At 39.1% G+C, this 130,331-nt stretch overlaps 2 protein-coding genes across 3 annotated transcripts; both read right to left on the reverse strand.

Moving 5' to 3' along the window:
* Positions 1-7,456: 7,456 nt before the first annotated feature.
* Positions 7,457-75,784, reverse strand: TRIP11 (thyroid hormone receptor interactor 11). The gene is made up of 21 exons (XM_068991011.1): positions 75,646-75,784; positions 71,435-71,496; positions 65,135-65,245; positions 61,461-61,736; positions 59,097-59,165; positions 57,183-57,348; positions 55,099-55,458; positions 51,388-51,428; positions 50,772-50,858; positions 46,584-46,796; positions 42,970-45,990; positions 40,010-40,150; positions 39,240-39,433; positions 35,767-35,930; positions 33,059-33,162; positions 28,271-28,370; positions 16,595-16,676; positions 15,654-15,768; positions 15,051-15,167; positions 13,910-14,054; positions 7,457-10,730 (listed from the first exon to the last, which is right to left on the reverse strand). Exons 1-21 carry the CDS (start codon positions 75,782-75,784, stop codon positions 10,510-10,512), a joined length of 5,928 nt encoding a protein of 1,975 aa, XP_068847112.1. The 3' UTR covers positions 7,457-10,509.
* A 14,023-nt stretch (positions 75,785-89,807) lies between these two features.
* On the reverse strand, positions 89,808-124,219 carry ATXN3 (ataxin 3). Of its 2 annotated transcripts, XM_068991053.1 has the most exons (12): positions 124,185-124,219; positions 118,278-118,442; positions 118,005-118,049; positions 116,408-116,493; positions 115,920-115,986; positions 113,375-113,462; positions 105,540-105,672; positions 105,031-105,197; positions 103,329-103,425; positions 102,654-102,656; positions 95,322-95,419; positions 89,808-90,091 (listed from the first exon to the last, which is right to left on the reverse strand). In XM_068991053.1, the coding sequence occupies exons 1-12, from the start codon at positions 124,206-124,208 to the stop codon at positions 89,997-89,999; spliced, it is 1,068 nt and encodes a 355-aa protein (XP_068847154.1). In that variant the 5' UTR covers positions 124,209-124,219; the 3' UTR covers positions 89,808-89,996. The 2 variants fall into 2 exon arrangements, with proteins under 2 accessions (XP_068847154.1, XP_068847153.1); XM_068991052.1 differs by lacking the exon at positions 102,654-102,656.
* Between the last annotated feature and the right edge of the window lie 6,112 nt (positions 124,220-130,331).

Genomic DNA, 130,331 nt, shown 5'->3' on the forward strand with positions numbered 1-130,331 from the left:
TAACATATAACCAAGTATAAAATATGAGATCTTTACAAGAAGATTTTAGGTAAGCACACTCTTTGCCATGGGGCCCCACCAGAGCAACACACAAAAAATATAGCTAATAGCATTCTTTTAAGTTGTTATCTCTGTTTCCTTTTGGCCTGTTTGCTTCCCGACACATAATGGATTGAGGTTTGGGGCAAACTTAATATTTTAAATGTAACTTTATAATAGAATGATGTCCAAATTATCTCATTTCCTATTTACGGTCTACACAAAACAAGTGCCTCTCAGATTCTTGAATTTACCAGACCAGTAAAATCAACCCCTTCCCAAATTAGAATATTATTATGCTGTCAGCTTTTAATTGCTAAATAAAATTAAAAATGTATACAACTATCATGTGTCATGTCACCATGTTACACAAAAGAATGGACTTTTAACACCAAAAGTAGGAGAGACTGTGGAAACTTCTCTATGGATGCAGATGGGACGTCAAATTTTAACAAGACTCCCAGAGAATTCTGGAACAGGAGAGGCATACATTATTGGACCATCTCTATTGTTCTACTAAAAGAAGCAAGACTGGCTCTGTAGTTATTACAGTTTTAAGACATGGTATGTGAAAATGCTTTCAAACTGGAAAAGGGAAGTAAGTGAAATGAGAGTTGAAAGTCAATCTTGTGTTGATAATCATTGAAGCTGGTAAAGGGTACACAGGTTCATTCTGCTTCTCTCTCTACTTTTGTGTCTACATCCAAAATGTTAATAAAAAGTTTTAAAAATTCTTTAGAAAATATGGCATAATGTTAAGATTTGATAGAGCTGGGTAATAAGTATATAAGTATTTACTCTGTATCCTTTAAACACTTTCCTTTAATTTTTGCATTTACAATCACTGCTTTGAAGTTTTTGTGGGCTAAATTCAAGACCTAGACCCATGCAGTTTCTCCTAACTGCCTTTTTCCTATGTATGGGTCACACTTTCTTCTTTGCTTCACTCCTAATTTTGGGCTGAAATCTGGACAATTTAGATTATACTTGTAGCCCTAATGATTCTGCTATTTTTCTGATTTTTAAAAACTTGATTGGATTTAAGCTGAGAAATCTGTGTCCCTCAGGAGAGATTGCAACTGCCGATGGCTCTGCTGTTTTTATATTATTTTTATCTTTTGGGGGAGCTTCCCTGGTGGTCCAGTGGTTAAGACTCTGTGCTCCCAATGTTCGGGGCAAGGGTTCAATCCCTGATTGAGGAATTAAGATCCCACGTGCCACAGAGTACGGCGCCCAAAAAAAGCACTGCTGTTTTCATCTTTTTTTCACTCTGGCTTCCCAGAGGGTGCCCTGCATGGCTTAGTGGTCAGTAGAGGCTGTGCTCGTTAAACTCCTCGAGCCCAAATTTTTTCCGTCCATGGCAGTGGATCTGCGTGTGGATTGAGACACTCGCAAAGGCCAGTCTCACGATGCCTTCAGGCTTTCTTCCCACCAGGCTTTCTTGGTTCCCATCAGCCAGGGCCCTCCCATGGCCTCCTCAGTTCCGGGGACTCCCCATTAAATTCCTATTGGTGGGCCACTTTGCCCTGTGTAAAGGGAAGCCTCAGGCTAGCAACACCGGCTTTTCGCCATGTTTCCTTCCCCGTTCACCACCGGTGAGTGACAGTCATGTGCTTTTGCAGCCTCCACCCCGACTCCCGGCCCCCATCATTGAGTTCCTCCCCTTGGGTCACTGGTTTCCATAGCTGACTGGTACTAGAGACACTGGGAGGTCTGGTGAGTGGGGAAGCTGCAGGCAGGAAAGCTACAGATGTCAGTGTTCTTAACCTGTAGCTCTAGAGGGTTTTCAAATATCAATATTTTTCAATCTCTTGTCTGCCGTTGGTCGATTACCAGGGCCCCCAGATGGTTGTTTTTGACCAGTTCAGTTTTATACTTGTTTTTTGTAGGGAGGATTAGCTGACATCTTCACACTGCCCTGCCCAGACGTCCCTCCTAATATCCTTGTTGTCTCTTCTTAAATGTCTAGAATATTTCACACGTACACAGATACAAATTAAAGGATGACAACAGGGGTAAAATTACTTTTCACCATGTAAAACTAGTGTCTGAAGGGAAAAAAACAAAAGTGAGAAGACTTCTAAAAATGGAAGTGTTAATTTCTTCAAGTAGCAATTCTGTGGAGAATTGATGTTTACCATCATCAATATTTTTCAACACAGGAGCTTCAGTTGGCAAGTGCGGTCCTAAAGGGAACTACAGTTTGAATGCCTGTACCCAGACTATTCTAGTAGTAAATTTGCATGAGGCCCTGCAAATGCCTTAGAGAGATGACTTTGAAATGCTTCCAACATTTTTCAAAGACTATACATTCCATATGAGTTTTCAAAAATAAAAAATTACCTCATTAGTCTGCAACTTGTAACTTTATCACCACTATCCCCATTTTATTCACAGAGTGCCTGAAAATCCTTTTATAAAGGGATTAATGTGTTAACTCCTAGATGACATGGTGGTTCTTTAAATACAGCTAAACGGAAGGAGCTGCATAGGAAACCCAAGCAAATCTTTTACTGTCTTTCTAACTTTTTTCTTTCTTTTTTAATATTTACTTTATGTACTTGGCTGCACCAGTGAGATCCTTTAGTTTGGCATATGGGATCTTTTTTAGTTGGGGCATACAAACTCCTGGTTGTGGCATGTGGGATCTAGTTCCCTGACCAGGGATCAAACCCGGGTCCCCTGCATTGGGAGTGTGGAGTCTTAGCCAGTGGACCCCCTAGGAAGTCCCTCAACTCTTTTCTTTAAATGAAATCATATTTCCCTGCAACACCTGGGCTGCTCCTTGCTCTGGGACATGAATGCCCTTTAAATATATCCATTTACCCATGGGTCTAGAGGGCTTGAGACTGATTCACCATTGTTAGAGGGAACTTTCTCACAATATAATGTCCTTCAACATCAAAAATGCCTCATAATTTACAAAATAATATAATGTGTCTCACATTTTTAACAGTCCAAGTATATCTAGAAAACAACTTTACCAAACTCTTAAGTTACATTAAGTTCACAAGTATTTTCAATCACTGAGATTTAATTCTTGAGGGTCAAAAACAGTTCACTGAAGTCTAAGAATATCAGAGGTGAAAAGGAGAGTACATTTGTTAAAAAAAGTCACAGCTGAAAATGATCACAGTCAAAATATCATTATAGTGCAAAGTATTAATTTCTCAACCCAAGAAGGGCTAAAAGGCAGATACACAGCAATAGCCAAGGCAGAAAACCATCTAAGGGTTCAAATATTTGCCTTAAGGGGGATGCATTTATGAACATTCTTGAGTTTTTATCTCCAAAACAAATATCGTTGTAATTATAATGGACTAATAATTTACTGGATGTATTAAATTATAATAACAACACGCCATAAAACTCTCAGATATATGATATATGTTCACATGACCTAAATCCCAAGGATAGGAAAACAAGGTTCAAGTTAGTAATAACTGGTATTCCAATAGAATGGGTTTGGGCAAGAACCGTTTTTTATCTATGTATCCTTCCCAAAAGCACTGACAGATGTTCAAATCTCCCAGCTAGTAACTGCCTCCACCCTACTTTCCTCTCCCATTTATCCCCTTTCCTAACCTGATTTCTCTGAAGAGTTGCCTATAAACACCATCATCACTTGCTCAGCACATACTCAACCTGCTTAACATGACTTTTGTTCCCTCCATTCCATCACTTCTCCAAGTCAAAACCATCAGCTTCCTGAGCCGGTTCCTAAATCTGAGAGCTTCTTCTTACAACGTATCCCATCAGAGCAACAAGCACTTCACGCTTTTTACCTCTCCTTACCTTCTAGAAACAACACTTGGATTCAGTAACACCCCCATCCCTGACATTCTTATCCACTTTTGGGCAGTGATTATCACAACTTCTAACATCTATGTAGAACTACAGACTTTAGTAGGCATTGCCACTAGTGGTACATTTATTCATTTAATAAATATTATGAATGAACATGCTGGATTGTGAAGTCAAGTGGGCCTTAGGAAGCATTACTATGAACAAAGCTAGTGGAGGTCACGGAATTCCTGTTGAGCTATTTAAAATCTTTAAAGATGAAGCTGTTAAAGTACTGTAATTTTGTGAAATAAAGCATCTCAGTTTGTTTCCAAGGCAAACCACTCAATATCACAGTAATCCAAGTCTGTGCCCCAACCACTGATGCTGAAGAAGCTTTAGCTGACCAGTTCTATGAAGACCTATAAGACCTTCCAGAACTAACACCAAAAAAAGATGTCCTTTTCATCACAGGGGATTGGAATACAAAAGTGGGAAATCAAGATACCTGGAGTAACAGGCAAGATTGGCCTTGGGAATATAAAACGAACCAGGGCAAAGGCTAACAGAGTTTTGACAAGAGAACACACTGGTCACAGCACACACCCTCTTCCAACAACACAGTTCTATACATACACATCCCCAGATGGTCGATACCGAAATTAGACTGATTGTATTCTTTGTAGCCAAAGGTGAAGAAGTTCTATAGAGTCAGCAAAAACAAGACCTGGCATTGATTGTGGCTCAGATCATGAGCTCCTTATTGCAAAATTCAGACTTAAATTGAAGAAAGTAGGGAAAACCACGAGGCCATTCAGGTATGACCTTAATCAAATCCCTTATAATTATACAGTAGAAGTGACGAATAGATTCAAGGGATTAGATCTGGTAGACAGAGTGCCTGAAGAACTAGACAGAGATTCATAGCACTTTACAGGAGGCAGTGACCTCACCATCCCAAAGAAAAAGAAATGCCAGAAGGCAAAGTGGTTGTCTAAGGAGGCCTTACAAATAGCTAAGTAAAGAAGAGAGGTGAAGGGCAAGGAAGAAAGGGAAAGATACCAAACTGAATGCCAACTTCCAAAGAATAGCAAGGGGAAACAAGAAACCCTTTTTAAATGAACAATGCAAAGAAATAGAGGAAAACAACAGAATGGGAAAGACTAGAGATCGCTTCAATGGGCGATATCAAGGGAACATTTCATGCAAGGATGGGCAGGATAAAAGACAGAAACGGTAAGGATGTAACAGAAGCAGAAGAGATTAAAAAGAGGTGGCAGGAATACATAGAACTACACAAAAAAAGTCTTAATGACCCAAGCAACCATGATGGTGTGGTCATTCACCTAGAGCCAGACATCCTGGAGTATGAAGTCAAGTGGGCCTTAGGAAGCATCATTACGAAAACTAGTGGAGGTGATGGAATTCCAGCTGAGCTATTTCACATCCTAAAAAGATGATGCTGTGAAAGTGCTGCACTCAGTATGCCAGCAAATTTGGAAAACTCAGCAATGGCCATAGGACTGGAAAAGGTCAGTTTTCATTCCAATCCCAGAGAAGGGCAATACCAAAGAATATTCAAACTACCATAGAATTGGGCTTATTTCACATGCTAGCAAGGTTATGCTCAAAATCCTTCAAACTAGGCTTCAGCAGTAAATGAAGGGAGAACTTCCAGATGTACAAGCTGGGTTTCAAAGAGGCAGAGGAACCAGAAATCAAATTGTGAACACCCGCTGGATCAGAGAAAAAGCAAGGGAATTCCAGAAAAACATCTATGTCTGCTTTATTGACTACACTAAGCCTTTTAATGTATGGGTCACAATAAACTGGATAATTTTTAAAGATATGGGAGTACCAGACCACCTTACCTGTCTCCTGAGAAATCTGTACGCAGGTCAAAAAGCAACAGATAGAACGACTCGTTCCCAGCTGGGAAAGGAGTACGACAAGGCTGTATATTCCACCCTCCTTAACTTACATGCACAGTACATCATGTGAAATGCCAGGCTGGATGAATCACAAGCTAGAATCAAGATTACTGGGAGAAATATCAACAACTTCAGATATGCAGATGATACCACTCTAATGGCAGAAAGTGAAGAGGAACTAAAGAACCTCTTGATGAAGGTAAAAGAGGGGACTGAAAAAGTTGGCTTGAAACTCAACATAAAAAAAAGAAAACAACAACTAAGATCATAGCATCTGGTCCGGTCACTTCATGGTAAATAGAAGGGGGAAAAGTGGAGGCAGTGACGTATTTTCTCTTCTTGGGCTCCAAAATCACAGTGGATGGTAACTGAAGCCATGAAATTAAGATGCCTGCTCCTTGGAAGAAAAGCTATGACAAAACCTAGGCATCATATTGAAAAGCACAGACATCACTTTGCCAACAAAGATCTGTAGAGTCAAAGCTATGGTTTTTTTCAGTAGTTATGTACAGATGCAAGAGTTGGACCATAAAGATGGCTGAGCTCCAAAGAATTGATGCTTTCAAACTGTGGTGCTGGAGAAGACTCTTGAGAGTTCCTTGGACTGCAAAGAGATCAAACCAGTCAATCCTAAAGGAAATCAACCCAGAATATTCACTGGAAGGACTACTGCTGAACCTCCACTACTTCGGCCACCTGATGCCAAGAGTCGACTCATTGGAAAAGACTCTGATGCTGGGAAAGACTGAAGGCAAAAGAAGGAGGGGGAGGCAGGGGATGAGTTTTGTTAGATAACTCAATTATTGTCTGACTGACTCAATGGGCGTGAATTTGAGCAAACTCTGAGAGACAGTGAAGGACACAGGAACCTGGTGTGCTGTAGTCTATAGGGTCGCAGAGTCAGACATGACTTGGGGACTGAACAACAGAAATGAATGAACAGGTCATTTGATCCTTATAACCCCTTAAGCTTAATAGGTGGGCATTATTTTAGAGATAAGAAAAATCAGTTACACAGTGAATGGATTTTGTTCAAGGTCACACAGACAGGTTCAAAATCTGTACTCCAATCCATCTCTCAACTTTAAAACTCATGTTCCTTCCAATCCTACCACAATGAATAGTTAAAAATATACAAGTTCTGGGACTTCCCTGGGAGAAATATCCCTGGTGGTCTAACGGTTAAGACTCCAAAGGGGCAGAAGGGGCAGGGATTCAATCCCTGGTCAAGGAACTAGGATCCCACATGTTACAAAGTGCAGCCATAAAACCAAATGAACAAAAAAAACCCAAGTTCCACATCTAAGAAAAACTGAGTACATAGCCGATCATTCTGCAGAAAAACCAAGAGCCCACTGATGCATACTATCACCTCTGGGAAAAAAAGGCCTGGCTAAAACCTCTCAGATCCTCTTTGCACACATAACCTTGAACATCTATTAAACTGTTCATAGTTAACATTTCCAAAGCTCAAACACTATCCTAACACCAGACATCCGGTGAACACGTGAAGATATTAGCGTCAGTAGTTCATCAACTGCTGCTATAAACAACATGTGTAAGTCATTTCTCCCCCTTCTAAAGAAAAAGTCAGCAGCTGTTTGCTAAAAAAGTTTTTCTTTTTTATTGTGGATGAAGACATTGCCAGTTTACATATATCATTTTTATTTGGACCAGTTTTTCTGCTTTGCAGTGCTCCTGAGAAATTCAGAAATGCACTGCTTTAGTTCCATAAAATACAACCCAGTGTTAAGGTTGGACTGTAAATATTCCATAAGATATTTCCCTAAAAGTCAAAAGACAACTTATCAGTTTTAACTCGAGAAACCATAAGTTAGACAGTAAAGACTGGCAAATAATCACAAATGTCAGATCATTAAAAGTACCATTATTTTTTCCACAAAAGTGAAAGTTTTTTTCCATAGGAATATATAAATGTGACTTGATGTTTACAAAATTAAAGGTTAATTTTTATTAACAGAAGATGTTTTAGATACTTTGATATATGAAAAACTTCATTAGCCTTAAAAATAAAATTAATATGCCCTAAGTATGGTACATAATAGTGCTTTATTAACAATTCTTATTTCTCTCTTGTTCCTGAAGCATTGTTGTTTTGTTTCCCATCTACTGATTGGAAAAGTATTTTGACTTTTTCCTCCTTTCAACTGTCCATTAAAAGGTTAAAATAAATTAGAGGCTTTATTTGAGGGGGATAGTTAATATTTAATTGGATGGTTTTAAGAAAGTCAATCCTTTTCCCCCAGGTTTTTGTTGTTTAGTTTTTGACTCAATAATGGCAGGAACTAAAAAATAACCATGAAATACAGTATTATACTAAAATCAAATCCAATGGCTGGATGAATTTTCTACTACAATAAAGCAGTTGAAAACCATTAGGAATGTTGTGGAAAACTGTGGCAGCGATGGTAGAATTCAACCACAAATTTTAGTAAGTTCCTAGAGGAATAAACAGTAAAATTACTGTAGTTAAAGTTCTGCAATAAAATTAGCATTAGCAATATCCAACTGCCAACATCAGAATTATATGCTTCATCACTATATGATTACTAAGAAGATTCCTTGAGCAGATGGTTCATCTCTGACACAACTTAATTCAGAAAAGTAGATGAGTTGTGTCTGGTTTGGATCAACAACACTTAGTATGCATACCAGTGAGCTATAGTTTCGATGATGATACAATTGAAACATTAGGTACTGCAGCATTAGGACAAGGTCACATACTTTTAAAACAGCAGCCATGTAAGGTCATGTTGGGATGTTTAGATATGCAATCCACCCACAACAGCTTTCCAACTTCTGTTAAGCTACGGGGTGAGCAGGGATAGGCTGTTTGGAAGCAAGAAAGGAAATACTGAAAATATCATAAAAGGCATTTAAAATATGATGACATGCTACTTAAACCCACCATGCATCTCCTTTCCAAATTAAAAGAGGAAAATTTTTTCTGTTATTATATGCCTTCAAAATAAAGGATCACGTTGTCTTTTCATTTTTTTAAACTGAGAAACTTTTATTTCAGATGCTCCACACTGAAATGAAAATTCAATGGCAAGCAGCAAATAATTTAGGATGGTCAGTGAAAGTATCTTTGAAAGGACCTTATAAAACCTAAGAGTAATCATTTCATAGAGAAACAATAGTGGACAAAACGGACAGGAGGCAGTTTGATAGTTCTAATATAGAACTGGTATGACAACTTCCTTTAAAGTATACTAAATAAAGAATGGCAATATAAATAAGTTAGCCAAGGAGACAGGGGACGTTCTGAAGCAGCAATGTCTAAGTTACTAGATTTTCCAGAAAAACAAGCTTTATCTAGCAGCACGTGGCGACTTCCAATCCTCTAAATACAGTACAAAGTATACAGTAATCACAGCAAAGTTTACAAACAGCCAAATCTGGCCCTGGCCAGAGCCAGGCCTATTTACATATTTGGATTAGTATCATTTTCATCTTTCCTTATTATACAGATGTTTCTATTTTAAAGGCATACTGAAATTTACAAAATTTGCAAAGAAATGTCTTTAAATGTACAACTTCAACAACTAATACAAACATGAACATCCTGATATAATTAAATTCCAAGTCAGGATTTTTATGAGGGGTTTATAAAAGAATTAAAGGGATACTCCCTCACCGTTACTTTCCAAACACCCAGTGCTGGTGCTGCCCAAGTGATCTCACTGCCCTTGTGACTGTGAAGATGACAGGCGACCCCTGGGTGGCCGTCCCTCTCACGTCAACACCTCAGACAGAGGCAGGAGATGGTGTATCTAGGGATATTGCTGATTATAGTTCTGTAAATGCAGCTGTACAATGTAACACTTAGATCAAAGTTGTGAGTAGGGGTGTGGAGACATTTTAAGATGGTATCTTTAAAGAGACACTTTAGCTCTTAAAGTGAAACCATACAGTGACAATATGTACTTAACAGTGAAAAGGAAGAAGCATCTGATAGGTTCAGCAATGTAGAAGGATCTCAGGGAATTATGATGAGTGAAAAAAGGCCATCTCAAAAGGTTACATTGTACGATTCCAGTGAATGGCACTCTTGAAATGACAAAATTATACAGGAGCATTGCGAGGGGCTGCCAGAAGGTAAGGAGCCGGGAAGGAAGAGGTGGCTATGACTGTGAATGAGGGGCGCATGGGGGTCCTGGATGAAACCGTGCTGTCTCTCTGCTCAGTCTACAGAGAGCCAAACAGCACGCCTTCTACCTCAGGACACCTGTCGCCTCCCAGGGACAACCTTGCTCTTGGCCTAAAGATAAATAATATGCTTTAGATCAATTTTTACACTATGTGGATAAGCCACTACTATTTTCTGCTCCCCCCCTCCTTTTTTTTGGTAAATGTACTGATTATCTTTAAAAGATAACTATACATCTCTAGTTTAAATGAGCTTGAAAAGGAAAGAACTGATATATAGCTACTAGTATTTTTGTCTTTTTATTTTTCTTACTTTTGTAAATTAAAATTAAAAAGAATGTTTCTAGCTTAAGTTAGGTCAAATGAGACGGGGAAAAAAGGAGATAAGATAGCAAACACTTCCTCCTTTAACTCTTGCAATTTCTAAAAGCATTAAGAATATTAGTATTAAATTTAGAGAAAGTATAACTGCAGACAAATACATGACTTTTTCCAAAGGCCACTTTGTGATAAAGTATGTACATAGTGTTCATGGTTTTTTTCTTTAAAGTGCTATGTGTGTCATCTCTGGCTTGAGAATAATCTATTGCTTTAAAAGGTCTTTCAGCACAACTCCAGCACTGTTGTCCGGCGATACTGGCAAAGGCGTAAATGTGGGCAGAACGTCTGAGATGGGTTTCAAAAGGAGATGCCCAGGTCCACCGGGTCCAAGTCCAGCTGGGTTAATGAGAGGCACAGCTGCAGAGCGGGGAGCCAAGAATGGATTCACATCTGTTCTTCTACCAGCCCTGGATTCCGCTGTATCTAGATGACAAAACAAGGATGATTTAGTCTCCCACGTATTATCTGGTCACTGGTATACATGTGTTTTAGGTTCTGAGATTTGGCCCCCAAATAAATGTAACTTATACGCTGCTAGGTTCTGGATCTGATAAGCTGGGTGTCTATCAAACATAGAAGGTGAAAGAAGCAATAAATAAGAGAAAGGAATGAGAGAGAGAAATATTTGTATGTAGAGCTAATATTATTAAACACATTAGCATCGCTGTCTTATACTTAATACCAGTTATGTGTGTTGTACTGTGTGCTGAAAGGGGTAATTGCTCAGTTGTGTCTGATTCTTTGTGATCCCACAGACTTAGCCCACCAGGCTCCTCTGTCTATAGAATCTTCAGGCAAGAACACTGGAGTGGGTTGCCATTCCTTTCTCCAGGGGATCTTCTCAGTCTAAGGATCGAACCCAAGTGTCCTGCACTGCAGGAAGATTCTTTATCATCTGAGCCACCAGGGAATTCCAATCTACATGGAATGAGGTAGGGAAGGAGAGATGCAATCAGGTAGAGACCTGTGCACCTGGAGGGGACAAAGAAGAGGAAGGGGATTACACAGGCAAAGATACTCTCTGGGGAGTGAGCCATTTGAACCATGTAGGGAGCTTCCCAGTTCTGGGGATTAATGTCATTTATTATAACAACAGTTTTCTAAAAAGTGTTTCCTATGTTGCCAGGCAAATTCTATCTAACCATTTGAAAGATGGGAGGACTTGAGAACTTGTTTTGCCCAAATAATTAAAATGGCCCTGAAAAAAATTGGCACCCATATTATAATAACATCAGATTTAATATTAATTTACCAAAACAAAAAGCAATGTATGTATTACATTAAACGGTCATCTTTTAGACAATCAAAGGTTTAAAAACAATTCTCATTAGATTATTTTTCTGTGAAGTCAGGCTGAATAATTAAGTTTTTACTGGAACAGCACTTAGTTTATGCCCTAAAGTCTTAGTGGACAGAATTCTGCTTTATTACCCAAGGCCATTAACAACTTCTTTGTTCAGAGACAAGCAACCCCTCAAAGACACCAGCTTCAGTGATGGGAAACTAAAATAAAAGAGGCCTCTCAAACAAAGGAAGCATTGAGACAAATGTACCAAATCTACTTATCACTGAGCACCCTTGGGTCCGCAAGCTGTACTTTTCCCTGTGAATGACGATTTTCCAAACTCTGAAATAGCTACATGGTAAGCTCTGGCTTTTGTCTCTGAGCAACACAAATCAAGCTGGGCATGTGACCTGATAACTGAAGTGGGGAGGTGTACGAAAGAAGAGGAGAGGAAAGAAGGGGAAGGGCAGGGGCAGGAGCGGGGGAAGGGAGACCCCGCCAAAACAAATTTTAGAATCTTGAAAGATGCTAAAACTGGGGTTTTCCTGGTGGCTTAGTGGTAAAGAATCCACCTACCAATGCAGGAGACAGGTTAGATCTCTGGCCCAGGAAGATTCCACATGCCTTGGAGCAACTAAGTCCGCACGCGGCAACTACTGAGCCTGCGCTCTAGAGCCCAGGAGGCGCAGTTACTGAAGCCCGTGTGCCCCGGAGCCTGTGCTCCACAATAACAGGAGCCCCCGCGATGAGAAGCCCGCGAACGGCAACAAAGAGCAGCCCCTGCGCGCTGCACCTAGAGACAAGCCTGCAGCAGTGAAGACGCAGCACAGCCAGAAACTAACTAAAGGAAGACTAAAATCCAGTATGCAAGAAAACCTGTTTTTAGCATAGTCTACACATTAAAGTTAAGACTTTTCTAAAGCCTAAATTTAGCAGACAAACATTTAAAATAATTTTACTACTTTCACTTTCTAGAAAAGTTCAGGAAAATAGAAATATTCATCTAAGTAAGGACTAAAGAAGGCTTCCCTGGTGGCTCAGAGAGTAAAGCATCTGTCTGCAATGCAGGAGACCCAGGTTCGATGCCCAGGTTGAGAAGATCCCCTGGAAAAGGAAATGGCAGCCCACTTCAGTACTCTTGCTTGGAAAATCCCATGGATGGAGGAGCCTGGTAGGCTACAATCCCTGGGTCACAAAGAGTTGGACACGACTAAACAACTCCTGAGAGCTGAGAGAAGGACTAAAAAAGTTCTTAAAATTTCAGAATATAAATTCAGTATTTTATTCACATTTAAGTACTGAGCAAGTGACATAAACTTGAGAGTATATAATATGTACCTTTACAGTCTAGCTAGCAAACATGTTAGTCTATTAAAATATGAAGATTTCAGATAAAACATATAGCCCTTCCAATAAATAATCTGTACAGAGTCTAACGGGCTTTCCTAGTGGCTCCAACTGTAAAGAATCCACCTGCAATGCAGGAGACCCGGGTTTGATTCCTGGGTTGGGAATATTCCCTGGAGATGGGAATGGCAACCCACTCCAGGGGGAAATCCCATGGACAGAGGAGCCTGAAGGGCTACAGTCCACTGGCTCGCAAAGAGTCAGACACAACCGAGCAACTCAACACGCACGTGCATGGGAACAGAGAGTCTAACGGATGATACTTCAATTTGAACTCAAGAGACTTGACTGCATGCCAACACAGGGGATGTGAATAGCATAAATAAGATCCTTACAACCTAGCAGGATAGAAAACTACATCCACATATCGTAGAACCACCAAACCCTTTGCTTTCAGGCAGGCCTTTCAACATATAAGAACTCTTCACAATGTTCTTGGATGTCTGAGCTAGTTTACTAAACTGCTCTTGTAAATATTATTAACATACCAACTTTGGTTACTGAGTGTACTACTCAGATTATCACATGGAAAAAAATCTTTCTCTAACTATATAAACTATAATTCTAACTCTGATTAGCAATAAGCACTATTAGTGAGAAAGGAAAACGGGTGAACAAAGGTTTACCAAGCACTCCCAAGAATAATTCAAGGTGGCTTATGCAGAGAGATAATTATTCCTATAAAGGGAAAATATTTCATATTGCTTAAATTAACCTAAGCTAATTAAATATCAGATTGCTATAAGAATATATATATACGAAGCCAAAATCTAATGCCTTCCTGGAATTTTGGAAGAAGTCATTGCACATTTTCAAAAACATTAAAACTTCAGTTGGTATCACTGTAAAACATAATCATGAATCATCAACTTTTTAAATTGTAGAAAAGAAAATAAGTATCTGATTTTACCTTTAAAACTTTCTGGTGTACCTGTATCTGGTTTTCTCCTTCCTGGTGAATCTAGAGGTTTCATATCATGAACAGAAAGCTTGGGTGGTGGAACAGATGGATGAGATTCTGTTTCTAGAAATTTAACAAACAGTTCTGAAAAAGACTAAGAAAAAATATTTTGGATATTAGGCAGATAATAAAATTATATTCACTACAACTAAGAAACTGTACCAGCTATTCTAATTCATATTAAAAACTAGTCATGCTATCTGATCATTTCTTTATAAGCCAGCCTTATGAACAATTAAGTGTTGCTACTCTAACTGATACACAGGTATCGACAGAAAACAAGCATCAAATAATCACATTTTTCTACAGTAGCACCCAATCAACGAGTACAGTAAAAGGTCACCAGTAATATCATTATCAGATTAAAATAATGTAGTGTAGAACTTTCCATTTTATGCCACTCAATTTAAGAGTTCTTTCACCAGCTTCAGGTAGGTCACCTAGCCTCAGTTTCCTCTTTAGTTAAAAATAAATACATACATACATACATAAAGAAGTAAACTCCACATTCCAACTCACAGTGGTACTCAACTCAATTAATACTCATTTTAAGCCTACTGTATACCAGGGGTCATGTTTCCATGTTAATTAACTGCTACCTCCTACCGGAATGTCAGTTTTTTTGAAGAAAAGCACTTCATTCATCTGGTGTGTAGCTTGCACTCTCCATGCTCAGAACAGTCTGACACACAGCAGGTGCTCGATAAGCATTCAACTGGCTCAGTGACTACATAGATTACATACAGGCATAAAACAGAGCCTCTGTCTTTGAGAATCTAATAATTTAGTAGTAAGAGACAAATGATTATGTGCTGACAGCAGTATAATCAAAAGTGAAGGGACAGTTAATATTTTGAAAAATAAAAGTATCATGCAAACAAAGTGTTAAAATAAAACCTGTATGCAATAAAACTATTAAAACTGGCTTTCTATCCGTAAGCTAATCACCTCTTTGGATCTCAGTTTCCACAGCTCCAAAATAACAGGGCTGTATAAAATAACCTGAAAAAGAAGTCCAATTCCTTGCAAATGCATGTGATGCACAGCGATGTCACTACTCCTATTCAGCAAGAACGAAGCTGACTCTTACACTATTAAGCAGAGACTGCTGACTTGGTCTCAGAGGTGTGCTGGGAACACTCTTTGATCCTCCTCCAAGCCACCCAGTCATCCACCTGGTAACACCGCCCTGGTCTTCAGTCAACAACTGAAAGATTGTTTTAAAAGAGGAAAATATGATCAATACAAGAAAAGAAAACAGAAGCATTTTTACATGATTTCAGATGGCAGTAACTCATGCTTTGCAAGTCCATTTCCCAGTTTCCTACTGATGGAAGCTATATATACACTTAAATGTCATCCCAAGCACTATCTCAAATAAAACCTGAGGGCTAAAAAAAAAAAAAAAAAAAAAACCTGAGGGCTGTCATCTCTCAAACTTTCACCATTCTGATATGAATGGTGACTTTTATGAAACATTTAAGCTAATATTATACAAACTGCACAAATCTCTGTAATATAAAATGATTCCATTTCTACATTATTGTATTCAGCAAAAGTTATATAAAACACAGGGAAAAAAATGTTTATATGATGCCAAGTATTTTAGTTATAAATATACTGAGATTCTTTTATATGATGCCAAGTATTCTAGTTATAAATATATTCAGAATGGCATTCAATGTTCAGTTACCTGATCCATTTCCTCCTTTTTGATGCCTAGAATGCTTCCCATTAATCGTAACACTTCATGACGCTGATGTTTTGGTGTGTGGAAGTGTCCAGTGAAGAGATTTCTCATCAGGACTCTGAAAATGAAGGCAGAAACAGTGCAAGCTAACTTGTCAATTGTTTCAATATCCAGTGTACCCAAACAATAAATAATGAACATATAAATATTTAATTATACTTAAACAGCAGTGAATTACAAAGAACACTAAACAGTAAAATATTTTAAAGCAGCTTTAACAAAATCTTGACAAGTCTAATTAAGGAACACCACAAACAACTCAAAATGTGCCCCTTTAAAAACATCACTTAACAAGCCACCCACTTTCTTCAATCAAATAATCAACTGAGATTGGAGCTTCATTAGTAATTTTCAGTGTCTGCTTAGGTTGATATTATAAGGAGACATTTCAGATTTCTCTCTCCTCCTTATCCTAAATGGTGATGGACAGTTCTTGTGCTTAATGGTTATGCTTACATTTCCCCATTCATTCACATTTATTAAAAATTTGCTAATAATATCTAAATCTTTAAAATGTTAAAGATACATACTACCTGTATACTTAGGTTTCACACCTAATGCACTTGAGCAAGATACGTCCACTTAAGGGCAGTAAAGAGAACAGAAAAGAATGGTAAGAATAAACTTCATATTTTCGAAGTACTTCATACTGCGGTGATCTCTTCCATACAGTGTTAAGAAAAAGAATCCTAAGCTGGGAAAATATATTTAAAAACCAAGAGAAGGCAAGTTACTGACCCCTCATTAAAACTACCTGCAACTCATCACTATATAAGAAAAACAAAAGGTTTTTAAAACTTAATCACACACATTTACATGTAGAAATTGTTTTTACCATAAAAGTGATCCCCATAAAATACATAAAAATAAAAGGCAGAGCATACTTGTCCACTTTTCCTTCTGTGCTATTTACTAAATTCATCAATTTCTTTTGTACATCATCCAGCATTTCTTGTTGGAGCTCATCTGTTTTAAAATACATGAATAAGATAGTCATTAACTGATTAAAATAATCTGTATGAATATATAATGAGATTTACGACATCTTTACTGAATTTTGAATATATGTACTTATTCTAATTAGGAATATTAAATTACACCCATCTCTTCCTTGGTTCAGGGAATTAGGCTTTCTGGTATAGAAATTACCTAGAAGCCAGACTATGCATTAATTCACATTGTTTACCCCCAATAAAATAATCAATTCTTCAACAGAAAATTTAGAAACCAAAGGTTTTCATTCTCTTCAGAAGCTTAAGCGCAAACAAGAGATTTTTCACCACTGTTCCTTGCATGAAACATTTCCAGAGCCACTTTTTAACGGGAAAAAACGGAAAGGACAATTTTAGATTTTCCTTTTTCCATTTTCCTGGCTGGACTCTTTTGGTGAGCAGACGAAGAAAAGTAGCTAACACAATCAAGACCGTGGCTCAGGAGGCAGCTGCCAGGGCAAAGTATCCTGAGGTAAACTGCAAAAAATTCAGATCACTGGTTCTAACAGACTAGGCAAGATACGATATAGCTTCTGACTGATTTAGAAAGATGTTTGGACTATTTTATTATTAAATTCTTAGTTATTTGAAAAGGAAGCAAAATGTGTAAAGTCTTGGCGGAACACTTGGAATCTAAACAGCATTAAAAGCAAAGTCTAAAGTTGCAACAAGGAGAGACCCTGTTCATAATGAACCATACCATGGAATAATGGATTCCTAGACTAAGGAACTCTCAGCAGACCAATGGAGTCTACACCTGTTTCCTCAGAAATGGATAGTTTGAGCCAAAGATGCTTATTAACATCAAGCTAGATTACAAATTTCATTCTGAAAGAAATGAAAAGGAGAATGCTTTGTGGTAGAGCTCAACTTTTCAAATCAAGAAATATTCACATCCGAACACTAGACTTTGACCTCTTTCCACAAACCTACTCTTTGAGTTATGCAGCATTTTCCTAGTAGTAGCAGTAGACAAGCTTCTTTATCCACTATATGACTTGCAAATATTTCCTTCTACTCTGTGGGCAGTCATTTCACTTTCTTGACAGTATCCTTTGAAGCACAAAAGTTTTAATTTTGATGAGTCTAATTTATTTTTCCTTATGTTTCTTGCCTTGTCTAAGAAGCCACTGCTTAAACTCAGTATCACAAAGATTCACTCCTACATTTTCTTCTAAGGGTTTCACAGCTTTAACTCTAAAACGTAGGTCCATGATCCACTTTGAGTTACTTTTTCTGAATGGTGTGAGGTAAGGGTCCAAGGTTCCTGTATGTGGGGATACCTAGTTGTTCCAGTAGCAAAGTGTTGAAAAATCTGTTCTCTTGGAATCTTTGTTGAAAATCAATTGACCAGAAATGTATGGTTTATTTCTGAACTCTCAATTCCCACTGCAGACCTCTGCAAATGTTTTTCCTTCTGCCTGGAAAGCTCTTTTCCATTGGCACTGCCTATTAATATTAACTCTTTATCCTTCACATCTCAGTGCCCAAGTCCCTTCCTCAAAGCAGTTTTCTCTGAACCTTACATGTTAAGCCAGATTCATCTGCTTTATGTTTTCATTCTGTCTGTACAATGCCTACAATTCTGATTTACAGTACTAAACATATATACAAAATGTCCAGTTTAACTGTTTGCAATGACCGTGGCTTTTCCAAATTGCCAAAATCTAAACTGCAAATGTAATAGGCTAACTTTTACCAAAACAGAGATGGTTGTCATAACCATACTATAAAAGCAAGGTTTGTGTTTGGAAAATCAACTACAAACGTTTCCTTTCCTGTGTTTCCAGGGAAGAATTTAAGCTTGGACATTAAGAGACACACAGAGACAGAGAGAACAAGACTATTATTTAAGTCTGGGTCAGAAAAAGACATTGTAGATTCTTAATGGACACATATATACTACCAACCAGGGTGCCAAGTGGGCCTTTTCTAGTGAAGGGGCCTTTTCTAGTACTCTGTTTAGAGGAAGAACCGCAAGTAAGTTAATCTCTCATTCATGTTCTGAATTAACCACCCCATTCCTCAACGGAAGTAAGAGCCAGAGGAGCAGAGTCTTCTCTTTCGTCCTCCTCCCCTTCTCCCCCAGGCTATGGAGAGGTGGCAGGAGAGAAGGTCAAATTTAGCCAACCTCCATCTTCCCTTTCTCTGAGACTTCCCTTCTCCTAACTACTTTCTTCTAAAAACTAATGATTTTTATACTGATTACATTTCAAAATGATAAATACTAGATACAATATAAATTCTAGATAAAATGTATTATTAAAATTAATCTCAGTATCTTTTTACTTTTTAAATGTGGCTACTAAAACGTTTTTAATTCTAACTGCGGCTTACACTGTATTTTTTTAATGGATAACACTACTTTGGAGTATAACCAGAATATAACCATTATACTATACTATCTCATTAAAAAAGAAAAGATAAAACTGAATGGTTGGATGGCATCACCAACTCAATGGACATGAGTCTATGTAAACTCTGGGAGTTGGTGATGGACAGGAAGGCCTGGCCTACTGCAGTCCATTGGGTCGTAAAGAGTCATACATGACTGAGCGACCGAACTGAACTGAAAACTGAATAACTACACATCTTCAGAGTAAAATTCACAACGTTGCTTCTGATAAAAATGACTTTAGTAAAACAAATTAGAAAAATTAAACTTTGCTCTATGAAAAATTGATCAAGAAATCCATCTTAATAAAGTTCAAGTAGTAAATATTTTCTTGATGAAAATTAGTTAATATTGGTAAAATTCTTATTGAAAGCTCTGTGTTCTGAAAGATATAAGCAAAACATCCTCGCGTGCACGTGTGCTAAGTCACTTCAGTCACGTCTGATTCTTTGTGACCTCATGCCCTGCTAGGCTCCTCTGTCCATGGGATTCTCCAGGCGACAATACAGGAGGGAGCTGCCATGCCCTCCTCCAGGGGATCTTCCTGACCAAGCGACTGGATCACATCTCTTCTGTCTCCTGCAATGGCAGGTGGGTTCTTTACCACTAGCACCACCTGGGGAGTCCTCAAAACATCCTTAAAGCCAAAATAAGAGGGCACAAATTTCTTAAAAATGTCATTAGCAGAATATAAGCTAGTCCTGAGCTAGTGAGAAAGAGAACTGACAGTGTGACTATCCTCAAAAACATACAGAGGGCTATTTTAGCTTCAAGTAGCAGTTTAAGTGGACACTGATACTTGAGTCTAGAAAACAACCTTGGACTTTGGGGGGAAGGGTTGGAATGGTGGTATTAACTAGCAAAGACTTAGAAAAGAAAGTCAAATACTGACTTCAAAGGTCCCTACAGATTTGCTCTTTTCTCCAGGCATACCTATTCTCCTCCCATCAGATTCTCAATACTTCTCCACAAAAACTGCATACTAATTCAAACCACAATTTGAAATCAGAATTGTATTTATATGGGCAGGCAAAATACAGTTATTCAGAAGTGAGTATCTAGCCAAATACAACATCCCTGTGAAATAACCTAAAAACATGCCAAAATAATCCTTTGGAAATTAGAAGGGGAAAAAAGGGCAGGGACAGGGTACACGTTAAAGTCGAGCAACAAAGTAACTGGGATTCGTCTGGTTTAGGTTAAAAGTTACTCTGAATATCTGACATCCTAAAACTATATCAGAGCCTCTTCTCTGTAATACTGAGAGATGGTGCCAGGGTCTTCATCACCTGATTTAAAATCAAAAGTAAACATAAAACGCAAGTGACTACAACAAATCAGTACATCACAATTTTCCATTTTATTTGCAGTTAGCAACACTGTACTATAATACTGTCTTTAGAAAGCATTGTAAAATTAGGTCACACTCCTTACAAAGTCACTGGCTATTTTATGACTAAACTCCCTTGGACAAGACTCAAGTTTATTTAACAGCCACCTGACCAAGAAAGGGTTTCCCCAATGGTTAATACAGTAAAGAATCTGCCTGCAATGTGCAAGACCTGGGTTCGATTCCTGGGTTGGGAAGATCCCCTGGAGAAGGGAATGGCAACCAACTCTTAGTATTCTTGCCTGGAGAATTCCATGGATGGAGGAGCCTGGCACGCTACAGTCCATGAGGTCACAAAGAGACAGACACAACTGCACGACTAATATACACTCACTGAGAAAAGAAAGGTGGCTGGAGCAGGACTTGAGAGTCAGAAGACCTGTATGAAACCGCGCTCCTGTCACAAGACCTGAAATATGAATCACGGTCCTGTCACCAGTGCCAGACTTCACTATCTATTTTGTAAAATGAGCTTGCTTATCTCAAGAAATTTTGAGAGAACCTACTGAGTGATTAAACATGACTTTTCTAAATAGTAAAGTGCTGTATAAAGTACTAGAACTCATTCATACGATTTCTTAAAATACCATCTTGCAACTCTGCCTAACTATTATCAATAACATGTATCACTTTGGTTAACACTGATAACTTTTCCTCCATTTCGCCTGGTCATCTTTACAAACTAAGGCAAAGAAGTCGACACAAGGAAGAAAAGAACATTAGAAATATGATGTTATTACAGGTATGTCTATCGATATAGATTTGCCGGGATAGAAGGGAGGAGAACATACGAGAGAGCTTTGCTCCAGAAAAAAAGGAACAAGACTGCTCCTTGCTGGTTACGGTTCTCTCAGGAAACAAATGTACGGGCGTGGTGGAGGCCTCGTCCTCATATGGTGCAGTGGTCCCATGAGAAACCCACTCATTAATTAAAATACTTGCTTCTCTGAGGGTTGCACATAAGAGCTGGCCATTTAGCGACCTGGGCAGCCACAGTAGTCTTTGATTGCCAAAGGCAGAATCCAAGACTCTTAAGACGGGGTGAAACAACTCTGGGGTGACTCCTGGAGGAGTTAAGCTCACAAGTAGCACACGGGCCCACTACACAATTTCACTAGTGTTTTTCATCCCTGACAAATTCAACTTAAAATGGGAAACAGAATCTTAAAAACTGAAACAAAGGGGCGTCAGAAAGCTAGCCTCTGACTAACACTCCAGCAAGATTCATGTATAATATGTATGGAGTTCATACTTACAAGTATTTAGTTATTTGGGGCTTCTCTGGAAGCTCAGCTGGTATAGAACCCACCTGCAATGCAGGAGACCCTGGTTTGATTCCTGGGTCAGGAAGATCCCCTGGTGAAGGAATAGACCACCCAGTCCAGTATTCTGGGGCTTCCCTGGTGGCTCAGATGGTAAAGAATCCGCCTGCAATGTGGGAGACCTGGGTTTGATCCCTGGGTTGGGAAGATCCCCTGGAGGAGGGCATGGAAACCCACTTCGGTACTCTTGCCTGGAGAATCCCCATGGACAGAGGAGCTTGGCGGGCTACAGTCCATGGGGTTGCAAAGAGTCAGACATGACTGAGCAACTAAGCACAGCACACAGATATGTCAGTAAATAAGCTGGGTCTGGTGTCTTACTTGCACTGGCTGCCTAAAAAATAAATTTAAATCTGATATATTAAATCTTATATAAGGAGATTTAGCCTCTTTGGTCAATTAAATATAATCAAAGCAAAAGCTAAAAATTTGATGGTCTTATTAACAGAATTTCAACTTATACAAGATCACTTTCACTATAACAGCAAATTATATTTTTTAAATATAAAGGCACCTTGTATTTCTTTACATTTGAAGACATATTACCAATTGTTTTGCCTTATAACTCAATTCTTTTCAACCATTTCAACAGAATTTTAAGGTCTAGAGTATATGGTGAATGCTTTCTTGTTCCATAATTATAATTATTAGTTGCAGAATGAAAAGTAATTTTTGAAACTCCATTTCCTAGCAAAGAACTCACAAAAAAATTTTATGAATACAGTATATCCTCATTAACTTGAGTTTTAATAGACTGGAATCTGATTAAGATCAATTATCAATATTGAAATCTACTGGATTATTTGTAGAGTTAAGTTAGAATTACTATGTGTATAAGAAAGAGACTTTATGTAAATATTTTTAATATAACCAGATCAAATTTATTTTCCCTCTCCACCTTCCTCTCTCAAACATTTAAATTAAAATTCAGATAATTTGTACTGCATTCTTCCATAGCAAAACAAACTAACAGTTTTTTAAAAAGACTGAATATTGTGAATCAAGTTATAGATTTAATTTTTAAATTTAAAAATTAAAAATTTTAAATATGACACAGACCTGTCATATTGCAAAAGAAAGGGCCTCAATTGGGTCAATAACCAGTAAAGTCATAATTATAATTTTGCCACTTACTGAATATCATCATCACTGTATACTAATATGTACTGATTTATATTAATGACAAATGGCTTCCTAAGCTATAGACTAAACTGTGACCCATTTCTGAAAGCTGTTGGAAATCAGCATGGACTAAATCTGATACAAAGAAATGTTTGTTCAGCCCACAGGGTTTTTCTTTTTTAACTTAAATTACATGTCACATCAAAGTCTACATTTCTGGTGTCTTCCGAAAGATCTGAAGATTTAGCAACCCTGGACCCACTCTCCTGCATGGCAGCGGTTGGATGAAGAGAATTTGTTGCCCCCTGTAAGAAGCTCTCCAATTCCCCTGTCTCTACTTAGTCCTATTTGCTATATTATACTAAATTATAGTATAATTTAGCCCCAGTTTAAAACTTGTGCTCATGATCCAACAGCTTACTCCCACCTCCGCCTTCTCCACACTCCACACCAGTGCAGCACACACACACAGTGGGTCCACTAGATCCTCAGCCAGCTTCCAGATCTGATGCTGTTTCATATGAATTCCTCCCTCTGTCTAGAATGTTCCTTCCCAGCTCTCTGCCTGCTTCACTGGACGTATTTGCCGTTCAAGAGAGGGCAAGTATACCTTTCACCAGCCTTTTCTACCCTTCCACAGCACCATCATGAGGCAGAATAGATTGTCTTCCTTTTTCAATAGCCTGTTGCAAGTATGTGACTATCCTCCTGAAGGTGGAACTCTTGTCCCCTGTCTTTGTATCTTGAGCACTTATTTCAGTGCTCGGTACACAGCAGAAAACAATGACTCTGACAAATAAAAGAATGACTGCTTTTTCTCTGGGAAGGGAGACTATCTGAGAATGTAACATAGGACAAAAAGAATAAATGATTTATCTTATGAATTACTCATCTATGTGAAGAAAAAGACACAAAACACATTAAGTCAAAAATTCTCAAAGTTACATAATTTGCTTTTCCCTTTATACTTAGAAGAACTAATAAAACACACATTTAAAAAATATAACCATTAAAAATTAAAAAGAAATAAAACCATTATGTTGAAAAGGGCCTAATTATTTACCTAATTGACATAAGCTTTTTTCTTAATTAAAAATTTTGACATTTTCTAGTACACCCAGCTGTTTATATCATCACAATTTTTTAACTATTTATGGCAACTCAGAAAACTGCATCTGGTATTTCTTATATGTTTCCTTTAAAATCACAACTTCTGCCAAAAACATCTATAAAGAAATCCCTCAACAGGTTTGGGTAACAAAGCGTCTGGGAATGTATCTGGCCTATGTTCAACAGGACATTATATGTTTTCTTGTATAAATCATGTCCTGGAAAACGGAATGTCTTTATTTAAAATAAAAAATCCACCTTCCAGCACCATAAAGGTGGCTCCATGAAAAACAGTTTAAACGTTTTATATTTGTAGTTTTAAAATGTTTTTATGCTTCATATTACAGTTGGTTTACTGGGGCTCATTTTATACATTCTTCTAGATTTTCTTTAAAAAAACACTCTAAGGAAATTTTCCATTCTCAACTCATAGAAGATTTTTTAAAAAGCAGTAACAAAACCTTAAAAAAAAAAAATCAGTGATGGGGCCCTTTAAGATATGGCTATAAAACTGGCACACAGACTGAAAGACTTCCCTGGCGCTGGAATCTAAACTTGCATTGCTTATGAAAACTTATTTTTCTTGGTGTACCATAAAATTTACCACCCTTCTGAATAATAGTTATCAAAACAGTAATTCTTTTGTGCTTCCTATTTCAATTTTATCCAACCATTTTCACTTTAAGCAGGAATTCATCTCCAGGATGATGACAGAGAAAAAGCAAAAGAAAGAAAACGTTAAATTTGTCCATGAACATAGCAGTATAACACATCTTTCAGTGGTTCAGCTGTAGTCTAGGTTTCCATAGGTGTACATTCTCCCATGAATGACAATCCCACAGAAATTCTGAACTCTGATCAACTCAGAATAGTTCATGAAAGACACTGTCCTACCTGCTTCATGGAGGACTAATGCCTTAAGTTTGAAAAAAATCAAAAAAATCTAGGATGACGTGTGAAATAAGTCTTTGGACCTACACTGAAAAAGAACACTTACAGAAAAAATGCTGAAAGAATAATTTCTAAAAGGAAAGAAAGGAGCAATTCTTCTACCAGCCAACATTACCTATTAAATTATAGCACCTATAGGATCTGAGGGTTTTTCATTGTTACTTTCTCATAGTGTGTGGGGCTGGGGGGTGAGGGGGAGAAGACAAAGAACTTATATTTTGGGAGTAAAATCTTACTACTAGTTTAGAGTTCTGCCTACTCAGGTTTCTTTTCTCCATGGAATGTCCCTAACCCTTAATGGGATTCCTGGAGAACTAAATGTGCACTCTCTGACCAGAGCTGAGCACCACTGTCTTAAACTATGAACCTATGGTGTGTATCTAGGCCAGGTGTTACCTCCTTAACTAAGTTCCTATAAAAAAGAGAAAGGGGGGGGCGCTCCTAGCTAGTATCTCACACAGCATCTAACATGAAGCCAAGCAGTTGGTTCGCATTAAGTATTTAACACCTGATTAAGGCGTCTTCATACTTTTCATACAAAGCCTGTAAATACTCGGGACTCACAACCACAATTGCACATACACAGCACTAACAATTATCTACTCTAAGTGACCGAAATCATCAACAGTCTACTGTTTTAATACTGGTGTTATAAGCAATAGCTCCTTTTTCATACGTTTGACCAGACTGAATCATCTCATCTCTGGTAGCAATGACATAAGCATTTCAAATAAAATACTGCTTTTTAAAATGAGTTTCCTAATATTGTTTAAATGTTGAAACCGCATATCAACTAATCATCGACAGTCCACAGATGCTTAGAAATAAAAGAATACTTTGCCTCTACGATTCAAGTCTCTATGTACTTTCTTGCAACAAAAGCCAATCTGTCTTTTTCAAAACTGTTTCTCCTGGCAAATATTTTTGCTGTCTGGCCAAGTTTTGCGTTAAAAATAACGTACAGTATTACAACATCAATCAACATTTAAAGTACTTAATGATCTATGAAAGAAAATATACAATGATTCTTTTGCAACAACCAAGCCAATCAAAGTTTTATTTATATTATCAAATCAAAAATGCAGCTTTGAGGAAATAAAATCACATTTGTGTTTAGACATCTAGAAGTAATATTAAGCACTTAGGTAATAAAAGAAAACAGACTGTTAAGAAGAGCTTAAATGACAAGAATGACTTAAAGACATAACAGAACTAACCGTCCCTTTAACCCCCCTCCCCTTCCTGTCTGTGCAACACTGGCCTCTTGCCTGTCCTTTCAAATACCAGTTGTATAAGCATAATTAGAGCTTTTTCTGTGGTTAATATTAACTTCACAAAGTGAGTCCAGAGTTCTATGTATTTACAATGAATATTACTTAACTTTTTACATGAATAGGGACCTAGGCCACCTAAGCCTTGTCACTTACAATCAAAATCTAAAAATATTCTACTACTGAGGATTTAAATGGGTGCCTGAACAAATTACTAAGTAGTGTAGGGACTGTGAAAATATTTAGTAACTACAATAAGTCACAGTGTTTTTTTTTTATCTTATCATCTACTGGGAAAAACACGCATAGTTGTCTAAAAGGGGAGGTGAACTTAAATACTCCAGTAGCATGACATCAATTGAGTTGTCACCGACCAAGAAGTTGGTTCAGAATCCTGCCTTTTTACCTATATTAGTCTAGCCCTACCTGAAGATACCAATTCTTTGGCTAATCCCTTGACTGCTCAGTGTGTCTCCTCCAGGTTGCCATATGTCTTCCAGGTAAAGCTGTAGTTACACTGGCCTTCAACCTAACTAGACTGTTTTCCAAATAAACACTGCCTCTGGGTAAGGGCAACCATTTCAATATTGAGGGTACAACTCAGAAGATACTATCCTATCTTCAAAGGAGATATATACAGAACAAAATACAAGTTAGCCTATACACAACTGTTTTCCTGACAAGAAATAGAGCAACATGGAAAGATCATGAACTTTGGTCAAGGATAAAAGATCAGAGTTTAAATCTCAGTGTCTTTAACTTATAAACTGTAACTAATACCGCCTACTTTAGTTTCTTGTGAAGGGTAAATAAAATATGAGAAGACTGAAGAATACAGTACATTTATATAAAATGCCCATGTAGACCCAATATATAACTGTTTCCTTATCCGTCTCCAGCCCCTCAATTACATTGAGAGTTCCATGGGTGGCCAAATCTTACAAAGTAAACAGAGGACTTTTAGCTGGGTACTCATCTGCCTCAGATTAGTGACCTTAAGGATACGACTTCACATTCTCCATCTTAGTATTTTTTTTATTTCTAACCATCTCTCATCTCCTGTCTCCTGCCTGTTTTTGGCCAACCTATCTGGCCTGTCCTTTGGTATCCACAGTTCAGTGATTTGTCTGCTTGCCTCCTTAATGTCCAAGTCACCATTTTCTGTTGTCTGACAGTGTTTCTGCTGTGGCATCTCCTATTTTGCCTATTTCTATCTCATGTTAAGAGGTGCTTCTTAATCTTAATTACATGCCTTGGTACTACTGCTCCTAACCCATCCCGTGAAGCTGATACATTTCTAGGTTCTCATCACCCTTCTGATAATCTTTAATCATTACCTACTAAATGCAGCCATAGAGTAGCTTCAACTTCCTGGGGACCATTAAATCAGAGATTAAATGAGGACATGCCATCTCTGTCAGCAGTTAGAGTTAACAAAGCACTATGAATCACCTGGTTATCTGAGGCCCAACTGATAATCCTAAACACAGGACTCACCCTAGGAAATCGACAGGGCCTATGAGATAATTTACAAGCATCAAAAAATATGTGAGTGCCTACATGTAAAGCATCATCTATAATCATAACACGCTAGTTATAGGCAGACATTCATTCCACAAAAAGTTACTCTTTTACTTAAGAACACTGCCTCCTTTAACATATCAGACAGCTTTAGGCAGGATGAACATGGATTGAACAGGGAAACGTCACACTGGGACAAGCTGACTCAGTCAGATCTATCCCTTGGATGGTCAACAAGGTGGCAGAAAGCACAACTGAACAGCCTCAATATTCAGAAGAACTAACTAGTAGATAGCCAGGGCCAAGTTACGACTCTGGTTTCACTAGGAGCCGTATTCAAATCAAAGTAAACTGATCATGGGGGACAGGAATGGAAGTCACATTCTAACAGAAGTTGTTCTCACTCGACTGTACCAATGCATGGCAGGAAACCACACTTGACTCAACACTGGTATTGCAGGAAAAAAGAACAAGGAAAAAACCTACTTTGTTTCTTAAGTTCTTCAATTTGTTCTTCCTTTAAATCTAACTGTTCTGTAAGTCTTGATGCTGAATCTAATGCAGCATTTGCTTCATCCAAACGTTCCTGAGGAAGAAAAGTTCATTAAAAAGCAGCATGCAAAAACTACTTCACAAATTATAGAGCTGGAAGACAGCTTAAAGTCAATCAATCCCTTTCAGCTGATGAAGCTGTATTTCTCTGACCTTGGGCAAGTTCATTTGATACTGGGAAGTATGAAAGATAAAACCTACATTTCACAATATCATAATGTCTCTTTCAGAGGAATTATATATATACAGGAGAGAGAATGCTATTAAAAGACTACTGGGTGACAAAAATTTTTAAGGTGACAATAATAAGAGAAAAAAACTATGAAAAAGATTAAAAAGTCAAGAAATATAGCAACAAATGTTTTTAATTTTGCAAGTCTGATGGGTATAAAAGTGATGTTTCTTTATTACTTTTTTATTTCTCTAACTACAAACCAGTGGATTTGAGCATTTTTTCATGTTTATAGGACAGCTGGAACTACCCTCATGTAAAAATCTTCACACACTTTGCCCACTTTTCCATTGAGAAGTCCTTCTCTTATAAGCTAGTTTGTAAGAGCACCTTGTAGAGCAGATATGAACACTCTGTCATCAGCGTTACAAACATAGTCAAACATGTCCTACTTTGCTTCTTGAGTTTTAGTTGAGTTTAGGCTCCTCCCTGCCTCTGGACTACACATGCGGTCTTCTAGTTTTTCTTGCAAAATATTCTTCTTTTTTAACATTTATATTTTTAAAATATAAAATTTAAAGATATAAATGACAGAGGATGAGATGGTTGGATGGCATTGCTACCTCAATGGACATGAATGTGAGCAAACTGGGAGATAGTGAAGGACAGGGAAGTCTGGTGTGCTGCCTGTCCATGGGGTGGCAAACAGTCAGACACAAATTTGCGACTGAACAACAACCTTTTTAAAATAGTATTTCTCAGTGGAGGTGCTTTTGATATTCCTGGCCCCTACCCACTTGCCGGAGGATCCACCCAGTCACTGTAACAGCCAAGAACAGCTCCAGACTTCCAGCACCCCTCACAGTTAAGAAATCTTCCTTGAATGCAATTGGAATTTACTTTTGAATATAGTGTAAGATAGGGTCCAATTTTATTTTCTTCAGTATAAATAGCCAGTTGTGCCAACACTGTTTATCAGTTAATCTACTCTTTTCCCCATTAAATTAAAAGTAGTTTAGGATTTAGTTTTAAATTCTCAAATGTAACTTGGGCTCCATTTCTGGATTCTCCTTCTGTTCTACTAATCTAGTCAATATGGTATTGATTTATGGCTCTATTTTGACATTTAGTAGGGAAGTCCCTCCTCCCTATTGTTCTTTTACACAATTTTCTTGGTTATTCTAAAGGATTCAACCACAAAAATGTGAGATCACAGTTTCATCATCTTGAATCAGGGTGTGATAGCTTTTTCGTTTGTGGTATCATCCTGGATAGGCTAGTCCCCAGTTATCCAAATGTAATGTAGATGTTGCTATGAAGATATTCTGTAAAAGTAATAAACACTCCTAATCAGCTGAATTTAAGGAAGGCATATTATCATGAATAATCAGGGTGGGCCTGACTGAACCAGTTGAAATGTCTTGAAACTAGAACTGGGTTTTCTCTATAAAAGAGAAGCAAATTCTATCTGCGGACAGCAGCGTTAGCCCATGCCCACTTCAGTTCATCCTGTTTGTGATTTACATTCTTGACCACCTGGGGACAACAGCTTTGGCCCATACCTGTGAGTTCCAGCCTGCCTATGATGTGATCTTTCCATACTATCAAACCTGCGAATTTCCAACTTGTTTAGCCAGACCCCACAATCATATCACCAATTTCATGTAATAAATCTCATACGTGTTAATCCGTATATAGTATTTACATCTATGTATATGTGTATGTATATGCATGTGTGTGTGTGTGCATATGTGTACACACATACATATCCTACTGGTTCTGCTTCTCAGGCTGAACCTTGACTGATACACAGAGAGGCTGAAACAAAAAATTTTAAATTAAAAAACCTAACATTTGAAACCTACAAGATTAAATTTAGCATAAATTTGTTAACCTCACAGCATTTATAGTTAAGAAAATATAATTTTTTAAGAAATTATTACAGCCTAAAACTATACTAAAAGTTTTTTGAAAATTAATGTTTAGATTCCACTACTCATTTTACCATTTTGGGGGGTTTTATTTCATTAATTTCAAATTTTATCTTTACCAATTCCCTCTTGGTTTCTTCTGATTTGTTGTTTTTCTAAATATATATTACATTTTAAATTTTTAAAAGTAAAGTCAGTTTAAAAAGAAGATCTGGACTTATAACAGTAGCAGACTAGATGTTTTGGACCCACTGAAAACAATTAAAAGCATCAGATGAAATAAATTTTTAATGTGTTAATGAGCTGATCAGAAAGCAAACACCAATGGTAAATAAACATTTTAAAAGATGCTAGACCTCACTACTAGAAATGCAAATTAAAACCCTAAGATAGAGAGCCCTTCTCAACAACCACACTGCTTTTTCATACTGCTCATGGGGTTCTCCAGGCAAGAATACTGGAGTAGTTTGCCATTCCCTTCTGTAAGGAAGAATCTGGGAAAGATTGAGGGCAGGAGGATGAGATGGTTAGATGATATCACCAACTCAATGGACATGAGTTTGAGCAAGTCCAGGAGACACTGAAGGACAGGGAAGCCTGGCAAGCTGCAGTCCATGGGGTCACCAAGAGTCAGATACAACTTAGCAAACAACAACCAACCATGCTGGCGAAAACTTTAAAAATTCTGGTAATGGTAGTGTTGCCAGAGATGTATTAATAGAACAAGAACACGTAGTACTACTGGCAGGAGAAAATCATCACAAATGCTTTAGAAAACAATTTGCCACCAAACCTAGTAAAGTTGAAATTGCCCATATATATCCCATGACCCAGCAGTTCCAATCAAGATACACAGCTGAAACTCTTATATATGTGCACCAGACAATATTGCTGTTCAGTCACTAAGTTGTGTTCGACTCTTCATTTTTTTTGCATGTGTGTCCAACTCTTTGTGACCCCATGAACTGCAGCATGCCACGCTTTCCTGTCCTTCACTATCTCCTGGATTTGCTCAAGCTCATGTCCACTGAGTCAGTGATATCATCCAACCATCTCATCCTCTGTCGTCCCTTCTCTTCCTGCCCTCAATCTTTCCCAGCATCAGGGTCTTTTCCAGTGAGTTGAGATATACACAAGGAAATTCATAACCACATTGTTTGTATAGCAGATAATGTAAATGTCCTTTATCAATAAAATAGGTAAATAAATTATATATTCATGCAATGAATACAGCAGTGAAAATAATGAACCTTCTAACATAGCAATATGACTGAAATTTATGAAAATAACACTAAGCAAAAAAAAAGTCTCAGAAGAATTCAATTTATATACAGTTTAGAATTCCATTTATACAGTTAAAAAATATTTTATAATATACCCAAACAATGTATTATAAAAAGACACAGATATATTCAATAAAACCATAAAGGAAAACAAGGGGATAAAAAGCATAAAAGGTGCTAAGGAGAGGAGATGTGGAGGGATGCTTACAGAACTTCAGTGGGTGACATTCTATTTCTTGTTCAAGATGGTGAGTATGTGAGTATTCGCTGTATTGCTATTCCTATATTATCTAAATATTGTTTTGCACAGTCCTCTAAATTAATGTTATCCCCAATCTCAAAGACATGATCATAAAACATGACTCAAATAGAAGTTATTTAATACTAGAACAACATTTTAATGAAAATAAGATACTAGAGTAAGTTTATAAAAAAAAAAAACCTAGTGTGTGTTCATGTCCGACTCTTTGCAACCCTATGGATTGTAGCCCACCAGGGTCCTCTGTCCATGGGATTTTCCAAGCAAGAACACTGGAGTGGGTAGGCATTTTCCTCCTTCATCAGGGGATCTTCCCAACCCAGGGAAGGAACCCAGGCCTCCTGCACTGCAGGCAGATTCTCTACCATCTGAGCCACCAGAAAAGCCCTAACACTAGAACATTTTAATGAAAATAAGATGCTAGATATTATCTGAGTACGTTTATAGTAAGAAAGTCTAGACTACAGTACTATCTATGTGAAAATTTCAGATGAATTTGCAACCCTCTATGCTGATCACCTTCTGGGAGATAACATGACATTTGGGTAATAAAACTCAAGTTGAGAAAAGTGATGAGTAAATACTGTTTTGCAGTCACTCAACATTTAGTGAAAATTTCAAACCATTAAAGGAAATATCTTTTCAATATAAGGGTTCATTTTACTTCTTATATACAATTTTTTATGTATAGCAATAATAATAAAGAGAAAAATATTTTAAAGAATTAGTCTGCAAAAGAAAAAAATCTAATGGGATAATATACATTATTTTAATCCATGTGAAATAAAGTACCCAATATATTTTGTTGAAAAGGGAAAATTATAAAGTCAAAATTATACATTATTTTTTTTAAATGATCTCTAAGATGCCCACCTGTGCTAAAAATGGAAGTCTCATATTTGCTATGTCTATTCTAAACTATAAGTCACACGAGGGAAATTCTTAGTATCCTGTTCACTGCTATGTCCCAGCAACACTTACTAAATTAATTGTTCAGGAGATTATTTCCAAGAGAAAAACTGTACGTAATTGTTTTGTGAATAATAAAATTCACAAGAGTAAATTATTCCAACCGACCTGTAATGACACAAGTTTTCCTTCCAGATTTTCTGCCTTTCTCTTCCATTCAGCAACAAGCTGTTTGTGCTTTTCTAGTTCAGCAGAATACATAGCTTTTTCCTCTAAGGAGGGGAAAAAAGTTACGTTAGCATTTTATAATTGTGTGATAAGATTATAATTTTAAACCACTTGAAACTTTAATAAGACAACAAAAACATTAATAGCTCAAATGTCTCAACAAGAAAATTATATATGCCTTAGTAGTGATGTTCAGTTCAGTTCAGTTGCTTAGTTGTGTCCGACTCTTTGTGACCCCATGAATCGCAGCATGCCAGGCCTCCCTGTCCATCACCAACTCCAGGAGTTCACTCAGACTCACATGCATCAAGTCAGTGATGCCATCCAGCATCACTGGATGATTTCATCCTCTGTCTAACGAGATCAGTTTCCTCTGCTTAAATCTTTCTCCAGATCTTGCAAACTTTCCTTCCCTTCAGAACTCTATTCAAGTATCAGTATTTCCTCTTTAGCAAAGCTTTCTCTATGGCCTCAGCCACTATCACACTATCTTGTACATTTAAAATTCAAAACTCTTACATTTAATTCTTACATTTAAAATTCAAAATTTCAACCACAGGAGTAACCCTGATATGTACATATGTACAAATGTAAAGGTTTGCTCAGTCACAAAACTATGACTTTCGTTACTTCAGTAGCATCATGTCCTCTAACCACCTCCTCCCTACTAGCAGTTCATTCATTCTCAGTAATTACTGCATGTATGAACTAACAAATGGATGGGTGAATGATCTCAAGGGGGTAAATCTAAGGATGGGAAGTAGATGTGAAAAAGTGTATTTGGTTATCAGGGTACCATTCACAGTACCAGGTCCTATTACTACTATGTGTGTCTAGAAAGGTACTTTCCACCCAAATGAGAAAATGCAGTTAAAGTATAGATGAACAGCTAAGAACAAATTAACCAATATTTCAAAGGACAGTAATTATTGATGATTAAATCTTTAAAGTGGATTTAACCTCCAACTGACAAAGGACCGTATAGTCAAAGCTATGGTTTTTCCAATAGTCACGTACGGATGTGAGAGCAGGACCATAAAGAAGGTTGAACACCGAAGAATTGATGCTTTAGAACTGTGGTGCTGGAGAAGACTCCTGAGAGTCCCTTGGACAGCAAGGAAATCAAAGCAGTCAATCCTAAAGGAAATGAACCCTGAATATTCATTGGAAGGACTGATGCTGAAGCTGAAGCTCCAATATTTTGGCCACTGATGCAAATAGCTGACTCACTGGAAAAGACCCTGAGGCTGAGAAAGACTGAAGGTAGGAGAAGGGGGTGACAGAGGATCAGATGGTTGGATGGCATCACCAACTCAATGGACATGAATTTGAATCAACTCCAGGACATAGTAAAGGACAGGGAAGCCTCGTGTGCTGCAGTCTATGGGGTCACAAAGAGTCAGACATGACTTAGCAACTGAACAACAAGTCTATCATAACATAGGCAGAAGGTGAGTGATAATCAATATAAATTTAATGTGTTAGTGTTCTTAGTGTTCTATAACTTTGCTTCCAAAGAATCGCAACACCATAAGGTATGCCTCTTTTGTAACTGGAAAAACTGCATATCAGGCTATCATCACAAGTGTTTTTTTTTAATGTAACACTGTTTCCAGAACTATATTATGAATATGACCATATTCTTGTATACCATAAACACTTTATAACCATTCATTAGTGTAAAAGCTAGGCTATCATAAAGCAATAACACTGCTTCTTCATTATCAATCATGAATCATTATACCTATAAATATGAACTTTTTCACACATTTCATTTTTGATGTCTAGTGTTAGTAGTATATATAACATCTACAGTGTTTTTCTTATCATACAAGAGAATACTGATGTAGGCACTAACAGGCAAACAATTTATCTTGTAAACAGGTAACATAAACTTATTGTATCAATAAATACAGTACAGTAAACGTATTCTCTCTTCCTTATGATTTTTTTGATAACATTTTCTTTTCTCTAGCTTCCTTTATTGTTAAGAATACAGTATATAGTATGCTGCTGCTGCTGCTAAGTCGCTTCAGTTGTGTCCGACTCTGTGCGACCCCATAGATGGCAGCCCACCAGGCTCCGCCGTCCCTGGGATCCTCCAGGCAAGAACACTGGAGTGGGTTGCCATTTCCTTCTCCAGTGCATAAAAGTGAAAAGTGAAAGTGAAGTCGCTCAGTCGTGTCTGACTCCTAGCAACCCCACAGACTGCAGCCTACCAGGCTCCTCCGTCCATGGGATTTGCCAGGCAAGAGTACTGGAGTGGGGTGCCATTGACTTCTCATGGCATACATATAGCATACACAACATATAAGAATGTGTTAATTGACTATTTACGATATCAGTAACGCTTTTGGCCAACAGCAGGCTATTAGGAGTTAAGTGTGGGGGCTAGGGAATTCCCTGGCAGTCCAGTGTTAGGACTCCACTCTTCCACTGCAGGGGGCACAGGTTCAATCCCTGGTCGGGGAACTAAGATCCCTGAATGCCACCCAGCAGCCAAAAAAAAAAAAGTGGAGTTAAGTTTGGGGGGGCTCAAGTTATACGTGGATTTTCAATTGCGGGGGAGGGGGTCAGCATCCATGCATTGTTCAAGAGTCAACCGTACAATGACTTTTCTTCACTGCAAGACTGGCCATACAACTGACCTTGCTGGAAGTGCTCCAGGACCATCTGGAGGTTGGAGAGTGACAGCGCATACTGCTTCACTTGTTCCTGAGACATGGAAAGCTGTAGCGCAGTTTCATCCCTTTGCTTGGATACCACATTCAACTGTTCCTGCAATGACTCTACCTGTAGATTGGCTTGATGGCTTTGAACAGAAAGAATTAAAGTAAAACTGTTTCTATCTGTTTGGACACTTTAACAAGATGAAATATCCTCCCTACATATTATTGCACTAAGTGCAAGTTATATTCAAAGTATTCAGATACTTTAACGCGATGAAACCTCTTCCCTCTGTTTTTTTGGTGTGGTAAAATATATATAACATTTACTATTTTGATCACTTATTAGTGTACAGTTCAGTAGTCCTAAGTACATTCACATGGCTGTGTAACAATCACCACCAACCATCTTTAGAATGCTTTCCCTCTTCCTAAGCAGAAACCCCATGCCCATTAAAAAATAACTTCCCCTCCCCGCTGGGCACTACCAATCTACTTTCTGTCTCTATGAATCTGACCTTCCCTTCATTTCATTGCATTAAATTCAAGTTAGATTTCAAACAAACTTGAAGAGTTCCTCTGATCTTTGTTCTCTCTGCTTTTGTTAAATCAGTCATTCTTCCTGTGAAGGTGACTTTGAACAAACAGCAGTCATTTTAAACAGAACTGTGCTGATCAAGAAATGTCAGCATAAGAAAAATTCACAAATAGCCTGCAACTTTTGTTTCCAGGCTAAAACTCTTAAGGTGTAACTTATCATAAACTTATACCAGTAAGTTATAAGGGATTTTGGAAGTCATCTTGTCCAGCTCCCAACCTAACAAGCAATGGATTCTGTGATACCCCCTTGTTTTTAGCACTCGCAATCCTAGTGAACTAACAGATTTCCAAAGGCTATCACATTGATTTACTGCCCTAATTATGAGTTAATTAACTTTTACTATCATCTTTCTGTTTATATTAAATAATCCCTACACTTGTTCCAAATAATCAAGAGAGATTTACAGAACACCTATAGGCTTATGTCACTGAGATACTTCTTTAATGTATAATTATTACATACAAAATACTGTAATAGCCTTTCCTAGGTTTTCAATACCCAGCCAGTTAAATTCTTATTCAGAGCAGCCCAATAAAGCCAATTAAGAGCAGCTCACTTTGAAGAAACTTTACCCAACAGCACCCTCTTGTGGAAAGAGCAGTAAACTGATAGCCAGAAGACTTAAATCCCCTCTTCGGTCCCTGGACTTTATTCAACTTTGTCTGTTAGCAAATCACTCAATTGTAAGGATGAAATGAACTGTGATATCATTCAAAGTGTTAACAAATACAAGATATTACTATTGTTAACGGCTCAAAACACCACAACCTTATTTTATAGATCTGAGTTACTTATACACCAAATGTTTACTGGACAGCTATGAAACTATGTGTAAGAATGTACACTGTGGGAAGGGTGAAAATAGATGGCATCATTTCTACCCCCCCCGTAACTTTACACTTCACTGGGTGGGAGAAAGCGTAAAGCAGGTCAACAATTACCAATACTCCTAAGTAAAATACAAGTGCTCTATCAAAGACTCAAACATCACACTAGGGTTTGATTTTAGATTTGAGGAGTGGGGTCCTAATCAAAGAATTCTTTATGAAGGAAGTGCCATTGGAAGAACAAGTGAGATTAACAAAAAAACGGTTAGGGATCAGGCCCACTCTTTTTATAAAGAAAGAGTAGGAGACAAAAAGTAGGAAAATCGCTCTATCTGAAGAAGTGAGTAATACAGTTTGGTTGGATGAAGATCACAGTGAGAAATAAGGCTAGGGAGGTAGACAGCCTGTGCCCAAATCATGAAGAAACTACCATGGTTTTGAAAAATGAGCAACAAGATCACAGGCCTACCTAAGGAAGACTATTTTGACAGTTATTACGAATGGTAAATGAAAACAGGCAGAAACTAGCAACTTTTAATTAGAGAAAATAATGGCCTGAAATTGAAAGATGATCAATTTTACAGATTGAGGATGTTTTTTTCTGCCAATGTGAAAAACATACACAAATGTTCACTCACTGCTTTAATTCTTATCTTAAACAAGTTCTTCTGAGTCTGACGGTACAAAAATATATCCAACAAAAGGGGTAAGGAGTTTGCCCTCAGAAGTATTATCCTATATTGTCTTTGCAGACAGAGATAATATCTACTATATCCTTGTATTTCCCTCCACATCATATACAGTAAAAAGATTAAAAGATGCACATACAACTAACAGAAATACAGATATGGTTTTTCTGGAAGATTATTTGGCAGTATATTTCAAATGTTTTAAAAATGCCCTTCAAACCAGAATTTCCATTTTTCAAAATTTACACTAAGGAAATAATCTATCATCAACACAGGAATGCCTATTTTGGGTTATCAAAACACCACTCTCAGTGATTCTGAGAAGTTGGAACATTCTAAATGATCAATAATAAATGAATGCCTTAAAGAAATTATGACAAATACAATAATGGTACACTATGCAGCCATAAATGATACTGCAGAAACACATAGCTTAATGTGTACTGATATTCATATTATTAACTGACAGAAGCAGGTTACAAAACAGTATAAACAGTATGATCTCAACCATCTTGCTTTAAGAAAATAACATACAATATATATACACATATACAGACGCATTCAAAGGCACAAAAAAACACTGTTTCTGGATAAGTGAGACTGTGGCTGTATGTACTTTTGGGTTATGTGATTTTCTTGAAGTGGAAAACATGTTTTTGTAAAAAGGGGAAAAAAACCCACTTTTATTGAGAGAAATAAAACTGAAAAATATGTAAGCAGGGACCTGGTCACTCAAAAGTTCTAGTAAGCCTGGAGTTAATTCACACTGACCTAGGCCTTCACAGGTTACATCTTTTATTCTAACATCCAAACTTTGTCCAACTTTAGATCACTTGATTAAAAATTAAATCATGGAGTTCCCTGGTCACCTAGTGGTAAGGATTCCACTTTCTCTTCCCGCGCCAGGTTCAATCCCAGGAACTGAGATCCTGCAAGCTGTAGTGCATGGCCTGGGGCGAAGGATGGCATTAAATCACATAAATTAGTTATTGGAAAACTTGGGAAAGCTAATTAATTGGTCAGAATTTAGGCCTAATCTCCTAAAATGATGAGAAGGACTTATCTAGGATAACAAGATTCAGAGAAGCTTTAATTGAAAGCCAAATCTGGATAAGGGTTACAAACCCAAGTGAGAGAACTACACATGTACTTTGTGTCCCTGATATTGGGAAGGTTACTAAATCTCTTTACCCTTACTTTTTTAGTCTGTAAAATGGAACTAATGAATTCTGTGAGAATAAAATGAGGTAACATATGAAAAACTCTTACTGAGTCTGACACTCAGGATGTGTTCAGTTAATGTTAACACGAAAAAAAAAAAGAAAAAGAAAAAGTTACCTTGCATTTTCCATTGCATTGGAGGATGAAACTAGCTTTTCCTCTAACACTGTGACTTTCTTTCTTAGTTTCGCCTCTCTGTCTTCTGCAGCCAAAGCTTCACGGGTATAAGAATCTTCTGATTCTAAAAGATGGTTACGCAATCTCTCTAGCTCCTGGTTTAAGCGTAATTCTTTGTCACGTAAATGTTGAACCTAGGTAGAGGACATTTCATTTATCTTTCCTCCATTAAAATCTCTCCCCTTTCCCTCCTACATGCCACTTTATTAAATCTTTTCTCCATTACTGAAATGCATTAATTGTATACTAATTTCTCATATTGCAAGATACATTTGTGCTAGGAAAAATGTTCTCCTGAAATCATCTTGAATATGGAAGGTTTATTTTGTAAGATCTCATTCCCTATGTTGGCTATACTAAAAAATAAAACTACAAAGTACTAAGCTTTTTGTGACAGGCCACTTTTTTCAGTAAATCTTTTTTTTTTTTAATACTTTACAGGTAGGAAATTTTTTTTATATCCAAGATATGCCATCTTGTTCTTTTCTTGAGGTATAATTAATTTTAGGTATACGCCATAATGATTAGATCATGGTTTTTGCTTGCAAACTGAAACAATGCACTTTGGGAGATCAAAATCCCACTAAAGCACATCAAAGTAAGCCTGAGATAAAAATCAGCAAATGGAGAAACTCAGTTTACTTGATAATCTTCACAGTTTTCTTACTTAGCAGTTTTTAAGATTTTGCTTCTTTAAAGTGAAAGCATACCTCATTCTGTACAGCAGTGTTTTCCATTTGTTTCTGTTTCAGGGCCAACATGACTTGGTCTCTCTCCTGTTGAAACATAACTGTCTTTTCCTGCATTGACTTAACTGCATTTAAAAGCTGATTTAACTCCCCAGTCTTGCCCTTTTGGAAAGAAATAATTTTAGCTTTAAAGAAAAACACATTTAAAAAAGACATTTCTTCATTAAATAATTTAAAAATTCAGTTAACTATGTGAAAGTCATCAAAAACAAGGAAAGTTTGAGAAACCATTACAGTCCAAAGGAGCCTATGGAAACATGATAACTCAGTACAATGTATTCTGGATGGGACCCTGGAATACGAAAAGGGTATCTGCTAAAAAACTGAGAAACTTCAAATAAAGTATTAATTTATCTAAATAAGTTCATTATTTGTAGTAAAGGTACCACAGTAACATAAGATGTTAAAAACAAGGGAACCTGAGTGTGAGGTATAGGGGAAGGCTCTATCTCCCCAACTTTTTAATAATCTAAAACTACTCTTAAAGAAAAACTTTGATTTTAAATGCTTTAAAAAAGGACTCAAAGGATACAATCTCCTCAAATTTATCCTACACAACAAAGTGTACACAAACCCCCAAATTGCCCAAAAGTGTGCACACGCACACGTACTTGCCAGCATTTATCAAGCATACACAACTGTTGTTAGGGAAGTAACAGTGCCAAGTTGCTGGCAGAGGAGAAAAAAGGGAAGTCATTTTACATGCACAGTCTATTTTAAAAGAACATTTTGGCAACAGTTTAATGAAAGCAACTCAGGAATGATATCTTGCTAGACTGCTGTGAAAATTTATTCCTGAATGCATTCCTTACAAGCACAATATATTAAAAGACTTTCATTGCAAAAGCAGGGCCGTGAATTTAAGCTGATAGCTGGAATTCTAAAAAGCACAAAAAAGTGTCAGCCTGTTTACAGACAATTCTTTTCTCTGTATGAAATATGCATATTGTCTGAATCTATTAATAGATTGGTATTATTTTTACATTTTCATGTAAACTTTCCATTTCTTTAAGAATAAATTACACGTCCCTCAAGGCAAATCATCAAAACCAAAACATAAAACCATCTGTTCCTTTTATCTCAACACCCCCTCATGGAAAAGGCAGCCAGTATGTTTCAAATAGTTTTTCAGTTAAATTTTTTTTCGTACTAGAGAAAGTAAAAATGCTTGAAAATTAAAGAGCTGAAGATCTCCTGTTGAGAACACAACTTTCTCCCTAAAGAAAAATGCTATTTATTACATTAAAAATATAATAAAGGCACTCTTCAATTATATAGGGTATTATAAGAAATTAGTTTATGCTAATTAACTTCAATACAATACATACTTAAGTACAACTTAACTGACTTAGGAAAGCTTCCTGAAAGATAGGTGAACCGTAATTAAATCTGCATACTTCGGATCTATAAAGCCAATAAAATAGATTATATGAGACGTTAAAACTATCATACAATAGGAAAAACACATGAAAAATGAATACCTACTGACCTCCATTCCCCTATTATACTCCTACAAGCTCTTAATCGTTACACACAAATTTGGCTCGTGAGCAACAGAAAGCTTCTACACTCTGACAGTCTTTTTAATATGGATTACAGACCAGTACCATAAAAGCTAAGAAGCTACTCCTGAGGAGGAACACACCTCATCATATCAGCGAACTTACTTAATTACATGGCAAAGAAGGGGAAGATGACATTAAGACTTTTCTTGTTAAGTGAAAACTACATCAAAGCATTCCCAAGCTTTAATCTGAGATTCTTAAAAGAGAATTTAATTGGCAAAAGATGTTAAATTATTTTGTTGTGCCTGGTAGCATGTAAACACTCAAGAAGCACTTTTTGAATATTCCATTGTTCTGCCTCATTTCTTATCCAAATTTCTACTACTGAGTATAGAAATCAGAGTAAAAAGGCCTTACACCAAAAGAGCCCATAGCTTTGATCATAAGTAAGATGTACTAGGTCTTCAACACATTCTTATCAAAATCTAACATCAACTGCCATGTAAAAATTTAAATGCATCAAAAACTACTGACACCTTAACCAATGTACAACCTTTCATTTTATGGCTGAATAAACAAACCAATAAAGTCAAAACACACCCGAAGTCACATCAGTGGTACAGCTAGGATTAGAATAATTACTGAGTTCACTACGTGAAAGGTACTATTCATGGCTAATGCTTTTCAAATACCAGGCTGTGAATAATTCATAAAAGTCAATTTAATGGGTCATACAGAACTTGTTTTTAACAGAGCATCACATGTAATGAGGGTAATTTCTGATTCCTGAAACTTGCTTCAGTGTTACACACACACAAGCTTACTGTGTCACAATGTAAAATGTTATTTCTTACTTCAGATCACTGTCAACGATGTAGTATGTATTTCACATAACTTCCTTTAATATACAAGAAGCTCTAAAGCCAGTAGTTACTGAAATATGCCTAAAATGTGATTAAAATGCAGTAACGTCCAAGTTCTCTCTTGTAACATATTTCTATTTTCTAATGAAAAACTGCTTCTAAACTCTTTTTTTCTACTTAGACCATAAAGAAATTAATCTAGCGCTACACATCATTGGAACTATCTAGTAATCTTGGGAAAAACTTTTCCTCGGATGCCTCTGAGGAAGATTTATTTAGAATGAAGCACAAGGCAATGGCAACCCACTCCAGTGCTCTTGCCTGGAAAATCTCATGGATGGAGGAGCCTGGTAGGCTGCAGTCCATGGGGTCGCTAAGGGTCGGGCACGGCTGAGCGACTTCACTTTCACTTTCACTTTCCAATGCTTTGAAGTACATAGTTCTAAATGAACAAATTCATCTTCCCTTTTAAAGATAACATCGATAAAGCAGCACACTAAAATTTCTCCTCCACCCCCAAACTTCCTTCCACAACACACCATCCAGAACATACCTGCTCTTTTTCTTTCAGTAGTTGCTCAAAAGCTACAGCCTTCTCCTTCAATGAATGGCACTCAAATTCTTTTTCTCTCAGCATCATAGAAAACTTCATATTAGTCTCCTGTAATGCTTGATACTCTGTTTCCTTTCCCCTGGATGTTTCTATTATTTTTTCATTTTCCCCCTTTAGTTTACAAATGTCCATTTCTAAAATTAATGTTCTCTCCTTCAGGTTCGTTACTGCTTGCCTCAAAAGTTCATTTTCATTCACTTTGTTGGTGAGATTTTCATTCAAAGCAAGTAACTGATCACTTTTGGCTTTGATCAAGAGGTCTTTTTCCTTCAGTGACTTTTGCAGGCTCTCCTGTTTCTCCTTCAGCAACCTCATTTCTGAATCAGTCTGTTCGTGCTCTTTTCTCTCTACCTCGGAGGAAGCAGCAATCGAATCAGACAATCTGTGATTATTTTCCTGGAGAGTTCTAATCGTCGCGTCTTTTTCCTCCAGGGACCTTCTTAGCGCTTCTATTTCTTGTTTAGAAGACTCACTCGACACATCAGACTTAACTGTTCTAAGAGACTCTGCTGTCTGAGAAGCAGTCGATGATTCAGGGGAGAGCTGCGGTGAAATGATATCAAGTTTCCCTAAAAGAAGATCTTTGGTATTGCAAAGCTGCCCTATGCTGTGCTGCACCTGTGCTAATTCCTGACCAAAATTCCTGAGCTTGGTTTCGTTCTGCTCGTAGCTTTGGATCAGGCCCGTGTAGTCCACTTGTAACTTAGAGCTGTTGCTGCTGTCCACCAACACCTGGGCCTGCAGCTGGTGAAGCTCCTCCTGCAGCTGCGCGGACTCGCGCTGCATGTTCTGCACTGTGGTCATCACCTGCTGCTTCCACTCTTCCATTTTCTTGACCTGCTGTTTTAGCTTATCTCGTTCCCGTAGGAGCTCCTCAAACTGATTGCTATTAACACCTCCAACCTCATTGCCACTGGTGGATGCTTGTAAAACTGTCAATAAGGTCTGACATTTTTGACTTAATGCATCGATTTCAATGTCCTTTTCTCGAATGATACGGGATAAATTCTGAATGGTTTCTCTAAACATATCTTGGCCACTACTTTCAAATCTTGTAAACAGTTTTTTATTTTCATCTTGCAGCTTATTGAGGGCTGCCTCCTTGGCAGCCACTATATCCATCATCTTGTGGTATTCTGTTTTGAGATGGCTATTCTCCCTAGTCTTCTCACTCAAAACAGCCAGCACCTGCTCTCGCTCCATAGCATAGGCCTGCAGCTGCTGTTGAAGGTAAACGACATCCTGGGGGTAGGAAGTGGAAGAAATCCGAGCATGAAGAGCTTGTATCTCCAAATCTTTCTGCTGGATAATCTGAGTTAGTTTACCAACCTCATCTTTGGACAGCTGATCAATCTGTTTAGTGAGAGATATATTCTTTTCATTTAGAAGTTTAATCTCCAGCTCTCGTTCTTTTATTCCTTTCACTAACCTTTCAGTTTCAGCTTTAGATAAATCGTGCTTCTCACTTCCATTTTCTATATTAAGGCCTTGAACTTTTGTTTCTTGAAAAATATCAGAATTCTCTGTTTGAACGTCCGGTCTTTCTTCATGCAACTGGGTTTTGATTTGTTCAATTGTCTTTTGCAAATTCTTAATTTGCTCATCTTTCTCTAAAAAGACCTGGGTGTGTGTGGTGTTCATTTGCTCATGCTGGTATCTAAACTCATCCATTTCTTTCTTCTGCTCCTGTAAAGACTGAAGCAGCTGTATTTTACTCTGGTTTTGATCTTCAATGATCTTTTGATGATGCTTTATTTCCTCTTCAAGATTATCCTTTATTATATTCAGCTGATTCACCTCGGATTCTAGCTCTGTAATACTGTCAAGGGTCTTAGGTTCAGCCGCCGGTGCTGCTCGGCTCTGCTGCTCCCTCAGCCGCTCCAGCTCCTCTTTCAGATGACTGTTTTCTTCTTTCATGGAGCCAAGGCTTCTGTCTTTTTCCTCTATGGTTTGCCTTAAAATTTCATTTTTTCTTAGGGCCTGAGTATATTTATTTAATTCCTCCTGAAGCTCTGAACTTCTTTCTTTAAGCTTTTCAATAAAAATTTCTTTCTCATTTACAAGTTGGGTCAATTGCTTCTGCTCTTCTAAACTAGATGACAAAATTTTCTTAGTTTCCTTATGATCAGTTGCCATCTGCTCAATATTCTTTTTGAGTTCTGCTATTTCCAAGTCCTTCTCTTGATTGAGTTTAATTAAACGTTCATGGTCTAACTGTAATGCAGAGGTGCTCAAATGACGTGCATGGGACAGTTCTTCAATGGTTTGCTCATACTTGCTTGCTTCTTCCAACAACCTCTTTTCAGCCTGACACAATTCTGCTTCTAACTGTTCTTTCTCCAGCTTTAGAGCCTCCACAATGGCATTTTTTTCCACAGCAATCAGACTGTTACTTGCAAGAGACTCTTCCAACTGCTGTCGGACATCTTCACATGCTAATTTCAACTTTTCATTTTCCACTTTGAGATCAAAAGCAACTTTCTTTAAATTTTCATTGAGGCGTTCTATTTCTGAAAGATTTTGCTTTAAGTTTCTGACTTCAGCTTCCCTTTCTTTAAGTAAGTTGTCCTTAAAATTACTGTCAGAGTCTTGATTAAGAGACTGCGTTAACTCATCCCTGACTCTAGAAAGCTCTTCCTCCTTTTGTTTAATATGTTCCTGAAGTTCAAAGTTCTCCTTCTGGATACTTAGATTTTGTGTGTGTGATTTATTTAGCTGGTCTACTAAATCATCTACTTTATCCTCAAGCTTCTGCTTGCTTAAATGTAAATCGTTTAGTACCAGTTCACTTTGAATTAACTTTTCTTTTTGCACTTCTAACTCTCTAGTAATGTTCATTTTATCATCTTCAAGCTGATGAACTCTGGTTTTTTCATCATTTAGATCTCTTTTCAGTTTACTGATGATATTATCTCCCTCGTTTTGTTGTTTTGATAGCTGATCTTTGATCAAAATCATGTGCTGAAAGAAAAAGTAATTTGCACAGTAACTTTAAATATTCTCTCATTTTAATACCTAAAGAAAACTTTAAAAAATGTCATACATAATAGGAGAATAATTCTTAGACATTTCTAATCCTTAAAGCAACTTTTAAAAAATTCCTAACAAAGTTATTTACTAATTATCTTACAGCAAATCTATTTTTGGAGAGGTTAGAACTTAAAAGCAAAGAAGATAGATGATATATGTTGGTGATTTTCAACTCAAACACGGAAGCAGGGAGACAACAAACTATAGCCCACAGGCCAAATCACACCTGCCTGTTTTTGTAAATAAACCTTTAATGGAACAAAGCCAGGCTCATTCGTTTGCATATGACGACAGCAGAGTTGAGTAGCTGCAAGTGAGACTACGTGGCATACAAAGTCGGGTATTTACTATCTAAACTTTACAATAAAAGTCTGACAACCTCTATAACTAGAGCATCACTAAAATACTGATTAAATCACAGAAATTAAATCACATCAGTATTGCTTATTAAGCCAATGTTCAGTCTACTGAGTAGAATTTACTCCTTCACTGTCTTTAATATAAAATATATTTAATATAGTTACCTTTGTAGCCTCTTGGTTCTGTTTATCCAATTCTTCTAACTCAGCTATTAGTATTTCCTTTTCATTAATGCTCTGATTGAGTTCTTGTTCCTTTGCCTCCAAATTTCGTCTTAAATTACATAATTCTGAATCCAAATCCAGGTCCCTTGCAGCTGTACTTTTAACTACTTCACACTCATTGTTCAGTTTTGAAAGTGACATGTGAAGTTCTTCCTTAAATGATAAAAGAAGAAAAAACACCACATACTGTCAAATGGAAAAAGAGACACCAAAAGGTTAAAAATATACATATATAAGCTTGGGAATCTATTTTTAGATGTTCTCTGTTAGAAACATTACTGAATAGTATCTCAGCAGTAATACATGAAATTCAACAAGCCACAGCCTTCATTCATTTACATTTTATTTGCAGCTTCAACCAAACCATTTCTATAATCCCAGACAAGATACAATAACTGTAAGTTTGTCCTCTAGCTCCAACTCCTCTACACAAAAGTCTTCCTTTTTGAGAGGATTGCCAATCCCACTCCACAGCTACTTCCCTTCTGTCTCCTTTCTTCCCACAACACACATACTTTTCAAAATGTCCCAAGCCTTCCAGCTCTCTTCAATTCCACTCCCTAACATTGCCACCAACAGCCACAGACAAAAACGGGAAATATCAAAACTCAATCACTAAAGTTTGTCCTCTCTAATTAGAAAATAAAAGGTTTCTTTTCCCTCATAAAAGTAGTTTCCCTTATTCTTGGTTTCTGTCAGAACATAAAACCTTTTCTTGACCCAAGAAAGAACCCTCTTTTCCTTCCTTTACCATCTCACCTAAGCACAGACCAGGTTCCCCTCTCTCAAGCCTAACACTCCTAAAGATAAACCTGTGTGTGATTTTTTAAGTATATTTTATGTTCTGTCCTATTTGTATTTAATGCTTCTCCTCAAAAATCCCCAACATGGGACAGTTCCCTACGCTTCAACATTATTTCAATCACTGAATATGATGTTTGTGACAAACTCTATCATTGTAAAGACATCTTTCATTGACAGAAATTCTTTTTTCATAATTTTATTTTTGGCTGTAGTGGTATTCATTGCTGCACGGGCTCTTCTTTAGTTATGCCAAGTGGGGGCAACTATTCATTGCAGGTGGAGGATTCTCATTGTGGTGGCTTCTCTTGTTGGGCAGGAAGGGTTCTTGGGCACGGGGGCTTCAGTAGCTGCAGCTCCCAGGCTCTAGAGCACAAGCTTAATAGTGGTGCCTGGCCTCAGCTGCTCTGAGGCATGTGGGATATTCCTTTATCAGGGACCGAACCCATGTCTCTTGCATTGGCAGGCAGATTCTTTACCACTAAGCCACCAGAGAAGCCCTGACAGAGATTTCTAAAAGCAAACTTCTATGGAATCCTTTTTAAAGTAAATAAGAATCTCAAATTCCTATAGTCTAGTATATATCTTACAAAAGAGACCAATGAAAACCATATTAGAACATTTGCCTTACAATTTCATTCTCCTCCAATTCAAAAAGTTTCTCCTGAACCACAACTGAAAGATGGAAACAGCATTCTTATGCCTTTCTGAAGTTATCTGTTCAATTAGAAGAACCACGAAAAGAACTTCCCTAGCAGTCCAGTGGTTAAGACTCAGCACACCCATGGAAGAGGGCATGGGTTTGATCCTTGGTTGGGGAACTAAGATCATATAGGCCAGGCAGTGTGGCCAAGGAAAAAAAAAAAATTCCAAGATGAGAACCATAAAACTTTTTGTCATGTGCATCTTAAAAATGTACATGACTTTGCAGGTGTTTTGGCATTCTTAACCGGTGAGCAGACCCACTGTAGCTGTTGCTCAGTCGCTCAGACGTCTCTCTTTGCCACTCCATGGACTGCAGCACTCCAGGCTTTTCTATCTTTCATCATCTTCCAGAGCTTGCTTCAACTCATGTCTGTTGAGTTGGTGATGCCATCCATCTTGTCCTGTCGTCCCCTTCTGCCTTCAATCTTTCACAGCATCTGGGTCTTTTCCAACGTGTCAGCTCTTCGTATCAGGTGGCCAAAGTCCTGGAGCTTGAGCTTCAGTCCTTCCAGTGAACATTCAGGGTCAATTTCCTTTAGGATGGACTGGTTTGATCTCCTTGCAGTCCAAGGGACTCTCAACAGTCTTCTCCAACACCACAGTTCAAAAACATCAGTTCTTTGGTACTCAGCCTTCTTTATGGTCCAACTCTCACATCCATACATGACTAATGGAAAACCCAGAGCTCTGACTAGATGGGCTTTTGTTGGGAAAGTAATAATCTCTGCTTTTTAATATGCTGTCTAGGTTTGTCACAGCTTTTGTTCAAAGGAGCAAGCATCTTTTCATTTCATGACTGCAGTCACCATCTGTAGTGATTCTGGAGTCCAAGAAGGAAAAGTCTGTTATTGTTTCCACATCTATTTGCCACAAAGTGACCGGATGCCACGATCTTAGTTTTTGAATATTGAGTTTTAAGGCAGCTTTTTCACTCTTCTCTTTCACCTGCATGAAGAGGCTCCTTAGTTCCTCTTTGCTTTCTGTCCTAAGTGTGGTACCACCTGCATATCTGAGGTCATTGATATTTCTCCTGGCAACCTTGATTCCAGCTTGTGCTTCATCCAGCCTGGCATTTGGCATGATGTACTGTGCATATAGGTTAAATAAGCAGTGTGACAATATACAGCCTTGAACCATAGCAGACACAATTCAATCAAAACTTGCAATGGATTATGTAGCATTAAAAGAAAGGAGAAACAGCTATCAGGAATAGCTATAGAACCCAAAATTAACACAAGAAGGTTACAGGCCCTGTCAAATACATGTAAGAGATTTGAAAACTACAAGATACACCTAGGCCACCAGTTATAGAAAGGAATAACTGAATGAGTAGAATGCAGTGGAAGAAGAGAAGAACAGAGGAAACATATACAATAATTTAAAATGACTGGAAGACACTACAGGCATTTAGTGGGTAGAAAAGTGGGGGCAAGGAAGCTACGATTCAGAGGACAGTGCACACAACTAATTCTCCCACCTGAATGGCAACAGTGTCCCTTTGAGAAACACTATCTATATATTATACTAAATGTGCAAGGATAGTGAAAATATAATATTAAGGTATGTGCGAACAGCATATAATATGCTAATCTTTGGGCTTTAAAAAAATGATGTGTGTCTTCAGCTGTGTCTGTTTGCAACTGCATGGACTGTAGTTCACCAAGCTCCTCTGTCCACGGAATTTTCCAAGCAAGAATACTGGAGTGTGGTGCCATTTCTCCAGGGGAGCTTCCTGACTCAGGGATCAAATTCTAATCTCTTGAATCTCCTGCTCTGGCAGGTGGATTCTTTACCACCAGCACCACCTGGGAGGCCCATCCATATTTATATATAAAAACCATATAAGCAAAGACACAGTCTGGAGGGAGATACAAGGAACTGATAGAAAAAGAACAGCTCAGAGGAAGAGGCCAGTCAACAGAAATGTGAAGAATACTCAAGTTTTACTGTCTGCAGTTTTTTAGGATGTATTATGCGGAATACACATCAGAAAATAAGTGTTACTATTTTAAGAATTAACATTTTAAATCGAGTTGAGACACCGGCCTGTGAGAATAATAATACTGGCCTACAACTGCTCTGTATTTAAGAAGCTACCTTAACCAAAGACTTACCACCCAAGTGGTACAAGCATTAAAATGTTACCTTTCCCCATTCCCAACACTGCATTACAGAATCTTATTCCATCCTTGCCACCAGTATACTTATTTCTACCAGTGAGAATGTCTCCCTTTGCCCCTCACCATGAAGAAATTACTGTCTACCACAACAGACACATTCTGGGACATACAAGTAGTATACAAACAATATAGTATGTCACTCTAGACTCTAAACCCACCTGTGTATATTGCTGTTGTCAAGACTGATGTAAAACCAATACAGAGCCTTTACCTATCTTCTCTGCCTACTGCATCTGCCTACTGGCTGATCTCTAAACATAAATTCTGAAAAGCCTCTCATATTCTGAACCTTGCCCAAGTACTTCATCCTGGTTTGACAAGCATCAATGAGATCAGCTTTATCCTCAGGACTCCTGAGAACTGAATACGCCATTCTGATTAAAAACTGGACCTTGGTTATGATCTACAATTTTAATTCTGCCCCCATTTTTATTGTACCCACCTTTTCTTGATTTAATAAAGAATTCTCTTTTTCTAAAACCTGGACATGCATTTTAAGTTTCAGATTGTCTTCAGCAAGATTATTATCCTAGAAAAACGTTAAAACAGTATGTTTTCAAATAAGAAATGTCAAGTGTACAAAAAAGCAGGCAAGTGATACAACTGTGCATTTCTACTCTTTGGCAATATATAAAAGTCATAAGCATACATGGGACCATCTAAATCCAATCATTTTATAGACATTTTTAAAGAGGATTTATTACATTTGAAAAAATATGTCAATACATTTACAAAATAACTTGCAATCATTAAAAAATTTTTTTTGGGAATTCTCCTTGAATTCTTTAGGGGAAATCAAAATCTATACATACATAACATCTGTCAAATTAATCTTCTAGAGATATACTTGCATTTTTCAATTATGTAACTTTTAAAGTAATGTCAATTTATGATGTAAAAAGTTTCTATTACTAATCAGCAAACATAAAATTACAAGATGAAAGTTCCAAAGATAAGTTCACATGAATTTGTAAAAAATACAAAATAAGTAATTGTAATCAAAATACTTTCTCTTGGTAAACCAGAGACAAAACTTTCTCTCTTAAAAATGAGTTTACCTGGTTTAAATTACTCAGTCTCTTTATTTCATTTTCAGCATCTGTAAAAAACAATGAATCTGACATTAAAATTCTGGAAATAACTTAATAATTATATCCTATATTAAACTCAGAATGAAATCCAATTAAAATGTTATTTATAAGCATAATGACCAAGCCCAACAGTGAAATGTAGTTTTGTTATTTTGTATTTTTGTTTTGACTGTACCAAAGAAGTCATAAAATAAATGCCAGTCAGAAATTATGTTAAAAGACAATTCTACAAAATAGTATAAGAAAGAATTATAATTGTATTCTGGATAAATCATAAGTTACTACCTTGATTAAAAACATTAACAACTACATTCACAATGAATTGATTAGCCTGTGCAGCAGGAATATAAGAACTAAGATTAGAATTTTCCTGGGCTCCAAAATCACTGTGAACAGTAACTGCAGCCAGAATATTAAAAGGCCCTTCCTTTTTGGAAGAAAAGTTGTGACAAACCTAGACAGCATATTAAAAAGTAGAGACATCACTTTGCTGACAAAGGTCTGTATAGTAAAAGCTATGGTTTTTTCAAGTCATGTATGGATGTGAGAGTTGGCCCATAAGGAAGGCTGAGCACCGAAAAATTGATGCTTTTGAAATGCGGTGCTGGAGAAGACTCTTGAGAGTTCCTTGGACCGCAAGGAGATCCAACCAGTCAGTCCTAAAGGAAATCAGTCCTGATTATTCATTGGAAGGACTGATGCTAAAGCTGAAGCTCCAATACTTTGGCCACCTGATGCAAAGAACTGACTCACTGGCTAAGACCCTTGATGCTGGGAAAGACTGAAGGCAGGAGAAGGGGGCAACAGAGGATGAGATGGTTGGATGGCATCACCGACTCAACGGACCTGAGTTTGTGCAAACGCTGGGAGATAGCGAAAGACAGGGAAGCCTGGCGTGCTGCAGTACTGGGTGTCACAAAGAGTCGGACATGACTGAGGGGCTGAACCACAACAAAGAGTTATTGAAAAGAAATGGAGACACTCCACACAGAAAAAGCAACAGAGGCAAAGGCAACAGAGTTCAAACCTAAGACTGCTGGCTTAGGAGCAACACACAGAGCTCAGCACAGCTGAACTTCAGAATGCTAGAACGGAAACAGCTGACACTGCAGAGGCACACAGACCAGATCACGAAAGACACCGCACGCTCAACTAAGACGTTTAGACTGTGCACTCAAGTTCACAGGGAGCCACAAAATAACCAAATCAGGGGAGTGACCTACTTCACATTTCTCAAAAATCATTCTGGGAGCAGAAAGAAAATATATTGATTGAAGAAGGATCATGGAGACCACTGAATAACAGATAACATGTTTATAATGCTTATTATGGGCTAGACACTGTTCTAGAGAGAACTTTTCACCAACTCATAAAATCCTACTACCACCACCATGAACGCAATAGGATTATCCCAACCATATAGATGAAAAAACCAAAGTATAGGGATGTAAATTAACTTGCCCAAGGTCAGTTAGTGATGGAGCTGGATTCCAACCTAGTCATGTTCTTGACCACTATGCTATCCTGCTCTACCGAGACTGCTTCCCAGGTGGTGCAATCATAAAGACCCCACCTGCCAATGCAGGAGACACAGGAGATGCGGGTTCAATCCCTGGATGGGAAGATCCCCTGGAGCAGGAAATGGCAACCTGCTCCATTATTCTTGCCTGAAAAATTCCATGGACAGGAGAGTCTGGCAGGCTACAGTCCATGGGGTCACAAAGAATGGGACGTGACTAAGCGACTGAGCACCAGAGACTGCTATAGTTTAAAAGGCAAAAAGAAACTGTGATTTGCTGAAGTCATTCACTGACAGGGGAAATGGAAAAAAGGGGAAAGACTAGAGCAGTAAGTTTTTAAAGCAAAAAAAGTCATATAGATCACCCAATATATTAAAAAATAAATTTATTTTGAGAAGAACAGAGCTACTTTGACGTCAAAGGCAAAAGAAGTCCAGAATCCCACCGCACAGCCTTCCCTTTGCCTCCACGGCTTCCCGAGACTGAGGCACCTAGGAGAAAGCCTGGAGCTCCTCTGGGACACAACCCTGAAAGAGCACTGAGCAGAGAAGTCAAGTCAATAGACCCTTCATGGCTTGCACGGTGACATCTAGTCTTCTCTTTTGGGAGAATGGTAACTGCTACCTATCAAAGTAGGGAAAGGAAGATGGGAGGAGGCCCACTCCACTTTAAGTGTAACCTTGCATTTACTCCAGGTCAGGAGCTCATGATAAACAACTAAATAAGGAATACAGAAGGGGCACGGCGGGTGGGGGGTGAGAGGGAGGGTTGCAAGCAAACAAGGGCTAGAAACCACCAGAGCTGGAACGAATGAGTTTATAAACTGACAGCTCATATTGTGGAGAGTGAAAACCAAAACGCATCTTTTCAGTGGAAGACCTCCCATTATGTTTTCTGGCATAAACATATAAAAGTGTTTGGCCTATTTCAGTCATATTTACTTGCTGTATCCTAGAACATTGCGGGGGTGGTGGTGGTGGTGGTGGTGGTGGTGGTGGTGGGGTGTGTGTGTGTGTGTGTGTGTGTGTGTGTGTGTGTGTGTGTTAGTCACTCAGTCACGTCTGACTCTTTGAAACCCCATGGACTGTAGCGTGTGTGTGTGTGTGTGTGTGTGTGTGTGTGTGTGTCTCTGTGTGTGTTAGTCACTCAGTCAAGTCCGACTCTTTGAAACCCCATGGACTGTAGCGTGTGTGTGTGTGTGTGTGTGTGTGTGTGTGTGTGTGTTAGTCACTCAGTCACGTCCGACTCTTTGAATCCCCATGGACTGTAGCCTGTCCCCTCCTCTGTCCATGGAATTCTCCAGGCAAGAATACCGGAGTGGGTTGCCATTCCTTTCTCCGGGCAGTCTTCCTGATCCAGGGATCGAGCCTGAGTCTCCTGCACTCCAGGCAGATTCTTTACCATCTGTGCACCGGGGAAATCCAGAACAACGGTATGTAACTAAGTATAATCATGAGCATAGTAAGTGGTGGGAGACCTATGGCTCCTAGCGTTCTAAGGTCTGCTTAGTCACAGATCATTTTGAAAGGTAATACAGACTTTTGAAGAAGGTAGGCTGCATTCTGTAAATGGAGGGTCTGGGCCCTGATGAGTTATACGAAGTGTTTAGTAACCTCCTCCCAACAAATGTCTATATAAACATTTCTCAGAAATCTACATGGGCTCCAACATCAAGTGTGTGCGCGCTCAGTCCTGTCCAACTCTGTGATCCCAAGGACAGTAGCCCACCAGGCTCCTCTGCATGGAGTTTTCCAGAAAAGAATACTGGAGTGGGTTGCCATTTACTACTCCAGGGAAACATCCCAACCCAAGGATCGAACCTGCACTTCTAGCATCTCCCGCAGTGGCAGGCAGATTCTTTATCACTGTACCACCACCTAGGAAGCCCCCTAAGTCAATGAGCTCCACACAAAAACTTAAAATATGAGGAAGGCAAGACACCTACCTAATTCTTAACCCTTTTAAGTAGAAATATCCTATTTGTGATCTATTAATTACAGTACTGAATCCAAAGCAAACAACTCTATTCAAATTCCACACAGTTATTTCCATTAACACTTAATTTCCATAAAGTGTTTGATCATTCACGTGTTTGCCTATAAAAACAACTAGTATGAAATGAAACGCCAATGAGAAATAAGTTGCAAACATTTTATACCAGACAGTGCTTGCTGCAGTCTGAACACTTCTTCTACTGAGAAACTCTGTGGAATTCTTTCCTTTTCTGTCATCGTGTCACTCTGCTTCTCAAAATAAGGCTGTAATTTACTAGATTCCAGTTTCAAACTTTCACATTCTTCAAGTATTTGTCTGTTTTCCACATTTAGTCTTTCTTGTTCCCTCCTCAAAACATCTCTGTCATTTTCTGCAGAAGATAGTTTTCTACTTATGTCTTTTATTTTATTCTCAAGTTCTTCAATTTTTTTTGTAGACTCTACTTTCTCAGCCTGTAGAACTTGAATAGTTTTTTGCACCTCTTGGGTTTTAGAGTGATCAGTTACCGCAATTCCTGGGCCACCTAGGACATAAACATAAAATCAGGGACATATCAAATGCCAAGTACCAAGAGACAAATAGCCTGCTATATACAACTGAAGATTCAACAGACTTCAGAACTTGAAAATCTTAAAAAGAAAAGTTAAAGTAACAGTGAGGTAATACTACTCCTATTAGAATGGCCAAAATCAGAAGAATAACACCAGCATATGCTCTTAAGCCACAGGGACTCTCATTTATGGCTTGTGTGCAAATGCAAAATAGCCAGTCCGGAAGAGCTTAATGATTTCTTATAAAACTAAGAAATACAATATTCTTCTCATATGATCCAGCCATCATACTCCTTCATATTCACCCAAAGGGGTTGAAAACTTACATTCACACAAAAACCTGAACAGCAATGTTAATAGTAGCTTTACTCATAACTGCCAAGACTTAAAAACCACCAAGATACCATTCATGCATGCAAGCTAAGTCGATTCAGTTGTTCAGTAGGTGGATGATTAAAATCTGTGGCATAGCCAAACAACAGAATATTATTCAGTGCTAAAAAGAAATGAACTATCAAGCCAGAAAAACATGAAGGAACGTACACCTGAAATTTATAATACAGTACATCAACTATACCTCAATAAAAAATTATTTTAAAAAAACACAGAAGTTTAAACGTACATTCCTAAGTGAAAGAAGTCCATCTGAAAAGGCTACCTATTATACGGTTCCAACTTTGTGACAATTCTGGAAAAGGGAAACAATGAAGAAAATAAAAAGAATAGCTGTAAGGGTGGGATAGGGGAATGAACAGGCACGGCACAGAGGATTTTTAGAGCAGTGAAAATAATCTGTATGATACAGTGATATACTTGTCCAAATCCATAGAATGTACACCACCAAATGTAAATCCTAAGATAAATATGGACTGTGGGTGACTATGATGTGTCTTGGTAAAAAATGTAATATTCTGATGAGTAACGTAGACAGTGGGGGAGGCCGTGCGTGTGGAAGGATGGGGTATAACCAAGATCTCTGTACCTCCTCAATTTTGTTATAAATTTAAAACTGCTCTAAAAAAAATAGAGTCCTTTAAAAAAAAAGTTAAATTACTATAGTAAATAAAGCATTTTTAAATAGAGGAAAGATATTGGGCTGTGCTTTGCTTAGTAGCTCAGTAGTATCCAACTCTTTGAAACTCCATGGACTTCAGGCTCCTCTGTCCACGGGGATTCTCCAGGTAAGAACACTGGAGCAGGCTGCCATGACCTGCTCCGGGAGATCTTCCCAACCCAGGGATCGAACCCAGGTCTCTGGCATTGCAGGCAGATTCTTTACCAGCTGAGCCACCAGGGAAGCCCAAGAATACTGGAGTAGGTAGCCTATCCCTTCTCCAGGGGAACTTACCAACCCAGGAATCAAACTGGGGTCTCCGACACTGCAGGCAGATTCTTTACCAGCTGAGCTACCAGGGAAGCCCCAGGAAAAATATTATTTGAAATCAAATACTAAAAGCCTTTGTATCAGAGTCTGAAAAAAAGTGAAAATACACCAAACAATGCAAAGAAATCTGTTATAACTGTTTACCACAAAGGCAAAAGGACTTTTTCATTTTTGCAGAATCTTAACAACAGTGGTACCACTGCAAATTTCCAGCAGATGAGAAGAACTAGTCATTTATTCATTCTTTAGAACTTAGACCAAGTTTATATCAGCTAGGTTTGTCATTTAATACATCAAAATAAAATTAATAACCTTGTTGTAATAGATTTTCCAGTTCTTCAATCCGATCTTCATAGTCACTTAATTCTTCTCGATGCCGACGAGTTATTTCTGTCAATTTCTGCTGATGTGCGTTCTGTAATACTGACATTTCATGTTGATGGTTATCAATTTCCTGACTTCGAGTCTGTTTAAGTTCCTTAAAAAATTTGAACAAAGTTAACCACATATATTTATAATAAATAAGTTTAAGCTATTTCATTGTTGTTCAAAAGTCCATATTATTAAAAATAATTCTCTGAACATGCTAAGGCTGAAAAAAGTTTAAACACAGGCTTCAAATTTGCATAATTCTAAAAGACTCCACCCTTTCCTTTCTTGGGCCTTATAAAGTTTTTCTACTTTTAATGAGGAAGCACCAGGAAGAAACAACTGAAATAAAAAGCAAGCAACATCTTTTTTTCATTAGTATCTGTGACCATGAATTTCTCCTGCTAATGACATAGTCCACCAAGATCAGGGTCCACCTCTGGCTGATCTGTCCCTGTTGTTGCCCTATTACAGCTGTTTTTTTGCTCAGCCTTTCCTTCCCTCAGTCTTGATGGGACCCCTAAACTGTCAACCAAGATGTCTCACTACCCTAGTTGATACCACTTTCTCTCTCCTAGGAACCTGAATCTTGAGATGCATCTTTCAAAGGAGGAAACCGATGAGACCAGAAGCATTATAATAGCCGCACCCTGGAGAGCCTGTCCACTGTGTCCCACTGCCTACATGTCTCACACTGGTCCAATTTCTATCCTTCCTGAGACTAAAATGGTCCATTTTTCCTTCAATCCTGTGGAGAGACTATTCCTGACTTCTTCCAATAAATTCTCTTATGCTTTACTTAGCTAGAGACAGGGGTTTTTTTGCTTGTAGCCAAGAATCTTAACCTGTAAATTAACCTCGATTTCCTGAGAAGACAAGTATAGCTATTCTTTAGTCTTTTGCACTTACTTATGTGCCAGTACTTGACAAGGAACTTTACACTTAAGCTTCAAAAACAATCCTTCAAGGGAGGTATTATGATAATATCTACTTTATTGATGATAAATCAGAAGCTTGTAAAGGTTAAGTAATTTGACCAAAGCAGGACAGCTGGTAACTAGTACAGCCAGGATTCGAACTCAGGTCTAAATGAGGAACTCATCCACAGAGAAATTAAATTCTATACATGACAATAATTTACATATTAAAAACAATTCATTGCTTAAGGAAATGACTGATACAAACTAGTAAAGTTCCACCATGAAGGGAAAACAACTATTTACAGTAAATAACATTAACATTATATTCTGTCAGTGTTCTTTAACCTTAATCCTTGAAATTTCAGTAACCCTGGAACTGTTTCAATAGACAGTTTTACGAGGTACACAATAGCAAATAGACTTACGAAACATAAACTACCTAATAAATAAATGTTCAAAAACAAATCCGAGAAGGCAATGGCACCCCACTCCAGTGCTCTTGCCTGGAAAATCCCATGGATGGAGGAGCCTGGTAAGCTGCAGTCCATGGGGTCACTAAGAGTCGGGTACAACTGACCGACTTCACTTTCACTTTTCACTTTCATGCATTGGAGAAGGAAATGGCAACCCACTCCAGTGTTCTTGCCTTGAGAATCCCAGGGACGGGGGAGCCTGGCGGGCTGCAGTCTATGGGGGTTGCATAGAGTTGGACACGACTGAAGTGACTTAGCAGCAAAACCAAATGACTTTGGAAAGAGATATTTTTATATTCTTAGAAGTGTCATAAAGAATAGAAAAGATATAAAAATGGCAAAAAAAGAGACTATCATAATCTATAAAGTACTTTTATAAATTAGTCTTTTATTAATTTAGGCTTTTACTTTTAATAAGCAAATTTTAGATGTATAACAGCCATTGTTTCAACAATCCACCTTACCTTAATGATATTTTGCAGTTTGCAGATTTCACTTTGATCAGAGCTATCTGATCCTTGTGCTTTAGAAGTCTAGATCAGAAAAACAGAATTAGAAAGTAACTGTACTGATTTTCTTATAAAAGAGAATGTCAAAAACTAACTTTAATAAAAGATACTTTTTTTTAAAAAAGGGGCATTTGCACAGGGAATACAGCCAATATTTTATAGTAATTTTAAAAGGAGTATAATTCATAAAAATACTGAATCACTATGTTGTACACCTGAAACTAACATACTGTAAACCAACTACACTTCAGTAAAAATAGAAAAAGAAACGTAAGTAAGAAAGAATGGGGATCGTTTCTCAGACAAATTCTTATTAAAGACTGCCAAGCACCTTTTAAAGAACCTAGTCGGACAGTAAGTAATAATACATAACAAATAAACAATACTACTCAAGAGTCTGTTAACTAATTAAGGAAGATAATACCTTTACAAAATAAGAAAGAAAATACCACAGAATGTTTTTCTTTGCTTAACAAAATTTAAATTTGATGATAATCAAGCAGTTCCTAAAAGGTAATTTCTAAAATGGAATGTTACCCAATATTAATGCTAATATTAATACTACTAATAATGCTAATATTAATTTATTGGCTTTTGGATGATTTTCTTTTCATTCAAAGCTGTGTATTGCTCATTTATCTTTATTAACATTCACCACAGCATGCTAAGGAACCAAAAATTGCTCTCTGATTAAAAGAAGGAACACAATACATTAAAAAGAATACAGGGCTTGGAGTTGAAAGATGTATGTTTAAAGCACAATTTAAATCACTGTGACAATGAGTGTATTACTTAAACCTTTACTTTGCTTATCTGCAAAACAAAGGTAATAAATACCTCACATAGTTATTAAAGACAATGTATTAGATTAGTATACAGGGAAACATAAAAATTAAAGTATGATATAAATATTCATTTTTATCATGCCTTTCTAGAAAATTAAGCCCCCTGAAATGGACCCAATTATACCTTTTTCACCATAATACCCCAGTACAGGTCTGTCTTACAGAAGGCATTCAAGATATGCTGAAATAAATATACCCAAAATTCATCTTTTCCACAGGAGCTCTTACCTTGGCAATGTTTCTTAGAATGTGTTCCTCAGATCATCAGTATCACCAGAGTACTTATTTGACTATATTTTCCATCACCCTAAAACAGCCTACAAAATACTAACCTTGAATCTGGTTAGTAACAGTGGAGCTACAGTATCACCAAATTTCTCAGGTTATTCTTTAACCTGAGAAAAGAGGAACTACCATCTTTTAGGAATAAGATGGACTAACAGATCATCCTCTCTAAGGTTTATGTTGGGTATTGGGAACATCCAGCAACTCGGGAAGCAAGGAGATCATTTTAATTGGGAGGCTTTCTCCTTTACGTAACAAGATTACACTCACAAAAAGATAGAAAATAATCTCCTATACTTTATTTTTCTCCACAATGATAAAATAAAAGTCCGTATAAGCAATATTTCAGTTTATTTCAGGTCTTGAATACACTAGCTACCTCAATAATACATAAAATCTGATATACAAGAAAAAAAGGGATTCTTGGAAGAAAGTTTACAGTCCAAAATAGAAAGGACTTAATATCTATTCTAATATTTGAGAAAAAAACACAAAATAGTTTGTGTCTTGTAATACCAATCTATTATCAGATTTTTTTCATTTAACATACAACTAATGGTGGCTGAAATGGTAAAGAATCTGCCTGCAATGGAGGAGATCCAAGTTTGATCCCTGGGTCAGGAAGATCCTCTGGAAGAGGGAATGACTACCCACTCCAGTATTATTGCCTGGGCAGTCCCATGGACAGAGGAACCTGGTGGGCTACAGTCCACTGGGTCGCAAACAATGCAACCAAACAGTCTGACCTCAGTCAGACACGACTGAGCAACTAACAGCAATGCAAACAAGAACCTCACACCACCATCTACATGAACAGTTTCAAATGGGGTGCCATGGAGACCTGAGTTCCACTAGGTAAGTCTCAGGGACTCCAGGGAAAAAGTGCAAGTTCAACCACAGGAACTTTGTTTTCATCTCTTTTAAGGGCTGAACTTGTAACTTTTATCTTAAAAGTTCTCTTGCTTTAAATTTAAAATAATTTTTCTTTCAAATATTGTACAGAAGAGGAAACTGAGGCTCAGAGAAAGATGACCTGACTAAAACCAATTTACAAAGTCACTGGCAGAATTAGAATTAAAATACAGGTTCTCTGATTTCCTAGTCCAGGGTTCTTTCTGATACCAAAACGTCTATATAGAGCACGAACATTTTTACTCAGTTTTCAGAAACTCATGAAAATTCTACCTACCTGAGCAATATGCCTCCAATGGCCAACTTCAGACTCAAGTCTTGAAACTTCATTTGACAATCTATTTATTTCTCGTTGTGATGAAATGATGTCACCAAAATCCATGTCATCGTCATGAAAACCTGAAGCATGACTTAAACCATACCCAAATGGTGAAGACGCTGTAGTTGCTGGTCCCCCACCAGCTCCTGAATCCACTGGCTGCGCAGCAGACTGCAGCTTCAGCAGCTGATCCTGCAGCGCAATCTGTCTTGCTTTAAGATGACTGATTTCCACCTATATTTATAATCCGTATTTTAGAGAAAGCACTGTGAAATAATCATACTGACCCTTTAATATATTCATAATGTTAAAAGTTATAATATTTAAAAAGTACCAATGATTGTACTCTACCAACTGAATCCAAGTTGTCTATAACATCCCAATGTAACTTTTATTTCAAAAACAAACATGATTGATTACCACAGTTAAAGCAGAGATAATGTTTTGATTAGTATGAGGAAAAGAATTCCACTCATACATCAACTAAAGCAACAAAATGCTCAGGTAGACATCAGTTTACCATTAGGAGATACTACATTATCAGGTAGTTCGGCATAGGCAGTTTCTTCGGGTTCTGTTTGTGATTATCAAGCCTCCAGAGATGAGAAAATAAAAGCTTCAGCAGTCTATGCACTGTTGAGTTTCCTTCGAACACCTGCTGGAAGAATCTTTTGAACCTGATTGTGAATGGCTGGATTTGGGCTAATGCACCGTGAGTCATGTATGGATGTGAGAGTTGGACTGTGAAGAAAGATGAGCGCTGAAGAGTGGATGCTTTTGAACTGTGGTGTTGGAGAAGACTCTTGAGAGTCCCTTGGACTGCAAGGAGATCCAACCAGTCCATCCTAAAGGAGATCAGCCCTGGGATTTCTTTGGAAGGAATGATGCGAAAGCTGAAACTCCAGTACTTTGGGCACCTCATGCGAAGAGTTGACTCACTGGAAAAGACTCTGATGCTGGGAGGGATTGGGGGCAGGAAGAGAAGGGGATGACCGAGGATGACATGGCTGGATAGTATCACCAACTCGATGGACATGAGTTTGAGTAAACTCTGGGAGTTGGTGATGGACAGGGAGGCCTGGCGTGCTGCGATTCATGGGGTTGCAAAGAGTCGGACACAACTGAGTGACTGAACTGAACTGAACCGTGAGTCAGGTAACTTGGACTGGTCTACACAACACAGCTGAAAGCAAGCTTTGATTTATTAATCTGATCTTCACAGTAAGCCTTGTAGATTATTAATTAGCCCATTAGTCTCAGAAGGAAATAATGTGTTCAAAGAGGCCTTGGTTTTGGCCTTGGCAAAGAGAGGCCAGTGAAAATCTAACTCTACTCAGGAAGAGAACTGTATAAAACTTGTGATATGCCAAATGGAGTTGTAACTGAAGGCTGGCAATATTAAGTCAACATCCAAAAGAAGTTACAAACACAGGACTTAGCATAATGCCATATCCATCCCAAATGAGAGATTACACAAAACATGAAAGTGAGTGAGCTAGAGAAAGCTAAAATAAGCTTTCTGTAAAATACTCAAGCTAGTCCAAAAGATATCCTGCCACAACTAAGGAAAATCTGACCCGAGGAGACAGCCAATGAGTAACAGTATTTCTACAGGTATAATGTCAAGGAATTAGACAAAGAAAAACCAAATACAAATATGTCAGAGGTCATAGCAAACAGACACTTTTTCGTATCAAAGCCCCTTCTCCAGTTGAGGTTTATAGAAATGTGCAAATCTTATTTTCCCATAAATGATATGAAGCAATCTGCGTCTCTGGGCAATCTGAACATCACAATGAAGGCAACAAACAGACTCAGAAAACAGCAGATCCAAAGTATACCTTATCTTTGATTCTGGTAAGAAATAATGAAGTCAACAGTTCTTTCCAAATGTAGCTATAATGCAAAGGAAGTTCTCATCATACAATAGACAGTTACATCAAGCTGTAGAGGTAGAAAGGACAAACTCTACTTAAAAAGATGTACTCCTAAACTTGAATTTTTCATTTGCCCTCTGATACCAATAGCCAAGTAAAAAATAAAATATCAAAAATTTCCATAGTTTTCTCAACTAGGATGTAAGTATCAGAATAAGCTAAGGGATTTTTGAAAAATACCAGTACCAGGTCCCTTCCCAGTACGCTAAATCAGAATCTCCAAGATCTAACAATGTGTATTTTTCATGATTCAGCTGTAAACCTGTAGGTGGGAGCTACCGCTCTACCGGAGTATAAGTCAGTGCTACTCAAAGCATGTCTGTGGACCAATGTAATGAACGTTTGCTCCAGTCCATGACAAGTATAGAAAACTAAAAGAAAAAGGTTTAAAAACTTTTAAAGCAGTTTGACAGAGTAATTTTATATCTGCTGCTAAGTCACTTCAGTCGTGTCCTGCACTCTGTGCGACCCCATAGATGGCAGCCCACCAGGCTTCCCAGTCCCTGGGATTCTCCAGGCAAGAACACTGGAGTGGGTTGCCATTTCCTTCTCCAATGCATCAAAGTGAAAAGTGAAAGTGAAGTCGCTTAGTCGTGTCTGACTCTTAGTGACCCCATGGACTGCAGCCCACCAGGCTCCTCCGTCCATGGGATTCCCTAGGCAAGAGGACTGGAGTGGGGTGCCATTGCCTTCTCTGCTGAATCTTAAAGAAAAAAGAAATGGACTTTTCACTTTAACTTTAACTTATAAATTTGCTTTTTACACTCGTTTTACCTTGTAGTAATAGTGTATTTTACTGTATTGTGTTGTTGTTTTTATTGTATTTTATGAAATCAATTCCAAACAGATTGGAAATTTAAGTTCTTTAAATATTAATCTTTAATGTGGTTTACTTTTTCATCTTAGAAATCAATGCATCTAAATTTTTAAAACCCAAATATAAAGTGATTGTAGAAATAAATGAACATTTAACCAACAAACTGAAGAACATCCCAATGATCTGAATAATTAAATAAGAAAAGGCTCAATTCTATAGAAGCATTTACTGAATTCCACTTATGTACTAAAACTAAAGAGAATTCAGTGACCTAGGTACATAGGTATAAAACCTAGGTACACAGTCTATATTTTAAGGATTCATAGTAACATTGGTTAAATTATATACTATTGGCACTGCAAAGGCAAGATAAGCTACCTCCAAAATAACCATTTCTATCAAACTAAAGAGAAAAAAACATACAGAAGAGGGTTAAGTCAACTATAAAATACCTAATCTTCTGTTTTTCCATGGAAAAGCAGGTAAACACAAATAAGCATATGTTAACATTTGTAGTTAAAATTATCTTCTTTAAAAAAGAAATGTTATTAGCAATCACACTGATTTAAAACAATTTACATAAATAGGTGAGAAATCAGAAATTGTAAACAACATAGGCCTGAAGATATTTTATACAAAGACTTTTATTCTTCTGGAAAACAGAAATTAAACTCCACAAAGGTTAGTTTATGTAATATAAATATAAAAGCTTACATAGTCCTTGTTAAATTAGTGATATCACACTGAGTTGGGAATTATTAACTTCAACACCCTTTTTGATATTTTCACAAATCTAAATAGAGCTTGATTTATAACTCTTAGAAACCATCCTAAACACACTGTAGTGAAGTAAATATGAAATCTGTTATAACCTTTACCTCTTTCTGTTGTAGCTGATGTCGGTAATTCATGGATTGCTGCTTTATTTGAAGCTCTGATGCCTCATGCTTCTCTTCCAGATCAGCACAAAGTTTTTTGAGTCTCTCATTCTAGAAGCAAAGAAAAAAGTGTTTTCAACAAAAAGACACATGTTAGTAACAGTTATGTGCAGGATGTTATTAAAAAAAAACATTGTTTCATGCACGATGAACTATATAGTAGGTCTCAGAATTTTGATTTTTAAAACACAATTCCAATTAAAGTTACATGTACAATAAGCATGTTAATAGATTACGCATAATTGTTTTTTAAAAACCCTGCTCAGCTTGATTTTCTGCTAAGAGAAAGTCACTCATCAGTGGTTCCCCCATCTTTGTACACCCAGTGTCTAACACACTGTAGGCAATAAATGTCAGGAAAATGAGTGACCTAGATTACATGTTTCAACTTTTGTGTTCTCCCTGAACGGTACAAGTTTTTCTATTTTTTTTCATCAGTACAAGTTTTTTAAAGAAACCCTTTATAAAAAGACTTATGGTTGAAGTATAGGTAGGAGGCCAAAGCCTCACATTGCTTGTCTGACTGAACCCCAGCCTCCTGAGCAAGGCATCTCTGAAAAATTCATTTGGAAAACCACTACTAGAACTGTTTGAAAAACTACACTTAAAAGTACAGAAAATATTCTAAATATAATTCAATAAATTTAGATATCACAATCTTTTAAGGTATTGGAAAATATGGATGAAATTACTTAAATTTTCGGTTCAGTTCAATTCAGGTGCTCAGTCGTGTTTGACTCTTTGCAACCCCATGGACTGCAGCACGCCAGGCTTCCCTGTCCTTCACCAACTCCTGGAGCTTGCTCCAACTCATGTCCATTGAGTTGGTGATGTTATCCAACTATCTCATCCTCTGTCATCCCCTCCTCCTCCCGCCTTCAATCTTTCCCAGCATCAGGGTCTTTTCCAATGAGTCAGTTATTCACATCAAGCGGCCAAAGTGTTGGAGTTTCAGCTTTTAGCACCAGTGCTTCCAATGAATATTCAGGACTGATTTCCTTTAGGATGGACTGGTTGGATATCCTTGCAGTCCAAGGGACTCGCAAGAGTCTTCTCCAACACCACAGTTCCAAAGTTATCAGTTCTTCAGCACTCAGCTATCTTTATGGTCCAGCTCTCATATCCATACATGACTACTGGAAAAACTGTAACTTTGACTAGATGGACCTCTGTTGGCAAAATATACTGTCTAGGTTGGTCATAGTTTTTCTTCCAAGAAGCAAGGGTCTTTTATGGCTGCAGTCAACATCTGCAGTGATTTTGGAGCCCCCAAAATTAAGTCTTTCACTGTTTCCACTGTTTCCCCATCTATCTGCCATGAAGTGATGGGACCAGATGCCATGATCTTAGTTTTCTAAATTTGAGTTTTAAGCCAACTTTTTCACTCTCTTTCACTTTCATCAAGAGGCTCTTCAGTTCCTCTTCGCTTTCTGCCCTAAGGGTGGTATCACCTGTGTATCCGAGGTTATTGATATTTCTCCCGACAATCTTGATTCCAGCTTGTGGTTCATCCAGCCCAGCTTTTTGCATGATGTACTCTGCACTTAAGTTAAATAAGCAGGGTAACAACATACAGCTTTGATGTACTCCTTTCCTAATTTGCAAACAGTCTATTGTTCCACATCCGCTTCTAACTATTGATTCTTAAGCTGCACACAGATTTCTCAGGAGGCAGGTAAGGTGGTCTGGTAGTCCCATCTCTTGAAGAATTTTCCAGTTTGTTGTGATCCACATAGTCAAAGGCTTTGGCATTGTCAATAAAGCAGAAGTAGATGTTTTTCTGGAACTCTCTTGCTTTTTCGATGATCCAACAAATGTTGGCAATTTGATCTCTAGTTCCTTTGCCTTTTCTAAATCCAGCTTGAACATCCGGAAGTTCTTGGTTCACGAACTGTTGAAGCCTGGCTTGGAGAATTTCGAGCATTACTTTGCTGGCATGTGAGATGAGTGCAACTGTGCCTTTCTTTGGAATTGGAATGAAAACTGACTTTTCCAGTCCTGTGGCCACTGCTGAGTTTTCCAGATTTGCTGGCATATTGAGTGCAGCACTTCAACAGCATTTGATTTAGGATGTGAAATAGCTCAGCTGGAATTCCATCATCTCCACTAGCTCTGTTTGTAGTGATCCTTCCTAAGGCCCACTTGACTTCACACTCCAGGATGTCTGGCTCTAGGTGAGTGATCACACAATCATGGTTATCTGGATTATTAAGATCTTTTATGTAGAGTTCCCTTATGTGTTTTTCCCACCTCTTCTTAATATCCTCTCCTTCTGTTAGGTCCATACTGTTTCCATCCTTTATTGTGCCCATCTTTCCATGAAATGTTCCCTTGGTATCTCTAATTTTCTTGAAGCAATCTCTAGTCTTTCCCATTCTACTGTTTTCCTCTATTTCTTTGCATTGTTCACTTAGGAAGAGAGAGGAATAAAAATGAGAAAGATTCTTGATGGTGTTCAGTTCTGGTTGAAGCCATTTCGTAAAAGACTGGCTAAAATTTCTGCCCTTGGGATCCATAAGATTCATATTTCTATCCTTAACTATCACATTGTGCTTAACCCTTCTTATATTATCAAGGTCTACTGAAACCAATTCTAGTTTTTGAGTTTCGTTTTTTGAGCAGTCCTAAGGACTGATATTTATAACATTATTTCTTAGTATCCGCCAAAAGAAAAACTATATGTATACTTAGGAAACAAACAAACAAAAATATTTTATTTTGTAATTACCATGGGGTACACTGGGTACTTTTATAAATCTAAGAATAATCATGAGGTCATAATGATCTTGTTTTTTCTGTACCTTGAAACATTTTTTGCTATTTTATCATCCTAAGAATTAATCAGGGCTCCCAGGTAGCTCAGTGGTAAAGAATCCACCTACAATGCAGGAGACGTGAGTTCAGTCCCTGAATCGGAAAGATCTGGAGAAGGAAATGGCAACCCACTCCAGTTTTCTTGCCTGGGAAATCCCATGGACAGAGGAGCCTGGCAGGCTACAGTCCATGGGGTTGCAAAAAAGTTAGACACGACTCACTGGAGTGGGTTGTCATTTCCTCCTCCAAGGGATATTTCCCACCCAGGGATCAAACCTGCATCTCTTGAAGCTCCTGCATTGGCAAGAGGATTCTTTACCACTGAGCCACCTGGGAAACCATATGTATGTATATGTGTGTATACATACACACATACATACACACACACACACACAAGTATAAATGTTTTTAAAGGCAGAAACATAGGGAATAAAAATTTAAATTGTTGTTAAGTGCTCACTGAAATTTCTGAGGAAGTTTTTCACTACTGCTTTATTCTTACTTATGTAAATTATTTATAAAATAATTTAACAGGAAAATTAAAGAGTCCACTGGGTTCAGATGGTAAATGGGAAGACTATTTTCCTTGGCACAGATGGTTAAATTAGCTTAGGTTGGTTGCTATTACTTGCAACTCAGGAAGCCTAACTAATTTAATTAATCTCAAATATTAACACCTGTAAGCACATCTAATTTCCTCTGGGATTTCTTTGGAAGGAATGATGCTAAAGCTGAAGGTCCAGTACTTTGGACACCTCATGCGAAGAGTTGACTCACTGGAAAAGACTCTGATGCTGGGAGGGATTGGGGGCAGGAGGAGAAGGGGACGACCAAGGACGAGATGGCTGGATGGCATCACGGACTTGATGGACATGAGTCTGAGTGAGCTCCGGGAGATGGTGATGGACAGGGAGGCCTGGCATGCTGCGATTCATGGGGTTGCAAAGAGTCAGACACGACTGAGCGACTGAACTGAACTGAACTGAACTGTCTATACTGAAGCTTTCCAAATAAACAGAATTTTCTATTGTAATTTCCTACTGGTTTTAATCATATGTTCACCTTCTCTTTACTGTCACATAAGGTGTTACCTTTACAAAGTGTTTATGTGCTGAGAAAAGGCAGGAATCATGTATAGTCAAAATCACCTTGGAAAATAAAACTGTTGAGAAATTCAATAGTGTGTTATCCTCTAGTATTCGAGTAGCTCAGAGTACTCTGAATAAGCATCAAACAAGGAAGTTGTCTATCACTTAGGGATATGTTATACCAAAAATAAATACCTGTGAACACTAGAATCATATCCGCTACTGTCCAAGGACAATACTAGGAGAGAGACTAGAGTTGAAATCAACAGAGGGACAGAACATTTCTATCTTTCTCCTTAAGTTCAATACAGAATAGTCATTCATTAAGCAGGTTAATCCCATTTACTACACCCATCTCCCGCTCCAAACATATACTGGAAAATTTAGCTTAATTAATGCCACTACACACATCTCTGCCATCTAATTTTTCTGGGTATGCCCATAGTGAGTACTCTCTCAAGGATTTCTTTAGAGACTGTAGGAACTATTTTCTATCTTGGTCTTACAAAGAAGCTATTAAGTTTATCTGTCACAAAAACACCTGCTGCTGCTGCTGCTAAATCACTTCAGTCGTGTGCGACCCCACAGACGGAAGCCCACCAGGCTCCTCTGTCCCTGGGATTCTCCAGGCAAGAACACTGGAGTGGGCTGCCATTCTCCAATGCATGAAAGTGAAAAGTGAAAGTGAAGTCACTCAGTCCTGTCCGACTCTTAGCGACCTCATGGACTGCAGCCTACGAGGCTCCTCTGTCCATGGGATTTCCCAGGCAAGAGTACTGGAGTGAGGTGCCATTGCCTTCTCCGACAAAAACACCTACTAATAGATAATTACAGCTAAGGTCTCTTAAGTGCCACCAAACTGCCATCTTCTACTGAGGCAGAATGGGGCTTCCCAAGCGGTGCAGTGGTAAAGAATCTGCCTGCCAATGCAGGAGACGCAAGAGATGCAGGTTCGATCCCTGGGTCAGGAAGATCCCCCAGAGCAGGAAATGCCAATCTGCTCCAGCATTCTTGCCTGAAAAACTCCATGGACAGAGGAGTCTAGCGGACTACAGCTCATGGGTTCACACAGTTGGACATGACTGAGCACGCGCACACACACACACACACACACACACACACACACACACACACACACACATTGAGGCAGAAAACTTCAGTAATCCCTCTTGAGAGATCCCTCCACTTTCAAATTTACATTCTTACGCTGGTAATCTAACGTGTGTGCACTCAGTTGCTAAGTAGTGTCCAACTCTTTGTGACCCACTGGACTGTAGCGAACCAGGTTCCTCTGTCCATGGGGTTTTTCAGGCAAGAATACTAGCGTGGTTGCCATTTCCTCCTCCAGGGGATACTGGAGGATCCAATATCCTCCCTGGGTATCCCTGATACCAGGGATTGAATCCGCATTTCCTGTGTCTCCTGCATTTAATAGGGGTGGATTAAGGTGGATGAAGGTGGATGCTTTATCTGCTGGGCCATTGGGAAACCCTTGGTAATATAGACCAGAGTTCAATGATGCTTGTTGTCAGAAAGTATTTTCTTATATTTAAATTCCATTTTCTTTTTTATGGGCTTAGCAAGGGGAACATGCTTACTGCAGTCCTCTAAGAATATTGTTTGCTAAAATACTATTATGCACTCCCTCATCATTCTTATCCAAAGGCTAAACATTGTCTTGGCCAAAAAGTTCATTCAGGGCTTTCCATACCATCTATAAAACTTTCTGGCCAATCCATTGGTTAGATGTCTCTAGTACTTTACAATAGATGCCATTTTAAAACCTTTCATTTTTTTTTATGGCTTACCTTTGAACTGTTTTCAAGTTTTCGTCATCCCTATTAAGTACAATGACCAGAGCTAGTTACCACAAGGCACTGACTAATAATGAAAAAAAAAATGGTAAAATTAATTTGCTATTCTTACATTCTACATTCTCTGCATACAAATATCACACCTTTTTAATATCAGGGAATTAAAAACTCTATATTAAACAGAAGGGCGTTCTTCACATTACACTTAAATGTACAACTGCAGTTTTAGCACACTATTAAAACACTGTAAATCCTTGAAATGATAAATTGTTGCCACTATTGTTTCTATATTTGGCAGATTTCCTTTTTCCACTATTCAGAAGCAGAGGTGGGAATATTTAACAGAAAAGTGGAGTAACATGTAATTATATCTTCATCAAAGGAAGATGATAGAGCTTCAAAAAAGACAAGAAAACTAAGATAAAGGGGAAGAGAAAAAGTGCATTAAAACGAGAGGACTGAAATAAAGTGTAAATAACTCATGGTTTCAAAAAAGAAAAATCTAAATCTTTAAGTTTCCTTACCTCTGATCTTAAGATTGTATGAATGGCTTCAACTTCCTTTCTCCTAGCATTAGGTAAATCTGCTACAAAAGAAACGGCATATACTGAATATGTGGTCAACATCATGTGAAGTAAACAGGCATCTTTAGGAAAATATACTTCACTGAGCTTTAAACAGAATGGTATGCTGATCTAGGACAAATTCAGAAGACAAACATCACTTGACTGTTATCACTATTCTCCACTGTTACAGATGTTTATTGTCATATAAGTCATTCTGCCTATCTTCTATATTCAACAGCATTTACCTTTACCCCTTGGAAGCATTCATTAAAATTTTGTAATGGAAAATTAAGCTCTGTTTGCTTAGGATAATTTTTGATGAAAGGTATGCAAATAGGATACAAAAAAATATATATATATATTTTTTTGCCCGCACAGTGGGGTCTTAGTTCCCCAACAAAGGATTTAATTTGGGCCCTCAGCAATTAAAGCACCAAGTCCTAACGACTGGACTGCCAGGGAATCCCCAATGACATATTTCTAACTTCTTATGCAACTGGGGTTTAAGGTCTTACTTTTTCTGTTTCCAATATTACCAAAAAAAATTTGTGACGTCTTAAACAAACAATAAAAATGCAGTAAAAGAACCCTTATTTTGAGTAACATGGACACAAGTTATTGAAAATGAGAATGAACTCAGTCTTGTTTTGTACATTTTCATTTAAAAGGAAAGTCAGAGGACCAAAATGGCAGTTGATGGTGCCAGATAATCAACCTCCATCCAGTTAGTTTTCTAAGTATTAATATTTTTCATTACTTTCAGCCCTTTAATACTATAAAAATAACTTCTCTGAATTATAGTTTAAATCAAAGGAAAATACAAGTGGCATCCAATAAATAATAATGACAAACCTGCTCTTCTTGTTTTGAAAAATCACTAGGTGGGGATACTTGTATGGTTGTTTATACAAATTGCTTGAAACTCTGACAAGACTGTCTAATTGCTACTCAGAAGAGAACAAATTATAATCTAATCTGTTTAGGAAGGTCACTGTTAGAAGCTGCAACTGTTTCAAAGAGAGATTAAAGAAAAACAAGGTCATGAAGACCTCCCTCCATATCCTTCTCCCCAGAATATGGCCTTTTTAAGATAAACGGGGGATGTTATGCAGACCGAAAAAGTTTTCCTCAATGAGGGAAAACAAAAATAACAAGCATCATTTATTAATGCTTACTATTTGCTAGGCACAGTGTTAGGTTAGGTATGTTACATTCATGATTTCATTTAATCCTCCCAACTTCATGATAGGTATAATTATCTCTTTTTAACAGATAAGAAAACTTTGCTTTTTAAAGTATTTAATAATTTGCTGAAGACCCCACAATCTGTAACCCATGGATGTGGTATTTCAATCCATGTCTGATTTAAAAGCCCAAGCTCCTAAATCAGTATAGTGCTTGGTAGAATAGCAACTTTCTGATATTGTAACTATAGATAATTTTCAAGTTGGATCAATAGTGCTATTCTGAACTGTTATCTTGTTCATTGCTGGCACAGGGTAGACAATAAACATTTGTTGAATGAATAAATGAACTGCATTCTGACCCTATTTTTAAATGATTTATAAAATCAATAAACTGGATATTAAGCAAGTCTTATTTTAATACAAAGACAAAACAATAAAAGCAGATTTTTAATCACTTAGCAAAATTTTTACTAAGCATGTACTATGCACCAAGGAAGGTACCACACATCCTAGTAATATAAGGATAAATAAAATAGAGCTGTCAGAGAGAGATCCACAAAGTTCTGTTAGACACAAGCAACTCAACTTGCCATGGAGTGAGAATGGTTTCACCAGGTACCTGACATGTCAGCAGGGTCATGCAGGAAAAATTGTTTTCCAGGCAAAGGAGGGCAGCGCACTATGCTAAGTCGCTTCAGTCGTGTCTGACTCTGTGCGACCCCATGGACAGCAGCCCACCAGGCTCCTCTGTCCAGAGGATTCTCCAGGCAAGAATCCTGGAGTGGGATGCCACTTCCTTCTCCAAGATATAGACAGCAGCCCACCAGGCTCCCCCATCCCTGGGATTCTCCAGGCAAGAACACTGGAGTGGGTTGCCATTTCCTTCTCCAATGCATGAAAGTGAAAAGTGAAAGTGAAGTCGCTCAGTCCTGTCCGACTCTTAGCGACCCCATGGACTGCAGCGTACCAGGCTCCTCCATCCAGGGGATTTTCCAGGCAAGAGGACTGGAGCGGGCTGCCATTGCCTTCTCCAAGGAGGGCAGAGGAGGAGGTGAAGAGGAAGGGCCTTCCGTGCATAGGCTTGGAGCTGTGTAGGTACCTCACGAAGTTCCCTGTACAGAAGTCCTGGGTGCAAGCATGCTTGTGTATATGAATATACATCTATGTGGCTATTGAGAGAGAGGGGGAGGGAACAAGAGATAAGACTGAAAGAGATAGGTTGAACCCAGATAGGATAGGTTTTTGGTCTCCCCAAGTTAAGAAGTTTGAGTTTTATCCGGTAAGTACAGAGTCAAGAGATTTTTAAAGCACATTTGTTTTTAGAAAAGTAACTGGTAACACAACAGAATATGGAGTAAAGGAGGAAGAAACAAGTGACAGGACATGAAAGAGAAACAGTGTGTGGGATAGGTAACGGGGATGGGAACTAAAGAAGGAGGAATAACAAAGGAAAGGACAAATATAAGAAACACTTCAGGCACCAGATGAACAAGATTTGGTGACCAATTGAAAGTAGGAGAAAAAAGAGGCAAAACAATTGACAAAGATTTGTCAATTGACAAAGAGACAAAGATTTCTAAGTTTAGGAGAACGGGTAGATGGTGAAACCATTAAAAGAAAGAATACGGGAGCACATTTGGTGGGAAAAACAAAATGAATTCCACCTTAAGCCCGTAAGACATCCAAGTTGGAGGAGGAAGTGCGCAGTTTCTGGCTTAGGGTCAAAGAAATAGTCAACTGTTTCCCCCTATCTAGGAAACAAGGAGAGACTAGGCATTCCCCAGGTTAGCTAGCCCTTTTCTGCTTCTGACAGCCCTCAGTGTCACAGGATCATTTCCTGAACACAGGAAGAATCCCTTTAACTCCCACCTCAACCCATCCCACCTGATGTACATCCCACCCCAGGGGTACCCCAAGCAGTTAAATGGTACCAGCTACCATTTAACAGCAGCTACCCAATCTTCTTCCCTTCTAAATAGACCCCACAGAAATCCTAAGTATAGATACTCTTTCTAAATTAAACTATCTTTCTCTATTTCAACCAAATAAACAGGCATACTCAATTAAATCAGTATTAAAAAATTAAACCAGAATGCTAATTTATTTACAACAAACAAAACTAGCAAAGGAATTGCTCTCATCCAAAAGACCACCCTCTCTGGAGGCAGACCTAGACTGAAATTAAAGAATTCTTTTGATCTAAATACTACTTGATGAAAGAAGTATCAAGAAATCAAAACAGCAATTAACTTAATCATTGATTACCACGTAACTCCTGGTCACTATTCATTAGTAAAACAAAATGAGGACTTCAAAAAGGAGTGCAGGTTGCTAAAGGGACCCGAAGAACAGGGTTACCTTCCTTGCCCTCCTGAGCAATATGGAAGGCATTGGGCGATTAGGCATGAAAATACACTCTCAGCTGAAACGCTGTCATGTGCCATCAGAATTAGCAAAAATATACAATAATAGGAAAACCATACTCATGTTTCACTAACATATATCCAAGTGAGAAAGGGAAAGAACCACTAAATATTTAATTAAGTTACGAAAATCGAAGAAACCCCCTCTAGCCAAAAAAAGTGACTACGTGTCATTATACAAATAATTATTTAAACTATGTCGGTATAAAGGAAGAGGATCAAAATCAGTTCCGCCTCCAAGTTAAGGCCAAAGTAAGCGGTGGGTGTGGACCAAAGAAAAATAAACTCTACGCGATGTGAGGGCAGTTTCACTCTGCTCTGAGCTATCCCGGGTACTCAAAGGAGAACCACCAGAACTCTTCCCCGCCCCCCACCCCCCACCCCCAATGGTCTCTCATTAGAGAAGATCACTTAAGAGGCAAAAGGAGAAATGTAAAGAAAAAAGGGCGGAGTGACGCTTCTCTAGACCTGTCTGCGTCTCATGACAGATGGACTTGGGGACCAAACGGACGCTCCCAGGGTCCCAATAAACCCCTCCCTCCATCGCCCCGGCTGTTACCTTCCACTTCCTCCGTGCCCTCCATCAGCATATCCTTCGTAAAGTTTGAAATCTGGCCAGTGAGGGAAGCCAGGCTGCCCCCGACCTGACCCAGGGACTGGCCCAAGCCGGAGCCGAGGCCCCCAAGCCAGGACGACATCGCTGCGGGTTAGAGAAGGTCCGCTCTGCTCCGAGAAAAGCAGCCAGCGTCGTCGGACTACTCTGCCAAATGTCCTCGAACCGCTGCCTCCACAGGACTGTCCAAATCACAACACTCAGGAATCGATAACACGACTGGGGAATGGTTCCCAGTCCACGCCGGTTTCGGGGGATCCCACCAACAGCCGGGCTCTGATTAGAAACGCAAAGGCCTGGCCTGAGACTTTACCAGGGTCCTGCCTCCAGTGACACAGTCAGCCCCGTGGGCCTCCGCTCATTCTCACGACTTCCCACCATCCGGATTAGGCCACTTCTTCTGCTTCAGTGACTTTCCCTAGTTCCGTGGGCAACTCCTGCCAACTCGACGCCGGCCGCCATGACACCCACTAGGAGCGCGTCTATGGATCATAGAGAGACGCCGTGATAGCGTAGAAGAGCCTGAAGAGCCGCCGGACGTGTCCTGGGCGCAGGGGAACATGGGATCGCGGAGGACTGCGTGCGGCCGCGGTGGCCGCAGCCTCCAGCCCCAGGGCAAGGTCAACTTCCACGTAGCCCGCCGGCTTTGGCAGCAGGTGGAATACCAACCGGAACCCGCGGCGACGCGGCGCTCTCGCCAAGTGCAGCTGGGTTTCAGGCAGAGGGGACCCTCAGTGGGTGCCCCCCGAAGCCGGCGTAGCCTGGGAACTCCACGGACTCTTATTCTTGGGGAAACCTGAGTGTGTTAATTCCTATTACCCTCGCGAAAGCAGCGGTGCGAGGAGACTGGGCGGGGATCCTCCACCGGATCAGAAGTGGATTTTACATAACTTATCACACGTGTACTGTGACAATTTTTCTACACCCTGTCAACGGCCGCTGTATACTGGGGACTACGGTAGGAACCAAAGCTACACAAAAAAGATGGGTTGCAAATTCAGATGTCCAGGCGGCAAACATACTTGTGTTGATTACCTTCACAGTGGAAATTTTCTCTGCTGCCTTTCCAGCAGAGAAAGGCAGCAGAGAAACCAATGCCTTCTTTAGTATAAAAAGAGCTTTTTTTTTTTTCGTGAAACCAACCTAACCTGTAAAGTTAAATATACAGACTACTTGTTTCAAAGTAACTCTGAAGAGGACAGCGGGGCAACTTTATGCAGAAGAAATGCTCTTCTAATGTGAACGCTCTCGTAGGGTATTGTGACAGTAGACCTGCAAGGGCCCACCCCTCCCAGGGTACTCAGTTACACAGTTGGTGCACACACCTTCCCTAGAGGAAAAAAGGTCACGTGACTCAGGCATTTGCTGCAGGGCTATGTGGACCTACACTACCTGGCCAGAGAGACAGCCACATTTTTGACTTTGAAAATAGGATAGGTCTGCAGTTCTTTTAAGCATAGAACCTAATATACTGGCACCTTTCTCCTTGATTTTATTCACAGCAGGGGTCATTACAGATTTCATTATTTGTGAATGGAACATTAGGAATGCCTCCAGTGTTTGAAATATGATGGCACCAAGGAAGAGTGTTGTTATTCAGTCACTGAGTCACATCTGACTTTTTGCAGCCCCGTGGACTGCAGCGTGCCAGGCTTCCCTATCCCTCACCACCTCCCAGCATTTGCCAAGTTCATGTCCAAAGACTAGTAGCCCTCCCTGAAATCTGAATGCTTTTAGAATAAAATTTGTATCTTGTACTGGAAGTGTTTATTAAATTTTTTCTATATATATATTTTTAAAAGGCATCTTTGCCCAGGGATTAGATGTGCAGACACTGGGGTCTGACTGCCTAGATCTTTATTAGCTGTGTGACCTTGGGTAGGTTACTTAACTTCTATGTGTACCAGTTTCCCATGTGTAAGTTGGGGAATGATAAATAATATTGCCTACAGGCTGCAGTTTTTTGGAGGATTAAATAAAGTAGTATTTTTAAGAGCTTGGAACAGTGCCTGTACATGGTGAGTTCTATTTTAAGTGTAAAGTTTTAAAATTATGACATAAAGGTGGCCTGTAAGTTATTCATGGGCAGACAATGAGTTGGTTAATAGCATCACTGACTCCATGGACATGAATTTCAGCAAACTCCAGATGATAGTGGAAGACAGAGGAGCCTGGCTTGCTACACTCCATGGGGTCGCAAAGAGTTGGACATGACTGAGTGACTGAACAACAACAATAAATTATTCTGGGCACTGGGGATATAGCAGGAGAAACAATATACACAAAGTCCCTGATCTCATGGAGCTTGCATTCTCCTGGGAAGGAACTGATGAGAAAATGTATTAAGTATTGCATGATGATGACTGCTGTGGGGGAAATAACACTATTAAACTGGGGATGTAGGGGAGAGAGCACGCTAGTAAATGTTGTCAAAAGTGGTCAGGACTCCCGGGTAAGGTGATATTTGAACAGAGACTTGAAGGAAATAAGACAGTGAGACGGGTATCTGGGAAAGAGCAGTCCAGCTGATGCAAAGGTCCTGAGGCAGGAGAATTCTTGCCAGGTTAGAGGATTAGCAAAAAGGCAAGGATGGCTGGAGCAGAGTGGGCTGGAGAAAGGCAGTAACCAGTGAGGACCAAGATGTTCAAATAGGGGAGGACAGGTCATGTAGGACCTGATAATTGGGTATAAGAACTCTAGATTTTACTCAAAGTAGTATGAAGAATTGTTTAGAGAAAAGGAGTCACATGAACTTAGAACTTCAATGGGTTCCTGTATAACAGTGAGAAGTTTGGTGTAAATCAAGCTCTTATTTCCTAGAGATGTAAATTCTCTGCAGTGTCATTTATATAAATTCATGTCATGCCATAAATATATTGCAGTTAATGCAGAAAACGAAATACATGCCTTTATATAATGTATTAAGGTATTAACATAAAAGCTATGTCTAAAATCCTCTTTATTGAGGATTGTTTTCAGTACGATGGACTATGGTCTAAGAAACTTAAAATATGATTCTGATATATATAGCATGATGGACTTCCCTGGTGGCTCAGATGCTAAAGAATCCGCCTGCAATGCAGGAGACCCGACTTCGATCCCTGGGTCAGGAAGATCCTCTGGAGAAGAGAATGGTTACTCATTCCAGTATTCTTGCCTGGAGAATTCCATAGACAGAGGTGCCTGGCAGGCTACAGCCCACAGGCTCGCAAAGAGTCAGACAGGACTGACGGACTAATACACACACAAATATAGCATGATGTGATGTTTGGGATCTGCTTCAAAAAATGGGGACAGGGTGGATGAATCAAGAATTGTCAGGACTTGGTCATTATTGATGCTGGGTGATAGGTACATGTCGTTGTTCTTGTTGCTGTTCAGTCGCCCAGTTGTGTCCAACTCTTTGCAAGCCCATGGACTGTAGCACACCAGGCCTCCCTGTCCCTCACCATTTCCCAAAGTTTCCCCAACTTCATGCCCATTGCATCAGTGATGCCATCCAGCCATCTTATCCTCTAATGGGTACATAGGGGAGTCGTTTATTTTTGCATATGTTTGACATTTTTTACTGTACAAAAGTCGTACAAATTTGATAAAGCTAGGGCTGATGACCCTCTCGTTTTCCTACCAAAATCCCCGGTAGCGAATAAGGCTGTTCATCATCACTTAATGAGGAACAAAACAAGCCCAGCTACAGCAGACACACCAGTCGCAGCCCAGGAATCTGAATGGCTCCCTGTGGTGGGGCTAGGCTGCCCAGTTGAAATTCTGAACCTAGGATTTTTGTAACCTCAAGAGATAGAAGATTCTTTTTAAAAAACTAAGGTCCATCTAGTCAAGGCTATGGTTGTTCCTGTGGTCATGTATGGATGTGAGAGTTGGACTGTGAAGAAGGCTGAGCGCTGAAGAATTGATGCGTTTGAACTGTGGTGTTGGAGAAGACTCTTGAGAGTCCCTTGGACTGCAAGGAGATCCAACCAGTCCATGCTGAAGGAGATCAACCCTGGGATTTCTTTGGAAGGAATGATGTTAAAGCTGAAGCTCCAGTACTTTGGCCACCTCATGCAAAGAGTTGACTCATTGGAAAAGACTCTGATGCTGGGAGGGATTGAGGGCAGGAGGAGAAGGGGGCGACCGAGGATGAGATGGCTGGATGGCATCACCAACTCGATGGACGTGAGTCTCAGTGACTCCGGGAGTTGGTGATGGACAGGGAGGCCTGGGGTGCTGCGATTCATGGGGTCGCGAAGAGTCGGACACGACTGAGCGACTGAACTGAACTGAACTGAACCAAAAAATGCTATCAACTGCAAACTGATTTCCATTTCTCAAGAGGCAGCATCATCAACACTTCTCTTAGGGAGAGCAGTCTCTTTGTTCTGAAGAAACCATCCAAGCGGGTTTATTTATACAAAAAGAAAATAACCCATTTTTTTTATGTTTATGTAAAGAAAAAAATGATTTTTTAGAGTAGAATTTAAAAATATAGTCTGATCTTTCCCTCTCAATTTCTAAACATGATACTTATATTGCCATTTTCTCATTATTTTCTCATGATTTCTGACATTATCTACCTACTCTCAATTACAGAAAATAAAAGATTAGAACTTTTATATTACCACCTGTCTCTATTTCCCTTCCTTTTGAGCTCCCAGTAGAATGACATCATAATTATTGGTAAAATTAAAATTTTAATTTACCAATTAAAAATTCAAATTGAAGTTTACCTTATATGCCTATGTAAATGTTGTTCATTGGTTGAGCCACATGGTGTACTAAGATTACATTTCCTTTGTTTTTCAACCTGTTCTTCCTCAAGTTAACAAATTCCATCTTTTAAATTTGCATAATTTTCTGTTACCCCATGTGTTCTAAGTCGCTTCAGTCATGTCTGACTCTTTGTGACCCCATGGACTGTAGCCCACCAGGCTCCTCTGTCCATGGGATTCTCCAGGCAAGAATACTAGAGTTGGGTAGCCATGCCCTCCTTCAGGGGATCTTCCCCACCCAGGGATGCAACCCATATCTCTTATGTCTCCTGCATTGGCAGGCAGGTTCTTTACCACTAGCACCACCTGGGAAGCCCTTTTCTGTTTTTTACAGAATCACTAATCCTTCTAAAAGTTAGCAACAGAATTGTAAAACATACTCCTAATTCTGTTTTCAAGAAGGTATCAAGAATTCTATCATTTGCTTAGACTCATTTCTTCTACCCAGAGTCCTCTGTTTCCCTGCTCCACTCTCCTCTGACCTGTTCTCTGGGCCTTGTTTTTCCTTCTGGAAGCCGTAGCCTTATTGTCTGTAATGCTCTGAAGTTAATAAGGATGTGCCCTGGGTGGGTTTGTTTGTCGTTTCACTCATTGTGCTGGGCACTTAGCAAACCCTTTTTAAAACCATGTCTTTCAGCTCTGCAAATTATTTAAAATTTTTTTTTTATTGATGAATGTCCCCTCTCTAGGGAAACAGCTGTTTTTCAAGTATTTTTAACCAGCCCTCCTGATTTCAGTCCACATCTCACCCCTACCTTCCAAGACAGTTGTTGCTCCCTGTCCTGTGTGCTGTTGGACATCCTTCTGTTTAATACTTACTATGCAGCTCCCTCAGTTCTGCTCATTCCTGTATCAACTTTCCATCTTCAAAAAAAGAAAAGTTCACATCTCCTAGCACCTCAAATGGTGAAAGAAAGTGAAAGTGTTAGTCGTGTCTGACTCTTTGCGACCCCATGGACTGGGTGCCCCCAGGCTCCTCTGTCCATGGGGTTCTTCAGGCAAAAATACTGGAGTGGGTAGCCATTCCTTTCTTCAGGAGATCTTCCTGACCCAGGGATCAAACCCACATCTCCTGCATTTCAGGCAGATTCTTTGCTGTCTGAGCCACCAGGGAAGCCCCCACCTCAAATGGCAGTGACTGTTAATTGTTCCCCAAAGTCTGTTCACCCCTTTGCACCCAGTGCTTGAATCCTCACTTTTTACCTGGGCCTGTGGCACAACAGAAGATGCCAGTGTTCCTCCTGATCCCATCATCCCTTTACCAGTTTTGTGCACGACCTGTTCTTGGGGTACTTTTACTCCCTAAATTCAGCAGCTATTTCTCTTTGGCAGAGGGTTGCCTTTGGACTGCCAGAGCCCACATTGCTTGTGCCCAAGAGTGCTAAAACACAGTCTTGTTCAGTAGCATGTTAAAATGGCACAACTCCCATGCCCACCGTGGAGCATCTCGAAGATGGAACTACACTGCCTCTGGGCCCGTCTGCGGGATTGAGGCTCTGTTTACTCGTACAAGCTTGCTTGACCTCCTTTTCTTATCTCACTTTCCCACTCCCCTACACCTGTTCCATTCCTTCCTGAGAGCACTTTTTGAAAAATAGTTTTCCCTTATCTCAAGGTCTGTCTCAAGAGTGCCCAAGCTAAGACTCATGACTACCCAGAATGAAAACCACCTTGTAGCTAGGAGTGGTCTTGTGATTCACTTCTGGCCCATGTCGAAGAAGTGGAAGTGATGTGTGCAGCTTCCAGGAGGTAACCTTAAAGACAGGGCATGTGGCCTTTTTCCACCCTTCTTTTGCTTCTTGATTGCTGAGATGCAGAAGTAATCATGGGCATCACAGCAGCTCTCTTGGATCCATCAGGTGACATTAGCAAAGGAAGCCATGAGAACACAGAAAACACGTTCCTGACACAGTGTGACCCTATCACCCCTGGATTGGCAATCTCTACACTTCCTGAAGACTTGTAGCATGTAAAGTGGTTGTTATATTAGGTTTTTCTATGATGGTCAAATCTAATTCAATGAATTCACCTCTTCTACTGGTCTCTGTGTACCTGAGGTTGGTTTTTTTTCTTCTTTAATTTAGGTGGGATTTTGGAAGGAAGTAAATACAATAATCAATCCCATGTAATTTTTGTTTTTGGCTGCACTGGATCTTCATTTGCAGGAGCTTTGCCTAGTTGTGGGAGTGGGGGCCACTCGTCATTGTGACATGTGGGCTTCTCGTTGCCCTGGCTTCTTTTGTTGCAGAGCACAGGCTCCAGGTGCACGGGCTTTGGTGGCTGCAGCGTGTGCGTGCGGTAGCTGTGGTGTGTGGACTTTGTTGCTCTGCTGTGTGTGGGATCTTCCCAGATCAGGGATTGAGCCTGTGTCCCCTGCACTGGCAGGCAGACTCTTACCCACTGCACCACCAGGGAAGTCCATCCTATGTAGTTTTTGTTTGTGGTTAAATTTACATAAAATTTACCATCTTACAGTATACAACCTGGTTGCATTAAGTTCATGCACATTGTTGGGCAGACATCACCATCCATCTCCAGGACTTTTTTCATCTTCCTAAATTGAAACTCTGTACCCATTAAACAGTAAGTCCTTATTCCTTATTGCTCCACCCAGCCCCTGGCAACCACCATCCTATTTCCTGTCTCTATGGATTTGATCAGCCTAAGTACTTCATATATGTGGAATCACTTAACTGTACTTAACTGGAAGCCCCTGGAAGACGTTTGAGATGATTGGTCAGAAAAAGCTAAATCTGCCTTGGCCCTCAGAAGGTTTCCCTGTTGGAGACAGAGCTCTCCCTGAGCAGAATAGAAATACAGCTTTTGGAGAAACTGTATCTTATTTTGAGAGGGCAGGAATGCAACGGAGACAGTGACAACATGGGATCAGATCCCTCTGATCTATTTTCTGAGAGACTCAGCAGGACTCTGGTCACCAGCAGAGCTCTCTGGAGCCTGTATGATGATATGTGCTGAGGGCTGAAAAAAGGGCTATTCCACTTAACTCTGCTTGGAACCTATGACTCATCTGGTGTTCCAAGGATTAGACATTGTTAGGCTTGGTACTTCTGCATCTTGTTTTCTAACATGCTATTGCTGGTATACAAACAAGCTATTGGTTTTTGTTGACTTATTGACCTCCTTCATCAGTTCCAGTAGCTTTTCAATTAATTTGGGATGGGATGCTCTTTAGTCAAAGATGTAGTTAATGGTGTTTAAAAAAAAATTTTTTTTTAAAGAGGCTTGGGATATTTTAGAGAAGTCTAGAAAGCAAAGCCAGACTGTTTGGTGTAATAAAATGTAAATACAATCCAAACTTACTTTGTAAAGCTGTACATAAGAATTTTTGTTATGTACAAAAGCTGGAGTACATTCCTATTCTCTCTGGGTCAGAATGCCCCCCACCCCCACCAAAAATAAAGCTTTTGTCTCATGAACTATGAGAGAAAAGCAATTCTGTATCATTCATTCACTCACTCAAGAAGACCTGTGCGCATTCCTGGCATGATTCTGGGTTCTTGGCACAGAGCCATGAATCAGACACTCTGCTCTGCTGCTGCATTCTGATTGGCCACGAGGCAGAGAAAACATTTAAATGACTGAGCGTGACTTCATAACATGTTAAGGGCTATGCCTGCTCTGTGAGATACGAAGACAAAACAGGATAATATGATAATGTGTGACTGGGAGGGAGGGCTGGCTTTTGTACATAACAAAAATCTTACGTACAGCTTTACAAAGATAAGTTTGGATTGTATTTACATTTTATTACACCGAACAATCTGGCTACGCTTTCTAGACTTAACATGTTGCATACTCCAGCTTTTGTGCACTACCCGCCTGTCTCTCCAGGCTTCTGTGTTCTTCAGAGACAAGCAGCCACCCCCGCCTCAGTTGCTGTGCTTGCTGTTTCCTCAGGCGGGTAGGGTGGCACCACACCCTTACATGGCTGCCTCATTTTCCTGGTGTCTGAAAGGCACCTCCAGAGGCCTTCCTCGAACCCAGTCTGAAAAGGCCCTCCATCCCAGTCACACGCTATCACATCATCCTGTTTCGTCTTCGTATCTCACAGAGCAAGCACAGCCCTTAACATGTTATGAAGTCACGCTCAGTCATTTAAATGTCTCCTCTGCCTCGTGGCCAATCAGAATGCAAGCAGCAGCGGAGCAGAGTGTCTGATTCATGGCTCTGTGCCAAGAACCCAGAATCATGCCAGGAATGCGCACAGGTCTTCTTGAGTGAGTGAATGAATGATACAGAATTGCTTTTCTCTCATAGTTCATGAGACAAAAGTTTTTGTTTTTTTTTGGGGGGTGGGGTGGGGGGGAGGTTCGGATCCAGGGAGAATGGGAACAATCTTGAGAGAACAAGGTCCAGCGAAGAGTGGTGGTCAATTGAAAGAGAAAGTCCTCATAGCAGAGGTGGCCATTGATCTTGAGGGACAAGGATGTCAGAAGGGCAAAGGTGAAAGAGCAAGGGGAGTGTTAGGATGCCTGGCGGTGAGAAAGAACTTGGTTTCTTTGAAGACCTAAAATGAGGCCCTGCTAGTTCCACTGTGCCTTAAGGGGAACTGTCAAGAGTACAGGCCAAAAAGGTCAGCTGGGCTCAAATTACCTAAAAATGATGAGCATGAACGTGGCAGGCACAAAATGGTTAAAAGGATCCCCAAACATGCAAATCTTCATAATAAGGACAACCCCAAATTTCCCTAATCTTAGAAAAGCTTTTAGCTGACATAAAATGTGCCTTCAAATCAACTAGTACATTTCATAGGGCCCATAGGTGTTGAGATCAGAGCCATTTGGCTATCAAGTTACACTAAAAAGATGGTCGCACGTCATCAAGTGGAAATTTTTGTTTCAAGATTTGTGCCCAGCCCTAATTAAAGCTAAAATGGATAGCCGTCATTATAAAACCTGAGGATCCTATAACCCTGAGCCAGGAGAGTCCAGTGTCTGGAGTTCAGTGAGGAAAAATAGCACTCTTAAAAACTGTTACTAGTATGCTTTGTTTGGCTCTCAGGGTGGAAAAAAAAAATCAAGCCAACATTTAAAAAACAGATTTCAAATAAAAATATGGAATTCTTAGCCTCTCAGAAAAGATCAGAGGATCCAGGAACAATGGTCCCTCTGGTACCCGTTAGTTGGAACAGAGTTATCAGTGGGCCCTAGCCAGCTTCATTTATCACCACGTCCATAAAACAATGCTTCTCACATTCACTCTGCGTGGGAATCTCCCAGGGATCTTGTTAAAAATGCAGGTTCTGTCTCTGTAGGTGGGAGTGTGGCCTGAAACAGCATTTCTGAAAAGCTCTCAGTGGTGTAAATGCTCCAACCACACTTTGAAGGCAAAGCTACGAACTTAACAATAAATACAAACGGAAGTAAAAAAAAGCAAACATTATCTTTATTTAATAATTTTTGATATTTAAAATACAACTCATCAAACATCCACATTAACAACAGTATCCTCAGTGTTCAACAGTGCTTTGGAAGCCCGGCTTTTCTAAGGACCAGACAGGAAGGCCTGTGTGTGTATTAACGGCAAGACAACTCAGAGAGGAGAGCACACACACCAGGGCTGCAGAGTTGGGTCCTGAGCAAATGGCACTGCCACAGTGCACCTGTGTCGTGGCCAAAAGGATGCCTTTAATTCTTTACTTGAATTTCAAAGGTTACTTATACAGAACAGTAATTTTTAAAAATGCATTCCTACTAGTCCAGTGTTGTAGAAATTAGGTAATCACATTCAAATGTATGTTTTCCTCCTTAAAAAAATTCCTGAAAATATTCACTTTTGAACTATGCAAGAGACAAGTGAAGTGCTTCCTAAATGAACCAGGAATTTCCAAGTATGTTTCACAAATGCTTTCTACTCCCTGTCTTATGAATCCATGGTCTTAAACATTTATTGACATACCATGATAACTAAACATGCCAATTGCAATAATTTAGATGTGGTTAGTAGCATTAATATTTGAAAATGCCAGACTATTTTGCAAAAAAAAATTAAAATAGCAGACATTTTCTAGAAAAAAAAAATCAAAATTCAAGAATTAAATAACCATGTCAATAATATTTTCATTCATGAAAGCAAAATGAAACAAAAATATTTTGTGTATTTAAAAAACAACACAAGTTCATTCATTTCTTTAACAAAAGATGCTGGTTACAAAGGGACCAGAAATGAAGCAAAGTTTTTATTTTGAAAATACGAAAAATTACTTATACTGCTGAAATAATTAATCCAATCTGATTTTTCTTAATTAAGATCACATCTGTAATATCTCCATACTTGTCAGGGCCCAGCTGCAACAATTAACTTTGAAAGTAGTGGCCATAGGTCCCTCCAATTGCAGACGAAGTTTCTAATAGGAAGTCATGAATATTAATGATTGAATCCTCTTAAGAATTTAAAACATTAAGATTTATTTTTCAATCTAAGGAATTTCAAGTATTATCATTACATTTTTGCTTGTGCACTGAGACCCAATCTTTTTTGCATTTGCACACGTCCAAATGGGCCAACTTTAAGACATTTAGTAAATCTTGGCACTAGTGTGATACTATTTAAAACCAGTATCAAACATCCAGACACTGGAAATGTCTTAGGCTCTTACTGGCATAAAACTTACTTTATTTGACTTAACATCAAATGAAACAATGTAGAGTATGGGTAGTTTTGCTCCTCAACTAGTTTGGAGTTTTTCTTCATTAACTATGGCATGAATAAAGCTTCAATTAAGAAAGATTAAGTTTTAAAGAAAGAAAGCACCTTAAATATTCTGTGAATTGTAAATTATTTGGCCAAGATCTTAGAGGTGAAATACAGTTTACCTGCAGCAGCCTTTCAAACTACTTGCATTACTGAAATATTTGTATGTTAATTACGGTAAAAATGTTTAATGATGGTTTAGATTAGATGTTAACTACTCTGAATTTCTGAAACATAAATAACTACTTATTAAATCCATGACATCTATCAGTGTGAAAGTGTTATTTCCAAAGCTTGTTTAAACTTCACTTATAACACTAGCATTGCCATGGTACTTATTTTATCCCAGTAATACAAATTATACATTAGAAAAATGATACCAATAGTTTAAATATTAAACATTAAGGTGTTCCCAATTGGTAAAACAAAATGGAAATCTTTCTATAAATAAAAGTTGTTAGCAGGACAGTTACAGTGAATTTCATTGTTTCTGACTTGCAGGTGGTTTAAAGTAAACCGTACTACGTGTGTAAACTATAACTTTGTGTAACTTAAAAATTTTCTTACTGTGGTTATGAGCATTGGCATCTTTACATACTAGCCAATCAATTAAGAAATGGAATCTAAATGTTCAATAATATTTATGCCAATCCACACAAGATGGCAGTTTACTAGTGATTCTGAGTCTGCCTGCCAAATGTAACAATTTCACAACAAACTAAACACATTCAAATATATCCAGTGTGTGCTCAGCCCTGCTTTAAAAAAATACCCTAACAAAAGAAGGTCAACATCCTATATTCCTTTAAGTGCTTTAGCAAGGGTGTGTAATATAAGAACTTTATAAACTTTCAAGGTTAAAACTTTTTAAAGTATATTCGCTTTTTCACTTTTGTATCAAGTAGTTCATCAATTCAAATATAAGAATTAATGTATTTTTTTTTCAATGAGAAAAGATATAGGTCAAATATCCATGGAAAATATGACTAGCATACTTGGGTTAACTACAGAAATGTCCAGTCTTAAAATATTTTGGTTTGTAAATCTCAGGAAATAGTTCCAAACTCCAACATCCCTTGCACTTCTAAAAGTTTATAATTCTTCTGAAACATTTTCAATTGTCAAAAGAAAACTTTAGATTTTAAAATAAAACTGTAAGGGGAACTTCATAAAACTTAACTTGGCACAAAATAATGACTTAAAAAAAGTCTGTCTCTATCCAAGTAAAAGCTATTTCATAATCATAAATAAAAGGTATTTTCTCATCTCTTTTCAGTTAGCAATAAATCCTACATCAAAAAATTCCCTGATAAAATGTGTGTAGCCATACACCAGGGTATGGCAACATATCATACTTTAATTTTCTAAGTTGTCAGATGAAATTTCTTCTTAAATTTTAGCTAATGAACAATTCAACATTCAAAAGGGCTTCAAAGGGGGATGGAGAATGAGGGAAGGGGAGAATCTAAAAGACCCATTTCAGAGAGACATGGTTAACTTTCACGAAAATCATCCCACTGCAATGACCCAGCAAGACTCTCTGCATCCCAATTAAAGAATGTTTATCAAAACTAAAGACTTTCTTATTTACAAATCCATTCAGTACTGTGCCTTCTGTAATTCGAAGCTATTTAAACATGATGCAAGCGTCAAGTCACAGTACAAATTTCAATGCAGTTTTGTTGGTAAATTATTTTCATGTTCTAAATGGTTATCTCTGGCAAGCTCTCTCTACCTACTAAAAGATGTACAGCAGAAGCAGACATCCACACTTCCTAACTCAACTGTAAACAGCTCCAGTCACAAGAGGAAAAATAAAATGAAACTGCTACTAAAACTGAAGGCCAAATTTCATCTATCACACATTCACAGTGGGCACTGCATGCTGTTTTCCATACACTGTATGCAACAGAAGGAAACTTGCACACCATGCTCCTCCTATTTTTCTCAATTTCAAAAGAAAAGGAAATAACAGGGTGCAGGAATGAGGGTTACAACACAGCCTTAAAGTTCTGACATAACTGAGGAGAGAGCCACAAAGCATCTGACAATGGATGTGCTCACACGTGACAGTTCTCTTTTACTCTCAAATACTTGTGTAGAGCTGATTTCAGAGTACAGGAATGCACTGGAGTCATGAAATAATGATCCCTTCTCAGAGGGCTTAAAAACCTCAAGAAACATTACCGTCTTTCAACAGAGTAGTAGAAAATAATGAAAACCAGGTAACAGGGAAACTGTGATCAGAGAAAATAAAGATGAGAAACCACCCAAGTGCACGATACAGTCAGAAGGAAAACAGCTTATTCTGGAACTGCTGCTATTATCAAAACGGAGAATACACTGTCCTACAAGGTTAATTTGGTTAAAGAGAAATAAGAGCAACTATTAGATGATAAAAGTGAGCCAGATTCGCTATGCAGAAGGGAGGAAAAGAAGACAAAGTGTGTGGGGAAAGTTCTGTGGCCAGAGCTAGTTATAATTAGTTGGTCTGCAAAAAGATCCAAGAAAAATGCCCTAATTTTAGATACGTTAGATATTGCACACTCAAGAAAGAAAAAAGAACATTTAGAAAACTCTTTTAAATTTCTTTAATTGCTGAATGCCTCTTTGGCTAGTGTTTGGAGGATCATTTTTTAGGCCTAAAACTGATGTATTTTTCCACCTTATTATTGTTTTGTTTGCAAACCACCTAAGTCTTTTCTCCTCTGTTGAAAATTGTTCTCTTTGACACATAACCAAAATGGACCCTATGCTGTAATCACACAGGACAATACTGGAAAGACTGAATATCTAAATGATTTGTGAAAGGTATTACTTTTTTCCTTCTGTTTTGAGATTACTTCTAACAGTTTCTAAAGACATGGTCACAGCTGCCTGAAGCATGTCTTCTTCACTCATAGAATCACCTGTTGGGGATAAAACACACATTCCTTAGAAAGTTCTGGAAAATTTCCAAAGTCATCAAAAGGTAAGTGCTCAGAAACTATTTACTTGACTACTATAGTTTCTTTCCTTTTTTTTTGATTCTGAAAGTTTACAGACAGTAAAATCCACTCTTTGACAGTTCCTCAAGTTTTGACAAATACCAAGTGGTATAACCATCACCACCACCTATACAGACAGAACCATTCCATGCACCCAAATATTCCCTCATGCTGTCTTTGCAGTCAGTCCCAATCCCTAGGTCTAGGCAACCACCGACATGTTTTTTGCCCTACAGTTCTGCCTTTTCCTGCATGTCAACACAAATGGAATCATGCATTGTGTATGCAACCTTTGAATATGGCATCTTAAACAAAAGCATTATGCTAAGGGAAAGAAAATTTAACTTTGTGTCTGTCAATGATACATACATTACTGAAAAGTGTGTTTTGATAAATAATTATTTACGCACAGGAAGGTGCAAAGAGAGTTCAAAGAGGTCCTGTGTGCACTGGCTAAATTTCACCTAATAATTAAATCTTACGTAACGACAGCTCAAACCTAAATCTGAATACTGACATTGGTATTTACAATGTTGTGCGTAGTTCTATGGTATTTTGTTGTATGTGAAGATCTGTGTAACCACCACCATCAACACCACCACAGTCCAGACTGAGAACCACCAAAATCTCCCTCCTGCCATCCCTTTTTGTCCACACTCACTTCTCTTCCCTGTCCCCCCGACATTCCTTAACTGCAGGCAACTGCTAATTTGCTTTCCATCTCTATCAATTTGTCATTTTTAGAATGCTACACACTTAGAATCCTACAGTGTGAGATCTTTGGAGATTTATTTTTTTGTACTCAGCATAATGCCCTTGAAATATATCTAAGCTGCTGCATGTATCCGCAACTAGTTTCTTTTTTTAAAAAGTTAAAAAGAAAATTTTTTTTAATTCTTTTCGCCACACCACATGCCATGCAGGATCTCAGTTCCCTGACCAATGACCTAACCTGTGCCCCTAGGAGTGGAAGCACAGAAGTCTTAACCACTGAACCAGCAGGGAAGTTCCTGGTTTCTTTTTAATACTGAGATGTATCTGTGGGATGGATGTACCACAGTTGGTTTAACCATTCACCTACTGTAGCACACTTGTTTTTTCCAGTTTTTATCATGACAAAGATGCTATGAACATTCAAGTACAGGTTTTTGCATGGACAGAAGTTTTAATTTCTGTAGGATTAAATGGGAATATAACTGATGGCTGTATTGTCACTGTATATTCAGGTTTTATAGAAATTACCAAATTATTTTCCAGAGTGGCTGCACCAGTTCAAATGAAAGTTAAAAATCTTACCTCCCTTTACTTTCCTCTGATTATAATTGCCTTAAGTATTTCCTATAATTTACAGTAAAAACCAAATCAGTTATAATTCTTCCTGCAATCGTAAAATATAATTTAGAAAACTGAAAAGGAGAGGCAAGTCTATTGTGTTTACACATATTTTTTTTCTTCCTACTGTTCTTTTTAAGTATTTATTTATTTGGCTATGCTATGTTTTAGTTGCAGCATGCAGGATCTTTTTTGTGTGTTTGTGTGCGTTGTGTGTGGCACAGGGGGTATCTTTTACTTGCAGCATGGAAACTCTTAGTTGTGGCAGGTGGGATACAGTTCCCCATTGTTGTTCAGTCACTCAGTTGTGTCCGACTCTGCCATGCCATGGATTGCACCACACCAGGCTTCCCTGTCCTTCACCATCTCCTGGAGTCCAGTCAAACTCATGCCCAATGAGTCAGTGAGGCCAGCCAACTATCTCATTCTCTGTCATCCTCTATTTTTCTGCCTTCAGATTTTCTCAGCACCAGGGTCTTCTCCAGTCAGTCAGCTCTTCACATCAAGTGGCCAAAGTACTGGAGCTTCAGCTTCAACATCCGTCCTTCCAATGAATATTCAGGGTTGATTTCCTTTAGGATTGACTGGTTGGATCTCTTTGTTGTACAAGGGACTCGCAAGAGTCTTCTTCAACACCACAGTTCGAAGGCATCAATTCTTCAGTGCTCAGCCTTTTTTACTGTCCAGTTATCACATCTATACATGACTACTGGAAAAATCATAGCTTTGATTATACAGACCGTTGTAAGCAAAGTAATATCTCTACCTTTTAATATACTGTCTAGGTTTTTTTTATTTTAGTTGGAGGATAATTACAATATTGTGGTGGTTTTTGCCACACATCGACATGAACAGGGATGGGTGCACACGTGTCCCCTCGTCCTGAACCCCCCTCAGACCTCCCTCCCCATCCCATCCCTCTGGGTTGTCCCAGAGCACCAGTTTTGAGTGCCCTGCTTCCTGCATCGAACTTGCACTGGTCATCTATTTTTACCTATGGTAATATACATACATCAATGCTGTTCTCTCAAAATCACCCCACTCTCACCTTCTCCCACATAGTCCAAAAGTCTGTTCTTTACATGTGTCTCTTTCACTGCCTTGTATATAGGATTGTCATTACTGTCTGTCTAAATTCCATATATATGCATTAATATACTGTACTGGTGTTTCTCTTTCTGACTTACTTCACTCTGTATAATAGGCTCCAGTTTCACCCAACTCATTAGAACTGACTCAAATGCACTTTTTTTTATAGCTGAGTAACATCCCATTGTGTCTATGTACCTCAACTTCCTTATCTGTTCGTCTGCCGATGGACATCTAGGTTGCTTTCATGTTCTAGCTATTGTAAACAGTGCTGCAATGAACACTGGGGTATATGTGTCTCTTTCAATTCTGGTTTCCTCATTGTGTATGCCTAGCAGTGGGATTGCTGGGTCATATGGCAGTTCTATTTCCAGGTTTTTAAGGGAATATTCATATTGTTCTCCTGGAGAAGGCAATGGCACCCCACTCCAGTACTCTTGCCTGGAAAATCACATGGACGGAGGAGCCTGGTAGGCTGCAGTCCATGGGGTCGCGAAGAGTCGGACACAACAGTGACTTCACTTTCACTTTTCAGTTTCATGCATTAGAGAAGGAAATGGCAACCCACTCCAGTGTTCTTGCCTGGAGAATCCCAGGGACGGGGAGCCTGGTGGGCTGCCGTCTATGGGGTTGCACAGAGTCAGACACGACTGAAGTGACTTAGCATACTGTTCTCCATAGTAGGTGTACCAGTTTGCATTCCCACCAAGAGTGTAAGAGGTTTCCCTTTTCTCCACAACCTCCTCAGCATTTATCATTTGTAGACTTTTTAATGGCAGCCATTCTGACTGGCATGAGATGGTACACTGTGGTTTTGATTTGCGTTTCTCTGATAATGAGTGGTGTTGAGCATCTTTTCATGTTTTTTTTAGCCCTCTGTATGTCTTCTTTAGAGAAATGTCTGCTTAGTTCTTTGGCCCACTTTTTGATTGGGTTGTTCGTTTTTCTAGTATTGAGCTGCATGAGCTGCTTGTACATTTTTGAGATTAATTCTTTGTCAGTTGTTTTGTTTGCTATTATTTTCTCCCATTCTGAAGGCCCCCTTTTCACCTTGCTTATAGTTTCCTTAGTTGTGCAAAAGCTTTCAGTTTAATTAGGTCCCATTTGTTTATTTTTGTTTTTATTTCCATTCCTCTGGAAGGTGGGTAATAGAGTATCTTGCTGTGATTTATGTCAGATAGTGTTCTGCCTATGTTTCCCTCTAAGAGTTTTATAGTTTCCAGTCTTACATTTAGATCTTTAATTCATTTTGAGTTTATCTTTGTGTATGGTGTTAGAAAGTGTTCTAGTTTCATTCTTTCACAGGTGGTTGACCAGTTTTCCCAGCACCACTTGTTAAAGAGATTGTTTTTTCTCCATTGTATATTTTTGCCTCCTTATAGGTTTCTCAGGAGACAGGTAATGTGATCTGGTATCCCCATCTTTTTAATACTTTTCCACAATTTGCTGTGATCCCCACAGTCAAAGACTTTAGCATAGTCAATCAAGCAGATGTTTTTCTGGAATTTCCTTGCTTTGGCTATGATCAATGACTCCACAGAGTAGGCTTTTCTTGGGGCAAAAAGAAAATCGAGGCTACTAACCACTCTGTCTTTCTCTGGTCCTGAGCTTCCCAACCAGTTTGTCTTCTCTCTGCCTTTCAGATTCTGCTTATATTTGCTTTACACAAAAGCCCAGGGTTGTTAGCTGTACTTAGCAGAATGTGTAAGAAAAAGTACCAGTTCATTCCTTTTTATTGCTAATAGTAGTCCTTTGTTTGGATCTAACAGTTTCTGTGTCTATTCATCTGAAGAACAACCTTTAAGCAGCTTCCTGTTTGGGGCTATTATGAACAAATCAGCTAGAGCATTCACAGTAAGTTTTTGTGTGAATCTAATTTTCTTTTCTCTTGTTAGAAACTAGGAGTTGGACTACTGGATTCCATGGTTAAGTGTACATTTAAGTTTGTAAGAAAATACTAAACTGTTTTCCAGAGTTGTTGTACCATTTTACACTCCTACTAACAATGTATGAGAGTCCCAGTTGCTCTGATTCTTGCCTGCATTTGGTATTGTCAATTTTATTATTTTCTTAAGTCTTTCTTGTAAGTGTGTAATGGCATCTCTTTGTGGGTTTAGTTTGCATTTCCCTAATGACTAGTGATGTTGAGTATATGCCCAATTTTCATCCATATACCTGGTAAAGTGTTCAAATCCTTTGCCCATCTTTTTGAGTTATTTTCTTAGTTTTGAGAGTTCTTTTCATGTCCTACTTACAAGTTCTTTGTTGGATAGTTTCTTTTGCTCTCAGTTTCTACTACCAATAACTGGCCAACATTCAAGACCTATTTATTAAACCAAGGTCTAATAAGTAATTCTAGACGTCTATGTTGTAATGCGGACTACACTTAAGTGTTTTTAGTTTTCCAAGTAGTAAAATGAACTTATTTTCCACCTACTATTATTCATTATCTTTGAGAAACTTTTGGAAAATGTACCAATTACTGTGACATTGCAAGTACTATTTATAATTTTAGAGCAAAACATTCATTGAGTGTTTTAAGGACACAAGTACATTAAGGCGTTAGCCTGCTCCTTAATCCAAGAAAGTTTAGTAGGTCACAAATTCATTCAAGAATTTCAGTATAATGAAAGAGAGGAGAAAAAAGCCTACAAAGCCAAAAATCACATGGAGGCTGTGTGTCAAAGAGAGCATGCCGGTAAGAAACGTGATGTATGGTCAGGAGGCGTACCTAGATCCCTGTCAGGTGCTTCAGAACTTGTGCTCGACTTTTCACACAGATGTGTAAGCTGTCCTGGCAGAGCTTGCTGCTGCTGCTGCTGCTGCTGCCTGAAACATTCAAGAGTGAATGTACATTAAAAAAAAAAAAACCCAAGAATAAACATGCCATGAGAAAAACCAATCCCATGGAAAATAAATGGTTCCACAAAACAAAAGTGTCACTGGCCTGAATGCCCCAGAAGAAGGCAAGAGCAATCACTCTGACAGAAAACAAACTTATGATTACCAAAGGGTAAACGAGGGGGAGAATACATGAGTTTGGGATTAATAGATATATACTACTATATATAAAATATATAACAAGGCCCTACTCTATAGCATAGTGAACTATATTCAATACCTTACAATAACCTATAATGGAAAAGAATCTGAAAAAGAGTATACATATATACATATATCTCAACAATTTTGCTGTACACCTAAAATTAACACATTGTACATCAACTACACTTCAATTTTTTAAAGAAAGAGCAATCAGTCTGACATAAATTGCTGAAAAGCATCACAGTGCTGATCCTAGGAAACCTAGATAGAAAATTCACATTTATCAGACAAATTAACAGGTAGGTATTTTCACCATAAAAATAACACACTGCACCAATGGAGTCACTGTTTGTATGCAAATGTGTTGGTTTACAGGTCCTTAATATTGTTGGAAGTCACTGAAAATAAGCACCTTTGAAAAGATAAAGCATCTCAAATTACGGGCAGATTAAAATGATCCTTCCATGGCTGGCTCCTTCCTGTCAATCGTATCTAGGCTTCAGTATCTCCTCAGAGGCTTCCCTGGTGGCTCTGATGGTGAAGAGTCTGCCTGCCAATGCGGGAGACCCAGATTTGATACCCAGGTCAGGAAGAGCCCTTGAAGGAGGAAATGGCAACCCACTCCAGTATTCTTGCCTGGTGAGTCCTATGGACACAGGATATTTCCTGACTGTTCGAGCTAAAGCAGCCACCTGCCATTCTCACACTCTCATTTAATTTTCAGTATAAACTATCATCATCTGATATTCTTTTGCCTGTCTCCCTCTGTAGAATCATAAACTAACGAGAGCACAAAGCTTATCCTGCTTGTTTCTCCAGTACCTAAACCTGTGCTTGTCACCAAATACTTTATGAATGAAAGAAATGAAAACAACTATTTAAACTGCATTATCAAGTTTCAGCAATACCTGCTGCATTAAAGTAAATTCTCCCTGTGTTTTTTTCAAAAGGAAAATCCATGTCATAACAATTCACACATTAAAACGTTTAAACAGATGGTTATGATGTAAATAGGTAGGACAGTATCCTTATACTCAGAAAATATACTTACGCTTTGAGAAATATAATGGGAAATTGTGTTTGTAAGTTATTGTAAAGTGGTTCAGAAAGATCAATAATTGGGAAATCTAGGTGGAGGGTATAAGGAACTCTGAACTATTTCTGCTTTTACATCAATTTAAAATTACTTCATATATATACATACGTATATGCTAAAAATTAAAAAAAAAACTTATAAACAGCCGACAATCTAAACAAGAAGTTATAGCTTTCAAAAAAACGCATAAAAGGATTTTTAAAGAAAGCAGAATTTTTTTTTATGAATACAAAATTATTTAATGGGGTAATGAATGATACTTTCTGTTTTTTTATCAACCTCACCCTCTAAGGTATTTCTTTTCTTTTTTTTTTTTTACTGTTTTTTATTTATTTATTTTTTTATTGAAAGTTAATTGCTTCACAGAATTTTGTTGTTTTCTGTCAAACCTCAACATGAATCAGCCATAGGTGTATATATACATATCCCCTCCCTTTCGAACCTCCCTCCCATCTCCTTCCCCATTCCACCCCTCTAGGTTGATACACAGCCCCTATTTGAGTTTCCTGAGCCATAAAGCAAATTCCCACTGGCTATCTATTTTACATGTGGTAATATAAGTTTCCATGTTACTCTTTCCATACATCTCACCCTCTTCTCCCCTCTCCCCATGTCCATAAGTCTATTCTCTATGTCTGTTTCTCCACTGCTGTCCTGTAAATAAATTCTTCAGAACCATTTTTCTAGATTCCATATATGTGCGTTAGAATACGATATTTATCTTTCTTTCTGACTCACTTCACTCTGTATAATAGGTTCTAGGTTCATCTACCTCATCAGAACTGACTCAAATGCTTTTCTTTTTGTGGCTGAGTAACATTCCATTGTGTATATGTACCACAGCTTCTTTATCCATTCATCTGTCGATGGGCATCTAGGCTGCTTCCATGTTCTAGCTACTGTAAACAGCACTGCAATGAACAATGAGATACATGTGTCTTTTTCAACTCTGGTTTCCTCAGGGTATATGCCTAGGAGTGGGATTGCTGGCTCATATGGTGGTTTTATTCCTAGTTTTTTAAGGAATCTCCATACTGTCTACCATCATGGCTGTATCAATTTACATTCCCACCAATAGCGCAAGAGCATTCCCTTTTCTCCACACCCTCTCCAGCATTTATTGTTTGTAGACTTTTTGATGATGGCCATTCTGACTGATGTAAGGTGGTATCTCATGGTTATGATTTGCATTTCTCTAATAATAGTGATGTTGAGCATCTTTTCTTGTGTTTGTTAGCCATCTGTATGTCTTCTTTGGAGAAATGTCTGTTTAGGTCTCTTTCCCACTTTTTGATTGGGTTGTTTTTCTGGTATTAAGTTGTATGAGCTGCTTGTATATTTTGGAAATTAATCCTTTGTCAGTTGTTTCATTTGCTATTATTTTCTCATTCTGAGGGTTGTCTTTTCACCTTGCTTACAGTTTCCTTTGCTGTGCAAAAGCTTTTAAGTTTAATCAGGTCCCATTTGTTTACTTTTGTTTTTATTTCCATTACTCTAGGAGGTGGGTCATAGAGGATCTTGCTTTGATTTATGTCATACAGTGTTCTGCCTATGTTTTCCTGTAAGAGTTTTATAGTTTCTGGTCTTACATTTAGGTCTTTAATCCATTTTGACTTTATCTTTGTGTATGGTGGTAGGAAGTACTCTAATTTCATTCTTTTACATGTAACTGTCCAGTTTTCCCAGCACCATTTATTGAAGAGGCTGTCTTTGACCCATTGTATATTCTTGCCTCCTTTGTCAAAAATAAGGTACCCATAGGTGCATGGGTTTATTTCTGGGCTTTCTATCTTGTTCCATTGGTCTATATTTCTATTTTTGCACCAGTACCATACTGTCTTGATGATTGTAGCTTTGTAGTATAATCTGAAGTTAGGAAGAAGCAGAATTTTTAAATGCCCAGTAACACAATAGGGCTTCCCTTGTAGCTCAGATGGTAAAGCATCCGCCTGCAATGCAGGAGACCTGGGTTCAATCCCTAGGTTGGGAAAACCCCCTGGAGAGGAAACGGCTACCCACTCCAGTATTCTTACTTGGAAAATCCCATGGACAGGGGAGCCTGGTGGGCTACAGTCCATTGGGTCACAAAGAGTCAGACATGACTGCGCAACTAACACATACAACACTATAAAACAGAATAGAATAGCAGACTTTTTTCTAGGGCCCCTCTTAATCTTGTGTTTTAAATATAAGCAACGAGGCAAATTCAGCCAGTGGGACTTGCAGTTTTTCCCTGCTGGCCTCTGAGCCAGACACTGATGTATGCACAGGTTCTGGGGAGCATGGCTAACAAAGGACACATAGGCAGTGGGCTCCCACAAGCATACTCTGATTCTGGAATGTGACACGAAAAAGACAGGCTGTGAGGTACAAGGAATTCCTGGCGCATCCTCTCCAGGCCCTCCTCCCGCTCCATTCAAGAAAGTATTTCAGAATGCAAGGGAGTGACAGGTGAGAGAGTGCCTTTAGAGAGATAACCTTCATTCTACTTCCAAGTGAGAAGTAAATCAACTGCCAGCCTTGAGAGTATTTTGACACCTTTCCTACGTGGGGACACTGTAAGATGGACCATGTTCAAACAGTAAATCAGCATCCTTTCCCCCTGTGCCTTCTAACATGCCTTCAGTATGAGAAAGGCTGGAAAACTGAAAACGACATGTCTTTGACTGTTTTCGAGCTAGGAGTCTGGCTACCAGTTAAACACATGCCTGAGACTTACACGGCAGAGGAGGTACCATCATCTTCCTGCAGCTTTGGTGGGTCTCTGCTGGCAAGTAAAGCCACGGAGATGCCAGTTCCACAATCCTGCTTCCTGGCAGCTGCAGTGGGGGCCAGACTGCAGGTTCCCATGTCTAGGCAACTGTGGTGGCAGCTTCCTGGTCCTAGGGTCACAGCTAAAGCAGTGTGTTCTTAAACTCGATATCCTGATTCCGCTTTGTCCAAAGGAGGCTTGAGAGGGAGGGGATATATGTATATTTACGGCTGATTCACACTGTTGTACAGCAGAAACCAACACAACACTGGAAAGCAATTATCCTCCAGTTAAACATTTTAAAAATCTCTAAGTAGTTTCTGTTTTTTAAGCTGGACTCTGATAAACTACATCACACCACTGAAGTGGTAGTTCAAGTATTAGGTAATCAAAAAATCACAGTAACCCATGACTATGAAAACATTGGGTTTTCCTGGTGGCTCAGATGGTAAAGAATCTGCCTGCAATGCAGGAGATCCAAATTCAATTCCTGGGTCAGGAAGATTCCCCTGGAGAAGGCAATGGCTCCCTTGTTTCTCTCCTGGTTAAGAACCACTTTTTTAGTGACAGAAAGAAAGAATCAGCATCATTTCAGAGTTATATCTGGAAAAGGCATTAATAATGCTAAGTGTATCTGTAGGCTACTTCACAGTTTACAAAACAGTTTTATATACATTGCCTCATTTGATGTTCATAACATGGGAGTTAAGGTTTTACAATGATATAGCTGATAAAGTAGAGTTTTGCTCAGGGTTCTATACGTACCATGGATTTGGAGATTACCACTGGGAAAAAATATCACAGCTATGAAAGTATCAGCTAAGAACGCCTACTCATAAACTACAAATTTGTAACAGGTAGACTTTCAACAGTATTTTCACGCTTAATCCATGAACACTGTGGCTAAACTGTGGCTACTACATTAAGTATGAAGCTTCAAATACTCTACAGGAAAAAAAAAAAACACCTATAAATTTCAATGAGTAACAAATTAGCACCAGGGTATCTGGAAAAGATCAGAAGGAAGAAATGGCTCCACAGGCTTACAGCCAAGTTCTCCACAATACAAGCTATTGTGACAAGGACCCATCTAGGTTTAATAATCAGGAATTCTAGTGAAAGGCAAAAATCAGTTTCTCAGCTCCTTCAATCATGAGTCCTACAAAATTCTGAACACTAACTAAAGTTAAACAGCAACCCCAAGAAGTTAGGTCTTAACTCTTCTTAGCAACAACTAACTGTGTAAAACATTCTCTAGGTCTACTCAAGTTACCACCAGTATTTTCAAAGTCAAATTAGGAGGTAGGGGATAGGAAGCTGAAGCTGGAACCATCACTATACTTTCTTACCCAATCAACTAACCGCAATCAGAAAGGAGACTCAGACATTTTAAAAGGGCACAACATTGAATAAAACATCTGCATTAGTTATAGTTAGCATTCTGCTTGTTATAACTTACTTAGTCATTATGAAATGTTAGTTACTGCATTATCCTTTGTGCTATAGAAATTTTAATTTACTGGAAGTTCTACATTTTTAATCCAAAAAATCTTAAAAACTTTCTTTAATAAAAGAGGGATTTGTTTTTATACTTTAAAGATGGTTTCCTTTTCTTGGATGTACTTGTGAATTTAACAGTTTCTCTATAAAGTATGTTTATGTTTATTCTGGAAAAAACTAAAGTCTCAAAAAAGCATGGTAGAGGTATCACTTGGAAACTGTTTTGGAGAGCAGTTTAGAAATCTTTACCAAGGCTTTAAAAATGTTCTTGTGCTTTAATTTAGTAATCTGAAATTTTCAGGATAATTAGAAGAAATGATGAGAGATGTGAGGCATAAAGTTAATACAAGGATTGCTCTTTGCATTATTAATTATAATAGCAAAAATCAATAGGTTCATAAATTGTGATACATACATTTTATAAACTACAACACAGCCTCTTGCAAAAAATAGTCACAATCATGGGAACATGTGATATACAATATACGTGCATTTCTGTGAGTAGAAGTGTGACTGTCAAAACAATATCATTAACGGTAGGATATTAACGGTAGGATTGTGTTTTTTTAGATTTAGGTATCTTACGATAAATTTATCATAAGATAAATTTTCCAAAATATTATTTTTTATCTAGTTAAACACTGAAAGCTGTTTTTATCACTGACTAGTTAGTTGATGATATTACAGAACTACAATTAATAATTATCATCTGATCTTTATTTCATTACTGTGTGAAAAAATCACTTGGTGATATTAAGAAAAAACCATGTATTTTAGCAGAGAAGGCAGTGGCAACCCACTCCAGTACTCTTGGCTGGAAAATCCCATGGATGGAGGAGCCTGGTGGGCTGTAGTCCATGGGGTCGCTAAGAGTCGGACACAACTGAGCGACATCACTTTCACTTTTCACTTTCATGCACTGGAGAAGGAAATGGCAACCCATTCCAGCGTTCTTGCCTGGAGAATCCCAGGGACGGTGGAGCCAGGTGGGCTGCCATCTATGGGGTTACACAGAGTTGGACATGACTGAAGCGACTTAGCAGCAGCATGTACTTTAGAGACAGACATGAAAATCAATACAGATGAAATATTATGATTTAGATTTATTGCAAAATAACCCCACCCTGCGGGGGGTGGGGGTGGGAATAAGAGTAAATAGCATGGGAGACAGGGGCATAAAAACCAAAATGGCCAATGTGCTGATATTTGTTATATGTGGGCAACAGATAAATCAGGGTTCTTTATGCTAGTTTCTCTACTTGCACATAAATTTGAAGTTTATCATATTTTAAAAATAAAAAAGTTAATTTTAAAATTGTAAAGGGAGTGACAAGCACTAATAAGCACTATTTTGAGATTTTTATACAGAATTAAATCCATTAATCTATCACTGAATAAAGACTAGAAACATCTCACATTAAGAGGATGTCAGTTGATCAGAACTTTCCTTCATATACTTCTGAGTTGTGACAAAAAAAAACCAGAAAACAAGGTAACTATTATCTTCATTACACCATCCAATGTAGAATGTGCCAACATTTTAGATACGGCTAAAGTACTACCAATTATGATGCGTAAGAGTCTTCCGAACTGCAGAGATGTTGAAAAGTGAAAATATGTGCATCTTAGAATTGATAAAATATAGTAAATAACAGGCCAGACTCAGCCACTGCCTTAGTTCTCTGAGCGGGGATCAGAGGATCTGAATATCTATTAGAGATCTTGTGATGGTAAGATGGAGTTTTATCTTTAAAAAAGAGAAAAGAGGATGAAGACCTGTGAACGACGGTTACTGGCAAGGATAACGATATGGGTGAAATTTCTATTTTGAGAGCACTTATACAGCTGGGACAAAGTTAGGTCCTAGGAGCTGATGGTTGAGATTTACGGTTACTCTCACACCCCCGATGCTGACGGGCCTGCGGCAGCCAACCCCCTCCATCCCAGGGTGTGGTAACGAGCAGAGTGGTTAAGCACCAGCTCTATTTGAGAGTGTGTTCTCCTATGATAAATGGTGTTTTTCCTATTAACTGACAGAACTTTGTAGGGTTAGTCAGGTAACCAAGAAGTATATTCAAAGGACCACAGGGCTTTGTTCTTGCCTTGATCCAATTCCATTTTTCTTTTGATGACTGAAATTTTACAAGGCTTCCTTCACCCTATTTCATGAAAATTTAATTAGTACTGAGGCAAAATTTTCTCCTAAAACCATATTTGATTTCAGTTTATAAGAGAGAATTCTAAATAAAATGAATGGTTAGATCAAAGCTATATGGCTACAAACAGACAAAACGGCCAAGGTAAAGATAAAATCTGCAGTTTTAATATGGTGCCAACTACTTTACTTTTCAAAGTAGGCTTCTCTTCTCTTCCGCAGCTCTTCTGAAGTAGGATGTGAACCCGATGTCTGTGGGATATCTTGACATCTATTTCTGGAAGTACCTGAAAACCAAATAAAACACAACAAAGACCAGTTTTATTTACCACGTCATGACGTGTTTATACTTAGGTGAAGGAGCTTTCAAAAAGTTTTCTTCTCAAAACTACTCTGCACCATTCTGTAAATGTAAGAAAGGCTCTGAAAGGTTCAGGGAAAATCAGAATAAGGTAGTTCAACCACACCTGTGTCCACTGCAGCCTACTATCAATCTGTGACACAGCGGACGTGAGGTAAGTTCAGTGACCGTCTGGCAGGAGAAATAACTAGCACCACACGTGCTTGCTCTCTACTAATTAGAAATGAATCTACACTTTTTAAAAATAAATAAATTTATTTATTTGGCTGCACTGAGTCAGCTACGGCACGTGGGATCTTCCTTGCACCATGGCGGATCTTTGCTTGAGGCACACACACCCTCTAGTTGTAGCGCTTGCGGGCTTAGTTGCTCTGAGACATGTAGGATTTCAGTTCCTTGACCAAGGATCGAACCCATGTCCCCTGCTTTGCAAGAAGGATTCTTAACCAATGTACCACCAGGGAAGTCCCAGAAATCAATCTACACTTTTGAAGGCACAGAATTCCTAGAAGTAACTTAAAGTGGATGACTGTAAAATAAACCCATTCTGTATACTCCTTTATCTTCAAACATCTGGGTACTGACATAACTTAAGTATGTTTCTGTGTTCTTACTAAATTATTGCTCCAATCAGATTCTGCACAAATTGTGAAATAACGTGGGAAGAAGAGTAAAGGACACAAAAATGTCTAAGACTAATAAGGCTGTGTCTGTCCACCACTGGGCTAACCTAGCAGGACTCTGCTAATCCAAAATGGGCCTGTGCACCATACAGAGTACTCAGACGTGGCCAGGAGGCATGAGCAGTTCAGAATAAAATATAGCATAAAAAGGATAATTTTCATATTAACAGAAACTCAATTTTATTTAGATACTTAAGGAATTCAATTGATGTGTAATTTCATTAGAAAGTAGAAGGCAACTTCACATTAGACAAAAACAAAACAACTCCCAAAAAAGAAAACCCGTTACACTTTTAAAGTAAGCACCTTTGAGCAATGTCCTAGACATTTCCCTCTACTTGGATTCCCTGGGGTGGGAGTGGGTGAGGGAAGAGGTGTGGTGGGCTTAAAGAGTGAGCCCACCAAAGTGAGCTTAAGCCAAAAGTTCCACCGCCAGTAAGTTTCAGAGTTTTGTAAAATCAATTTATAGTCTCTGTCCAGACCTTCCTTCACAGCCAGTAGAATGCATTTAAATAGCTGGTCTTGGCAAGGGTCCACTGACCTCACAATGATTAGCTCCGTTTAGTACTGTGTTTGCACAGTATTATAACCAAACTGAATGACCAGAAATGAAAATATAACTAGTCCTAATATAACACAAGTCATAAAGTTATATGTATGTTATATGTATTAAACATTATATGTATTAAATAATATCTAAAAAAAACCAATAACTGATTATACATAGCTGCTGCTTCTGTGACTGTCAAAGAACTTCTACCAATAGTATATTAATTTCCAGAAGAACTAAAAATGATCTAAATCAATTGCTTCAACAACAAATAAAGTAAGTGTTGGAATATCCATACCTTGCATACTGAGCTGAATGGCCCTGCGGAGATCAGCCTCTTCATCTTCCATGTCGATTTCTTGGCGACTTAGTGCCAGAGCCCTCTGAAAGTCCTCCTCATCCTCGTCTAACATTCCTGTCCCATCATTTACTTCTAAGACGCGTTCTAGATCTGTTTTCTGGACTCTAAAGAATAAAAGCACAAATAATAACTGCAGACCATTCTTTCATTGTAATTATAACATAGAGACATTTATAAACCAAAGATTTTTACGTAAGTTGAAAACTTACACATTTCTTTTTGCAGATAACATCTAATAATACAAAGGTCCTACTGTGACATGAATTTGTGCTGGGAAGTATACTTAAATAATTCAGAGAGTTGATCCAAGGTTAAACCAATAAGCTACACTTAAAAAGAAAGGTCTAAAAAAAACCCACCAACAATAAAAGGACCACATCTTCATGTAAATTTCATTCTTGTAATGAAATACTATCATACACCCCACACTGCAGGCTCAGCTTTACCTCTGATCTTTAAGTTGTGCTAATTCTTCTCCAATAAGTTTTGGTCGATGCATCTGTTGGACCCTGATCATCTGTAGAAGTTGGTCAGCTTCACAATCTGGCAGATCACCCTTAACAACAAATATAGAGTAACCTACAAAAAAAGGCAAAAATTATCTACAACAGCTAGCAAGTGATTCAAAATGGACTGAAAATGATAGCAGACAGAGAGGCAGCACAGCAGCGGGAAGACCACAAACCAGGGAGTGAGGAAGACCTGGGTCCAAATAATGGTTCTTACACTTACCAGTGGGGTGGTCTAGGACAAATTACTTAAGGTCTTTAAGCCTCACTTCCATATATATAAATTTCTTCGATTGGTCTTAGTTGGATCTTTCATTGTGGCACGTGGGCTTAGCTGCTCGGTGGCATGTGGGATCTTATTAATAGTTTCCCAACCAGGAATCAAACTCATGTGCCCTTCATTGCAAGGCAAATTCTTAACCACTGGACAACCAGGGAAGTCCCTCTAAACCTCTTCACCTGTAAAATGGGAATAGCCATCTCATAGAGTGACTATGAGAAGTATTTGAATCTGAAAAGGGCTCTAATTAAGTAAGAACAAGGAAACATACCTAATTTGTGCTTAATAATTTGTGCAGAATCTGACTGGGGCAATAATTAAGTACGAGGCTTCCCTGGTGGCTCAGTTGGTAAAGAATCTGCCTGCAATGTGGGAAACCTGGGTTCGATCCCTGGGTTGGGAAGATCCCCTGGAGAAGGGAACGACTACCCACTTCAGTATTCTGGCCTGGAGAATTCCATGGACTGTATAGTCCACGGGGTTGCAAAGAGTTGGACACGACTGAGCAACTTTACTTTCACTTTTCATGGAAATATACTTAAAACATACTAAAACAGTGCTTGACCAAGTAGCTTACTCCCTAAGTGACAACAGAAAGGCAAGGAAAGGACTGAGGAAGAGCAAGGAGTGTGCACTCAGACAGCCCGGGTTTTAGTGCCCTGGCTCTTCTGTTTCCTAACTGCCTCTGTTGATCACTTTACCCCTCTATGTCTTGATTTCTTCAACTGTTAAACAGATTATGCTGTGCCTTCTGCAGAGTGCTGTTTGAGGACATGATCAGAGGATGTGTGTAAAAATCTGCAATATGGGTAAAATGAGTTATCTGTGGAAATAGCTGACCCTGACACACACCCTTCCTAACTGAAAACAGGACCTGGAAAACCAATACCCTAAATTCTAGTCAAGGTGCTGAAGATGTGGTTCATGTTTTGAAAAAATTACATTTGTCCAATGTAATTTTTTAATTAATACAATTCTGGAAAGCCAAGGTTTTCCCAGCTGGATACTCCATACAATAGCCGAATAAGGGTGGGCTATACCTAAGCCATTTTGATCAATTTTCATTTTTCTACCATAAATTTTCTTCAACTTTGCTGCTTATTTGGCTTCGCTGGTGGCTCAGATGGTAAAGCATCTGCCTGCAATGCAGGAGATCTGGGTTCGATCCCTGGGTCGGGAAGATCCCCTGGAGAAGGAAATGGCAACCCACTCCAGTATTCTTGCCTGGAAGAGTCCATAGACTGAGGAGACTGGTAGGCTACCATCCGTGGGGCTGCAAAGAGTTGGACATGACTGAGCGATTTCACTTTCACCTGGTGCTTATTATAGCTATTCTTTATGAGCATTAACAGAAAATGAAAATTTAAAAAAAGATTAAAAGGCCTATTAATGGAAAAACTCAAGAGTAAATCATAATACACTTAACACTTTTTTTCACAAGGACAAGTATACTCAGAGTTCAGACGGTTGAACAGGTTTTATGCCAGTAAAACTGTTTTCTAGGTTGTGGATACACTCTGTTAGCTCCCCATGCTATTCCATGAAGAGCATCATGAAGAGCAGAAACTGCTTTACAGAGGTGACACTGTGAGGATCTAGGGTTTTATTCAAGATTAGATTTCATTCTAAGTGTGTAGGAAGCCGCTGAAGGGTTGAAGAGTGAAAGTATGCCACAGTGTGCATTATATTTTAAAAAGAGCACTCTAGGCTGCCTTCTCAATGTAATATATAGCAACCAATGTGCAAGAAGAGTGGGGCTTATGAAAACGGAAAGAGGGACCGCAAGTATGCGGAGAAAAAAAATGTCTTTTGTAAACATATTCAGATTGAAATGCTTTCTGGACTTCTGAGTGGAGATGAGAAAGTTAGGGGTTTGGTGTTCGGGGTAGATGTTGATAAAAGTCTAAGGAATTATGGCAGATAGACTTTATTTAGAGACGATATCTAAAATAATGGGACAGCACACAGTCAAGAAGTTGTCCAAGACTGACTCTGGGTCACTTCATTAGTTAGAGATTAAAGAGTAGGATCCATAAAAGGCATCTGAAAGAAGCAGCCAATACGACATGAAGCAAACTAGAGTATAGTGGCTTGGAAGAGGAGCAGAGATAGGATTTCAAAAAGGGAAGATGTAGTTAGGAACAAAGGTTTTAGGCATAAAAGAAAAGAGATAAAGTATATAAAATCGAAGACGTTACAACATAATGATCCTACATGAAAACTGGAGAGACCTACATGACAACCAACCTAGTAGCAATAAGCATACCAGTGCACAGACTGCGATCTCGAATCATCATTACTAAAGGGGAAGGAAACACACAAGACTGAAAATTCTTATTATATGACCTAAAAAGGGCTTCAAAAGGCGAGTGGTCATTTCAAAAGCTTGAGAGTCAAGTTGAAAAGGTTCCCACTTATCCAAGACGTGACAATATTGAGTATCAATAGTAATTACAAGAGACTAAAGCATATGAACTATGGTTTATTTTATTTCAGCTGGGCGGGGTCTTTGTCGCTGCTTGGCCTTTTCTCTAGTTTTGGGGAGCAGAGGCTACCCTCTAGTTGTGGTGTGCACACTTCTCATTGCAGTGGCCTCTTTTGCTGTGGAGAATGGCTCTAGAGCATGGGCTATATAGTAGTTGCAGCTCCTGGGCTCACTAGTTGTGGTTCCAAGTCCAGACCGCAGACTCAACAGTTGTGGTACACAGGCTTAGTTATCCCATGGCACATGGGGCCTTCCTGGGCCAGGGGTGGAGCCCGTGTCTCCTGCACTGGCAGGTAGATTCTTCACCACTGAGCCACCAGGGAAGACCTGAGCTATGATTTTAATACATTAGTTTACAATGACACCACAGAAACAAACCAACCGGTTACCTTTGGAGACAAGATACTATGACCAAATATTTAAAACTGATAAAAGGCAATAAATATTTACCCTGCTTTTTCTATATGAACTATATACTTCAAGATAACCAAACAGTTGATGAAGGAAAGTCTATTTGTATAAAAGTCCTCCAGCTAATAAATGAAGAAATGATGGAAATCTAATTAATGAAATAACAGACTAGGCATTTATTATTAGCAGCTACTCAAATCACAACAAGAGAGACAACTGGACATTAAGTGCCACACCATCCATGAAGAGTCTTCCGTCCTCCCAAAATGAACTTAAATCTGATCAAGTCTCTAGATCTAAGGACCAGTCTATTGCTTATCAAGGGCTCAGAGGAAAAAAAAAGATGCAACAGGCAAAATCCAGAATGTGAGAAACAGAACAAATGACCCATTTTTTTTTCAAAACAAAAAGGAAAAAATTAAAGAGAAGAAACCAATTGATAGGTTTTAGAGACATAGCAATCCAAAGCAATCAAAGACCCTTATTTCAACCTGGTTTAACTATATTAAAAAGAAAAGAAGAAGAATCAAAAAGGAGATTGGAGGACTTCCCTGGCAGCCCTGTGCTAAAGCAGGAGAATAGGTTCACTGTCTGGTCCAGGAAGACTCCACATGCCATGGGGCAACTGAACCCAGGTGCCACAACTCCTGTGCCCACATGCCCTAGGGCCTGCGCTCTGCAGCAAGGGCAGCCACTGCAATGAGAAAGGTGTGCACTGTAATGAGAGGGCAGCCCCCGCTCGCCACAAAGCAAAAGCCTGTAAGTAGCAGTGAACCCAGCACATCCAAAAGCAAATAAGTGGATACATTTTAAAAGACTACTGAGAAATTTAATTCTTAGGTAGGATGACAAGGAGTCTCCTCCCAAGGAGGAGAAAGGGGTCTGGGGCGCTCGAGGAGGAGAAAGGGACAAACATTTTTTCCTATATTCCTTTGTCTTAGTCACATAAGACTTTTTTTTCCCCCTTAAACACTGAGTTGTTATGACAACAATCTATTTTGCCTAAGACTAACTTTCTTTAGTCTCATTTGTACTCATCTCACACGCTAGCAAAGTAATGTTCAAAATTCTCCAAGCCAGGTTTCAACAGTATGTGAACCATGAACTTCCAGAAGTTCAAGCTGGATTTAGAAAAGGTAGAGGAACCAGAGATCAAATTGCCAACATCTACTGGATCATGGAAAAAGCAAGAGAATTCCAGAGAAACATCTACTTCTGCTTTATTGACTATGCCCTTTGACTGTGCAGATCACAACAAACTGTGGAAAATTCTTAAAGAGATGGGAATACCAGACCACCTGACCTGCCTCTTGAGAAATCTGTATGCAGGTCAGGAAGCAACAGTTAGAGCTGGACATGGAACAATGGACTGGTTCCAAACAGGAAAAGGAGTATGTCAAGGCTGTATATTGTCACCCTGCTTATGTAACTTATATGCAGAGTACATCATGGGAAAAGCCGGGCTGGATGAAGCACAAGCTGGAATCAAGATTCCTGGCAGAAATATCAATAACCTTAGACATGCAGATGACACCACTCTTATGGCAGGAAGTGAAGAGGAACTAAAGAGCCTCTTGATGAAAGTGAAAGAGCAGAATGAAAAAGCTGACTCAAAACAGCATTCAAAAAACCAAGATCGTGGCATCCAGTCCCATCATTTCATGGCAAATGGAGAAACAGTGGGAACAGTGACAGTCTTTATTTTGGGGGGCTCCAAAATCACTGCAGATGGTGACTGAAGCCATGAAATTAAAAGATGCTTGCTCCTTGGAAGAAAAGCTACAACCAACCTAGACAGCATATTAAAAGGCAGAGACATTACTTTGCCAACAAAGGTCCATGTAGTCAAAGCTATGGTGTTTCCAGGAGTCATGAATGTTTGTGAGAGTTGGACTATAGAGAAAGCCGAGTGCCAAAGAACTGATGCTTTTGAACTGTGGTGTTGGAGAAGACTCTTGCTAGTCCCTTGGACTGCGATGAGATCCAACCAGTCAGTCCTAAAGGAAATCAGTCCTGAATATTCATTGGAAGGACTGAAGCTGAAGCTGAAACTCCAATACTTTGGCCACCTGATGTGAAGAACTGACTCACTGGAAAAGACCCTGATACTGGGAAAGATTGAAGGCAGGAGGAGAAGGGGACAACAGAGGATGAGATGGTTGGATGGCATCATTGACTCGATGGACATGAGTTTGAGCAAGCTCCAAGAGTTGGTGATGGACAGGGAAGCCTGGTATGCTGCAGTCCATGGGGTCGCAAAGAGTCAGACACCACTGAGCCACTGAACTGAGTAAAGACTAACGAGTGGGGCCCTCGCTGCCCTCTTCTGCTGTCTGTGTCAGAAGCTTCCCCTGTCCCTTTTCCACAGTCATAAAGCCTCCACCACAGGAAGCTCTGAGTGCCTAAAGCCTCGTCTGTGGTCCTGATGCTAAATTATCTTCTTTGGAGATAACGAATAGGACATACTATTCACCTAAAGCTATCACTGCTTTAAAAAAAAAAACAAACAGGCAATGAGAGATTTGAGTTGGCTAGTTGGTGCTATTAAAGAATTGTAATTAAATGTTGTATGTCATTAGAGTATTGTGGTTATGTGTATATTTTTAAAGAGTCTTTGCTTTTAAAGATTTTAATTTAAAAAAATCTACCAAGATGATGAGTAGTTTCTTAGAATAAACTGGAAACAGAAGTGGGTAGAGTATAGGTAAAACAAGACTGGCCATGAGATATTTGTTGAGGTTGGGCGAAGGGTACATCACATTGTTTTCTATACTTTTATACTTGTTTGAAACTTTTGATAAGAAAATTTTGTTTCATTCTCTTTAAAGGAGGGTATACTAAACTATACTCTCAAAAAAGATGATGTCAAAGGAAGATTGAGGACTGAATACTGCCATTGGCAAATTGGAGGTCACTGGAGACACTAAGAGGGTTTTCAGGGACATGTTGGTTATCACAGTGTTACTGCAACAAGTTCACGCACAGGAGACCATACACTAGAGATGATTCTAAGGAGAAAGAAAAAATGGGAGACTGCGGGAGTTTCCTGGCATTGAAAGAAGTTTTTTCTTTTTAATCAATGGAGAGAAAGAGCTTACTTCTCTACAGTAGGAATAATAAGATAAAAGAGGGAACCCACATAGGAGAGTAGAGCAACGAAAGCAGAAGCGAAGGTCCTGACTACGTGGGAGGAGCCGAGATCAAGCCCCACAGTGGAGACACTGGACCTGGTTAAGAGCAGGGAACAGCTCACCTACTCTCATAGCCTGAAAGCACAGGAAGAGAGAGACTCAGGGTGATGATCTGCTGATAGAAGAACAAGGCTGTTCTCTTTTAACTGCTCCTGTTTTCACAGTAGAATATAAAGGACAGCCATAGGCTAGGAGTCAGGAACGGGGAGGGAATGCTGAGAGGTCTGAAGAAGCTCTGCAATCATCATCCTGGGAAGTGGTAGGTGAGCTTACTGCAAGAATGTGGTAGGGATATCAAGTAGCACTGAAGGCTCATTTGAAAGTTGTGATCCTAAATTTAAAGCAAAATTGATCATATTTTATACTGCATCTTTAACCATGCTCAACTGCCCTGATGGAGGAGGACTGGACAAGTCCAAGATTGGATTTTAACCAGGGTTGGGATTTTTGTCATAAAAGTATGATGGAGGGAGAAAGAGAAAGGAGCTGAGAAGCGCAACCGTGTGTTATAGCGATAATCACTGAATGATAATGAATTATAATGATGATTACAGAAAACAGGTGGAATAACATAGGAAGTAAGGACCTAAGGGGAATGTTTAGGCTTGTAATAGGGTTTAAAGAATTGTTACAAAGGAAAAAAAAAACAGAGAATATGGTATAAAGATAGGAGACAAAAGTCTAAGAATAGGACGCTTAGAATTAGAATCTGTAGGTGGTACAGTTATTAGTAATGGCAAGCAAGAGTGAAAAACAAATGATCTTTGAAAGAAGCAAGAGATTGGATTGGACTGATTTTTGATGTAGAAATCACCGAGAATGGTGAAAAGAGTTGAAGGAAAACCATTATAGTGAGTGAGATCCTAAATCTTCAGTGGAAAAAGAAGAAGATCAGACTTTCAAAGACTGCAAAAGAGAAAGGGGTAGACTTTACTCTAGTGATATATACTTCAAAGGAGCTGCAGTTTCTAGGAAAGAAGAGTGACCTAGAAGGGGTAAGGATGAACCAGAAGAATACCTGAGCCTCTCTTTGGCTCTGTGGTATGTGGGGTCTGGAAGACAAAAAAGCCGTAACATAGAAGGTCTGCAAAGGAATCAGCCTCATCAGGGGAGGGCCAGGTGTAAGCAAGAATGCCCAAAGAGCAGGATGATTCAAATCGCAGCCTAAAGCTTACCATATAAAACAAAGATTATTTCCCTGCTTCTGCCACAAAAGCACTATTGTTACACTTACTTCTAAACAGATGGTTTTATTTAGCTACACTTACTTCTAAGGAGAAGGTTTTATTTAGCCACACTCACTTCTATTGAGACAGTTCCTACACAGTTGGTATACTCACTTTTAGTGAGATAGTTTCATTTAGCTACTTCAAAAGATAACATAAAATGTTCAGTCTTTACTTACCTTCCTGTTGTAACTGAGCCAAGAAAAGTGCAAGGTATGTGTCTGATATTAATTCTGGACCCGTCAAAAGAGAATTCAAGTTGAACCACTGGAAAACAAATTGTCAGTATTTAAGTTAGTACACATTGTAATTAATAAGTTTCACATGCTATGAATTGATATACCCCCCATCTAAACTTAGTAAGACTGTTTAAACACTGAAAACATGTCAAATTAAGATTTTTAAAAAGTAATTAAATCATACAATTTTTAAAAACTGAAATAAAATGTTGCAATTTTATCACTATTAAATGTTTTAAAAGTTTGCTTTAAGCCATAAACTTTAAATCCCCCCTTCAAAAAAGAAAAGAAACTGATAGTATTTTAAAGCACCCTTATTATAGCCATAATTAAATCTTTTTCAAAGGAACAGTCCAACAAAACCCTAATCATATTATATTGATGTGGAAGAAAAATTACAACTACCAAGTTTTCCTACTGCCAATAATTTTAGTCAAAATATTTTAATTGTGAGAAAGCTAGACATTCCAGGAAGAGAATTTTTAATCGCCAACTCACTTTTAAAAGATCACTAAACCACTACTGCATATAATTAACATCATTTGTTCACTATTTCGTGGACATCCTAATTTACCCCACAAGACACAGTAGTTTCAGAAGTTACTGTCAGCATCATCACCAAATGCTTTATGTGAATTTTATCAGAGATGGTAATATTTTTCTCATTTTTTTTCTTTATACAGGGGCCTCAGACAAGAGTCTATAGTGAAAAATACAATTTTAATCAAAAATATAAATTAGAACCAAAGATGATAAGCCATAGTTTGACATTTCCAGCACGGCCATTCCTTTCTCCAGAGGATCTTCCCAACCCAGGGACTGAACCCAGGTCTCTTGCATGGCAGGTAGATTCTTTACCATCTGAGCTACCAGGGAAGTTTGTCTAGGATAATGAGTTTGTCTAAGATAATGTGAAATCTGTAAATTCAATTTTGAAGAACTAAAAATTTACAAAATTTCTCAAAATAATAATGTAAGTTTACATACAAATCAATACAAAGGAATTCCAGACTCTAAGACTTCAGATCTTGAAAGTGAAGAACAGCTGATCATATTTTTAAATATTTAAATAAAACTCCTAGGTTAAACACACTTGGGAGAGTTCTGCCTTGGTTTTTCCCAGAGTTGATTCCTACCTGCGTGGGTCTCTCCTGCACCAAACCACACTAACTTACTTGCTCTTTGCCACCCAAGAGGGACCATTTAAGATGAAGCTGCTTCTAAGCAGCAAACTTAAAATAGTAGGGCTTTCGTTTTAGAATTATCTTATATTGATTTAACTCAATGTACTCTTTCCTGATTTCCTTTTGTTTCATATTAGCTTATTAAAAAAAAAGATTTATTTAAGTGTACTTGAAATGTAGTAGACTGTAATATATTAAGTGTACAATTTGAAGTTTTAACGTATGTATATACCCATGAAACCATCACCACCACCAAGGGAGTGAACATTTTTGTCACTGCCAATTTTCCTGTGCCCCTTGTAATCATCATCCATTGTTCCATGCCTCCCTCATCCAGGCAATCACTGTCATTAAAGATTAGTTTACATTTTCTATGCTTTTACATAAATGGAACACTATAGTGAGCCCCTGGTGGCTCAGATGTTAAAGAGTCTGCCTGAAGTACGGGAAACCCAGGTTCGATCCCTGTGTTGGGAGATTCCCTGGAGAAGGAAATGGCAACCCACTCCAGTATTCTTGCCTGGAGAATCTCATGGACGGAGGAGCCTGGCAGGCCACAGTCCATGGGGTCGCAGAGAGTCAGACACAACTGAGCAACTTCACTTTCTTCTTTTCTTTTCTATGGAATATAGTATTTTGTGTCTAGTTTCTTTCACTCAGCATAATTAATTAGAGGTTCATCCACATTGTTGCATGTATCAATAATTCATTCTTTTTCATTACATTAATCTGTTTTCAGTAACCCTCTTTCAAAGAGTCAAAATTCTGAGAAAAAGGACATTAAAAGTTGTCAAAAATGATATTGGGTATACAAAGATCACTGGTAATTATTTTTAAAAATAACACTTTTGGTACTTTTCTTGATCTTATACAAGCCTTGCTCAATGCTCAAGACACATTCCATTTTTTTTTAATAGAAATGATTTATGTAGACACATGTATTACATGGCATTTTGGAATGTGAATAACCTTGTTAAGCTAAAGCAAACATGGCTGAAAATTTTTATTCATACCAGACACTATTTCAGGCTTTGTGACACTGCTATGCTTAACACAAACCTATGAAAAATAGAAGTTAGCTGACAGAACATCTTGGTCACATTAAAACTTACTTATGTTTAAATATGGCTGTCTTGTCTTAAACAGAGAATTTTACTTATGTCCTATCTATCTAGATTGTAACCAGGCCACAGGTACACATTACTGGTGTGTTTCTTCATCTTTAAGGCACCAATTCCTTACATTAGTTGCAAATGAGGTACAGAATGAGAAAAAAGACAGGCAAGGAGGAGAAGCGTTACCTGTTTTCCTAATTTTCTAACTGTAAACCAGTGTTCTTTATAGTTGCATATAAATGATCTTTCATTTCTAGAAACAGGAAAAAGCACATATGCAATATTAAGTTGAAATATTAGAATCATATTCGTTTAGTTTGTCAATTAGAAAATACTATACAAAACCTATGATGACTTAGGATTATATTTACAGTTTTAAGAATCACTGATTTTTAAAAAATTACAAAACAGCATAAATCTCTGTGGAGATCGGTGATGCCATACAGAAACAACAGCACCACACCCCATTCAAGGATCAGCTCTGCACTGCCACACATGGAGGGGTCAGGGAGGCTTGGGGGACAGATGTTCACAGACAGCCCCAAAAGGCAAACCAGGAAAACCTGAGGGGATAAAATGGGGAATATCACAACAAAAGCAGGCCAGGCTTATTTTTCCCCTTTAAGAAAGTATAAATTTAAAAATCAAATATAGGAAAAGCAAAATAATCTTACATGGGATCAATCCTGAGCCTCTGGTACTCTGGACTATTAAACAGGATTAGTTCTAAACCCCAAACTTTCAAGGCGTTGCTTATAACCTGTTAAAAAAAATTTTATTTTAATTCCAAATAAGTAGTGTTAAGCCACATTAGTTGTAGAAACAATTTTAGTTCATAGATAAATTTCCCCAGTAGGCTATGGGTTTTAGAGTGCATGTGCGTGTGTGTATGTGTGTGTGTGTGTGTGTGCACATGGATATATCACTATATGCACCAAATATCCATAACTAACAATATAGACATAACATTTAAAAGAGTACCTTTTACACTAAGTTTCTGGAATTGTATGAGAACCATACAATTCCTAGATAGAACTGCCTCCAAAATCTAGATGTATATTCTATCCAGAAGTGCTACTCTTAACACAAGTCCATTGCATTCATTTGGCTGCTGTGAGTTCTGCTTTAGAAAACTGACAGTCAACTTACTATACGGAATAGTGATAATTTTATGTCTATCAAAATGAATTATTTCTGAGGATTTAAACTGAAGTTTTCATCAATTCTAAACTTCTTTTATCGTGGGTTTGTGATTTGTAGGAAATCAAAAGATAAACCTGATTATTTCAAACCAAGAAAAAAACAAAAGGAAAAATTTTGAAAATTCACCACCTACCCTCCAAGGTACCCAACAAAGCAGCACGTGAGCCAGGCATGAGTATGGACAAACAGTGAATAATCTGCACTGGGCAAGTGTGCATTGGTGCCCAGAGCAGCACCGCACAAACAGGAAACGGCGCGCGCTGAGCCCATTCAGGGCCCTGCTCCGGGCCCGGCAGCAGCTGTTACCTGTAACCACCCACAGTGAAGCCCTGGCTGCAAATGCTGGTGACCGAGGAGTCCAGGAGGACTGAACAGGGTAACACATACAGAGATATCTGCAGGTCCCCCAGGAGAGCTTCTGAAGAACTCTGGATCCACCTCATAGGTGTTAGGAATGGAACCAAAGAGCCACAGATGAAAGAATCAGTCTCACGAGTATCATATATATATTCACCCACAGAATTCAAGGGGAGCGATAAGTTCACAAAAAGGGAAAAGATGAAAGCTGCAGACCATAATGAAGGAATCCAATCCTGGTAGGCTGATTTAAATGCAAGGTTAGCAAAGGGTTCCCCTCTGTCCATGGGATTTCCCAGGCAAGAATACTGGAGTGGGTTGTCATTTCCTTCTCCAGGAGATCTTCCTGACCCAGGGAGCAAAACTGCGTCTCCTTCATTGGCAGGCGGATTCTCTACTGCTGATCCATGAGGGAAGCCTTCGAAATACTGTGACTTACTGGAATTACACTTATTAGCACACAGATTCAAATTAACAACCTCCTTTGAAAAAGGCCTTCTCTAAAATGAAGAATCTACTGTCCTAATTTTCATGTGTAGCTATATAGAAAACTAGTATTCTAAAGGATAATCTTATACTCTTATACTCAACCTACTGGAGGAACTTCTGAAGGTCACATCAATAGGTGACTTTGAAAGGCTGTGAAAAGCATATCCTGAGTTTACTGCCTGGGATATAAACAACACTTAGCACATGCTTGTGACTACTTACTTGAATAGAGAAAAAGCCACTGTCATCCATATTTCCAGAAGGCTGCTGTTGAATTTGGAGAGGTGGTTGGGGCAGAGATTGAGGGTGGGGAGAGAAGGGCAAAGTGTCATTAGTGTGTGCATTTAAAATAACATCTTGTGCATTCCCGTCTACAAAGCCGAGAGCTGGGTTATAATTAACAAGTCAGATCCCCATTGGAAGAGCAGCTCATCCCTTTCTAAACAGTACCCACGTTTTTTAAGAAGCGTGATTTAGTGAGTTTAAAATTGGTACCTGCAAAAATGTGCGATAGTCTTCACTAGTAACTCCTCCTTCCGCCATTCTCATCCTCTCTTCCTCATCTAGCTGATGTGCAATTGAAGACAATTCCACAGGGCTGAAGTATTCTCCTTGTAGTAGGTTATTCAAGCAGTGTTGAGCACAAAGTGAGCCTTCTTGCTAATATTTCCAAAAGAAAAAATTCAAATGTGATTTGTAAAACAGATTTGTACAGTATCTTCTCCAAAGATATGCAATCATTAACTTCCTAACACAGCCAAACCAAACATTTTTAGCTTTAGAAAGCATGAATAACCCAGGTATGGGCATTTTCATTTGCTAACATTTATTTTACAATTCTACCACTAATGAAACTATAATTATATGATCAGTTATATGGTCAAAACTTAATGATTTATATTAAACAAAAATCATCTATATAAAATCTCATATTTTACTAAAAATTACTCTACAATAAACATTTAGCCTCCCTCATTTTTAGTAGCTAAAATAACTTCACTTTTGGAGATTCCATGGTAAATTACTAATGCTGAAAAGAACATTTACTCCCTAGAACATGTGTTCTTTCAACAAGATTTAAATGGTCGTTCATGGGATGTTTATGTACTCCATTTAATGAGTACATTTAAATGTTCTTTCATGGAATTTCAAATCCATGAACAGATGAATTTCAAGAACTGACACAGTAAGACAAATTCTGTTCCATGTTTATGGAGACTTGTAGCTACAAAAATGAGGTTCTTTTAAAGAAAGATAAGGCACACACTGTGGTGTAATGAGCAATACTGTCCACAAAATCATGCTTGGAGCTCACTTCTAGACAAGGCAGCAAGGAGACCGCATCCCAGCTTGGGTCTCCAAGGCATCACTGGCTTCCTGTTATGGGGGTGGGAAGAATACAACTTTCTACAAGCCCCAGGGTCTTCAGGCACTGGGCAACTGGCTTTCTCACCCTGCTGGCACCCAAACCTAAACCCAGGCTACCTTCAACTAAGTAGCCTGAGTATCACCCGTCTCCCCTCAACAATGCTGCTCTCCTGTTTCCCTATAAGAAGGGAGACTCATGGGTAGATGAGGTCCCTCCCTGTGCACCCAGCACCGGGCTGACTCCAAGGGATGATGACAGTTGGGAGAATACCTTCTCCTGCTAATAACCCTGATGCTCTAAGTTATCCATTTCCCTAGAAAAGTCTATTCTTTAACCCAGCCTGTCTGACATCCTGCGATTTGTTCTGAGCTATGTCTCACAACAGATCCCCAAAGACCAAAACCATGCAAGACACATCTTTTTCCTGATTTCATTTTCTGGGAACAAAATTCAGGAATGCAGCATCAAGACAATCTGGGTGTGAGCTAGGGGGCTGAGACAAGTTTATCTTCTTATTTTGGTGCTGAATACACAGCTTGAACTTAGCGAAGGCACTACCTACCCCTCAAATCATGGCTACAATGGCGAGAAGAGTACTTGTCTGCACCTTTTTCCTTCAGCTGTATTTCTACTACCAGAAGGCACCTCCCACCAAATAATATGTGAGTTGGAGGGAAAGACCCTGATGCTGGGAAAGATTGAAGGTGGGAGGAGAAGGGGATGACAGAGGATGAGATGGCTGGATGGCATCACCGACTCATGGACATGAGTATAACTACACTCCAGGAGTTGGTGATGGACAGGGAGGTCTGCTGTGCTGCAGTCCATGGGGTTGCAAAGAGTCAGACACGACTGAGTGACTGAACTGAACAGATGTCTTACTTATACTCTAATCAAAAATGGGCAAGACAAGCAAGTACTCACAAGAGGATAGCCAATGGATTAAAAAACACAAAAGGGGGCTCACCTTCATTTAACTATGAGAGGAATGCATATTAATGTTAACAGTATGTTATTACTACACACTCCAGAATGACTAAAATGTTGGAGAGGATTAAAGACATCAAAACTGTTTCACACTACTGACGAAAGTGTAAATTAGTGTAACCACTTTGGAAAACTATCTGGAGTATCTACCACAGCTTGCTGCTGCTGCTGCTGCTAAGTCACTTCAGTCGTGTCCGACTCTGTGCGACCCCATAGATGGTAGCCCACCAGGCTCCACCGTCCCCGGGATTCTCCAGGCAAGAACACTGGAGTGGGTTGCCATTTCCTTCTCCAGTGCATGAAAGTGAAAAGTCAAAGTGAAGTCACTCAGTCGTGTCTGACTCTTAGCGACCCCATGGACTGCGGCCCACCAGGCTCCTCCATCCATGGGATTTGCCAGGCAAGAGTACTGGAGTTAACATATACCAACCCTATAATCTAGTAATTCCATCATTAGGTACATAGCATAAGCAACAGAAATGCATACAGATGTACATCAAAAGACATATATAACAATGTTTACAGATGCATTATTTGTACTGGCCCCCAAACTGGAAACTACCCAAATGCTCCTCACAGTCCAGTGGCTAAAATGTGTGATATTCACAAAGAAATACTATATAACATACTATGTAACAATGAGTTGCTCAGTTGCCACCCGATTCTTTGTAACCCCATGGATTGTAGCCTCCCAGGCTCCTCAGTCTGTGGAATTCTCCCAGGCAAGAATACTGGAGTGGGTTGCCATTTCCTACTCCAGGGGATCTTCCTGACCCACGGATTGAACCTGGGTCTACCTGCATTGCAGGCAGATTTTTTACCATATAAGCCATCAAGGAAGCCCTATTATATTGGCCACCAAACTGGAAACTACTCAAAGGCTCCTCCCAGAAGTATGGCTAAATTGTGTTACATTCACAAAGAAATACTATATAACAACATACTATGCAACAGAAAATTGACTATATACTAGTGAGTTAACTACAACTACCTGCAACAAAATGGGTAACTCAATCAGTATTAAACACAGTTCAGTTCAGTCTCGTGTTGGACTCTTTGCAACCCCATGAATCGCAGCACACACAAGACAGACTCAAAAGAGTATACTCTATATGATTCCATTTACAAAATCTCAAAACAGACAAAACTGATTAATTGATGATGTTAGAAATCAGGATAGAGATTATCCTTGCAGGGGTGGAGGGAGACTTGGTATCCTGGAAGAAGACACAGGGGGCTTACAGGATGCAGGTAAATGGTCTATTACTTGATGTAAGTATTATTTACACAACGTGTCCATTTCATGAGAATTCACTGAGCTGTATTCTTATGATCTGGGTGCCCCTACACGAGTTATCCTTAATAAAAAATTCAAATAACAACAAAAAGTCTCTATTAAGATAGGCTATTTCACTTCAAGAGCTACCTAATACAGTGACCAGATACCGCAAACAGCAGAGGTAGGATTCAAACCCAGGCAGAGTTTGTACTATTAACACTTCCTTAAGCCACTTATTTGGAACTTGCTGAATCTTAAACCTCAAATAGCCTGAAGATGGATAGGAAAGAGCAGTCTCTCTCACACACACACAACAAAAACATCATGAATGTCATAAGGTCAACACTCAGCATCTTTCCAGTATTTTCACTAATCTTAAATATAATCCCAACAAGTTTGGTTATCATTCTCAGTTGTAAATGCATAAAAGTATCAATTCAGATGGCAAAATAATAACCTCACCAAGAGCAGTCAGCAATAGAAGTGATCATGACAGAAAGCAGGTACCAGAACCAAAAAAAAAAAAATTGAAACAACAACAGCAAAAAACCAGTACTAGGTGGCCATGAAGCATTAAGGGTTTAAGTTAGGGACTGGCAAACTCTAGCCCATGGGCCATATTCACTCTGCCCCAGTAGCTAAGAATGATTTTCACATTTTTAGATGCTTGGGAAAGCATACAGTTACACACACACACACACACACACACATGAATATGTGAGAATATAAATGACTCGCAAAGTCTAAAATATTTACAGAAAACCTGTTTATATAAACAGCACCATATCATCTTAGATGCTCAAGGAACACTCTTGATTCATTCAGATATTTATTGAACACCTACTATGTGCCAGATACTGGGGCTATATCAATAAACAACTCTTGAGTTTACATTTCAACTTATTAAAGGGCACTTCAACTTATTAAAGGGCCACTTATTAAAGTGACAACTCTGAAAATGGGGAAATCAGAACTCCAAGAGGAAGTGGCTGCAAAATTCTCTGCAGGCAGACATCCCTACATGCACAGATTCCTATCGGCCACAGTTGGTTCTCTGGCTCTCCAAATCCAGGACCTGGAGTTAAATACATGAGGTGCAGGGGAAGGGAGTGCTCTGGAAAATGTCATATTGATTGAAACATCCCCAAAATGGCCTCTGTAGAAGATGGGCAACAGGTCCGTGGTTATAGGTGCTTTCCTTACCTCTGAAACATCCCTGTAGAACTTGGGTCTTCATTTGCTAAGTACATGTAAGGTGATGAGGGTAAATGTGTTCTTGAAAAGTCTTTAAATCTATATTCAGGCTGATAATTCAGAGTGACTGCTCTAAGTGGATTTTCATTAGGCTAGTGTCCAACTTCTTCTGATCCCATGATTAAGTGGTTACCCTCACTGCAATCTATCTAAACTAGGTACCAATGAATATTGTTTTTTTTTTGCATGGTCCTCAAAAAGTGATGTGGAAAAATTTAAAGTTTTCAATGTGAAACATCTGGTCCTACACCAAATCTTCTGAAATTAGTCATAAAAATATGTCCACTCAATGTTCTTTTTATCCAATCTCCTTAGCCAAGCAACTAAATTTCTCTTGTCTAGGATTCAGATATGTCAGCCAACTGAAAAGATTAGTGATAACCAAACACTGAGTCCTTCCTCATCCACGAAAAAAAAAAAAAATCTGAAATGTTTTCTATAAAGAAAAGCATTCCATAACAATTTGTTTGAATTTATACTGCACTTCCTTTGTCTCTGATTGCTTTGATTGCTGTGTGTGTGCATTTTAAAATGGATATATAAGTATTTAACAAAACACACCCCCTTTGCTCCTACTAAATAACAGCCTCAGCAGCAACTCATTCCAAACATGAAACTATTATGAAATAAGATATGTGTTTAAGCCGACCTGAGGAAGGTTTCATTCACACTCAAATGAAATGGTAATTGTATGCGAAAAAAGACGAGTTTATCCACATGCCACAAACATTAATCTTCAAGTGCATAGTCATGGAAGAATCAAAGCACAATGGGCTAGGCAGACAACAACAACATTATTCCTGCCCATCCTTAATACCTAACAAGAAAGCTGGCGCTCTGATCCGGAAAGATGCCACTACCGAAAGAAACGAAACCCAAACACCTCGTAACAGAAACTCTTGTGACGACTTCCCAGTGCAGAGGCGCACCGGGTTCCCTGCTTCACTTCGCTGAAGTGTCACGCCCTCCATGGGACGAGCCAAGGTCCCTGCCTCGAGAGGCTTACGGACCCAGTGCAGGACAAGGATCTAAGGGTATGGGAGATTCCAATATAGAACGGAGAAGCCCAGAGAAGGAAAAGTTAATTCTTCCAAGGACTAGGACTGGCAGAGTGGGGTGGAATTGGGAAGGATAGAGGGAGATGTCCGAGAGGTGACTAGCTAGGATGTGGGGAGACGGAGAGAGGGGGACAGGAGAAGAAATTTCACGGAAAGTGGAGGGAAGCGCAGAAGCCATCTCCTCTCTCGTGCCCGGAGGCGCCCCCGGCCCGGCCCTTATCCCGTCCCGGCTTCCTAAACATCCCCGGACCGGGTCTCCTCCGGATCCTCCGGCACGGGCCTTGGGGTGCAATGGGGACAGGGGTGAAGCTCCCCTCGCGGGGAAGCTCCTCCCGCCCGGCGAGATCTGGATGGGGGCCTCTCGGGCCCCACCCAGCTCCCCGGGAGGCGGCGTTTCCGCGCCCCACGCCCGCCACCGCGCCGTGGACAGCTCCCCACCGAACGTGGACACTCACTTTTTCGTGGAAGATGGACTCCATGTTTATTTGTCTGGAGCCAACGGCCCCGGCGCCGAACCACCCCCCTCCAGCTCCGCCCCCGGCCCCACCCCTCCGCCCCGCCCCGCCCCCCCGCGGTCTGCCCTGCCCACGTGCCTCACGTAGCCCAATAATCCCCGAGAATGCGAGTCACGTGGAGAGACGAGGCGTGAACGCTGGAGCGGTAAATGAGGGGCACGTGACCTTCGTAGCGCATCCTAGCATCCCTGGGTTAGCCCCTCAAGCTGAGGAGTGCTGCAGCGCCTCCTGCCGTATGGAGGATCATCTCCCCTTCCCACTCATTTTGATGGATTCTTAAGCTTCTAGGGATATGTTTTGAATAAGGATCACTGAGGTTCTATGTTCTTTTTGTTTTCTACTTTTACTTTGTGTTTGTATTGTCTTTTTTAAATCATATTTGCTTACGGTAATTTAGTATCTTTCTCCTCCCCCACAGAAATTTTCATTGCATCCCTCAACACTGACCACGTGTGTGAAAATGAGAGTTATTATTTACATAGGATTTACTGGCAGGTGGGCACTCTTGGAGGTGCTTTGCATATGTTAAGAAATTTAATACAGCAAACTTTGATGGAGGCATTATTATCCCTATTTTACACACGGGGAAAGTGAGTCATGAAGATAGAACAGCACAACTAGAAAGTCCAGACACCTTGTTACTAGATGTAAGTGTTCTGGCCCAAAGTGGAAGCATAAATTGAGGGAGGTGAAAAGCCCGGTACAGTGGTGGAGGAAGCTTGAAGGAGCAGGATAGGCGCAGGTCTTGCATCCTGAAACCAGGTTAAGGAGGGTGTGCTTTTTTATTTTTTTTTTAATCTTCTTGGCACACTGGCATGGAGGACCTTAGTTCCCAGGTGAAGGATTGAACCCAAGTCGCCTACATTGGAAGCATGGAGTCTTAACCAATAGACTGCCAAGGAAGCCCTAGGAAGGTGTTCTTTTTACAGGCAATGGGGAGCTATGGAAAGATTTTACAAGGAGGTGAGACAGACGCAGATGTGTGTTTTAGTGATCAGTTTGGCGGAAGCAGAGATCCATTACTGGGAGAGATGACAGTGTTTGGACTAGCATCATAACTTAGTGATGGAAGGAGACCATTTTGAGAGATAATTAGCAAGTGAGACTGAAAATATGAAAGTGTCCCACCCTTTGAGACCCATACACCGTAGCCTGTCAGCCTCCTCTGTCCATGGAATCCTCCAGGCAGGAATATTGGCGTGGGTAGCCATTCCCTTCTCCAGGAGATCTTCTAGACCCAGGACTTGAACCCCATGTCTCCAGTATTGTAGGTAGATTCTTTACCATCTAAGCCACCAAGTAGGGAGACTCAATCAAACTTGGTGAGAGAGTGGGGAATGAGAGGGAGAGAAGTGTTAGGGTCAGACTTCTGGGTTTCTGCCCTAGGTAGCCACGGTAGCAGGAAGGTTAGTTACTGAGGTGGGGAATAATTGGGAGGAGAAGCTTTGGGGAGGAGAAAAAGACAAAGAATTTATGCTTTGTAGATATGGGTTGAATGTGAAATATCTATGAGATATTCAATGTGGAGGTGGATGGGTGGATAGATAGATAAGTTGTTTGGCTGTAGAATGGGGAGTTGTTGCATTAACAAAAGGGAACTGAAACCACAGAAGTGAATATAATCATCTTGGGGAAAGGAAGAAACTGGGAAGAGGATCTAGCAGAGCCCTGAGGGTAGAGAAGGAATAGCTAGGGAGGGAGGAGAGCAGGAGGGTGTAATGTTATGGAAGACCTGCAAAGGAAATGTTTCAAAGAGCAGTTAGTGTCTTTTGCCGTCCAGAAGTCCAGCAGCACAGGGACTTATAAGAGCCCACTAAATCGTGTTGCTACGGAGACCATTGGTGACCTTGCTCAGTCCATGTCTAAGGGGCAGTGGGAGGCAAGGAAATGAAACTGCCTGTGAGGACCAGGTGCTCAAGTGAAGAATCTGGTTATCATTTGTCAAGTGTCTCTGCATGTACAGTCCACAGTCTTGTATTGGAAATAGTGTTCTTAAGAAATTGTACCCTACCTAGGGAAACAGATCATGGTCTCAGGAAGTGAAAAAGAATAGGAAAACGAGTTTTTCTGTTTTTGTTTTTTTTTTAAGAAACTGTGTGTCTGTGTAGAGAAACATGTTTTGTTTTTAATTTTTCATGTGCATGCATTACAGAACTCTGGAAGAATATACAGAAAACTCAGAGGTTACATGTTTGAGTGGGAAGGGGTCTAGGCAAATGGTGCCAAGAGTGGGATGGAGACTTTTTACTGTATACCATTTGGGTCTTGATTTTTTGTAAATATTTGTTTACTTGACTGTACCTCGTCTTGGTTGTGGCCTGTGGGATCTAATTCCCACACCAGGGATCAAGCCTGGGCCCCCTGCATTAGGAGCACAGAGTCTCAGCCACTGAACCACTAAGGAAGTTCCTAGTCTTGATTTTTGAGTTAATAATGTATTACTAATTCAGAAAAATATGTGGTTGTGTTCATTTCCTATTTTGTAGCAAATTACCACAAACTTGGTGACTTAAAATGAAACTTTATTCTCATTGTCCTTGTGGCCAGAAATCTGAACCCAAGGTGTCAGCAGGGCCCTGCTCTTTCTGAAGTGTCTGGTGGCAAGTTCTTTCTTGCTTCCTTCAGCGTCTGGTAGCTTCCTGGTGTTCTTTAGCTTGTGGCAACCTAACTCCAATTTCTGCCTCTGCCTTTACATGACCTTCTTCTTTCTGTGTCTCTTTGTGTCCTCTCCTCTTATAAAACACCAATCATTGAATTTAGGTTCAACTCTAATCCAAGGTAATTCATTCCGATTCCAAAGAAAGGAAATGCAAAAGAATGCTCAAACTACCAAACAATTACACTCATCTCACATGCTAGTAAAGTAATGCTCAAAATTCTCCAAGCCAGGCTTCAGCAATACGTGAACCGTGAACTCCCTGATGTTCAAGCTGGTTTTAGAAAAGGCAGAGGAACCAGAGATCAAATGGCCAACATCCGCTGGATCATGGAAAAAGCAAGAGAGTTCCCGAAAAACATCTATTTCTACTTTATTGACTATGCAAAAGCCTTTGACTGTGTGGATCACAATAAACTGTGGAAAATTCTGAAAAAAATGAGAATACCAGACCACCTAACCTGCCTCTTGAGAAATCTGTATGCATGTCAGGAAGCAACAGTTAGAACTGGACATGGAACAACAGACTGGTTCCAAATTGGAAAAGGAGTACATCAAGGCTGTATATTGTCACCCTGCTTATTTAACTTATATGCAGAGTACATCATGAGAAATGCTGGACTGGAAGAAACACAAGCTGGAATCAAGATTGCCGGGAGAAATATCAATAACCTCAGATAAGCAGATGACACCACCTTTTTGGCAGAAAGTGAAGAGGAGCTAAAAAGCCTCTTGATGAAAGTGAAAGAGGAGAGTAAAAAAGTTGGCTTAAAGCTCAACATTCAGAAAACGAAGATCATGGCACCTGGTCCCATCACTTCATGGGAAATAGATGGGGAAACAAGTGTCAGACTTTATTTTTCTGGGCTCCAAAATCACTGCAGATGGTGACTGTAGCCATGAAATTAAAAGATGCTTACTCCTTGGAAGAAAAGTTATGACCAACCTAGATAGTATATTCAAAAGCAGAGATATTACTTTGCCGACTAAGGTCCGTCTAGTCAAGGCTATGGTTTTTCCAGTGGTCATGTATGGATGTGAGAGTTGGACTGTGAAGAAGGCTGAGTGCTGAAGAATTGATGCTTTTGAACTGTGGTGTTGGAGAAGACTCTTGAGAGTCCCTTGGACTACAAGGAGATCCAACCAGTCCATTCTGAAGGAGATCAACCCTGGGATTTCTTTGGAAGGAATGATGCTGAGGCTGAAACTCCAGTACTTTGGCCACCTCATGCAAAGAGTTGACTCATTGGAAAAGACTCTGATGCTGGGAGGGATTGAGGGCAGGAGAAGAAGGGGACGACCGAGGATGAGATGGCTGGATGGCATCACGGACTCGATGGACGTGAGTCTGAGTGAAGTCCGGGAGTTGGTGATGGACAGGGAGGCCTGGTGTGCTGCAATTCATGGGGTCGCAAAGAGTCAGACACGACTGAGCGACTGAACTGAACTGAACTGAACTAAATATATTGGCAAAGACTCTATTTCCAAATAATGTCTTTGATTCTGGATGAATTTGAATTTTGGAGGATCATGATTCAACTCTGCTGCTGCTGCTAAGTCACTTCAGTCATGTCCGACTCTGTGCAGCCCCATAGACGGCAGCCCACCAAGCTCCCTCGTCCCTGGGGTTCTCCAGGCAAGAACACTGGAGTGGGTTGCCATTTCCTTCTCCAATGCATGAAAGTGAAAAGTGAAAAGTGAAAAGTGAAAAGTGAAGTCGCTCAGTCGTGTCTGACCCTTAGCGACCCCATGGACTGCAGCCTACCAGGCTCTTCCGTCCATGGGATTATCCAAGCAAGAGTACTGGAGTGGGGTGCCATTGCCTTCTCTACTGTAATTAATTGCTTGTGTGTGTGCTCAGTTCTTTCAGTCATGTCTGACTCTGAGACCCTATGCCAGGCTGCTCTGTCCATGAGATTCTCCAGGCAAGAATACTGGAGTGGGTTGTCATGCCCTCCTCCAGGGGATCTTCCCAACCCAGGGATCAACCCACGTCTCTTATGTCTCCTGCACTGGGAGGAGGTTTCTTTACCACTAGCACCTCCTGGAAAACCAGATTAATTCCTTACTGGGATGTATTAATAAACTTTCCCAAATGACTGTATGCTGCTGCTACTGCTGCTAAGTCATTTCAGTTGTGTCTGACTTTGTGCGACCCCGTAGACGGCAGCCCACCAGGCTCCCCCATCCCTGGGATTCTCCAGGCAAGAACACTGGAGTGGGTTGCCATTTCCTTCTCCAACGCATGAAAGCGGAAAGTGAAAAGTGAAAGTGAAGTCACTCAGTCGTGTCTGACCCTTAGCGACCCCATGGACTGCAGCCTACCAGGCTCCTCCATCCATGGGATTTTCCAGGCAAGAGTACTGGAGTGGGGTGCCATTGCCTTCTCCGAATGACTGTATAGATTTGTTCAAATCCTTAGCATGTAGAACAGTACCTGGCAATATTTAGTAATGCTGAATTACTGATTACTTCATTAGGCTTCACTAGATATTGAGCATGTGATTAATAACAAGCAGCATAAAATGAAAAGATCACTGCCTGGAAGTCAGAATCCAAGCTGTGGGTTTGGCTTTGCCACTGAAGCCATGTGTGAGTTGGGTGTTAAATTTGTTGCATTTCCTATCTGATAACTCCCCTCGATATTTCGCACATCCCAAACTTGACCTTCATAAGGTAACTCATATTGTTCATCAAAACTGAGAGACCACACTCTCCAGGAAGTGTTCCCTCCTCTTCAACTAATGAAGAAGTCCCTGTCCCTGTTCTGAGCTCTTGTGTGTGTCTGTATCATATGTGGTACCTTTTATACAGTATCATAATAGTTGGTTTTACCATGTTTTCACTAATACCCTGTAAATGGCAGGTGCATTGCATGCTCAGTTGCTTAGTTATGTCTGACTCTTTGCAACCCTATGTAGCCTACCAGGATCCTCTGTCCATGGGATTCTCCTGGCAAGAATACTGGAGTGGGTTGCCATTTCTTTCTCCACGGGATCTTCCTCACCTAGGGATTGAACCCACATCTCCTGTATCTCCTTGCATTGGCAGGAGGATTCTTTACGATTGAACCACCTGAGAAGCCCATAAATGGCAAGGATCCATGTCTTATGTGACTTTATGTTTCTTGTAGTCAGTGCCTTTCAGATAAACTAATTAAGCTAGTATCTGAAAATCATTCCTGATTCTTTCCCCTCCCTTTTCCCATGTCACCTTTTGTTCCAATCCGTCCTCAAATGCTGTGTGTTCATGTCCCTTTCCTGTCTGCATTGCTACTGCTTTGCCCTCTTAGTCTCTCGTGTAGTCCAGTCCCAGGATCTCTGAATCGGTCTTCTAATTCCAGTTGTAATATGTTCAACTCATAGCGCTGTCAGTGATCTTTCAAGAATGTAAACCTCACCAATATTTCTCTGAACAAATGGAATGTGACT

This window comes from Capricornis sumatraensis, chromosome 19 (genome assembly GCF_032405125.1).
Source record: "Capricornis sumatraensis isolate serow.1 chromosome 19, serow.2, whole genome shotgun sequence".
Taxonomy (NCBI): Eukaryota; Metazoa; Chordata; class Mammalia; order Artiodactyla; family Bovidae; genus Capricornis; species Capricornis sumatraensis.

What these genes read in the sequence shown, in the direction of transcription:
- ATXN3 (XM_068991053.1), bottom strand. Translation starts at nt 124,208, where the DNA reads ATGGAGTCCATCTTCCACGAAAAA. An exon ending in CATTCAGCTCAGTATGCAAG is followed by an intron (nt 103,426 to 105,030) that starts GTATGGATATTC and finishes TTTGGTTTTCAG; the next exon opens with GTACTTCCAGAAATAGATGT. An exon ending in AGCACCTGACAGGGATCTAG is followed by an intron (nt 90,092 to 95,321) that starts GTACGCCTCCTG and finishes TATCCCCAACAG; the next exon opens with GTGATTCTATGAGTGAAGAA.
- TRIP11 (XM_068991011.1), bottom strand. Translation starts at nt 75,784, where the DNA reads ATGTCGTCCTGGCTTGGGGGCCTCGGCTCCGGCTTGGGCCAGTCCCTG. An exon ending in ATTGGAGGCATATTGCTCAG is followed by an intron (nt 59,166 to 61,460) that starts GTAGGTAGAATT and finishes TTTCTGATCTAG; the next exon opens with ACTTCTAAAGCACAAGGATC. An exon ending in AAAAGGAGGAAATGGATCAG is followed by an intron (nt 15,168 to 15,653) that starts GTAACTGAACAT and finishes ACAATCTTTCAG; the next exon opens with TTGTTGACTGAAGACCAGGG.